This window comes from Hemibagrus wyckioides, linkage group LG14 (assembly GCF_019097595.1).
Source record: "Hemibagrus wyckioides isolate EC202008001 linkage group LG14, SWU_Hwy_1.0, whole genome shotgun sequence".
NCBI classification, from domain to species: Eukaryota; Metazoa; Chordata; class Actinopteri; order Siluriformes; family Bagridae; genus Hemibagrus; species Hemibagrus wyckioides.
Genome location: NC_080723.1, coordinates 4,893,631 through 5,037,809, shown reverse-complemented (window position 1 = coordinate 5,037,809; position 144,179 = coordinate 4,893,631). Strand labels below are relative to the sequence as shown.

The 144,179-nt window shown below is 38.9% G+C and overlaps 1 protein-coding gene across 3 annotated transcripts; it reads right to left on the bottom strand.

Annotated features, from left to right (window-relative positions):
• Window positions 1–54,406: 54,406 nt before the first annotated feature.
• Window positions 54,407–136,769, bottom strand: LOC131364957 (A disintegrin and metalloproteinase with thrombospondin motifs 20). Of its 3 annotated transcripts, XR_009206544.1 has the most exons (39): window positions 136,379–136,769; window positions 135,726–136,075; window positions 127,883–128,045; window positions 114,611–114,864; window positions 113,392–113,475; window positions 112,238–112,362; window positions 110,797–110,837; window positions 110,004–110,109; window positions 105,897–106,043; window positions 102,616–102,757; window positions 101,721–101,825; window positions 92,249–92,394; window positions 91,879–92,060; window positions 90,408–90,544; window positions 90,048–90,165; window positions 87,210–87,305; window positions 85,885–86,051; window positions 85,655–85,784; window positions 85,412–85,538; window positions 84,323–84,533; window positions 83,994–84,158; window positions 83,285–83,449; window positions 82,020–82,139; window positions 81,819–81,926; window positions 80,979–81,143; window positions 80,610–80,873; window positions 80,306–80,467; window positions 78,737–78,913; window positions 65,658–65,825; window positions 61,331–61,504; window positions 59,970–60,140; window positions 59,533–59,742; window positions 59,279–59,408; window positions 58,239–58,428; window positions 57,960–58,093; window positions 57,730–57,821; window positions 57,499–57,603; window positions 56,909–57,053; window positions 54,407–55,461 (listed from the first exon to the last, which is right to left on the bottom strand). XR_009206544.1 is itself a non-coding variant. In XM_058408460.1 (38 exons), exons 1-38 carry the CDS (start codon window positions 136,467–136,469, stop codon window positions 56,964–56,966), a joined length of 5,712 nt encoding a protein of 1,903 aa, XP_058264443.1. In that variant the 5' UTR covers window positions 136,470–136,769; the 3' UTR covers window positions 54,407–56,963. The 3 variants fall into 3 exon arrangements, 2 of the variants coding, with proteins under 2 accessions (XP_058264443.1, XP_058264444.1); XM_058408460.1 differs by having other exon boundaries at window positions 54,407–57,053; XM_058408461.1 differs by lacking the exon at window positions 105,897–106,043 and having other exon boundaries at window positions 54,407–57,053.
• Window positions 136,770–144,179: the final 7,410 nt, after the last annotated feature.

The following is a 144,179-nucleotide window of genomic DNA, read 5'->3' as shown; positions in this document are numbered from 1 at the left end:
ACAGCTTAGACGATCTAGTTAAAACGTGTGTTTGCTTCCCATTTATAATTCAGCTTGGACATCCATCTACACATTAATTTATATGATCCATATCTAATATATTATCTAATGATGATCAATGGAACCGTAGTCATTATTCGCCTATCCAAATATTTTTGTGATTCAGAAGAATATCCAAATAATACAAGAAGAATACACACAAAACAATAAAACGACTACAACAAACCAACCGAATGAATGGCAACCTCTTCAGGCTGTATTTTTAAAACCTAAAAGAGTAATAAAAACGCCAACACCAACCTCTACAGTTTACTTTACTACAACACACAAGTGTTTTCTCAACAAAATGTCTTGTGTTGTCACAACAAATCTCCTGTGTTGTGGCCTATGCAGTGTGAAAATATTGACTGGTATGTCTTCAGCAGTTACTTTCCTGCTCGGTGGCTTCTGTTGTCTTTCATGTCTATCCCAGACTCGGCCGTATTTCCGCTGTTAATCCTGATTGCCGTGCTGAGACTCTCCCTGTTGCCTAGTCTTCAGGGCAGCACTGAAACTTCGCACTGAAAGATTCCTCATCTTGCCTAGATTTAGCATTTAAGCCGCGAAGCAAGCCTTCAGTCAGGTCTGCTCGAATGTCCTTCAGTCTCTCAGTTACGTAAAAGTAAAACCATGTGTCAGACATGTCAATAGTTCCTCGTTAAAACATACCTTGTGGTGTGTCTGTTACTTTATGTCTAAAAGAAAACGACAAGTTGTACACCAGTGAAGTGGTGGTTTAATTATGGCTACAAATCTTCGGAAGACCAAACGTGTGTATTTAATCTAATAAACATGTCACGTTCTGGTGGGAAGGTTATGAATATCTTCTACGAAAAGGGAAATGTATATGCTATTCACCACAGACTTATTCTATTTTATAGTCCCAAATGTGGAACAGTTGAAATAATTCATTCAAATATGGTTCTGGCCCTGACATTAAAAAATAAACCACCTTTCTTTTTACCGTGTAGCTTTTTCTTTGCCAGTCTCATAAAATTGTCTGAATACCTTTACATGAAACTATGTACAGTTCTGTAATATAATATGTGCCTCTGGAATGCTGGGCCGGATCAAACTTCTACAGAAAATACCATCAACATCTTTGTTCCAACGTAAGTAATGCTTCCTGTATCAAATGGGGACACAGGAAGCAGCAGAAGCATTACATTAACTGCTCTTTGGTGGCAAAGCTGAATAACTGGATTTATTCCAGGGCATATTTGCTTTTAAATTGGGGCACAAAATACGGTATGTTTCTAAATTCTAATCTCACGCCGGCTTTTGCTTATGGGATTGCGGATAGTAAAATATATCCATGTTTCAAAGCCATCAACTTGGCTTCATGCCATAAAGGCTCTGTCTGCACCTCACATATTGGGCAAGCGAGGATGAAAGAAATGCCCCAGATGTATCTACATGGTCCTGATGTTCCAGCTAATGCACTCCAAGGCCAACTGCATGAGCCAAACAGCTCCTTGAATTCACCGCTGGCGTCCCACTGATATAAACCTTGCGCTACAATGAACATATACTCCCTTTTTTAAAAGATGCATTCAGGTTTGGCCAATTTCAATATGTGATTAGCCATTGACTTATCAAACTCTTTGCTGTTTAAGAGTCAGAGGCATTAATATTTGTTCTTTTTTATCCAAAGCAACCTATAACTGACAGTGGTTAAGGGTTTTGCTCTAAGACCCAACAATGGTAGCGTGGCAGTGTCAGATTTGAACTCACCCACGTCCGATACATTACTATCCCCAAGCCTTAACCACGGAGACAGCACTCTCTGATTTTTGTAATTCCCCTAGTTAATGTAGCATTCTACACGAAAGAATCAAACCCTTCACACTAACCAACACACCCTGTGACCTGTCCTGACGGATGCTATCAACCATAAAGTGGAAAGTATTTCAGGGACACATAAAACATGTTCACTGGAGATCCTTTGGGCCTAGCTGTACATTACACATGTTCAAAAAATATGGCAAGGAAGCCAGATATCAGTTTAGAAATTGTGTTTTTTTTTAAATATGATCTGGCAATCTTTCTGATCATGATTTAGGTTAAATAGAATTGATCCCAAAACTAGCTTACAAGGTTTTCAAGGTTACGAAACAAGCAAACATGTACTTCAAAGGCATATTAGCCGTCTGTGTTGACTTCATGTCTCTAATGTTTGGGCTAGCTCATAAGACAGCTATGTGCGCAGTTCACTTAGGGAATTGTGCATGCTAGTCTCCAGCTCACCAGCTGAAGACTAATGAGCAGATGTGACTCGATACAGCACACCACAAGACCTGGGTTGGGGGGCAGGTTTGCACATCTCTCACTACCTCCCAAATCAGGAACCATCTGCCCAGTGCTGGGTGTGACACTAGGATGCCTCCTAATCCCTTAACATCCAGAGGTGGCAACTGTATCAGATCCAGTCTGGTGAACAGGAATACCAAGATTATATCACTGGAACCCCCTTAATCATGTATTATTCAATTATTCACATGGAAGCTTGTTATTGAGGAATTATAGTGAAGCTTAAACAGGAATTATATGTTGTTACGACAGTTCGGGTCCTTAGAACATAAGGGGTTAAATTTGACATTATAATGCATATCTGTTAATGTGTTTGGGTTTTTTCTTTCTTTTTCTTTTTTTTTTAGCATGATGAGCTTTATAGCAGTTTTTATTCATCTGACTCAAGCGACTGCTTAGATGTCTTATAATCCACTAGGTAAGGTTTCTTTGTATATCTTGCCAGGTATAAATCAAGTTTCTTTCAAGACAACAGGATTATTGACATGCTAATTGCATGCTGGCCTTTAGAAAGAAGAAGAAGAAGCCTTTATTATAAGACAGAAACCTCTGTAGCACTAGAATTGCATTCATTTGCTTTCAGAGCTTCACCTTTTGATTTTGTTTTGTTCGTGTTTTCTTTAAAGCACAATCACACAGACAAACCAAACATGACCCTCAGGCTGGTAGCATGCCACTATGTGATCATTTGACTTTATTAGGCTCCTTACAACAACTATGCCAGTTGACAACCAGCCTCTATAATCTAGTTTTATATAATGGCCATCATTAATAAACTTGAACATCCATTCTAGATGTGACTCAGTCTCCAGAGGCCGTGTAAGTATTTAGATGCTAATGTGGGGATGTTTTTTGCCACAGCTGACTCCATTTAATGGTCAGATCATGAGTAGAAGGAGCAGCCCTTTAATTTTGCCTGTTTAGTCAGTGCTGAAGCACCAAAAATTGTGTTTTATGCATCTTCTGGGAGAGTGGACTTAATTAAAGCAACTCATAAATGAATACTTTGAATAATTTCAACTCTATGACAGAAGTCCACAACACAGATCATTTGGCTGTTTTGACTCTGAAACAGTCATCATTTGGCATTCATTTAGGCTTAAGGCTTATATTTCTAAAATGCTGAGACCTTGCAGAAAAGTCCCAAAGTAACTGTATGACATTTTCAGACTGTTGAGTATTTGTTTCCTTGGAACCTTCTTGTCGAGTTCCAGCTGGAATGATGTTGGTCCCAAATAACAAGGGATGGTGGAGTTATCTTGTGTTTAAGGAACCACAGATTCATACACAACTAACCTTCTGTGAACACCAGAGCCATGCTTCTGAACAACAGGGAACCTGGTGTTCAAATAACCACCGTTCCATTTTACCCCCATTATCCACCAGAGGTTGGTGGATATTACCAGGATAATGTATGGTACACTATCATTAGAAACTGACACACCCTGGGACTGATAATAAAGGTGACCACCACACGCATGCCACTGGGAAAGGCAGTGTTAACCCTGAAGATCCTGAAGATCCTTCACAAAATGCTGCAAGGTCACTTGTTTAGCTACTAAATTGGGTCATATGTCCTTTGGCAGAAACTCTGGGTTTAGTCACATGTTCAACTGGCCACCAAGGCATGCAATGTGAGCTTATCAGCAGATCATGCAGATCTCCCACTCTTTTTTGCTGAGGTGGGTGCTATCACATCTAGAGAGTTTATTATTTAGTTCAATAGTCCTGCATTGGCTTAGAAGGAGTGGCCACTCCAGGGCAAAGGAAAAAAAAACTAACACAAGCTCTTGGGGAAGTGTTATGTACAGAGAAAGTTATGTACTGTTTTTTTAAGAACAGTTATAGGTAATAATTTATGAACCCCCAGTGAGATGGCATCCAAGTTGCACCTTTAGCACAGATAGGTATTTGCCCTTACAGTAGGCAGAAAGGCCAGTCATTAGGCGGTGCATTTTATCCCAGTCTGGCTCAGCCAAGGAGATCATAAAATGTTGACTAGTTCTATTTGGGCTGTTACCCTTTAGAAGCTGCCTCTGTTGCCTACATTATAACCTGCCAATGGGTACTACTGAAGCTGAAGAGTTTAGTAATTCACTATCAGCTTGGAAAAATCTCCGAAATGTAGCCATAGACATAGTGCTGCCAGGGTGAGGAACAGGAAGGAAGACTGGGCCATGAGGTACAAAAAGAGCTCTACTACAGTCTAAACTTGCATGGTTTCATGCTCAAAAAGGTATCCAGGTCATTATTACTATCGCTAGTGGTTAGATGGGTTGAAATAGAGTACCAGAACTCAAACTCTTTATCAAACACCTCTTTATATTTAATTATATAATATAATTAATGTTTTTAGCTTATATGATGTATGATGAGATGAACAAAAATGCTCATTCATTGGGGCAATTAAGAGATTTTACGTTCAGTCATTATAGTATAGAGATATCCCAACAAGTCCTGTGAGTTCTTTTTGAAGTCATCTCCAAAGGAGTGATGTCTACTACTAATGGTGTGAATATAGATGTATAGCTGTATTGTATAATTTCCCAAGGGGCTCATAAATTAGAAATGTAACCCTATTTTTGTTCAGTTTCTAAACTATTTTGTTTATTGTCTACAGAAAGCTATTTAAAACGTGTTACAGGAACCCTGGGACCTGCCATGGAGCACAAAAGGTGTTATAGCTTTGATGGTGTAGCATAACGTTCATGTATATGATCCTGTCAACTGACGTCTTTCTTTTCTTAAACTGTACATCTGTCATCTGAGACATGCCATTTCAGCCTCTAGTAGACCTAATAAGGGGGATGTCCCTGAGTCTCCTATAATAGATGGTGGCATTAAGGTGAATGACTGGCTGAGGAATGGTTGAGTATGATAGGAAATGGACAGACAGTCAGACACTGCATACCTTTGGGGTACAAATGCTTGAGACACTTAGCTGGGTCTGACCCAGCTTACCCTCCTCCTGTCTATTTGGGATCACTCCATCAGTCACTAAAACTCTTTTGAAAGGGGGTTCCATCATGTGGGATAGAGTCTGTCAGCTGAATAATGGGCTGGTGATTAGAACTGTGACCGTAGTGGAATTACCACGTAGAAAGGGCTGGTGTGACTAAATGGTGTCTGTGTTTCACGCTGCATTGCATTAATGTAGTCTTCACTGTGTCCTGCATTCAAGGCCAGAATGGAAATGAACAATTGGGATAATAAATTATACACTGTATGGTGGTGAGCTGTAAATATTATTCAGTGTCAGGATACAGGATGTGTGAGACACTTTCTTTGCTTCAACCAGTTAATCACAACAACAAACCAATGCTTTAGCAAAACATTGTCAGGTTGTCCAGCAAAACAAAGATGGATGACAGCCATTTTGGATCTGTCTGAGCGAAGCAGACTATACTAAACTATACATAGTTCCTACACTGTACAAAACCTGTATTAAATGTAAATTTATTTGAATCATTTCTGTAAAGCAGTGCAAGGTCATCATATGAAACAACACAAAATGGGTTTATTTGTTTTTATACTTTTGGATTATGTGAAAAATCCCATGTGCTGGGTTACTTTAACTAACCCAAAAATTGCCTTTTACATTAAGGCATGGGTTGTTTATTCTATTCATAATCATTTATGGTCCAGATTTGACATTTTTGATTAATAATTATTATAATAATAATAATTTTAAAAATAATGAAAAAGAATTGGAAGCTTACTTTTACTTTTATGGAATATACTTAGTTGTTTGCCACATATTTATTTCAGTTCTTAGTTTGCTATATGTAATTTCATTTTTAAACACGATAACCCGTGACAACATATCCTATTTAATGAATACAATTCATTGATTTTCACTTGTTTTTCTTGTATCATTTATGTATTTCATTAAGCTTGGTGAACTTAACTACTAACTAAGTTTACTTATTTATCAGATAAAAATCTATTTTACACATTTCAAAATAAAAATGGAATAATTGAATACTTAAACATATTACAGCACTTAAAAAATACAAAGATGAATCAAATTATAACATTATTAAACACTGAATGAAATGGAGATTATGTAGAAAATTATACACTTTTGTAACATCTACTGTCAATCAACAGTGAAAAGTAAAAAATCTCATTGTAATATACATTTATCACCTAAATATGAGAAAATTATCGAAACCAAAGAACACAAAGATAGTAAGCAAAAACAATGCATTTCTCTCATTGATTGAACTAACACATGATGGGAAAATCCCACATCATTTAATTGTGGCTCAGACCCTTAACATCAGGAGACTGACCTGACACTGTGGTGCAGATGTGAAACAGAGAGAAAATCACCAGGGTAAACATCAGGGTGATGTATGTAGGTGATAGGTGCTGTTGCAGAACTTCCTCTCTGTTATGCTCCAGATAGAGTCCTTTCCACAATTTATCCATAAAAGAATGTCCTTTAGTGGTAGGTACATAGCTATGTTTGTCTTCTTAAATCATTTAGCAGGGTTGGCAGTGAGTTCATGGGTATCAGATTAACAAGAGAGGATCGAATTAGCCTCGCCTTATATATTTAGCTGGTTATAGCTATCTTTGGTGGTGATAGACAAGCTATTCTAAAGTCTGAGGCTAATAAGATAACATGTGTTACCAAACTTGCGTAGGAATGCTCGCTTTTGTAGCTAGTCAGACTATCTAAGAGGTCATGCTAATTACAATAGGTCCTATTTAAAAATATTGCCTATATGTATAACATGTACACAGCTGAAGCAAAATAGACCCAAATGCTAGGTTTTCATGTTTCAGAGGGAGAATTAAACCAAATACTGGGTTCTAACTGAGTTACACTGTGCTAACTATTTAAAAAGAAAACTGGTTTAAGATGCTGCATAAAATCCTGACATTTGTATAACCCAGTCACTGGGTTCAGTGGGTTGGGACATTTTGGACAAGGGGTGTTTTGTAAGGGAGTTATGTTATTCTGGAAAATATACAGAGCGAAAATTCACACTGGATTGAACTTGAGTTGACCCAACGCAAAGTCTTCAACACTTTATCACATTTTTTAAAAATATAAAACAAACAATTTATCCTGGAAAAGACATCACATCTTTCCTTTCCTCTTTAAGAATAATTTTTGTGTTAAGAATATACTTGGTGTCGAAAGCTCAATATTTGAAAATAATAATACCGGTGTTGGCACTTATGCTGTCAAAGAGAGAAAAATAACAAAGAAACAAATGTCCTGGCATTGTAAGACTCAAGCCAAACATATTAAACCAAATGGCTTATCACAGCTCCTTGCAGAGATGTGGAGGATCTCATACACTAAAAACAACAAACCCCCCCCCCTGAAGACAGATCTGCTGAATGTGAATAGGGGCAGCTGTGGGTATTACTACATGGATGAGACTGTGACGATGACAAATTGAATGTCACCTCTGAGTAATGACAAGGAGCTTTTTCATGCTTTTAGTCTATAATGCAGGCTAACAGACAGTCGTGTCCCTGAAGCACTCAGGAATGTACATGGCATTTTGAGTGGTTCTCTGCACATGAACATATGTATACTTAAAATAACACAAACCCACCAAGGCCACCAATATGTTGCTATAAAAACTATGCACATATGCCAGAGACTTAGCATTTTTGTCAGTATCTGTTCTGATAAATCCAGCATTCTAAATCCAAAGTGGCCCGGTTAAAGAAATGACAGAACTTTGATACCGCTACTATAAAATCCTCTTAACTAATGCTTTCATAATGATGAATTAATACATGTACTAATCTTTAGCACATCAGAATATAACACAGTATACAGTATACCATACATTCATACTATACAAATAGCCATTAATAAAGGTAGCAGTTTTCAAGTATTAACATTTTCACGACTCATACTATTACAGTAATAATTGCTGTTGTGGAAAATTGTGTCCACAATTTCCTCTCAGAAATTTCACCCAGAAACCCATAATTTATTCAAAAGATATTCAGCTATTTTCATTTCTGGCCTTATCCAGAGCGACTTATCTCATTTTTATACAACTGAGCAATTGAGGGTTAAGGGCCTTGCTCAAGGGCCCAGCAGTGGCAGCTTGGTGGACCTGGGATTCGAACTCACAACCTTTTGATCAGTAGTCCAACAGCTTAAATATTAATAAAACATTTATAGTAGAAAGTCTTAAGCAACCTTAAAAGAATTATCACTGACTGCTAGTTAACTAGGTTCACTTTCTATACCTATGTAGCCATGGGCATCACTGGATATTATACTGTTCAATGAGTTATAGGACTAGACAGTAAGCATATGATAAGCTACAGTAATGTTTATTCCAATCTTTGTTGTTGTTGGTTTACTCCAGCTGTTTTTTCTTTATTTTTTCAATAGGCTCATGATGATAATATATACCGTAGTGACATGTTATGCACATCATGGTTTTTTTTTTTTTTAAATGGTCACTAAATGACTGCAAAATAATGTGCAAAAAGACAAAAGTGAGATCTATTTCAGCCCTGCAGCTATACCTTTGAAACTATGCTCCTCCAGCAGTGCTGTATAAGAACCTCTAGGGGATCTGCAGGCATCTCAAGGTTTCATGGAAGCAAGTAGGGCTCAATTCCTCAGGGCAAGCTGTAACCGTGCCAACAAAACTGCTTTACTCCCAGATCTTCTGACGGGAATCTGTCAGTGACTTCACAAGTATGTAAACAGAGCAGAAGTCTGTGGTCTCTCTCCCCACTGAAGTGGATACCTCATATTAAAATACCACCAAGTATAGGTGCTGCACGGCCTCTTTCAAACATGCTGAATGTCAAAGCAAAGAACTGGTATGATGGTGTAAAATATCTCATTGACTTCATATATGTTTTTGTATATGAATGCTATTAAAAAAAAAAATTTGTTCAACTTCTCCATAAGACAAAGCTTATATACTTTGCTCTTAATATCTGTTTTTATCATTTGGTTTCATGCAGATGTTTGTCTGCAGACAGCACAAGGTACAAGTGAGATTCAAACCTGAGCACCCTTGCTGCAGATCGCCTTCGTTTTATGAGTTGTGTTTCACATTGTGTGTCTGAACAAGGGCTGGAACACAGTTAGGTTTGATCTTACTGCCTGAAAGACGCAGGCTCATATGGTTCCACTCAGCGCATATGTTGTGCAGAAATGCGCTTCGAGGAGCTCTTGTTTCTAGCATGCGTAGGTGCGGCCATGTATTTAGGTCATGGCAGAGAGGAGCAGCAGCTCTGTTTTGCTCGGAATCCAAGAGCAGCTTTATGAACTGTGCTCTTGATGGCTGCAATGAGCCATGTCAGCTTGCATTTGCATTAAAGTTCCTCACTGAACAGACTCTCATGAGAACTGGCTAAAGCCTCTGGGACATAATCAAGTGTGAAAATCACATGAGGTCATTGTATTCGAGTGTATCTGTGAATTCATTCCAGAATTAGATCCAAAAAGTGTGTTAGCATGACTCTGAGATGCTTTTCTTTTGTTGTCAGCTTTACAGAGAGAGAGAGAGAGAGAGAGAGAGAGAGAGAGAGAGAGAGAATGAGTGGGTAAGACAAAAGCAGTCATTGCTGTATTTAAATGTCTAGTAAATGAAGCTCAGTCATATATTCCTGATTACACAGCCGTGCTTTCAAAACCTGCATAGACATCCTGTGTGTGTGTGTGTGTGTGTGTTCTTGAGGCTCTGCGGATTAGACCTAGCCTCTGGCTCGGCTCTCTTCGCTCTGGTCTCTAAAGCACACCATTCATTCCATGTTGTTTTCATTCCCCCCTCTTCCACTATAAGCACGGAAAAAGTGTTTTCCCAAGCAGTGGCGTTCCACAGGAGAAAAAAAAAGATTCTTTCCTTCAGTCTCTCTAGCTTTCTGTCTTCCTCACATACACACCTGGATGAAATATGTTCACATGATACCCTGAGTTTTTTTGTTTTTTTTTTGCTCAAAATTATACTGTTAGATGTCCAAGAATATATCCTCTCTTTGTGGTGTTGTAAAAGCAGAACAAATTACATATTTGGATCAGCAAGCGCAAGCAAATACTGTTAGCTGAACATGTCTTTTGTGCCCTGTGCTTATTTGAGCAATGCATGTTTGACAAGGTCAGATATATTTGAGTTCTGTCCAGGTAGAGGACCAAGATCTTAATTCTGCTGTAAAAAAAAAAAAATAGGGTGTGTGATACAGGAAGCATCATTTATTACTGTAATGAAAGAAAAAGAAATATTCTAATAGACGAAAGCTGTATTTTCTATGCACATCGCAGAGTCGGACCAATAGGATACACTGGATTGAAACTCTACATTACAAAATCTCAAATGTCTGCTTGTTTTAAATCTATGAGAGAGATTGGATTACAAAAGCATCATCTTTGTAAATCACAGCATTTCATGGTGGCTCTGCAGTGTTTTACTACATCTAGGTGTCCTACCAAGAGTAACAGTGCAGTATGGGAACTGTGCTAGCGGCGTCCTGTTAGCCACGCTTTTTGTGCTATGGACATCTGATAGCTGTGCTCTGAGTGTGAGGAAGCTCGAGGCCATGACCTGTGCTGTGCTGATCGTGATCTCCAGACCTGCATGAGAGAATGTGCCGGCCCAGTCTCTGCCCGTATGGAGAGAACGTTCCAGCAGCACGCACCATTCCACAGAGATGAGTTGCAGCTAGTCGAATGAGGTCACCCAGTTTGGCTCGCTCTCGCCGCCAACACTCCTGGTGCTTCAGACCTGTTCACTCCCATTCGGTAAAGATGCTGTGAAACTGTATAGATACTGTCTCTCGAATCTTTCACAACATGAGCGTGATTACGGGTAAAACCGACTGTTTCTTGATTACTGTGCATGTGTAAGTTTATACTAGCTATCTGCCAAGACTGGAAAGTCTGAAATCAATTACATTCTGTGGTCAGATGTAGATAGCATTCACAACTTTGTATCCAGCGGATGTGTCCACCCTCAGCCCCAAAAAACCAGCTGGAAATGGAGGCCCACGGGCACTTTGTTGTCAGTGCAGGCAATGCTATCCCACCATCAATCTCTCTCTCTCTCTCTCTTGCACTTATCTCTATCTAAACAAGAACAGCCTTCAGGTAGTAAACCCCTACAGGAACCGAATTCGATTCAATATCACCCAAAGCTTCCATGTCTTTCACAAACAAGATAAGATTCAGTCTCAGCGGTGGGATCATGACTTCTCTTGTGCACCCATATTTTTCTAATTTACTTAGATGGTTCTTCACAGAGCGAGTCTCATGTTAAGCCATGACATCACCATGGATGAATCATGAGGTTCAACTTAGTTTGGAGCACATATGAAAGTTTGACGTAGTGTCTTAGAACATAAGTGACATTTAGATGAAAAGGATCTGGTCTAAGTAATTCCTGTTTTTTTTTGTTTGCCATGTTTTCACCCTGTAAACACCTGGGTGTCCTTATAGTGAAAGTGTATTCTCTTCAAATTACATCAGAAGCAAATGCTTCGAGCGTTTACATTTAACGCTATTCAGAGCAACTTATAGAAGTGCTTTACAGTCTGTATGACAAAACATACCCCTTTTCCTCATACACATATGTCAGGGTCTTAGTTAATTTTTTTTTTTTAAAGTAAAATGAATACTCACTGTACTCACTCAATTGAGCATGATTTCAAACAATTACACTACCAGTCAAAAGTTTGGACACACCTTCTAATTCCATGGTCTTTCCTGATGTTTATTTCTTTCTACATTGTAAAACAATGCTGAAGGCGGCCGAAATACACAATAATTTCCTTGGAACAGTTGATATTGAGATATGTCTGCTGCTGATGCTCTGTAAAGCCTTCATAACGGCTCTAATCTGAGGTGCTGTTAATCGGTGATTTCTGAGGCTGGTAACTCTAAATGAACTTCTCCTCTGCAGCAGAGGTAAGTTTTGCAGAAGAGGTCTGTTTTTTGTTGTCGTTACATATGGATTACTTAAGTCCATGTGTGTTATTTCATAGTTTTGAAATCTCCAGTATTGTTCTAGAATGTAGAAAATAAATCCCTAAACAAAAAACATTGAATTAAAAGGTGTGTCCAAACTTTTGACTGGTAGTGTATGTCATAATTTATATATATATATATATATATATATATATATATATATATATATATATAAATTTATAAATACTGACTCTAGGACGAGTAAAAGTGAAAACTTGCACTATGTTGAGTAACGCTCGCTCACACTACTACTGAATTCATACAAGTAGAGCTTTCGTACTGTGAGAAAGTTGTTTTGAGAGACAATGACTGAGAAAAGATTACAATGCTACAGACTTTATTTTGGAGGTTGCATATTTTTGATTGCCAAATAAAGCAGCACTGCTGTAGGAGCAGCATTATTTATCCTTCGACTGTACGCTCAGCCTGTTATTGCAGGGAGGATGATTTCATGTAGAAGCGCTCTAGTGCAGTTCTAACATGTTTTATACGACGTGGCCAATAGCTCTGAACATTTCAATATAAATAACTACTTACTGCCATAATGTTTGAGGTGATCGTGTAAAAATGTTGTCAGATTGTGAGTCAGTTCTAATAGTGAAGCCATGATGAGAAATAATACGACAGAATACAAATTATTTCACAGTTTGCTTACACAAAACATTTGGAAGATGTTTATTTTATGTCTTATTTTCTGTTTTCAGCATTTTAAAATCAGTTCTAATGTCTATAATTGAATCTGTAGTTGATAAGATAAATATAATCGATGCGTTTTTTGGCTTGACTTCTCCACCAAAACATTTAAAGGACAGGATTTTAAACATGTTCTTCTTCGATATCTTTAATAGTAGAATTTAATGCATACTACTGAATGTTGAGAAGTTACACTTTACACATAAAAGTGTGCTCACTCTTGGATCACTATCATAAATTGTTTAATTCTTTAAGCCCCTCCAGTTAAGCAGTTTGCTGTTACATAAACATTTGGATTGATATGAAATGGTTTTGCTCTTCTGTTTTATCTCATCCAGTGTAACCAATACATTGCGAGTCCATAGCAAATGTTGTGTGTAAACTTGCCTCTGTGAGAAGGTAATTGGCTTTTAAAAGGCGACAACCAAAACAAAGTGGACCCAATGCAAATCCTGTTGGGCCTGGGAGAGCATGCCCATCACCGGGGTGACCTCAGGGTAGAGTAAACATTCCATTTGCCCTTCATGACTCTCGAGTAATTACCCAGTCACCCCTGGGGCACTATTGCGTGCCTTTTACCAACCACACACATTTGCCAAGAAGTGACCTTTCATTTTCAGGAATTGGCCAATCCACTTCTGATCAGCTGAATGTTATCAAGGGAGATATTACATTTTTGGCTAAAGTAACAGGAAGGTCAGTCAAGTTGTATAAAAACTGAAAATGTCAAGTGTTTTTTAGGAACTGAAAATGTCAAATTTACTTTTACATGGGTACTACAGCTTTGCAGTACAGCAGTGTTAATTCACGGCATATAATCTCCTTTTTCCAAGTGAAATTAATATGCATCTGCAGAAAAAGAAAGACTAATGAGTTCCATAGTTTTGGCCTGAAGAATATAATTATAGTGTGTATGTTTGCTTATGCATGTTTGTGTTTGCCTGATGCATATGTCAGGTTTAAATCAAATAACTTTATTATCATTGATTTAATCTGACTTTCTCATTATGTGTTTCTCCATAGCCTTCTCTGACCTTTGCACGGTTTGGTTTACAATTAGATTTGTTACAGCCTGTTTCTCTCCCCACTTCACTGAATGACTGAGAAACAACCGCATTAGTATCTGATTAACTGGACAGGCGACTAGCCGCATTTTAGCTATAATATTGAACAGCGCTTAAAGTTAACAAGTTTCTTTTGTAGTTAATGAGAGACCGGTTGTGCTGATCAGCTGTAGCCTATATGGGTTGATTTATTCCAAAGGCTGATTTTATTCGAGTTATATTAGCTCAGTTATTTAAAACAGGCCAAACATTCAGAGCTGTAATACCTGCCAAGGATAGAGAAGAGGCAGGCTTTACTACTACTATTGCTACTATAGAAATACTGCAACTAATACTATGAATAATAATTCATTTATTTATCTTTAGTAACCTCTTGGTACTGGTCAGGGTCATGGTGGTTGTTTGGTATTTTTTTCTAGAGCCAGTCCTGGGAAAACTGGATGGGACACAAATTAATCACAGGCAGAATTAACACACATACATAATATTCATTAACACATACAGACCTGAGTTTAGGATCAAAATAAAGATAATAATAATAATAATAATAATAATAATAATAATAATAATATATTACTACTACCACTACTACTATTATGACTACTAATACTCTTTCTTTCTCATCTTGAGGAACATTGTCACCATCCAGCTTAGTGTTTGGAGTTGAATAAAAAACTCTCACAGTAAAGATTTTATGTGTGCACCCCTAAATACACTACTTGACCTTTTCCCAAAATATACCATTTACTGTCTTTAAAACAGATCTCCTTTTAAAACTTCTGCTTTAGTGTGTACCAGTGAGACGTCTTGCTTAGTGGACATTCTGTCAAAAGCTAATGGTCAGGCTGTTAGGCTGATGGATGTGTGTTTCCTAATTCAGACATGAAACGATACATCATCCAAATTGACTGGGGTGAGACTGTGACTTGTGACAACTGAAGCCTGGCAAATGCAGCTACTGCAGAGACGAACAGTTTAGCTCGCTAATGCAATCATCAGCCCCAATTATTCACCCTTGGTAAGTGATTTACAAAAAAAACAGGAGCTATAAAAGTATATTTGCTTGATCAAAGTAGCTCCTTCCATGTGCAAAGACTAAAACTGTAGCACCATTTGGAGAGACTGAGCTGACTACATAGTCTAGGTCTGAATAAGGCTACTGTTCACTGAGACTAGCCTCTGAGTACAGGAGTGTTTACTGAACCAGTCACATGGCTACATGAAAAAGGACCATTACCTCTTCCAGTCTGATTAACCTTAAAACTCAAGGTTAACAATTTTACGAGTGCTTAAATACATATTTGTACTGTGAAAAGAGAAACAGATATGAAAGAGCACACAAGGTCTCTTTGATGAACAGCAAGCAATAAAAATCTAATTAGAAATTCGGAGCAATATTGGTGTGAGGTCTTTGAAAAGCCTATATGAATGTAAATGTAATAAGTTTCACAGTTTGTATTAGATAACTGCGCTTAGTTATTTGCAATTTTTACTGTACGTTCTTCTTCTTTTCAGTATGAAGTATATGCAGTAAATGGTGCTATGGCAGTGAAGAAGAAGCAGTTAGAACAGGAAATATTTCTTTGCTTTAGATGACCAGACACACTATATGTAAGCTTTCAGGTCACTGGATAACTCTGAATGAAGAGCACCAGGTCTCCAGTCTTTTTCCTTATAAGGACAACGTGTGATCTGTGAGCAGACCCAGGAACTCTGATCCATAGAAACAAACGAAAAACACTGTCACTGTTTTTACCAAGAGATCAAGTGCAGCAATGGGGTGGTCCTGAGACATCTATTTTACAGATGCAAGCACTTGTATGTTTTGACAGTTCTGGCTTTAAATACTAAAAAGCAGTTGAGAGCAAAAGGGACAGCAGGAAGCTTCTTAAACAAGTCAGATTAAAATATTCAGGAACACTTTATTAAAATGGTGCTATTTTTTATATCCTTAATCTTTATTAATTTGCGGTTACATACACATTCATTTCACTTATATTTGTACCTTATACTTGAAGACATGGGAGAATTCACAAGATGTGTTCCATTATTTACAGAAAACATGAGTGAGAAGACAAAACAAATGTATTTTATTTCTTATAGGACTCAAGTTCATATGTAAGGCATAAAAGAATGGCACAATCATCAACCAAAACGTGACAATTAAGAAAATGAGGAAATAATCTCTGTTCACAAGTTTGCATACCTTTAGTTTGTAATATCGTGTAGTGCCCCCTTTAGCATCATGCAGTCTTTTGTAATAATTGTGCATGAGGTCCTTAATTCTCTCAGGTGGTTATAGCTGCCCATTCTTCTTGTCAAAATCCCTCCAGTTCCTGTAAATTTTTTGGTCGTCTTGCACAATCTGCACATTTGAGATCTCCCCAAGGTGGCAGAATGATGGTCAGGAGTCTGTTATGGCCAGAACCTTCAACTTTTTTGCTGTAGCCGTTGGAGGGTCAACTTGGCCTTGTGCTTTGGATCACTGTCATGTTGGTATGTCCAAGAGCGTCCCATGTGCAGCTTTTGTGCTGCAGAATGCAAATTGTCTGCCAGTATTTTCTGACAACATGCTGAATTCATCTTGCCATCAGTTTTGATTACCTTCCCTGTGCCACTGGAGCTCACACAGCCCCAAAACAAAAGAGATCTACCATCATGCTTTACAGTGGGGATGGTGTACCTTTCACCATAGGCCTTGTTGATTCTCTCCAAACGTAGTGTTTATGGTTGGGACTATAGAGTTAAATTTTGGTCTCATCACTTCAAATAACTCTGCTCCAGAAGCTGTGAGGATTGTCTAGGTGTTGTCTGGCATACTGAAAGCGGGCCTTTTAGTGGCATGGGCACAGTAACAGCTTTCTCCTGGCAACTTGACCATGCAGTTCAAGTACCTCCTTATTGTGCTCCTTGAAACAACACCACCACCTTTTTTCCAGAGCAGCCTGTATTTCTCTCGAAGTCGTTTGTGGGTTTTTCTTTACATCCCGAACAATTCTTCTGGCAGTAGTGGGTGAAATCTTTCTTGATCTACCTGACTGTTGCTTAGGATCAACAGAAACTCTTATTTTCCACCTCTTTATCAGAGTTTGAACAGTATTGACCGGTATTTTCAAGTGTTCAGATATCCTTTTCCTGCTTACGCAGGTCCATTGGCAGTTCTTTTGTCTTCCACATAGTGCAATATCCAGCCAGGTCAGTGTGTCCTCTCATGAGCAGAGAAACTCACTGACTATTTATACACAGACACTAATTACAATTACAAGTGTGGAAACTTCCCTTTAATAGCCATTTAAACCTTTGTGTGTCAACCTGTGTGTTTATAATGTGAATGGAGATTGAAAAAATACGGACACTACAGTCTCCGACAGTCAAGAGGTTCTTTTCCTTCTTTCATGTAAAAGCAAAGCAATATACAGTATCTTATAAAATGCTTGTCATCTAGTGGAGAAAATCCTACATAAATTCTCTATTTTGGCTTTGTATTTGGGCATGGCCTAAACAGGAAGTAGAAACAGAGGTAGAAATGCCTTGTCAGCAAGGTCAGTGAATCTACATTCCTCAAGAGGACCATGGGACTGCATTTCATTTTAGCCTATTTCCAATTTAAATCAATGCAACCCTATCCAGGTAGACACTAAGGATACCTGAATGAATGAATGTTGAAGGTGAGCTTCATGCTTGGTCCTGCCTTTGTGAAAGGAATCCCAGTCCTGATGCATAGCAACTAGGTGACCTGTGGGAAAAAAAACCCATAGAATCCCTAATAAAGCATTTTTCCTAATAACTGTTATTAGATTAGAAAAGTTCTGGTATGATTATCATTATTGTTTCATTAGACAGCTCCATAAAAACCGATGGTGACACTCAAAAAAGTAAGTAGAATGACACTATAATCATTTGAGTATAATAAAAATTCAGGTTTATAGCTCATCATAAAAGAGTTCCCTAGCTTGGAACCATGTGTGCATAATTAAAAAAGAAAGGCACCATGCCAGCACGTAGACACAAAACACAAGCTAACATCACTCACTGATGTCTGCAGGCCTTTTGGAGCATATCATCAGGAAAAAAAATAAGGGAGGACTGACAGAAATCCCAAATTATTTTTTCTTGCTGGATGAAAGGATGGAATTCATCCATCGCAGACACTGTTGAAAAGTGCATCTCACTTCCAGGTCAGGGAGGGGTGTGGACTACGGTGGAGCTTAAACCCCTTTGGGGCACTCGTAGGTCCTGAAGATGACTTTTTTTCCCCCCACCTCTCCTCACCTAACAGTGGTTTTAAGGAGATTATAGCAGTTTATCATCCATGTTAGTGTGCTATCTGTGAAAGAAATTATGGATGTTGAAAGGGAAGAAGGTTGGATGTGATTAATATTGGATGTGAATACACTTGGACAGAGCGCACTCACTTGAGCCAGTGCTTTTTCTTTTCTTTTTTTTATCTACACATGGCAACTATAAAAGAACCTTGTATCCAAAATGACTGTAAAAATAAGCTGCATTTTTAGTTATATTAGTATCAGCTTGATTGCATGTTGTGGGATTGTGGTAACCTTGGATGCCATTGTGGACACGAATTGGAACTTACAAGAGATAAGCCTTAAAAATTCCTTTCAGCCTAAAGTACAAAAAATTTTTTTTGTTGTATCTTTACCTTCACTCCACACTGGACAAATGCAACAAATTCCTGTTTATGTCCTTGTTTAGGCATGTTCTGCAAACTTCAGCAAACCCTTCAATCCTGCAAAAGCATCAGTCCAGCACTAAATGTACAACATCTGTGCCAAATCATCACAATCTCTCGGCACATCTGTGGTATAAAAGCATTCCGATGCATTTGGGACACAAACGTGATAAAACACCAGACTGTTCATTGGTTCATTAATAAGGCCAGCAGTAAAACACTGCATATTTGCTTGTTGATACAGTCCCGGGGGCCATATCTTTTCATCTCTCTTCATTCAAGCATCAGCCTCAGGAGACCGTGCTGGAGGAAGACACGGCTAAATATCTAAATACACAAACCTTCTGCTGTCCTTTTGGCTGGTGTGAAAGTATGTAATTATCTTGCAAATATGGATCTATGGGTTTTTTGGGTTTTTTTTTTTTTTTTGGAAGCAGCTGTTGTGGCTCTTCCCAGCTCGCAGAGTCAAGTGCGACGACCACCCAGCAACTATGAAGGTCCAGGGCAGAAAAGCGTTTGTCATTCCTGCCATAACCATGCAGGTGTAGTGCTTCACTCTTGAGAGAGCTGGACCTCATCCAGCCCTTTTCACTGCCTGTTGTATGGCTGTTTTGAAGCTGTAACTCCTACAAGGCTAATGCTGTTTGATCAAGACCTATTGTGTCAGATTAACTTCATCAAGCTGTTTAAAGATTCCACTGAGAGTCAGTTACAGGCTTTTCAGCTCGGCCTCGCCTCTTCTGCCACGATAAAAGATCTAGATTGATGAACAGAAGCATTGGAACGGGTTACACCACCGTACTGTTGAATTGTCAATTCTGTTCGGTCACCGAGCAAGGCCCTTAACCTTCAGTTGTATAAAATGAGATAAAAGTCGCTCTGGATAACGGCGTCTGCCAAATGCCATAACTGTGAAAACTGTTGAATAATTTTATACAACAGCAGCTCTGTTGCAAGTCACAAGTTTATATGAATTCTAATACTGTAATAATAACGCATTCATAGGGACTTGTACAGTAGATTCACCACACGATTTAAGGCTAACATTAAACAGATTTTTGAAAACAATCTGTTGTTATTTAACAAAGACATACAGTTGTTGATATGGTAACGCTTTCCGTACGGAGACATTTATTTAACATTTATGGAAGGAGTCTCCGATGTCTGCATTTTGTTACAGTAAGTTTTGCAATGCATCAAAGTCTTTCTGGTTTCTCAGTAACATGACAAGTTTTGTGTCCTGTCTTATTGGTTTTAAGATAGAGACAAAACAGAGGCCAGTGAGGGAATGTTTGTTTATAGCTGCTCTAATGTAAGTGATGTTCCATAACCATAAAGACTTAAAAATATGATCTTTAATAAATTAAAAACTGTTGGCAAACTGATGTGCTATAAGAGGATTAAACCACTTCAGGATGTGCTGGAAACAGCATCACACTACCCTGATGGAGATCATTGTCCCATAACAACATGCCCTGTCATGTTTCATTCCTTACATACACTCACCGTCCACTTTATTAGGAAAATCTGTACATGTGCAGTTATCTAATCAGCCAATCTTGTGGCAGCGAATCTCTATAGTTTCCACAGAATAGTGTAAAAAGTAAGAAAAGCAAGTTTGTGTGTAAATGCCTTGTTGATAAGAAAGATCAGAGGGAAATGGTTAGAGCTGCCAGGAAGGATATAGTAACTGCTATAATCATTCTTTACAATTGTGGTGAACAGAAAAGCATCTCAGCATGCACAAAACATCAAAACTTGAGGTTTCTTCTACAGCAAAAAACCACATCAGGTTCCAATCCTGTTCTTTTTTATTATTATTATTATTATTATTATTATTATTATTTTTATCATCATCATTAACAGACTTCTGAAATGGACTAAAGGAAAATGCTTGGTCGAGGGTTCCTTAAAATGGAGACTTCAGCACAATGAGGTTCTAAAATAATGATCTACTGAAACACATGAGTGTCCCTCCTCTGAGTATCTCTCTCTAGCTCTGATCTCCCGTTGCGTTCACCATGACGCCACTCTATGTAAACAAACGAAGCAGACGTGTCCCAAATGACACTCAGAGACAGTAGAGTGTGACAGCTGGCCCTCAATTTAACACACAAAGCATTAGGACAGGACCCAACAGAGAGGGAATAGCTTGCGTGCTCAATTCCCTCTCCCTCAGGGTTTTCCGTCTGCTAATGGTGCCCTTCCTCTTGGAGTGGGCTGAGTTAAACTCTTAATCCTCCAGAACTCTCAGTGGCAATGGGATTAACCTCACTGCCAGTTCTGGGATAGAACAGGGTAGGAATCCCATTTTTCTGCTGCACTATTGTGTCTTGTCTCCTCTTAGAGGCTATATAAGGGCCCTGTTGTAGTCTGATCTTTAACAGAGGTGCTATTTTGGTCTAAGGGCAAACATTTTTTTTTAATTTTCAATCATCTTTACAGTAGGCCTTGTTTACCCCAAAACCAGCTTTGTTTGCCACCAGAAAAGACTGAATAAATGGCACCCTATGGTTTCCCCCACCCAGTCCTCTGGGATACTGGGATAGGCTCCAGGCTCCTGATGACCCTGTGTAGGATAAGTGGTATCAATATATATATATATATATATATATATATATATATATATATATATATATATATATATATATATATATATATATATATATATATATATATATATATATATATGTGTGTGTGTGTGTGTGTGTGTGTGTATATAGATATAGATATATATATATATATATATATATATATATATATATATATATATATATATATATAGAGAGAGAGAGAGAGAGAGAGAGAGAGAGAGACAGAGAGAGAGAGAGAGAGATGGAGAGAGAGCAGAAAAATGCCATGTTGGCAGTATGTGAAGAGTGCATTCATTTCTGACCTTTAAAATAGCAGTAACTGAGAGCAAACAGGCGAAAACTGGCATCTTGACAACAAAATGGCAACATTATCTTGCAAAGTATGCTTGCACATAGTTTGAAATAGTCTCTCTCTCTCTCTCTCTCTCTCTCCCTCTCCCCCACTTTATTTATACATTAATATACTTGTACATAATATATAATATTATATATATATATATATATATATATATATATATATATATATATATATATATATATATATATATATATATATATAAAATAGTTACATTAAGCAATTATGGTAGAATTAAGCAATTATGTTCAGAATTTATTTTCCATTTTGTTGTCAGGATGCCAGTTTCCGCCTGTTTGCTCTCAGTTGCTGCTATTTTAAAGGTCAGAAATGAATGCACTCTTCACACACTGCCAACATGGCATTTTTCTGACCTAAAGTCCTGACCTAAAGTCCCATTTCTGCTGTCCCAGTTTATTGAATATACGGTACAATCTACAAGTAAACTCTAAATATTGGTCATTATATAAATACACATCTCCACTCAAATAATTCAAATAATTTTCAAATAATTTTATACATCAAAATACAGATGCTGTATATTGCTGCAGTATGTCTAAACACACCTCTTGATTATGTATGCATTCTATATTTTTTTTAATCCTGAAAAATAGGGGTTCTGCATACGTGGATAAGAGGACGTTTTACGTTATATGTTTCGTAACTATCAGCAATTAAGTGTGTAAAATAGAGTGGATGGAATAGATGTGCGTAACATTTACTACGAAGCACACTGCAGTTAATCCCTGGACATTACTCCCTGGAAGAGACGGAGCCCCTCTTTGTCTCTCATCACCTAAGCCCTAAGTGTTTTCTGTTGAATGGCAGATACGGAAAACAACTAAACTGATACTTTTGTTCAAAGAATGAGTGACAAGTATGCAACTCCACATAAGAACAAATCAAACGCAGAGCCTTATTGTGGAGAAACAGCTGTATAGCCTTGAGACTGTCTCATATGACCCTGTTGTTTTGCTCCGTCCTGAGATCTCTCCCTGTGGCAAACCACGACACTGAATATACTGTAGATCTCTATCGCTGGGAGTGGTGGTGATGGATTGCCTTGTGGGTTACTGTATACTCATGCAGCTAGACACCTGCAGTATATTATTACTGCACTGCTTCATTCGAGGACATGGATTTCCAAAAGACTTATACTTTGTATTTTCAGGAGCTAATCTCATTGTTCCAAGGATTTTGTTATGAAAATGAGGTAAAAAAAAAAAAAAAAAAAAATCATTTGTAAAGATAGGACTATTGAGGGCTGTTCCCTAAAAGTATTACAATGTATCTGGGAAGCATTTGAAATAGTAAGAAATGTTTCACTAGTATTATATTTATTGCTTGTAAATAGTTTTAGGCCATGCAGGTTAACGTTCCAAAATAGTGTAGCGTTTCTTAGCATAATAGAAGAACTATTGACACGAGCCCTCTTTGTGATTGTGCTGTTGCTGTATTTCTCGAGGATTAGTGAGTTTATTGGCTTAGGTAAGTGGATTCTGGTATGTCCTGTAAAGTGAAAACAGGTGTGTCTGTTCTGAGAGCTTTTCACAGAGAGAAAGAGAGGACACTGTTGTACTGTAAAGCTGAGATTGAACAGGATATTTCCCTCCTGGGAATTTTATCACATGGATTATATTTTACGTTTAAAATAGAAATGTGTTTCGTATCTTTTTCCATCTAGCCTCCGATGCTTTCGGTACAGTATTCCGTAGAGTAGGAGTAAGGCTTCATTTGAACCTTATCGTGAATCGTACTTTAACATTTTGTCCTAATTTTAAGTGTAGCCATATAAACGTTCACAGAAGACAAGCTGTGTAATCATTCCAACATATTAAAATCCATATTAAAAAGTAAATCAACCAAATATGTTTTCTCTCTCTTCTTGATCCCAAAAAATAAACACACACTGACAAGTTAATAACCATCTTGGCAAAGATAACTGTTATACATCTGAACAGAAGTCCTCATCTGGCTTCATTTCCAGAGGTATTGAGGTATTGTCGAAAAACTTTAAGATGTCGGTGAACTAAATTTCTAGCATGCTGGTTTACTGCTGAGAGAATTATGGCACTGCTGCCTGCCTGGGTCTGCTCTGAAGTTCCTCTTGTCTGAGGGCTATCAGCCTGCTTCCAGGTCCACAGAGAGTATGTGGCTTACAGGATGCAGAGAGGGTGTGCCTAAGTGATAGGGTTTAGAGCTCTGGGTGGCACTCTATAAAGCAAAGAATCAGATTTTATCTCGTTACGCTATTTTCTGACCTCTCCCAGGCACATTCCTCTCCATCAAGAGTGCTCCAGGGTCAGACTGCAGTTTGTTCTCTGGTCATTCAGTGCCCATGGTACAGGAATAGCATCTCATTAAGGCCTTCAATTGAGCACTGACACATTATCTTCTACTAACATAAATAAAATGTTACTGACTGAACTAGGGCAGTTATTTTAATCTAGTACTTGTTGCTTTTTTGTGTGAGATAAAATGCTTTATATGTAACTGTAGAATTAAAAAAAAACCCTCGTAGCTATTTTATTAGTATACATCCCTGTCTAACAACACATCAAGTTAGTGTGTGAAAGCAGGAGTTTTACCTTTGCCCTTTGATATTCTTTAGGAGCCCGGTTCATTCAGTCTGAGCTGGTTTGAGTTACATGCGCAGCCTCTGAGGTTAAGGGAGGGTCATGGTAACTGAAAATTGGGATGCATGGATAGTCATAGATAAGAACTTTGTAGATAGTGAGGTAATGTTTACATCTGATTGGGGTGAGGGTCAGGTGAGGTCAGCATTATGCAGCCTCATGACCAGTCCCTCATAATGTGTGCCGTTTAGCTGCGCATTAAGTCCATATCAGTATGTCTTTAGTATTGTATGTATTGTCTATGATTGGATGTGTAGGTGTGCAGGTTAAAAAATTCCATCTAAGTTGTGTATGTGTTTAGAAACTGCTACACGAAAAGAAAGAAAATTTTAGTCTGAAATTACTATAAATCAAATAAAATATGAATCACCCTGAATTAAGAGAATGACATTTTTTTATTCTGTTGGTGGATTTTTTATTTTTATTTTTTGCTTATTTCTAGAAGTAAATTCGTCAAGTTAAGAGAAATAGCTGCCAGTAGAGCAAGCTTACATCATGGTTGAAATTAGTAAAATATGTCTAATTTATAAGTTTAATAATCATGAATTTGGTTCATTATAATTTTGTAATAGAATAACTATTAATTGAATTTATTTAAATTTAATTTAATAACTAATAATTTAAATATTAAAAGGAATTTCCCCCGGGGATTAATAAAGTTCTTTGAATCTGGAATATATTTTCTAATTATTTTTAACTTGCTAAGATGTGGCAGTGTGGTCAATGAAAATTTATTAAACATCATTTTAGAATTTTTAAATTATTGTCCATTATTGTCCATCATAACATAAGGGTTTTATATCTAATTTAATTTACTGGATTACAGGATTACTGTATAATACTCCCCAAAGGCTTGTTTACGTGTACTAAGAAAAAAGAAGTTATAAGGCCCATTTGTGACCATCTTAAGACACTTTTGTGTCACTGTATTCAGTTAATAATTCATAGTAGTTACTGGGTTTTCTGCTTTTTATCATGAAACACAAGCTCTTATTGCTTTGTAGTTAGAAAGGATAAAGAACTATTCAAAGGAAAACAGACTTCAAATCATCTCCTTCATGGAGTGAATTTGAGATTAATAAGATCATTGTACGGATTGTAATGGCAGAGTCCAAGCAAGGAAGTATGTGTAATTGTATTCTTCTGTTCCAGCCTTTTTATTCTCCGTTATATACACGTCTATGTTTCCAGTTCTTAGCCATTTATTAAATATTTAAACACTGAACAAAATAAAACTATTATGATAAATTAAATCAAGTCAGGTCTGATATAAAATCAGCTGCACTGTGTATATGTTTCCAGGCTGCTGGCCTATGACTTAATTTTTATGTAACTAATTTCCTTTCCTCCCATACTGCATTCTTTATGTCGTTGATTGCTTTAAGATGCTGAACCGCTCTCAACAAGTGAGAAGTCTTTTCTCTGTGGTTTCAGTGAAATGTGTATAATTTGTTTATACTTTAGAGTGTGTGTGTCTGTTTTTGTTCAGGGTGCTGGCGTCTTAGAACGGCGATGGAAAGCTCGTATTTGGCCAAGTTAAGATCTTCCCGCTGCTTGGTTCTTTACATCATGCTTTCATATTAATCCTGTTCCTGACCCCCACTGAAAGTGTGCATAGAGCAGATGCCGGACTATTCTCATGAATTCATTGGCATTGTGCATTAATTCTCTGGTTAACTGCATTTTTTTAAAAGAAACATCCTTTTCATGTTTGCCATTTCTCTGTAAAAGTCATCTCTCACACTTATAATGAACTCATATAACACACCTATTAACTTTTCAATCCAGCCAGAAGAATGATTACTTCTGTTGTCAATGGCATTCTTAAAGGTTAACCAAACATATATACACCGATCAGGCAAAACATTATAAGCAGTGACAGGTGAAGTGAATAACACTGATGATCTCCTCATCATGGCACCTGCTAGTGGGTGGGATATATTAGGCAGAAAGTGAACATTTTGTCCTCAAAGTTGATGTGTTAGAAGCAGGAAAAATGGGCAAGCGTAAGGATTTGAGCGAGTTTGACACCAAGGGCCAAATTGTGATGGCTAGACCACTGGATCAGAGCATCTCCAAAACTGCAGCTCTTGTGGGGTGTTCCCGGTCTTCAGTGGTCAACATCTATCAGTCCAAGGAAGGAACAGTGGTGAACCGGCGACAGGGTCATGGGCGGCCAAGGCTCATTGATGCACGTGGGGAGCGAAGGCTGACCCGTGTGATACGAGCCAACAGACGAGCCACTGTTGCTCAAATTGCTGAAGAAGTTAATGCTGGTTCTGATAGAAAGATGTCAGAATACACAGTGTATGATGGGTCAGGGCTGTTTTGGCAGCAAAAGAGGGATCAACCCAATATTAGGCAGCCTGATCGGTGTATATATGATATAAACTAAGTATGTAATATTTTGTTAAAAAGTTAGAATTTACCCTCTGGATAGAAACCCTGTATATTTAAACACAGCAGAACTGAACCAAATCAGTGAACCACTAGACAGAGGGTGTCTAATCTTATCCACAAAGGTTGGAAATCAGTTAATTAAACAGGTGGAATCAGATGTGGCTCCTGCAGGATTGGAGTGAAAATCTGCACCCAAACTGCCCTTTGTGGATAAGATCGGACACCTCTGACAGCAACTAGCAAACAATTTTGGTGTTTTATTTTAGAATAAAAGTGAAGACAGCAAATATAACACAAGTAAGGACTAAAGTACAATTATAGTAGAATACACACACATTTACCAGTACATACCAAAGGTTGAGTTTCTCTTGTACCAGAACGACTTTAATGCTAACAATGTTTTATTTATTAAAGAATGACACATCATTTATCTGTGAATTAATAGGAATAGGAAAGGATTGACAAGTTTGTATCTGGTATCATTTATGTTACAACAGCCATAAATTGTATTCCCTCACCTGCCTCTTTATTTCTCTCAGTTGAAAACAAATAATTTGCAGCATGTCATGTTTCTGTAAAACTGCAAAGCTTTCCACCCTGAAGAGTTTTCCATGAAAGTTACAGCCATTTTCACCATGATGTTCCTCCAACAGTCTTGAAGAATGTTCCATAAATACTGAGCAATTGTTGGCTGCTTTTCTAAGAACTGCTTGGTGGGTGACATTTTGAAAAAATATACATACAATTTATACATACAATGTTGTTTATACTGCCTTTCAAAACTTTAGGAACACCAACGTTTTCAAAATCGCTTTCAGATTTCACGCCTCTTTAACTGATGCATGCTTTCTCCATATGAATGGTCAGTGTTCCCACGTGTTCCTGAGAAAGTTTCATGTCTCTTGCAGGACTTTCCCTGAATTTAGAGCTGGCTAGACACTACTTTCAAACCTTTTGATCCAAGCAGAGCAGCTTGTTTAGGGTTGGATGACTTGCCAAGCTGTTTCATTACACAGAGCCCTACCTCATTCCTCTCCAAATATGTCCTGAGTAACTCTGAGGTGTTTGTTATCCTTGAAAATCAAATGGTTCTTCAAATTCCACAGCCATCAGGGAATACCATTTCCAAGAAAGGGTGTACATGGTCAGCAACAATACTTAGGTAGGTGGTACGTGTCAAAGTAACATCCACGTGGATGGCAGGACCCAAGGTTTCCCAACAGAACATTGCCCAATGCATGAGTCTGCCTCCAGTGGCTTGCCTTCTTCCCATAGTGCATCCTGGTGCCATGTATTCCCCAGGGAAGCGACGCACACCTGCTTCCATTGCTCTGTGGTCCAGTTCTGATGCTCATGTGCCCATTGTTGGCCTGCGGCTATGCAGCCCCATACGCATCAAACTGTGATGCACTGTGTATTCTGACACCTTTCTATCAGAACCAGCATTAACTTCTTCAGCAATTTGAGCAACAGTAGCTCGTCTGTTGGATCGGATCACACGGGCCAGCCTTTACTCCCCATGTGCATCAGTGAGCCTTGGCCTCCCCTGACCCTGTCACCGGTTCACCACTGTTCCTTCCTTGGACCACTTTTGATAGATACTGACCACTGCAGACCGGGAACACCCCACAAGAGCTGTAGTTTTGGAAATGCTCTGATCCAGTCGCCAGCCATTTGGCCCTTGTCAAATTATGCAAATCCTTACCCCATTTTTCCTGCTTCTAACACATTAACTGTGAGGACAAAATGTTCACTTGATGCCTAATATATCACACCCACTAACAGGTGCCATGATGATATATATACACATATTTATAGTAAAACTACAAAATCTTAAAGCCCTGATGTAATTTACTTTTACTAGGCTAGGGAAAAAATAGTATTATTTAAAACCACAAATTCTGACATTCCTGAGTGTCTACTTTCATATGAGCGGCATGAAACACCACTGTTGAGTGTGACCTGACAAGGATATTCCGTGATGAACGTGGGCAGAAATGTAATTTTTTTGTGAAAGGTTTAATGCTTTAGTTCATGTCTTTTAGATTATGAATAACACCATATTAGTTCATGGTGCTGTGTGGAATGAAGGATTAGAAGAAAAATCATCCATCAGTGACTATGCTTTTATAAAATATGGTACTCTAAACTGTCCCTCTACAACTACATAAACCTGTTAGAACGCTAATGTATTTGTGAGTTATCTCTGGTTAGTTGAAATTGTGTAAAAGGTGAGTGAGTGAAGTCCATCATTTCCATTTTGTTGGAAAATTGCTTGTTGCTTGTTGGATGCCAGGCTATAATCCCTTATAGCTACAGACGTAGCAGTATTTGTAAGCAGCTCTGGCTAGCTGCAACCCATCCACTTGGATCAGTTTCACGTATTGGCATCTGGCTATTTTTTCCTGATTGCACACTTAAATGTTTCAGTCCAGGTAGTTGTAAAAGTATTTTATGGGTTTTCCCCATGCACTCCACAGTCATTAGCTTAGAAATGATGGAAAATGTGTTCTCCAGTAAATTCTAGGGATTTGAGTAGAAATTAAACATTTTCACATGGCTTGCAACAGGCTGATAATAGTATGGTGGAAAATATTGACTGCACTGGAGCTTTAACATGGAAAGTTTCATTGTTCATGACATAAATCTCATATATAAGGGAAAGTGTTTAAATAAACAATTCATTATTTTTACCTCTTTTGCAGATTTTTTTATTTCCACAGTAATTTGACAGAAATGGTAAAATTCCAGGTTCCCACTGAGAGATGAAGAACATTTTTTACCTCATTGAAATACTACATAGTCCCTTGGTGACTGTAGATAAACTGAACAAATTAAAGAGTCTTTTTTATACTGCTTTGTTTTCAGCTCTTCATCAAACACTGTAACAAGGTCAAGGTTCATTTCCTCTGTGTACTTACTACAATATCCCTAAAAAATGCATCAGGAATGAAATAATGTGGTTGGAACAGTGCATCACTGACCTGTTCTCAAATCTGAGTATTTCTGGATTATACCCATGTTGCAAATAAAGGCAGATATATTGTAAAGCATCTTATAACGATCCCATTGTGCGATATAGGTTCCAGCCTATAAGACGGCATCTCTCGTGACAATGAACCTTTACAATGAAAAGTGCTACGAAGGCCACAACAATTTAAAGAATGAGACTGTTTTCCACATGTTTGCACGCTCTAGGTAACACTCAGGCTCTGTCTTAGTGATTGATGCATGCAGTTTGGGATGGAAATCTTGGCATGTGATCTCTCCGTTCTTTGTTTTTGAGGGTGGTTGATTGTATCTCAATCGGACCATGCCAAATAGTAGTATTCTGAAGCTTTAGCATGCCATTTAGAAGGAGGATTTGGGATCTGAAACTACTTTCCAAAGTATTTCAGCTCCATTGGTTAAGTATCTTATGTTGTAGGAGGTAAGGTACCGGGCATCTTTGCATGCGAAAACTCAAAGGGTTGTTCTGTTACAAGGAATTTTAATGATTGAGTTTAAGCAGATTCCCTGGATTTCAGGTTAGTAAAGATAAGGACCATTACCTCGTTGTACCAGCATGATCACTTAATCCACATGCCTGTAATAGGGCAAGAAGGTTGTACTTCATTTTTCCTGACAGAGCCCTTGATGCAAGAACCAGACCCAAATGAATATAATTTGAACTGAATCATTGCTGCAAACCAAGGGAACCAAAAGCCTGATATAAGAGACGTCATTATAGGACTGAATAAAGTCTGCCAGTTTTTTGGAACAACGGTATAAAGTTAATTCATCCTAAATGCCTTAACAAGCCTCAACGAACTCATGTAAATCTGAAGCAGTTCTACCAAAATAGGTAGAATGGGTGTAATGAAATGATGTATTTTAAACACAGCTGAGCCATTTTGAGAAACAGAAAGTGGTTAGGACTGAGTAAGCATACACACAACAGCTGACAGCTTACTAAAACGTACAGGATTTATTAAGTTTCATTGCAAATACAAGCGCCAGAAGACACAGGGATTAGTTTTAAATGTTTCATGCTTTTGAGTCTTGTATGTTCTATTATATTCTAGTCATGTTACATACAATTATATACACTCCAAGCTGACTGAAATCCATAAGTAAATATTATGTACTGTATTTAAATCCAGTCTATATTTTAGTTTCTTGGAAATGACAGCTGAAAAAAAAATACTGTAGAGGCTTGCAGTGTAAAAAAAAGTCTATATAAACACTGCTCAAATGTTAAATAAATAAATAAGTAAGCATTTGTTCTTCTTGTTGGCTTATAGATTAATAGAGGATTTCTCTTAATAGATAGTCTGTTAATAGAGGATTTCCGTTAACAGATAGTCAAGCCATCTCCCTTTTGTTACTTGTCACTGAAGAGAACAAAGGAAAAAATATCTGGTGGCTTCCTGAGATCCAGACAAAATGGTTGCCCTCTTGTTCAAGCTTTATTTCATAAGTGCCTGATTGAATGTAAGATTTGCTGAGGGATCCCTCTAAAGACTCACTTCAAAGCACAGAGACAGTAGATAACTGGCCTTAAAAGCGAAACTGCAGGGACTACATGTCCTCATAAACAGAAACATGATACCAGATAGCCAGAGAGGCAGACAAGATCAAACTGCTAAGTTCACAGTTAAATACAAAACAGATCTACAAGAACAAAATGTTTAGTAAAAGATTAAATCTGATTAACACCATAAATTCCCACATTCCTTAAACTTGTACCTGCATGCTGTTATATATTATTTTCACTGCAGTTATATATATATATATATATATATATATATATATACAGTATCTCACAAAAGTGAGTACACCCCTCACATTTTTGTAAATATTTTATTATATCTTTTCATGTGACACTCTGCTACAGTGTACAGTAGTGAGTGTACAGCCTGTATAACAGTGTAAATTTGCTGTCCCCTCAAAATAACTCAACACACAGCCATTAATGTCTAAACCGTTGGCAACAAAAGTGAGTCCACCCCTAAGTGGAAATGTCCAAATTGGGCCCAATTAGCCATTTACCCTCCCCGGTGTCATGTGAGTTGTTAGTGTTACAAGGTCTCAGGTGTGAATGGGGAGCAGGTGTGTTAAATTTGGTGTTATCGCTCTCACACTCTCTCATACTGGTCACTGGAAGTTCAACATGGCACCTCATGGCAAAGAACTCTCTGAGGATCTGAAAAAAAGAATTGTTGCTCTACATAAAGATGGCCTAGGCTTTAAGAAGATTGCCATGACCCTGAAACTGAGCTGCAGCTAGGTGGGCAAGACCATACAGCGGTTTTACAGGACAGGTTCCACTCAGAACAGGCCTCGCCATGGTCCACCAAAGAAGTTGAGTGCACGTGCTCAGCGTCATATCCGGAGGTTGTCTTTGGGAAATAGACGTATGAGTGCTGCCAGCAGTGCTGCAGAGGTTGAAGGGGTGGGGGTTCAGCCTGTCAGTGCTCAGACCATACGCCGCACACTGCATCAAATTGGTCTGCATGGCTGTCGTCCCAGAAGGAAGCCTCTACATGATGCATAAGAAAGCCCACATACAGTTTGCTGAAGACAAACAGTCTAAGGACATGGATTACTGGTCCATGTCTTGTGGTCCAATAAGACCAAGATTATTTGGTTCCAATGGTGTCAAGCGTGTGTGGCGGCAACCAGGTGAGGAGTACAAAGACAAGTGTGTCTTGCCTACAGTCAAGCATGGTGGTGGGACTGTCATGGTCTGGGCCTGCATGAGTGCTGCCGGCACTGGGGAGCTACAGTTTATTGAGGGAACCATGAATGCCAACATGTACTGTGACATACTGAAGCAGAGCATGATCCCCTCCCTTCGGAGACTGGGCCGCAGAGCAGTATTCCAACATGATAAAGACCCGAAACACACCTCCAAGACAACCACTGCCTTGGTGATGGACTGGCCAAGCATGTCCCCAGACCTAAACCCTATTGAGCATCTGTGGGGCATCCTCAAAAGGTGGGGGAGCTCAAGGTCTCTAACATCCACCAGCTCTGTGATGTCATCAAGGAGGAGTGGAAGAGGACTCCAGTGGCAACCTGTGAAGCTCTGGTGAACTCCATCCCCAAGAGGGTGTACTCATATATAGGGTGTACTGTATATATATATATATAATATTTTATGTAAATATCTACTACAACATCAATAACAGAATAATAATGAGGGCTGTGTAGGAGTTTGTTTATCATGACTGAGAGATTTACTCGAGGTGACCTTTGACAGGGATGTGAAAATGAAAACAAACCCTGGTTAGAAACTTATTAAAGTAAAACATGACATGCTGTTGCAGAAAAACAATCTATAAGAGATCATTTTCCAATAAAAGCAGGCCCCAAATAGTTTTCTTCCCCTTATACCACACCAACTTGCCATTGATTCATTTTTTTTTAATGAACAACATATGTATTCACTTTTATCCACTTATAGTTACATTTAATGTGGTGGAATATCTGCAAAATAAGTTAGTTCCCTTTATCTCTCTTGTTAAAGTAGCTAAAAACAGTCGTTCAATTACCATCCTCACTTTTTTCTCTCATGTGAGGTTAATAAAGCTTGTTGTTTGGAAACCGCAAAGCACATCCTGTGTCTTGAAGACTCTCCCATGTCAGAAAAACTATTCACTGACCATGGAGACACCTTTCTTGAAATGTTCAATAAATGTATACTTTTCACAATATCAATCATTTTATATACCGATTAGGCATAACATTATGAGCACTGACAGGTGAAGTGAATAACACTGATGATCTCCTCATCATGGCCCCTGTTAGTGGGTGGGATACATTAGGGAGCAAGTGAACATTTTGTCCTCAAAGTTGATGTGTTAGAAGCAGGAAAAATGGACAAGCATAAGGATTTGAGCGAGTTTGATGATGAAGGGCCAAATTGTGATGGCTAGACCACTGGATCAGAGCATCTCCAAAACTGCAGCTCTTGTGGGGTGTTCCCGGTCTGCAGTGGTCAGTATCTATCAAAAGTGGTCCAAGGAAGGAACAGTGGTGAACCAGTGACAGGGTCATGGCTCACTGATGCACGTGGGGAGCGAAGGCTGACCCGTGTGATCCGATCCAACAAACGAGCTACTGTTGCTCAAATTGCTGAAGAAGTTAATGCTGGTTCTGATAGAAAGGTGTCACAGTGCATGATGGGTCAGGGCTGTTTTGGCAGAAAAAGGAGGACCAACACAATATTAGGCAGGTGGTCATAATGTTATGCCTGATATGTGTATATTTCTTTGTTAAATAATGTTTTTTATCTGTTATTGTTAGGTTTAGCGTATTGTGCAGTGAATCTGCCGTGCAAGTTATTAGCATAGAAATGAAAATGTATTAGACTAGGGGCAGTAAAATAAACCTGTGATTTGAATGACAGCCTGCACTAATGTCAGAGTTGTGTCATAGAATATTAATCAACACCTTCTGACCAATCAGAATCCAGAATTCAGCAACGCTGCCATATAAAATGTTAAAATGCACTAAAATGTGCTACACACTCAACACATTATAGTGCAAGTTCAGTAGCTGTTGTCGTCTAGGCTGTGTATAGATGAGGTGTGTATAGGTGTCTATTCAGGAAACTGGGGTGAAAAGAGCAGTGTGGAAAACAAGTGGAAAATTGGACTGTTATTTCCTGTACTTGGTGTGCGTTTTGGAGTCAGGCTGTGAACTGCTGGAAGGTTGTGTGACGAAACGCCTACAGAGATCCATAAAATGTGTTAAAGCTAAAGCCCACCTACCAATAAGACCACACACACACACACACACACACACACACACACACACACATGCACGCACAGTTCCAATATGAGAATTTCATGCTTTCTATTTCTCTCACTAGTCTACCAAAGTCAGACTGTTAAATTTGACAAATAATTTTTTTTAAAGATGACAAATATGGAAGGACAACATTTAATATCTGACTAAAAAATATACTATCTAAAATATATGTAATGGAATTACACAGAAAATCAGGAAATCCATTGTCATGGGAGATAACTCTTTCTAAATTTTTTTTGCAATTATGGTCACTTGGCCGTGTATAATCATGTTACAGGAAATTTTGTTATTGGTAAAGCTATTAGTGTTACACATTGTGAATATTCCAGGGTTTTGATGCATCGTGGATGATGTGAGGGTAAGCAGGGACTTCTGCTCTCTTGTATAATTCCAGGATTTCAGGTTGTGGGATCAGAAAGAAAGAAATAAGAAAGCATAAAGGCCATTACGATGTATAAATATTTAAAAATTCTGACAATTAAGTGCAAATAGTATTTTTAATGCTATTAGCTTTTGCACTGTGTGTGTGTGTGTGTGGTCATCATAGATCCTGTCTCATGTGGATATCAGGAATACACCCTGGAAAGGACAGGCACCAGGCAACATGCACATCAACATACTGGCCTGTTTTTGTGAGGTGGGAGGAAACACACTTAGTTATAGGGAGAACATACGAAACTTCACACAGACTTTAACCCAAGCTCAGGATTGAACCGGCGACCCTGGATCTTTGAGGTGACAGTTGTTCCCACAATACACCAATTTTATATTTTTTGCATGCATTTCATGATCACAAAAAAGGACATTCAACTCCAGCATTCCAAAGATACCAGATGATCAGATATTCTGCTTTAATTAAGAACAACTATTTTATCTCATCTGGTCTATTCTTCTACCAGTGTGGGAACTGTATCAAATAAGGACGCATGCAAATCATAGCATGCAACTTGCATTTCTAATTTTTCTCAGCAGCTCTGATGTAAGTGCTGACATCCTTATCAAAACTGCAAAACTGGTCTAATTGCTAGTTCAGCTCTTGTAGTTTTGTTTGAAATGCAAATGCTAAAGCATTATTTGCAAAAACCCAGTTGTCATTGCAGATATGCGCTTCTACGTTAACTATGACATGCTGCTCAAAACAATGAGCACTTTCAGGAGTGTTGAGTAATTGTGGATTTCCTACTTGCACAGACATATCTGTTCACCGAACGCAAAACACTATTTACAGCGAGCATTTCGTAGAAAAGAAGAGGCCAGAGTGATATTCTCTTGTCAGCAAGCTACTGAAGTGCACACCTGCTGCCTGTTCCACTTCACAGGTGTAGGCCACACTCTAATAGTACCAACATAAGCACATGTCAATACTACAGTGCACTGTTATTCTTTAGCAAGAGCTAAATGTCAGACTAAGACAGACTAAGAACACAGCCTTGCGAGAGGAAAACGTGTGAGGATGTGAGAACATTTTACCTGAGAACCACACCACTACCATGTAATCAACCGTGCCGTAAACACAGCTGTAGCAGGAGGAAAAGTGCCGCCTCAGCTAAACTGGGCTTCTGTAACCTCAAAAATAAATATTCAACAATAAGAACAGGTGTTAAACAGTACTAAACACCCCATCACTTACATAATAATGTATATTACTGTAAAGTGGTCATAGCATATAACAACACTGATAGTTTTGAAGCATTGGTGTCTCATACAGTATATGTTGTTTTTGATATAAAGACAGAAAAACTCAACATCCTGAGGCCTAATAAAGCCTTTAGTGCTGTTGTATTTCAGAACAAGGCCTTTGTGATGCCTCATAGTTAAGGTGCTATCTAAGATGTACCTCTAAAACCACTACACCAGGTGGTGTTCAAAAGGAACAAGGGTAAGGGATTTGAGGTATATAACGGGAATTGTTAAGAGCACATGTCATATTGTCTGATCGACACCTGACAGTAATCACTCTTTCTAGTAAATATTTAGAGCACGCTGTGGGGATTTGTGATCATTCAGCCACAAGAGCATTAGTGAGATCAGACTGCTGATGTTGGGTGAGGAAGTGTGGGTTGGTCAGTGTTCCAGTTCATCCCAAAGGTGTTCAGTGGGGTTGAGGTCAGAACTCTCTGTTTTTTCCATTTCAACCTTGGCAAAATATGCTTTAATGGAGCTCACATTGTGCACAGGGGTAGTGTCATGCTGGAATTTGTTTCGGGCTCTTAGTTCCAGTGAAGGGAAATTGTAATGCTACGGCATACAGAGGTGTCCTACACATTCATTTGCCTCCAACTTTGTAGCAACAGATTAGAAAAGACTCGCACATTGGGTGTACCTTTGGCCATATTATGTATCTGTGTTTGAATTGTCAGCTGCAACATATACTGCAACTGTCCAGGTTTGATTGACTTTTTTATGTGTCACTGTTTAAGCACTGTTGCTGGGTTCTCTCATTTTTAGGCCTGACTCTGTATGTTTTGACACATGATTGCTGTTTCGACTCTTTATACAATTGTACAATGTTATGAAATTTGCTTACAGTGGATCCTCGGGATACGAATGCCCTCCCTTCCTTTCCGAATTTCTGCCTTAAGAGTTGAAATTTTGCAAGAAATTTGCGTCGACACGCCAAGGATTTTCGGCATATGAACGAAACCGAACTGAACGCCGGCTAAGTTGCCTGTACGTCCGGGAACCGTTCAAAAATTGTTTGCATCAGTGGGAAGCCAATCAAAGCCAACCGAAGCAAGTTTATGAGTTTTACGAATTTCTTACAGTCAGCGAAAGCTGTGTCAAAAGAGTAAACCCATGGTGGCATGGGTGATCTGTTCTATTTTTAGCCCAAGCTTAGTGGCACGATTTCCTGCGAGGAGCCTTGACATGGAATGATTCAAGATTCAAGATTCAAAGAACTTTATTAATCCCAGGGGGATTAATAATTCCTCTGCCATGTTACAGTTGCTCTAATGAAAATAAAAATATAAGAGAAAAAGAAAGAAATATAAAAATATGAAAATAAAATATAAGAGAAAAAGAAAGAAATATATACATTGTTTTATAAACTGTAAAAAAGAATAAATAAATACAAATTCTGTACAAATACTACACAGATGCTTGACTTGGGTCAGTTCTTTGTAAGCAGCCAAACAGTTTACATACGCTTTGTATTGGTAATATTGTCAATATTTTTGGGTAGCTGGAACGGACTATCTGCATTCACCTTATTTCTTATTGGAAAACTTGTTTTGCAATACAGATTTTAGCCTTACGAACTCGCCTCTAGAACGGATTAAATTCGTATGCCGAGGTTCCACTTGTATTTTGGAAATTGCATTTTCAGAATTTCAGAAAATGGAATGAACCAACTGAGAAAACTGTAAAAAGCTGTTGCTTGTTGTGTTAATCAAAATGTCCTTTCATAGGCATAAAAGCTTGACCTTTTATAACTATTAAAACTATATAAGACTTTATCAGTGGGTTGAGACTTACATTCCTCCCTCTCAAAATAACACACCTTTCTGAGTTTCACTCTAGTTACTGAATAATTTGTAGTAGTTACTGAACAATATGCTCTAAGAGGAATAACTGAATAATAGGCAAAGAATGTAAAGGGTTAATATAAATAATATTAATTGAATGCGTTTAATTACTGGAAACGTTACTCCAAGGCATGAACTATGTCTGCACATAATGCTTAACAGACTTCCACTGGACACAGACAAACTGTAGAGATGACATCATTATAGGGAAAAGCCAGAAATGTCAGTGTCACATCAAGGGTCAGTTTCTACTAGTTTATACCTAGTAATGGACAGGACAGGCTGCATATTTTGTACAATCCCTAATCTGAAGAAGATGCCTTTTTTATTTGTCACATATACATTACAGCACAGTGAAATTCTTTCTCTGTATATCCCAACTTTGGAAGTTGGGGTCAGAGCACAGGGTCAGGGAGCAGAGAGGGTTAAGCGCCTTGCTCAGGGGCCCAGCAGTGGCAGCTTGCTGGTTCTGGGGCTTGAACCCTGATCTTCTGATCAACAACCCAGAGCCTTAATCACTTGAGCTACCACTGCCCCTAGGATGTCAAGTGTTCACTGAAAATAAGAATAAATATACATCATTTTTGAAATCTTAAATATGTCTGTATACAATCTAACAAAATTGCTTTCATTCAGATCTTCTAAATTTTGGGTTGTTGATGTGGCTCGTCCACAGGGAGGGTTCCTGAGATACAATGCCATTGACTCTTGGCATTATATGAAATTCAATATAAATATTTTTGTCTAGAAGGCATAAATATTTCGTCTAGTTCCACTAGACAGTAATGGTAGGTAGAGCTAAATGCAAAAATAAGCACATACGCACATACAGCACTGTTTTACTCAGTGATGGTCCTGCCTGTACTGAACACACAGAGCCAGTCACACAGAATTATTCTTACGTGCCTTACACTTATCCTTACACATAAACGCAGTCCTGTCTCTCTACGGTAAGTCTTTAACATATAATCTTGACAGTGCTTTCTGTGCACAGCTGTCACATACTGCTATTTAAATAGTTAACATTCTAAATTCCCAAAACCCTCAGGGCTAGTGCAAGTAAAAGTGAGTGAATGTGCAGAAACAGGTGTTCTCTCTCTCTCGCTCTCTCTCTCTCTCTCTCTCTCTCTCTCTTCCATTCTGGCATTGTAAAACCGACCATATTAAAATACAAACTATGATTCCTTCTGCATTCAACGTGAAGGAATGTGTTTTTATGTTTATGATTTGTGGGACAAGAGACAATGTCAGTGCTGATGTCAGTATTTTAATCTAAAAAGTATTAAATGAAATAATAATCCTGAGGTGCAGTGGATGTTTTTTGTGTCGAAGTCACTTGAGTGGTTATTGCTTGCTTGAAAAGTGTCTCGATCTGATCTGAGCGGAAAAGCAGCAGAATAAGCAATGACTGTGAGTTAGACATCAAACAGTATTACATGAAAGAGCTTGTTTTTCCCTTTGGCCTTATATGGAGAGATGAATTGTTCACTCTTTTTTTCCCAGGAGGACTGAACACAATTGTGTTATAGACCCTTCACTATCCTGACAACCACTATAATATGTTTGCTCTATGATAAGAACATGAACCCTGTGTGAATTTCTCTGTGTATTATTTTTGAATGCTGTATGACTTTCTCTTATGTTCTGCTCCAAAAAAACAAAACAATAGCTGTTCAGTGATACGTTCCCACCGACGGTGTGGTCCACCTTGAGTAAACGGTCCATAATATTTCAACAAATTATTCAATGATTTGTGTCACTCTCTCTTATATCAGTCGCTTTCAGTAAGCATTTACTCTAGTCAGGGTCACAGTGGCTCCAACATTCACAGCTAGGGGCAATTTATAGTAGATGATCCGCCTACTGGCATGAGTTTGTGCAGTGGGAGTAAATTAGGGAGAAGATGTACAGAAATTCCACGCAGACAGGTCTCAGGACTAAACCAGCAGGCCTGGAGATGTCAGGTATTAATGCTACCTACGTCTGCTCTTCACTGCTACAAAACACAAAATGAAATTCAATCAAAGCTCTTTTTAAACCGATTTAAAGATTGTTTAGTATTGGAATGGGCAAAAACAAAAATATATTTCCCATAGATCATCGTTGTTGGTGGAATGGTACACCCGTTTTCTTTTCAAACTTTCATATGCATCTTTCACCTGAATCTAGTATATCTGGAAAAACTACACCAGGTTACGTATGTAACCCGGTTCCCTGAGAAAGGATCGAGAGGCTGTGTTATGGCTGATGTTATGGGAAGCATCACCCTTGAAAGGGAACTACATGTTTTTAATTGATATAAGGTAAATGAATGGACCTTGATAAACTTTCTCACTAAAAGATACTTACTTAAGAAGCAAAACATGTCCCCTTGAGAATACCACCCCAGCAACAAGGACAAGTACAGTCTAGTACCCTTTTTTCTAAGAGTTTAGCAGTAGAGCAATTCACCAATAAAGCACAGAATTATAGAACTGCTGGACTACCTTTTGTCTTTCGATGTCTTGTGCTTGCCAATATCTTGCAAAATCTCAAACTGTTGCAGTGAGTCTGGTCTTCTTTAACAGAAGATCCAGATTCAGTCAATGAATGGAAGACTTTATGTCTTTATGATCATTTAGTAATTTCAAATATATCTGCGATATACAAATATGAAGCGTTCATCATCCACACCGGTCTGGCACTGGTTAATTCACAGGGGCACCGATTGTTCATAAAAAAAACTGGTGGTTTTGCAGGGTTTGGTCTAAACGATAGAAACAGAAGGTTCGTATCATGGCAAAATCATTAAATCATTGCAATACTGATTACTGTTTCCTAACTTCCATGGAATATTTTATTCTGAGCAATCAAAACCATCACCACTTATTACTTCACACATTACAAGCACACATTCTGAATGCTAGCACTTCATGTATTGAAATTGTGTCATGCACTGGACAAGGTATGATTAAAACTATTTAAAAACTATGAAAATTATTTATATTTCTTATTTTATTCATTATCTTGGACCATACACTACACTGGATCATAAAAAAATGCATTTTAAACCTCAAACAAATCAATTCATTTCCAACGTAATTTGTTGAAGCAGACAGTCAAAGCATTAAAAGGTCATCAGGCACACCTTGGGGAAGTAAGTTGAAGGAAAGGCCTTCAATTTGCCTTCAACATGTACAGTCAGAGCTCCTGTCAAACCCGGTGCAATAGCCATCTATTTCCCCACAACCATTGTGTGATGTGTTAATACAGCAAAGTCAGTTACTAGCTTCAACGATGAAGCTTCCATGGTCATGATGGCAACTACTTCATTTCATACAGCCCCAGACAGATCACAGTCTACACCAAGAAAATTTCAACAATCTCTATCAAAATAGTATGCTAACATTCAGGCTAATACAACAGGAATAGTTTGTGTAATCGAAAAAATGACATTTATTTCATTCGTGTCAATGTTAAATTATCAGCCAGTTCATTAATAATAATTCTTCACCAGATTGAATTTTGCTTATTTGAAGATCTACACAGCTAAAAGTAAATTGCAACTTTGCCCTTGGCTAGTAATTCATGTATCATGAAGGATTGATGTCACTCTTTTACAAGGCTTCGAACAGATGCCTTATAAACGAGTGCACAGATTTTCTTTCCTGCATGATACTGTACATATGTGTATAAATTTAAACCTAATTATAATTCATGATTACAAAGTACCACAGACAAAGGACTTTCAGCCTTCGGCTTTCAGCAGACAAAGGAATGTCAGCATTCTTGCTGTTATGAAATTTTGCTTGCTTGCTAAAGAAATCAATAGGGAGAAGAGATTAGTGTAGGCAACAATCTGTTTTCAGCATCAGCTAAATGTTAAGCCAGACATGAAAGTGCCCAGTCTCTCGCCTAACTCTCTTTGACAGGCGCATAATGGTGCATCCCTGAGTCATGGCACTAAAATGTACAAAGCCAATGTCACCCTTTTTTGTTGTCCCTGCTATGATCTGCTTCTACACTGAGCTGAATCTTCAGGCTGGGATAGAGGGATTTACGACTAAAGCTCCTCTCACTGCTTTTGGAATAAAGCCATCGGTTTGTCTTGTAAGGCCAAAAGATTTCTTGGAAACAAGCCACATTACTTAGGTATCCTCCATCCATTAACCACTAGGCTGACTTTAGATGAAGAGAATTTGACCCCTACTCAGTCTATATGTACTCTTACGCTAATGTGTTCATTTTTTGCTCGTGATCGCTAATGATCTCTTCATGAAGGTTGTTTTGCCAACAGCGCAATCTATCAGGCTGATGTGAAGGAAATAAATCACCTAATTCAGGAAATTGTGTTTTGGAAACACTAGGACCATTTTAAAGAGAGTAGCTGGCCAATAGCTAATTGTTCAGCTGAAGGTCAGCGCTGCCTCTTTAGGCTTTCTTGTACAGTATTAAGGTATCATTCTGAATAATTATTCACTATTAGTTCTGCATGTTTAAACTGTGTCAGATGCTTCTAAGGATTAGACATAACCTCTCTGATCTCTATGCATTTTTATATAGTTATATAAGCATTACATATCTAATTCCACAAGCTTTATTTGACCTGGGCAGTAAATGTTTCCTTTGTCTACGACTAGCCAGATTAGTCACTGGAATGTTCTTTTAGATCAGTGTCTTAAATTGTCTATGTAAGAAATGAAGAGCAATACAGTTAGAGGAATCTTCATCAGGGTGTTGTGATGCTGTTACCATTATTTCCCTCCTGGAGTGTTTTATTCTACATATATAAAATAACGGTTTATTTATTCCTACATTAAGTATTGTGGAACGTTATCACTCATGTCATAACAGCTATACTATATGGCCAAACGTTTGTGGACACCTCACATCACAGCCATATATGGGCTTTCCCTAAACTGTTGCACAGGATGTCTTTGTATTCTGTAGCATTACGATTTAATTTCACTGAAACTAAGAGACCCAAACATGTTCCAGCATGACACCGCCCCTATACGCAAAGAGAGCTCCAGGAAGACATGAAGTGTCAAGTTTGAAGTGGAAGAACTCGAGTGTCCTGCACAGAGCCCTGACCTCAACCCCACTGAACACCTTTGGGATGAGCTAGAGATTATTATAACAGTAAATGTGGACAAAGTGTTTAATGGAATGTCTACATATGTGGGATGGTCAGGTGTCCACAAACTTTAGGCATCTTAAACATCTTCTATGTTCTTCTGTGATAAAGGATAAATATTATAACTATGTTTCTGTTGATGATATGAAATGATACAGAGCCAATAAGTTTCTGTGTATTAGTCGTTGCTTTAGATACAATAACATATTAGAGTGAGTGCTTTATCCTGAACCTGTGATTTGCCACAAAGCAAATACGATACTAAATACGGAAAATCAATCAACACTTTCTAATCAATCCGCATCGAATATTATCACGTGTTTATTTATTTGCATATACCCGTACACAACATTATAAGAAAAATAGTACCATGCAAACTCGTTCCTCATGGCAACCAATCAGAGTTCGTCTGGTTGATGGTGTGTTTTTGGTTTTGCCTGACTGAGCTTGGAGAGCAACATCATTTTTAAAACAATTGCCTTTTCTTCTTCTCCTCTATGCAGAACCTCCTCCAGCTCTCACAGCCGTGTCTCATTCACTCTGAAGGAACAAGCTTGGAGAGCCGCCAACAAAGACACGACAGAACAGACCGTGGCTGCGTCCAAGACCCTTTCAAATCCATGACAACCACGGCTCGAGCTCTTCTCTGATATGTCTACAGATAATTCATGTTTTGGGGAGGCCCAGAGCAGCGTCTGTAGAAGAGACTGGGAGAGCCCTGAAAATAATTGATTCATGGAAACTCACATTCCAGACTTGGCTGAATGTGATCGCTTCACCCTGCTTCCTGTTTTTAAGTGCTGTTTGAATATTAGAGTTGGAATGTTTGGGCATCGCCACAGCTGGAGAATGGGAGGATCAAAGAAACAGTGAGATAAAACAAAATGTTGTCTTAGGATTATCTATATGATGCTCTGACAATGCTTTGCATCATCAAAAAAATGCTTTGTTTTCTGGGTAGCTTAAAACATGTAGGTTTTATACACAAAATATTGGCCATATCAGCTGCCAAGAATTTCTTGCATTACACTCCAGTGTATTTTTATAGCAACTGTCAGAAAATGAGCAAAGTTCAAAGTAAGGAACCGCTGGCCAGTGGCCTAAAGGATCCCTGTGACTGTGCTATTTCAGATCAACCAGAGAGCACCATCTTTCCAGCAGTGATACTTCTTGAAATCTGGCAAGTACTTGTTGCAAGGAATGCATGCATAAAGCACTTTCATGCTGTATCATGTATCCAGGAAATTAAAATCAGAAGTTGGAGAGGAAGAAAGGATGGACAGAATCAATGTGCTGACCCTATTGACAGTGTACAGAACAAATATTCCCATAATTTAATTTTAATCCCTTCACAGCTGCTTGGAGATGGAGCCTGATCCCATGAAAAAGACAGAGGTTGAGAAAACAAAGGAACACTTTGTCAAAGCCAGATCAAGGAGAAAGTGTTGTGATACGCAAGGAATCCAATTCATGCATAATGCATTTGCCGCATGTGGGAACATGAAGGATACAAAACTGTTTGCCTGTGAGAGAGACTCATCATGTAGCATTAATAGTTATTTAGTAAAAAAAAAAAAAACATTTATGAAGAAATGACATTTGGCAATTTCTTGGTGATGACCAATAATCCTCATTTATTCATTTATTTATCTACAATAACTGCCTTTTCCTGGTCAGGGACATGGTCAGAGCTGGAGTGTATCCTGGAATACTGGGTGTGAGGAGGGAATACATTCTAAATGGGATGCTATCACACACACATTTACACCTTTACACCCAGTTCACCTACTGGCCTGTCTTAGGGACGACAACCACATTTATATTTTATTTGTCACAGAATGATATATAGATGTCAAGATATTTATTTGTCACATAGACAGTTATATACAGTATACATTTTTAATCGAAATGAAAATCCTGCCAGTTCTCCTTACCTGGGGATAGAAATAAGTTAAATTTAAGTTTTGAAAAAAATGAATAGAAATAAGAAAAAAAAAAAGAAAAAGATGCTTTTGTAATGTGCAGGAAGGATGTATATTGAAATATTTAAAAATGTATATATTTTCATTTCTGGCATTTGGCAGACACCCTTATCCAAGGTTTATTTTATTTTATACTGAGCTATTGAGGGTTAAGGGCCTTGCTCAAGGGCCCAGCAGTGGCAGCTCAGTGGACCTGGGACTCAAACTCACTTTCTGATCAGTAGTCCAACTCCTTAACCACTAAGCTACCACTATGAATGAAGATTGGTGGTAGAACAGAATGACTGTTGTGAGTGTAATGATAGATTAACCTGAGGGAAAACCTATGAGGATATGCACATTAATCCAAGCTCAGGATCAAAATGGGGACCCTGCAGCATTGAGGTGGCAACACCACCCACTACACCATTGAGCTGCCCACCAATAATCATGTTTTCCATAACCTTTATAATCTGGAGACTCTCCAGTAGGGTGATTTTTTTCTTTCTTTAATGAGTTCTGTATGATGACATATATCTTGGCCCAAAAGAATGGCTTCATTTGTGTTTCCCCAACAACATTTCTCTTGTAGTCAAGAAGGATGTTAAGTTACCCTTAAGGCTGTTTTTTCTCAATGAGTGAAGCAGTTACAAATGAGCTGTTGTTGTTTCTCTACTCTTTCTCTCCAATATCATGTAGGCCAGTTTTGTTTCTCAGAGAGATGATTTGTAAGAGTCAGAAAACAAACAACACAGGCTTATAGTATTCATTCTTGGCAGTTGCTTATTGATAATCAACTGTTTGTAATGAAGAAATAAAGTCATATATAGGAGAAATAAAATCCTTCCACTCATGACAAACCCATGATCTACGGTAAGAAAGGATGCTGTCCATTGTACATAATGAGATATGATCCCATGATTGCATGAATCCCAGGTGCAGACCTGTATGCGCTATAATTTAGCCCGGCAACCCAAAAATTCCAGTCAAAATTCCCATTATGGGGGGAAAAATAAGACCCGAATAAACACACCTCCGGTAGAGATTATGACAAAGGCTCAGTAAACAAATGTGCAGAGCTATCATTTTCTACAGGCTCTGTGGTCTTTAATAAAAGCAGTTCCATTCAAATTGTCTATTTGTAGCTATGCATCTGATATAAATCAGTCACGATAAGTTCCACCTCATGCAGTAATAAGCATTCTCCCACATTCTCCAGACAGAGATCAAACATTTGCCCAACATTCCCTGCTGATAGGAAAATGCTTGCCAACTGAAAATTAGCATCTATACAGCAAAGCATAGTGCCCTGTGTTTTACCCCTGCAGCTCTCCTTTTTGTGTGTGTGTGTGTGTGTGTGTGAGAGAGAGGTGTCCAGTGCTTTGACTTTATAGTGAAAAGCTGTTTAAGATTCTGCTGATAGCTTTTAAAGAAGGTGTGGAATAGATAATTTCGATAGTTTTGGGAGCTTTTGTTGAAGACTAAAAGCTCATGAAAAGATCTGTTCAGAAGTGCATTGTGCAGGAGCATTCAGAAAGGCATGACAGCGTAGCAGTAGTAGTTTAGGGACAATAAGGAAAAGATGAGAGAGGTGTAAAGGGCTTGTTTCTGAGGGATGAGACATGGCATTGCTATGACTATGAGACAGTTATCTGACAGAAACATCAACATGGTGATCAGATCGCTCCCTGTGTGGCCGTAGACTCTCTGCCTTCTCTCTTGTACTTCCAGCAACAGTGTTGAGGAAATCACCATGGAGCCAAAATAATGAAGAAGGGAAACAAACACTTAAAAAAAAAACGACTGAAGCTAGTCAGGAAAGACAAGTACTTGCTCTCAAGAGCTGTAATCTGTTTCATTTTGGCAGTAGAGCTACCATTTGCTCCACGGCCTTAAAGCAACTGCAAAACAATCAGTGAATTATTTCTCATGAGTGACTTACTCATGTACTTTTATGTACAAGAAACAAATGTTAAGACTAAATGCTAAATGGTGCTTGAATGATAGAATACATATGAGAAAAGACTATTCAACAATAAGCAGATGTAATATCACATCTTTATTAAAAATCAAAGAACAATATGTAGGGCCTTGGCTAAACACAGGAGTAGATCTTTTTGGTTTTGCACACACTTTTGTGTACATTTACATTTTCCCCTATTAATATATCTCTAGCCTTTCAGTGGACTGGTGTCCAGTTGAGACCAGTGTTCTGGATCCACTGCCACTCTGACCAGGATAAAGTGCTTATTGAAAGTGAGTGAACATGTCTCTTTGTATGCCTAGCTTAGCAGCAGGTATCTTAAGTTCAGCCTCACTTTACCACATGCCCCTGCCTGCTGTAAGTGACCATGTGTTAGTCAGTATGTGACATATCAAATGTACTCTACTAGGCAATGATGTATGATTACCTGTTCATAGAAGGATTTTCTTAGATTTTACTATATTTTTACTATTTTAGAAAAAATACTAAAAAAGAAAACAAATGGAATTACTGTATATACTGAGCCAAAATGGGTGTAAAATTATATTTTTATAATCCGTTGTACGTTTGACGGTTTTTCTACAAGTAACTCTGTGTTAAATTTGTCGTAGATACGCATTTCAATCAGAAGCCTTTATCATAATGGCGGCAGAGTGGTGCTGTCAGGTTGGTCAATCCTTTCTGCTCATGTTCTGTCTGTGTTTGTGTCAGTTACTCCTAACAATGTGCCAGATCTCTAAATTGGACCTAATTGTTCATGGTGTTCGACAGGAAGTCAAGGATCTATCCTGACCTTTACCCCCCAGGGTCTACAACAACCACAGCCAGCGTAAACAGTTACTGAAAATGAACAAATGGATGGAAACATAATGAATTAATTCATTCACTCGTTCATTAAGGCTATTAAATATTAAATAATATAATATGGCCTAACTAATGTATTTGTCATTTCCATATAAGGCTTCTTCTTTCTCCATAAGGAAAATGCCATTATTTTCTCCAAAAGCCCGTAATTTCCCTTTCTTATTCTTCTGAATGGATGGTTCATGTTGTTTTATGACATTCTAAAAGAGTCAGGTACTCACTGGATAAAGGATAAACAGATAAAAAGATCTTCATCCTTCCCCTATTTATAATTGCTTTGGGTTTGTGTAGACACTGGTGCAGCTAATGAAATATGTTTATGGATTTAAATTACAATCTGAGCATTATATAGACAGCATCTCACATGCCGAACTTTGTGAATTTGTTCATTTTTTTTTAGGTGAATGTTCTTCTTCAGGTCAGTTTTCAGTTGACATATTAATTTAAATGAAAGTGTAAATGAAAATATGAGAAACATGGCACATTTTGGACAAGCATTTGGTTTCGCCTCCATGAACCTGTTTTAGATGAAACAGCCTTTTTTTCCCAGGATCTGTGGCTGGCACTTCACTCAACATGGCCCTGGCAAAAGCAAAGCAGCGTGCCAATCATGTTGTCAAAATACAGCTGCACTCAACTAGTGCTTCGCATTCCTGTGCAGTATGACATGGCAGAGGTACAGAGGATAAGCATTAGTATGAAAGCATCAGTGCCGGATTGCTGGAAAGGCACAGGAAATGACTGTTGTACTTTTTTGCCATGGTTTGAGCTTTAAAAGTTGGACTTTGAAAGTCTGAGGCCGGGCTGAGGAAAACATTTGATGAAAAAAATAAACTCAAGGTAAGTGAGAGTGTCAGCCAGATGGTTATGAGGCCATTTTTATTCTTAGTACAAATATCATTGGCATCCCTGTGACAAAAAGATGAATACAAGACAAAAAAAAGCAAATACAGTCCAATAACAGCCTCATAACGTTAACAAAACAAGCAAAAGCTTTATTTCTAGGTTCTTTATGGGCCAATTGTGGCATAACATATTGGAAGCTGTTTAAGGTCCCTTAAAAGTATAAAAAATCTTTAAAAAGAAATATAAAAGAGAGATAATAGGGTGTTGAATTCTCTTAAAATCTGCTGCCATTCGTACATGAGCTGTATGAAAGTTAAGGCCCAGCAGGAAGTAGGATGTTTTATGTACATATACAACTATACAACAAAAAATCCCTTGAACTCTGAGTAAATATGTATAATTTTTTATCATTGTGCATGGTTGCCATGTCTCGTCTGGTTGTTATAAAAAGCACGAGGTTACTGTTGCTTATCTTGGTGCTAATGTAGTTAGGGTCAGCGGATGTTGGATCATCAGGAGTGGGTAGAAACAGTTTTCAGTGTTCTTGCTTAGACCATTTAACTCATCAGTAGTGTCTGAATAAGCTGAATATAGTGCACTACACTGTATGTGCCATTGAGCAATGTGGAAGAATGAACAGGTAAGCAACTTTCATATAAGTAACTGATGAATGCTCGGTCTTTGCCCAGAAACCTTTCTAAGCGATCCTTTCACTGTGAGAAGGTACTGTATATGTTATGTGGTCATTGTAGCACTAGAGCCCCCTACTGGGTGTTATATTCCGTTGTGCTGAATCCAAAATTTCAAGTGTTTCCAGATGCAAACACAGTTATTTTAACAATTATAAAGTTGCAACCAAATAAAGATGGCTTTTGCAAGCATTTTTTGTTTGGCAACCAGATTTACCAGGTTGTTGGTCCATTAAATTTTTGTTGGTTTCGTTTTTCATTACAGACACCAAAGCTTTGTGGTGTATATCCAGTGCTAGAGAACGCTTTGTGTTTTGTAGTAGTTTGAGATGTGACAGTCTGTGAAAGCGCCTCACCGTCTCTCACGTATAATCTTTGAAGTTTTTTGGGAGATTTACCCTGGCATAGTAACAGGGTTGTCAGAAGTAGCTCTGTTACTTGTCTCATTTGAAAGCCTATGAACACTTTCATCACTGCTGACAACAGAGAGCAGAGAACAACTTCAGTGTCTCACAGTACTGTACTTCCACCAGGGGACCAGACTGACATGTCTCAGAGTCGATACTATCATTCTTTATTTACATATGAGGAGTCATCTAAGTTCATAAACTTCAGAACAAATCAATTTAAAGAGACAGCATATCTTTTATATATCAGCTGGAAGGAAAATAAACCAAGATGGCCAAGAAACAAGATGGCTAAGACATAAAGGAATCCACACCTGAGCTGTAACACCTGAGAGAGCTGCAAAGACTTGGACACATATCAACACACAGATGCAGAGTTTGTGGTTAACTGCACATGATAGACTTGGTGTGTGTGTGTGTGTGTGTGTGTTCATGCTGCTCTTATTAATTCTGCTAACACAAAGGCATCATTCTGCTTATACAGGCGTTAGTATGCGCCAGTGACGTGGTCCAAAACAGCGAGCTGAGGGGTTCAGACAGGCTCACTCCACTGGAGTGTTAAGCCATTAAAAATAATGAGTCTTTTTTGGTGGGGAAACACCCTTATGACTCTATCAACTCCCTCTGAGCCCTTCCAGACATTCTGCGTCACTTCTGGCAGCGTCCACAATAGATGCTTATTTTTCCTTTTTTGCTTTGTTTAGTGTTACAGTATCATTTGATATACATGTATGCAGTTCTGTTGCAAAAGGCAACTATTGTGAAATAAACTAAATGAACTAAAGTACAATAAATATTCACTTTCTTCTATATTTCCAGCTACAGTAAGCTTCCTCCAAAACCATGTATTTCAAAACCATCATCATATTTCAGTTGATTATCGAGTTAGAAAAGTAACCGAACTTTACAGCATGTTTATTGCGATGCTGTATATGCGTTGCTGAAAAAGTGGAAATATTTACAAACCTTAAATCATGCTGTGTCTCCACATGACTAATAAATCATATGAAGTATGTTTGAGTCAGGCTTGTCATGTGATCCAGCCCTCACCCCCACCTTGGTCATATATCCTGAAAAAGCCTGTGACTACACACTCCGACTTCATCTTTGAGAACATCCTCAACCAGCAAAGCATATCATGGAGTAATTCAGAACATTGCACATGTGCAGAACATCTGCAGGGTTTTTTTTCTGACTACTCAGTAACTCTCTGAAGAGAAAAACTGCTCTCAGCTCTTCTTGTCAGTTCGGACACCCCTGCACTGTGGCACGTGGAGTTCAGGCGCCTCTCGGCCTCGCTGCTGGAATCTTCATGTGCCATCTGCAGCTGTTTCTGATGCAGCTTAAAACGTGTAATGCAACACCTTATGCAGTTCTCCATGCAACTCGTGGCGACTGTTAGCACTCATCTTTTTATATCACTGACTGTCGTCATGTTGCTCCTGCAGTAACTCAAATGTCCCACTACGTCATGTGATGCAACATAGACATCCGGTCAGTCTTGCATGCTTGTTGCTGACTAATACATGGTTGCTTGACTTGAATATTAATATACTGTGCTAATACATAAAGACTGTAGGGGGTTTTAGGGACTGGGATTAAGAAAAATAAATTATACATTGTTCCATGTCTCCATCTGCTGGTGAGAAGCAAAAAACTCACCCATTGTGTACATACTGGTCAGCTGAGGGCCCTATCATCCAAAAAATACTCCTGACTTCAGTCATTAATGATAATTATGACAAATTCCAGCATCAAAATGCCATTGATAAAAGCCAGCAGCTGTTTTATCTAGGTTTTGTTCAAGGTTCTCCTGCTTAAGGTCACTCCACACACCATGATGCAAATTCGACACTGGTTTACATTTTCAGATGTGACTTTAGCAATACTTCTTCTATTTAAAGTGATGACAAATGAAGTCTTGGTTTGTGTTCAGACATGTGCTGTGAATTGAGGGACCTTTGAATTGTGTGCCTTTCTAAATCAGCTCCATCAGTGGTACGTACTAGCGATGAACTGCATGTTCGAGAGACAGTGCAATCAAAGCGAATAATCAGAGCAAACAGGATGCATCTGAACTTCATTTGGAGAGCCATAGCCAAAGGGTACGAATATTTTGCTAAGGATAGCTAAGTATTGAGATATGTACGAGATATTTCAGAGTTTTTTTTAGCACTATGGCAGATAGTCAGCAACCTGAAACGATACACTGGTTGAACTCAGTTTCCATGTTAACATCCTTTCTTCTTGTTCTTAGTGAATCATTTCAGGTTCATTGTGGAAATATTACTGCAGCTTGGCTCCAATTCTGATAAAACACACACACACACAACCGCAACACACACACAACCGCAACACACACAAGTTTGGGCAGGAGACACAGAGCATAACGTTGACTAATGATGTGCATGAGGTTTTTGTGTAGGAGGAAAAGATCTCACCTTTTTTTATTCATTCCTGTGGTATCATTAGTAAAATAATCTTTGTAGTACAACCTGTACAAATTAATATTTCATCATAAATATTAACTTAATTATAATAAATAAAGATTTTTTTTAAATAGAAACCTTCACTGTCAACTACCTTACATTTACTTTTTTCTAAGGTAGTATTTTTAATCCATTTAAATGTTTATTTCATTAAAATTATTATTATTATTATTATTATTATTATTATTATTATTATTATATCATGTGCCGTGTCACCTGGTTTGGACATGTTCAGAGGAGGGAGAGTGAGTATATTGGTAGGAGAATGTTAGACATGGAGCTGCCAGGCAGGAGGCAAAGAGGAAGGCCAAAGAGGAGGTATATGGATGTAATAAATGAGGATATGAAGCTAGTGGGTGCAAGTGTTGAGGATTCGCTGTGGCCACCCCTGAAGGGAAAAGCTGAAAGAAGAAGAAGAAGATGTGCCGTGTCACCATATACATACCTGTGAATAAAACTTTGGTTTGAATTACAGCCTTGGGTCTACTGGGATTGGCTCCAGGTTTTTCTGTGACCCAGAAGGATAAACATTGTAGAGAAAGAATGGATGGATGGATGGATGGGTGGATGGACGGATGGACGGACGGACGGACAATTGGACAGACAGACGGATAGACGGATGGGTGGATGTTAAGTGTGGTGGGATTTTATGTTAAGTGTGTAAAGTGTAATTTGTGTATACTGTGTAATATGTGTAAAGCACCTAATTTTGTTGGACATGCCACATGTTCCAATGACAATAAAGATATTCTATTCTATTGGATGGATGGATGGATGGATGGATGGATGGATGGATGGATGGATGGATGGATGGATGGATGGATGGATGGATGGATGGATGGATGGATGGATGGATGGATGGGTAGGTGGATGGCTGGATGGATAGATGGATAGATGGATGGATGGATGGCCTAGAGTTAAAAAGAAGTACTTCTGGATATGAATTAGGCACTAATGATTAGAAAATACGTGAAATAATTCAATATTGACCTGCAATTTCTCAGGAAAACACATGGATGGATGGATGGATGGATGGATGGGTGGGTGGATAGCCTAGAGTTAAAAAAAAAAGTACATCTGGATATGAATTAGGCATTAATGATTAGAAAATATGTGAAATAATTTGATAGTGACCTGCGATTTCTCAGGAAAATGCATGGATGGATGGACAGACGGATGGACGGACGGCTGGATGGATGGATGGAAGCCTAGAGTTAAAACAGTACTTGGATCTGGATCTGAATTAGGCACTAACGTTAAGAATACATGTGAAGTAATTCGATAGTGACCTGTGATTTCTCATCAAAACCACTATAATTAACTATAAAACTTTTGTTGCATACATGGCTAGTAAGTAGCATAGTATCAGGATAACTACAGTCTGACAATGATCCATGTTTGGACTTCTCTCGAATTTCAGTATAATTCGAAAACTGTCCCCAAAGATAACAGTACAATGCTGGAACAATGTTTTGCCAGACTAATGTAAAACATGCCTCCACTAAAGCAATATAATCAGTCATAAGGCAGAGGGTCAGTGTTCCCATGAGGCAGTGCCTCACAGCCTAATCAGTCTGGGCTTGAGTCTAATCAGAGAATCCCGGATTGTCATGTTGAAGGTTGGAGACGCTCAGACAATAGCCAGACCGCTTTTATAAACAAATGTATAATGATGTATTTTTATTCTGTGATCATATTGTTAAAAGGTTTTTTTTTGCCTGTTGACTGAACAGAAGGCTCAGTGTGAGACGTTTGGGGATCGTAAGGATTTTTTATTTTATTTTATTATTATTTTTTTTTGCTTTGATCAGAGTTACACAATGAAAGCAATATGTTCTGACACAAAATGACATTTTTTCCCCACCACGTTGGATGAGAGAGCATGTTTTTATTCAGCGGATCTATGTGTGCATTATTTATTCCTAACCATTGTGTTGACTGCATTCTAAGCATGCTGGCTTAACAGTGATGACAAATCAAGGAATTAAACTCTTTTATTGCTCTTTTAAATTAGAGTTAGTACAGTGGCATGTCAGACAGGATTGATCATAAAGCCTTTCTCACTACTAAACATAGCACCAAAATTCACGATTTCATTATAAAACCTCTACACACCAAACATACACAGGTCAAATAGGCCTCTGTAAAACATCTTTGGATAATACATGGCCAATGGGCCCATTGCTGACACAATCTAGACATAATCAGTATGCATTATTTGCATTTCAAGTATACACGTTAAAAAAAATATTACAACTTGATATGACATGTTCAGATCTACACATTTCTTGGCACATTGTGCATCTAGTAATTGTTTTTTATTTTAATTTCATTTTATTTCTGATACAGACCTCAAGAGTTCAGTTGCCTATCAAAAACAACAATAAGCAATGTTTTGTTAGCTGCTCAAAGAATTATATAAGACTGGCTCTACTTAAAAACCAAAGTGAACTGAACTTACATGTGAAGGTCCCATGATTGGAGTGCATGCACCTACAAGACAAGACTTTGGTCTAAGTATAGTGCCAGATCAGTTTGTTTCCAAATCCCTCCTGGTTACTGCCACTGACTAACATCAAAAGGCAAAGTGGCAGCTGTTACATGTGGTGCAAACACACTCCGTTAACATGCCAACACCACACCTGAGCATGAAATGACATGTACCGCAAGTCTCTGTTACGTCAATAATAATAAGAACTTCTCGACCGCTTATTTTAAGCCCGATTGTAGAGGTAATTTCAGTAGTAAAAAAGCACCAGCAATTTAATACTCGTTTAGAAAGTTAATCAATTTCGAACACTTTAAAAAACGTAATGCCGTTTCTGTAACATACAGTGAAACCTAAGGGTTTGCCATCGGTAGTAGTCATATGCAGCAAAAATAATGTACATACATCATTACAATATAAATATTGTCATATATAAATAGCAACAACAAAAAAAATACATAGAAAAAAATACAGATTTTGAATAACCAACTTTGCAGGAGGTAGGGTCAGATTGTTATTCTGTCACTGGTTATCACAGCCGTCTGCATCTGGAACACACATAACTAGCTAAATTAATTACTTTATTGTTTGAAAATGATGATGAAAATAACCTATAACTTTTTTTTCCCCGATTTTTCATGTTGTAAAGCACATCGAATTGCAACAACAACAACACCACGGTGGCAGGGGGAAAAAAAAAAAATCGGAACAATATAACCACACCCATCTTTACTATAAATTATTTTTTTCCCCCTCAAGATCTTCACTTTCTTGGCTATGTACAATAATAGCAATAAATCTGATTTACACTTCCTTCAACCCTACAGCAGATTTATTTCACAGTTCTGTACAGTGCTTCGTGGTAGTGTGGTGGATTTATAACTCTGAATCCTAACCTGATCATTAGGATCATGTGAACACTAATGTTGCTCAAACAGAGCAAACATGATTGTTTATTGCTATGTTCATTTTCAATTCCAGGTTTTTATTTCTCGCTGTTGTCAGGTTATACTTTTCTTTTAAAATCTGTTTAATAAAACCAAAAATATTACAGTACCTTATATATACCTATATATATATATATATCTACTACCCCTCAGTCAGTGATGTTACACATGAATAGAGGGGACAATTTTTCAGTATTTATTTATTTTTTACTCCTGGCTAAGCCTTGGAGCCAAATATTTCCACAATTATCAAATAATCCCTTTTGGAGGATACGCTGTCCAAATTATTTGCCAAGTTTATCAAATGTATGTGTAAAAAGTCAACATTATTTCACATACTTTTGTGATGAAAGCAAACATCGCTCCGTTACAGTGAAATTACAGAAACAGGGTTCTTTTCTGAAAGCCGTACGTAGCTCTCGCTTAATCTGAACTGAACCTTTAATCGGTGTATTTGCATATTGACTGACCATATTTCTGCAGTTTTCCCTGGTTAGGAATAAATACTTGTGTGGCATGAGTCTGTCCTGCAACAAGACAACAGAGGTTCCAACAGAAGCTCTTTTATGGTTAATGTGACTATGACAAAAACTAGGATCCTTACAGTGTCTTCCAGACAGAACGTGGTTTATACAGGGAGAATATTGGCTACTAATTTGTCCTAGTCTCAAATGAAAAACAGCCAGGCACAATATGACTGATATGTGATATTGTGCATGTTACTAATTATTGACACATATCTGTAGTTTTGACACGACACAGACACTGGGTTTGTGAGCGCTTGAAGGAGGACGTGACATTTCTCATGGTGATTATGGAGAAAAGCTTGAACTGTGGCTCACTACAGTCATGATCATTAACCAGAGCTGCCACAGAGCAACACAGAATGTGCAAGACATTTCCCATTAAAGAGAGGCAAAAGGTCCCAGTACACCTGCAGGGCAAACCACAGTGCATGTAACATAAGAGCTTTAGTTCTTTACATGCATTCATGCAGTCTAGAGTATGTATTATTTTTTCACAAAATAAACATTGCAGTAATGCTGACCGACGACCCTGATGCAAATTTTCTTCTGCGCAATTGCAGACATGATTTGAGTCTTTCACTGGACTTGGACAAGGAGGCCAGTATGAGGATGAGGCAGACACTTTCCACAGAATCCTCCACAGCGCCCATAGATACGTGTTCCATCCTGAGAGGAGGAAGATATTCAAGTCACATAAAACAAGTTACTGACATAAAGTTAAAAAATTTCATTTCAAATATTTTGATAAAATCAAATCAAAATGTATTTGACAAATTAAATTTCTCACATCCATACAAAGTATGGCTTTAAGTGAAGACTGTCCACATCATACAATTAGAAACAATAAGGATAAAAAATAATAATAATAATCATAAAAATATCCTATTTTTAATCAAATTACAAAAGGTGGGAAATGGAACAAAGTGTAAGAAAAAAAGTAATATAAAAATCTATTAGATATAAAAATGTATATATGAATGTAGATCTGTAGAACAGTATGACTATTATGAATAAATTGCAATATATTCTGTGCAAAAAATCCAGTAGAGGGCACCTAAAAGTGCCCCTTAGTTTTGCTATAGCATCAAACGTAAGGAATTCCTCTCCTTACCTCTGATCGATGGACTTTGATCGAGACGTAGTTGCCTTGAGGAACCCACTTAGTCAATTCAGCCACTTTCAGTCCGGTCCCAGTGAGATTGATGCTGAACTGACCCTGACAAATGATAAAACTGTTACATGATGTTTTACCACAGCTGTTGCACCTATCTGGGCAGCAGTGGCTGTTCCTCTATAAACACCAGAGTCTAATAAGGCTAACCGAAGCAGTTCAGATCTCTACCTGAGGGCATCTAGCAGCACTGTAACAGTCCCCAGCACTGCCAAAGGGAACAGGATGGCCAAGAAGGGTTTTAGAGAACTGCACGTCTGTGGCTGTGTTAAACAATACAGGAGAAGGGAAACGCAAATGCCATTACTATAAAAATGTGTCTCATACATAAAGAAAGCTAGAGGCCTGATATATTTTGGTCTGAATGCATATCATCAGAAAATTATTTTAAGCGTACTTACTGATTATTCGCATGGTGCTGAGGTCTAGTCTCACTCTGTGGAAAAGAGTGTAGCCCACTGCAGGATAGTCATTTCTGCAAGCACAGTCCTGACGTCTGCTGCCATTATGTGGACACTCAAAGGGGTTATTCAGCCTAGAAGAAAAAAAATATACAGAGTGATGTAAGAAAAACGCATTCATTCAGTCAGTCAATTAATCATTCAGCCTCTCTGTTATTCGGTCACTCATACAATCATTCATTTACGCCATCATTAAGTTTCTCAAACAAGAAACGTTACCTGTATCCATACACCTCTGAGTAATTGTCAGTGTGTCCACTGCGTAGGGTCACATACTCCTTTGGAAAGTTGGTCTGCATTTCTGCACAGTAAATCTGGAGGACTCTCGATTTAACTCGTAGGTGATATTCACCATCTTTTCTTATCTCTTCTCTCATCTGTAGCTCCTTGCAGTTGGACGCCAGTTCACCTAAAACATGAAAATCTTAAACTCAACAAATGCAGCAATGAAAATGATCTAGTGGCAATGACAAGAGAGAGGAAATCTACAGTACTGTGTGAGTGTACTAAAACCAGCATTTTTCTCAATTATGTTGTTGGTATATTGCCATTTCCATGTGGATTGAGAAACACCTTCTTGGAATCACTGATTGGCAGAAATATCTGAATGCTGTAAACCCTGACTTGGTAGGAAAATTTACAGCAGAAATCTCTAGCAATGTGCCAAAGCATCTGAAAGCCAGAGAATGATCCTTAAAAGTCTTGGCAGCCAATGTTCTCTATGTTAGGGTCAAATAGGAGGTAATATTCATGTTGCCTGAGTCATACTGATCAAACAGCTTACATCAGCCAGTTTTAGAAGTCGTCCTTGATGATAGAGGCCTGGATATTTATTGCTTCAAGGATAAATAACTTCAAACTAGCCTGAATATATCAAAATCCCCCCGCCAATCCAGACTTTAAAGAAAAAACATTTTTCCACTAAATGGTATCACGTCTTGCTCAGGGAAGACAATTTAATATTATTATAAAGCATATGTGTATAAGCAACAGCCACAGGCAATACAGAGCAGAGCCATGTGTGGAAAATTTGGAGCTTAGACTGTGTTTAGGTGGTGGAAGTCCAAGAAACTGACAATGCTTTCAAAGTACACACACATATACACAAACACACCCACACACATCAATATAGCAGAAAAATACTTCTGGAGAATGAATATTATTGTTAATGCTTTACTAATATGATATTATGCTAAACAGTAAGACATTTAGTCGTAAACTCACAAGTGACTTTAGATGAGATTTAAAATAATACTAACAGTGTCTCAGTCTGCAGGCTGCCTGAGAATGAGGTCGACTGGACAACGAGCAGTTTTCAGAGGGGAGATGTTTATCGGTGAGACACTCGACTGTCCTTTGCATCACTCCGGCACCGCACGTCTGAGAACACTAAGAAAAAACAGAACAGAAAAAAAAAACATATTGAGTGATCAGAATGGACGTGTCAGCATTGGAGAGTAAGAATGAATGCGTAAAGAAAGGCTTGATTAAACACACAGATACACTCACAGACCTTGCCCCATGGACCAGCTTTCCAGGACGTAGGCAGTAGGCATACTGGAAACTGGCATGGTTGGATGTTTGGTGGAGGAGGCTGTGGGCACTTTGAAGCCAAAACCTGGGTATACGACTGAGCACCGAACACCTGTAGGTTGGGAGCAGAAGGTACTGCAGTGCATGACACCATCCTCTGCTGGTAACCTGCTCCACAACTCACAGAGCACTGAAACACACAAATATGATCCATAAGTGCATGCCTGTCTATACTGCACATCGTCAACGCAATACTGGCAGTCACGAATACGTCTATTCTGATTTTTCATCAACAATCCAGCAACTGTAAGGTCAATTAAAAACAAAGAAGATAATCATTCTCAAACTTGTGACTGCATCAAAACAGTCTGAATATATTACTGTACAACAACAACAACAATGACATAGCTTTATCACCTGTGCCCATGTTGCAGTTACCCAGACATACTGACAGGGGGCGACGATGCAAGGCTGATAAAGTTCAGGTTTGCTTGAGGGGTCACACAGTCTCTCGGAGACAGGATTCTTCGATCCATCCACACACAGGACTGTCCTGTGTCTCATACCCTCTCCACATGTAGCGTTACACTTAACATGCAAATGAAAGAGGGACAAAACTTTACTCACAATTTGTAAACAAAATGTATGATGATCAATGATATTTGCAGAATATAGTCTAGCATCGTCGGCTGCAGGATTTCTGCTGCAAAAGCTGGCCTAAAATCAACACGAGTGAGCTCAGAATTAACTATAATATTAACACAAAATTAATTTAAGGAGCAGTGTTATGCTGCACCAAAACTAAAAAGCCTTAAAATGTCTGGCTAGCCTTTGTAAACAGCTCTGCACTTATAAGTTTCTATGGAGATCCCTGCAACAGATGGTACTCATAAACCATCCAAAATATCAGTGTGGAATCCTGTCTTCAAACACTGCGATCTCAAACAATATGACTTTGACAGCTGATAAAGTAAACAACATAATGATTATCACATCACAGGCTATTAGATGTACGAAGCAATATATCAGAATGGGAAAACATTGGGAAACTCATAAACCAATGCAGGATTAATGTTGGATATATAAGAAGATGTAAACTATTTAGAGTTTTTGTACCTGCCAGGGTTTTTTTTTTTTTGCTCCAGGTGCTAGAGATCTCAGTTCAGGAAAGATGATAACGAAAAAATGAAAAAATGAGTATTATATTATTTCATCATGTGAGTGAGACTGAGATCAGTTTATATTCTCAGTGCTGTGCTTGCTTTGCTTTACAATCTCCTTTCCTTCATATTTCCCACATACTCACTCTATCACTGTCAGCAGGAGCGTCTGAGAAAATCTCCAGCTATGCCTTTGAGGGTCCTGTAAAAGCTTCTCTCATTCAGACGTGGTTTGTACTTTATTAATTAAATGAGTTGTATAGCCACTCTAGACTGCCTAATGAATGATCAACAGCTTACTGACAACAGTAAAACTAAATTGCTCTCCTAGATGGTAACACTGTGTGTGAAAGCCCTGGGTTATGTGAGTTTGCTTGAGTTTATGAGGCAGCCTCAGCATATGGTACCATGTATCCTTTTCCAGAACTACTGAGCCACCTGAGGTGTCTGACAGACTGTATACAAATGCCACATCCATAACACCATGGGCTAAAATAGCTGCCGAATCATATAGCTTGGAAATCATTTCATCTAGTTTATTGTGTGATAACTGGCTGATTTATTGATCGCAGCTGGATTAGTTCAATGAAGTGAACAATGGGAAAGGGGAAAACTCACCTCCTGCCACTCACTGGCTGACCAGCTATAGCCATGGCACTCATGGGATAAACACTGCTGCAAACCGCTGGGGCGGAGATGAGCATCACACATGTCTTCTTCAACACGGCCTTTGCCTTTCAACCTACAGTACACGTCTCGTTTCTGCTCTCCAACCCCACAAGTGACAGTGCACTGTGAATACACACACGAACACACACACTGAATTATGATATACACTGATCAGCCATAACATTATGATCACTGCCAGGTGACGTGAATAACACTGATGATCTCCTCATCATGGCACCTGTTAGTGGGTGGGATATATTAGGCAGCAAGGCAGTGTAACATCACTAGAAGGAGTTTGATGAGCTGAAATGTGTTTAGGGTTTTGGAGGAGTTACTTTAATGAATGAAGACATGATTATTTTTTATGGTTGACATTGTAAATGTATTAACACATAGGCATAACATTATGAGCAGTGACAGGTGAAGTGAATAACACTGATGATCTCATCAGGGCACCTGTTAGTGGGTGGGATATATTAGGCAGCAAGTGAACATTTTGTCCGCAAAGTTGATGTGTTAGAAGCAGGAAAAATGGACAAGCGTAAGGATTTGAACGAGTTTGACAAGGGCCAAGTTGTGATGGCTAGACCACTGGATCAGAGCATCTCCAAAACTGCAGCTCTTGTGGGGTGTTCCCGGTCTGCAGTGGTCAGTATCTATCAAAAGAGGTCCAAGGAAGGAACAGTGGTGAACCGGCGACAGGGTCATGGGCGGCCAAGGCTCATTGATGCATGTGGGGAGCGAAGGCTGGCCCGTGTGATCCGATCCAACAGACGAGCTACTGTTGCTCAAACTGCTGAAGAAGTTAATGCTGGTTCTGATAGAGAGGTGTCAGGATACACAGTGCATGACAGATCAGGGGCAGCAAAAGGGGAACAATACAATACCAGGCAGGTGGTCATAATGTTATGCATGTTCAGTGTATTACTTTTGCGTTAGTCTCAGATATATTTTGTTGTTTTGAGAGGTACAAATACATCCAGCATCATACTGCTGACCCAAAATATGTACTATTATTATTATTATTATTGTTATAATATGGTTATTATAATTATTGTTATTATAGTTATAACTTCAATTATTCCATGAAATTTTAGTAATATTATTACTTCAAGAAATTTCCCGATAGTGTATTATGATAGAAAACGGTGTAACTGATTTAGGTTCAAATGATATCATGGGTAAAGGGTAAAACTGAAATGTTCAAAGCCATGTCCAGTATCATCTCTGCTTTTATGTCATGTGAGCACTAATTGCTTTAATCTATGTTGTTTTGTCTTCAGCACCTGCTTCACACACGGTTATTATGTCTCAGCACTGTCTAAAGCCAAACACAAAGCTGATGCGAACATTACCTTTTAAATCCATTTCTATCGTCTGAACAGAAACCCCAAGGTGATGTCAAACCAGATCTTATCAAGAGGAACTGTCTGAAGTTCCACTGTTATGAGCAGATCTTCCGCTGCTGCTGAAAACATGTGGCAAAGATCAAAGCTAACTCTGCTTGGTGCTTTCTTCTTTCCTTTTGCTTATCTTGGTCCGTGTGTATTGATATGTGTTCATTGTCACAATGTACTTTGTAGTTACAGCAAAATTTGGGCTGGGTTCAAAACAAATGATGTGGGCTGGATTTTGACATAAGCCTGATAACTGGTCAGAAGATGAGGACTGGGAAACAATGTACACAGTAATATGGAGATGGCTATAACACAGGGCACAGCAACAAAATAATAAAAGACAAAAAAATAATTCATTTTTCACGGGCTTAATATAATAAAATCGGAGTTTTATCATCTGTAGCTTACAATGATGTGTTCCAGGAGACTTTTTATTATAAATTGCTGCTCTTTTGTGTTTTTCTACTCGTGCAAAATTGGGTAATTGGGTCATTTTTTTTTTACTACTTTCCCCCTATTTTTTATTATTATTTCTCCTACTACTTCATTCTAATGAGTGCAGTGCAAGAACAAACAAGCATGGTCTTCTTTCTAACGGCAACTTAAACATAATGGAAAGAACCCATCTAAGAACCGAAGCCATGTAACGCTATAGCCTGTGCTGTAAGTAAAATGACACACTGAAAGAAATTACACAAGATGTGACGTTCATCCAAAAACATGTGGGAGTTTGGAGCTAAGACATAAAGATGGAACAAAAAATAATTCTATTAACTAGTAACAGAGAGTTCAGAAATCTATATTTCTGCTTCAGAACAGTTGGAGATGATTAAGTTTCAGTTTACGTTATTATTCCTAGCAAAATACCATTTGTTTCTCGTTTTGGTTTTCATTTCTCAAACCAGTTCGAAGCCCTGATAATCATATTAATGCTCTTTGAATCACAGTCCTTGGTTTTTATCTTTCTCTTTGATTGTTCATCTGTCTTTACTCACGAGACTAAACATAATGAGCTTATCTTCTAGATGTCTGTATAATATATGGATGAAGAAGTTTATAAGCTTTAGATATGTTTGCCTTTAATCAGAAGATGATGAACAGACAATTATTTCCATCTTCAAATGTCATGGTATATTACTGGCAGCAAGCAGACATTTTCCAAAAGTCCCCCAACATTCCACCATACCACCATATGGATATGCAACCATACGAAATGAAAGTCCCTGTAAAGCAGGGAAAAGGCTTACCTCCTCTGTTTAGTCCAAAGAAGCCTAAATGGTGGGCACACAGGTTTCTAAAGTTGTCAGTCACAGGCATGAATGTTAAAACCATGTCTTTATGCTCTAGTTGTAGATTTCATGGCTTATGGTGGTATGTGAAAGACGACTGATTGCTTCCAGACCACAGTGGAATTGACGGAGGAACGGTCTCTTCTCTCAGGGAAAGTAAAGGCTAGCACCACTGGACCTGGGAGACCGGCTCTGAACCTGTCTCAGCACCACCAATGCGATTTCATGCTTATTCTTCAAGGGTGTGTGTGGTACTGTGAGCTTGAGTAGGATGGCAGTAACAGCTCCACACTCATACCTGTTTCTGTAACTAGTTCCAGACAAGACTTTCTCTGTTTATATCTGGCCTCAGGTTGAACTCAAAGAACAGGGGGAAATGAGCCCCCGGGATGCCACTTGTTTTACTCACGTACATACACCGTTTCTTTCCAGAGCATCCCATGATGGATTGCGTGAGAGAAGTTCAAGTAGTTTAGGATGGTGATAAATTTTGGATTGTCTTTGTTTGTGGCTCGCCAGCTGTGTATATGCGTGTGTGTGTCCTGCCTCTAATGTGACAGTATGTCACCCCTCAAGGACTGCAAGATGCAAGCAGACGATTCCAGTGTGTGGTCGGCTCCAACAGGACTGTAACCTTTTCCTTTCCTCACTTCCACACACACACACACACACACACAGAGCCCTCTTTGTCCAAGTATAAACATGCGTATAGATCCCCTGCTTAGATTTTGAGACTGCTATCACAGAGCTGGGGGTTGCTAATATTGATATTTCCAATTTGATTACTCTCCATCCTGTGCCACAAGACTTATACTATCAAAGTGACTATCAGAATAACAATCAAGTCCATGCTATATCCAAGCCTGATATAATACATAGCACATGGATTTCTAACTGATCAGAGCCCAGCAGCATGGACTCAGGTCACTTAGACATCGGTTGCATTTCCAGCCTTTACAGGACAGGACTGCAAGCTCTGAGCTCTACTGCAGTACTAGTTCCTAAAACATTCACTAATGTTTTCATTCAACTGGCTGTGAGCTGTGAACTCACCCTTGACAAGACACTAGTTCATGTCAGGGCACTGTGCACACACACAATCACACATGGTCCTTCACAGATAATGATATAATATAGCAATGCCAGTCCATCTATCAACATGGTTTTGAGAAGTAAGAGGTAACTGAAGAACCCTGAGGAACTTGCAAAACACACAGACAGTAACCTGAGCTCATGATCAAACTCTGGACCCTGGAACTTTGAGGCAGCAATGCAACCCGCTGCTTCCTGAGACATGTATTCACTAAAATATATACATCCCAAGAGCCCTGAATAAATTTCAAAGCAGACTTGTTTTCTCATTCGTGGCAAATGTAGGCACTGACCCATGGACTTTATTGTATGGCCTGTATATGTGTTTTCTGTTATTCTGTATATCTTACTTATTATTCATATATCCCCTGTAGGCCATTTCCATTGTTTTTTAAGAGTTGTTACTTGATTTTCTGTAGTAAGAAAGCACATAAATTTACTAGCTTTTTCTTACAGCACTACCGTCAGATGGTTAATTGGAATTGTTGAAATGCATACCGCTTGCCACTTGTTGGTTTTCCAGCTGGGACATGGTCCTGCGCTGCACAGTTTGCGTGTCTTGGGTCGGGGAAGATGTGCACACTGTTCTTCTTCTGTGTCCGTCTGGTTGTGGTAAACACAGACCAGGTCCCTCTGTATGGTCCCCTTGCCACAAGTTGCAGAACACTGCACATAATATGAACATCAGATTTAACATTACATATAAAGACCAGCACACATCGGAAAACAAATTTTAAAGGAAAGAATGCACTTCAAGAAAATAAAAAATAAAAAAATAAAATATTCTAGGATGTCTAACTATCTCTACGATTAGCCTCAACCTACAACTTGCACTATGTGTTATATATACATTGTACATTATACATCGTCACATAAATGTGTGAGACGAGGTGAGAGTGAGGCCTTAAAAACGTCACGGCCTCATATGGTTTCAATAAGCAGGGGCAAAGCATACAAAACACATTTGTTAGGGAAAAAAAAAACATAATGAAGCATTGAAGAGCTGCAAGGAGTAGCTGCAAGTCATTTTTCTATGAACGTAAATGAAAATCCTCTTTCCATTCCATGTTTATTAGTATGGACGCTAATTACAGAGCAGTCAAATCTATTTATCCGTGCTAAACGTTTATCTATACACAAAACGAATATCAGCCTATACTTATCCACTTAGTGTATTTAGAAACTTCGAAAATGACATTAAATCAATCTCCGATGCATAATACTAGGTTTAAAAAATAAGTCAAATGATTTCATCTCCCACAGCATGCCAGTGGTCATACTACCATGGTGAGAACAATACGGATACGGATACATATGATACAAGTGACTTGTATGAAAACAATATCATGTCACAAAAAGGTAACGAAGCAAAAGAATTTTGCGAACAAGCTGGTGCAACACTAAAAGCCACAACAGTACCCATTAAAACGAGCACAGAGAGAAGCCTGTGTTACTATCTGACTCACACACACATACACACACATACACCTCCATCACAAACACGGCAATTACAGAGGCATGTTAAACACAGGGCTTAAGTTTGCTGAGAGGACATCAAAGTGTAGTGTGTAAAGCGACTGATCCTGAACATGCAGGCAGAAGCCTTCTGCTCACTCCTAACATGATGTGCTCCTTTATTCCTCTCACCACAGAAACAACAACCAAGACTGAGAGGAATATGAGAATATGTGGGGTGGGGTCAGTACGTGTAGCTCCTCCTCATGGATGCAACAGGGTGAAAGAGGAGAAGAGAAAATGAGCGAGAGGGAGGAGATGCGGAATTCACTGCCATACGGAGCTGGGAAACAGACTTGTGACAGTTATGACAGAGAGTAGACGGGGTGTAAGGCCGCGAGCTCTCCTTCTGCATTCATCAAGCTCATCTGTCACACACCAGTTAAACAGAGCCACAGGAAAGAAAAGTACAGAAGAAAGGGAATCTCCAGGGTCTTCCTTTAAAGTAAGTGAGACATAAAATGTTTATTAGTGTTTATATCGGTATGCGATAGAACAACACATTGGTAAAATTTTGAGAAATGACTTGATTGCCAGAATAATAGAGCAAGTGGAAATTTTATGTGATTGTAAGTAAAGCTATTGACTATATGTTCTGTATTTTGTATAATAAACAGCTTTATTTATTATTAGAAAACCCACTGTTTAATAGACACCACTGTCAGAATCAAACTAGTGTGTTCTTAAAGGTCTATTATCAGCTAGCCAAAAACAGCCAAATCTTCATGAATTTAATCTAAGAATATTCAAGTCATGGAATTAGCAGGTATTATATTATCAGAATATTGAATTGGAAAGCAGTGGCAATAAAGTCCAGGCTATGATTTCTACACCTGAGACAAAAAAATAACAACCTTGCAAACCATATTCATAGCGGGGAATTGTGAAGAAGCGTTCAAATTACTTTTATAAACCAGTTCCTTTCAAAATATTATTCAAAATATAGCTCTAAATATTAGTAGCTCGCTGAAAATCTAGTGAGGGAAAGAATATAAGTGCAAGCAGACCGTGGCCACTTTGTCTTGGATCGCTATCAAGAGTATATGCCGCTTTGAAGAAGTGAACTCAAAAGCCTCTGAGACTGAAAACAGTGTCTGCCGTCAGCTGCAACGCTGTGAAGCAAAGTCACCGGCGCTTTAATGATAATTGAAATCTGCTGTCGATCGGAAATTTTCTGCCACAGTTACATTTGGGCAGGAAACCAAGAACACAGATCTTGATCTTGAATGAATACCATTCACATTGAAAGAATATAGCAAATGGTTGCCAAAACCAAGCATGTGCAAAGCAGTAAAGGGTACAGCAATTTGTTTACACATTCCATCATAGCAATACTACACAGATATCAATGTCTCCATAAAACACACCCCTAATATGGGCATTTCATGCTGCTCTGAATTTATAGAGCTCGTACAGCATGTTCATACGCATGTAGTGAACCAAATATAAATATATGCTACCTATAGAAGCCACATACATGAATCGTTAAGGGATAATTAATTAGATTTATGTATTTAGGTATGAGATGTTTGAGAGGGCTGTTTAAGATACCTACAGCTTTGGGATAGTTTTAATCTTAGCTCAAAACACTGAATGTTCTTTTATCTGTTCAGAAAATTAAAAATGAATATATATTGCTATGAGTGAGCTGGGAAGTGTGTGTGTGTGTGTGTGTGCATGATGCCTTGCCATGGAACGGGGTCTCATCCACAGGGGATAGGCTACAGATTCAACGCAACTCAGACCAGAATAAAGCGGTTACTGAAAGTGGATGAAGATACGGGTGAAATGTAAAAACAAGCTGCTAGCAGTGTTACAGCTAGTCAGTGCCTTAGTCAAAGTCTGCTGTTCTTAGCAGTAGCATCTTTATCTACTGATAACATAATTATATAGAGAATAATCTTTCTGATCTTTGCTTCAATTAAGTATTAAAGCTAGGAAATTCACTTGGGATATGTAGATAACTGTGGTCTTTTGGAATTTTTTTCTGGAATATTTACTACTTAGCCATGTTGATGTTCCACAAAGGATCATGTCAAGAGGTTTTCATTTCGACCATATATATAGCTGTGCAGTGAAATGAAACAGTGTTCCTCCAGGACCCTGGTGCTACATAAAGACACAGAGCTACATTAGATAACACAGAACCATGGCCTAAAGAGTAAATAAATTGACATAAAGTGCATGTGTGCACCAGTCTGTAAACAGTGCACAACAAAAGTGCAGTATAAGAGACAGTCCAAACAGACAATACAATAAATTACAGAACAGATATAAATGTAAATGTTATGTTCATTTCTAAATGTATTCTAGACACATTGTTTAATTAATGGTAAAACAACTACTACAGCATGCAAAACACTTTTCCTTCAAAAACTATTCCACTGCAAAGAAACACATGTAATGTGTTTAATGGGTCCAATAATTTACATCCAGACACAAAACACAATCTCATATCTCTCATTATGCAATGTCACATCTGCACGCTTGCTTATATGGATGCATCGTCCCTGAATACACTGTGCTTCTGTGTCAAGGTTTGTTTTTGTTTTGTTTTCTTCTTTTTTTTGCAGGAGAAACAGAATCGCAAAATAGGAGCAGTTACCATGAAACCCGCTGGTAAGAATCGAGCACCTGTGGAGAGTAATGTCTCAGTTACAGCCTTACAAATCACACTCAAATGCTCACTAATCACTTGTGAGGTTAGAATTATTTTTTAAAGTGCCTCAAATGTGATACCTGAAAATATCAGAGTTTCAAATGCATGTTTGCAATTACACCGATCAGGAATAACATTCTGAGCACTGACCGGTGAAGTGAATAAGACTGATTGTCTCCTCATCATGGCACCTATTGGTGGGTGGGATACATTAGGCAGCAAGTGAACATTTTGTCCTTAAAGTTAGAAGACACTTTAGAAGCAGGAAAAATGGGAAAGCGTGAGGATTGAGCGAGTTTGACGAATGTGATGGCTAGACGACTGGATCAGAGCATCTCCAAAACTGCAGCTCTTGTGCAATGTTCCCGGTCTGCAGTGGTCAGTATCTATCAAAAGTGGTCTAAGGAAGGAACAGTGGTGAACCGCCGACAGGGCGAGGCTCATTGATGCACGTGGGTAGCGAAGGCTGGCCCGTGTGATCCGATCCAACAGACGAGCTACTGTTGCTCAAACTGCTGAAGAAGTTAATGCTGGTTCTGATAGAAAGGTGTCAGAATACACAGTGCAGGACGGATCAGGGCTGTTTTGGCAGCAAAACACAATATTAGGCAGGTGGTCATAATGTTATGCCTGATCAGTGTATTTTGCACTATTCAGTTTAGAGCCAAACAGTTGAGGCAAATCTGGAAAATAGGTATTTTATTTTATATGGAATTCCTAATATAACTGACTCTGAATGTAAGATCTTGCATGCAAACGTGAAAAGAAAATCTGGAACTGGTTTACAAACTATGCCAAACCATATGTCCACGCACAGCTTCTCTTCCAAAAGAACTAAGACTGCCTAATAATAAACTAAATAGAGAGCTCTACTTTTGTTATATATATATATATATATATATATATATATATATATATATATATATATATATATATATATATATATATATACACACACACACAACTGAAGTGATGAGAGGTAACATTTTTAATGTGCAAATGTTCAGTTCCAACTTTTCCACATTCCCAGCTTAACTTACCGAGTCCTTAAGAATGCATTGGGACACATTGCTACTAGAAAGATGTTTCGGTTGGATTTTAATGATTTATATAGGTTTAAAAGGTAAGTATGTGTAATCTGGTTTTATGATCCCTCTTTCACATTCATCAAGGATGTAATACATAGAACTGGTGAGAATCTACATGACAAATAAAGTGACACACTGCTATCCCACCTGAATAAAGCATGAATCATTGCTACTCTACTTTACAGTACAAAATGAAATTGCTATTGAATTGTCCTAGTGGCTATGATGTTGGAGTCTAGAACATGATTCCTGGATGTGTTAATATACTGCTTTCAGTACAGACCCTTGCCAGGATCGCTTCACTGTTATTCTTGGGGTAATCCATATTGGTGACTTAATGGTCGTTTTAACGCTTGAGCACAAAGATCCTTCAGAGTCATTGGGGGTCAACTGGAAACTGGAAAAATATGTAGACTGAAGCTGATTATAAATTAAAACAGGAGCAGACACTTAATACTAAGGGGGTATTAATACATGATATACAGCTGCCCCACCCCTGATTTGGTCTTGGCACATATTATACATCATATAAGACATCATTTCAAACTACTGCTCATGCTGCATCACATGGCAGTGTAACAGACATGATGGACAAGCCTCATTGTGACTGACAGAGGACAAAGGGTATGCTTCCCTCCCCACCACCACCACCACCCAGACAACACGGCCAATTTTGCTCTCTGTGGTAACAGACAATAGAGCAAATGGTCATCTGTTGTTTTTGTGGTTTGCTATGTTCAGATTTAGCGTATTTAGCCACCTCTTTGTTCTATAAATGAAAGCTAATGAAAGCTTTGTTGTCCTACCTAGTTACCCTTCTAGCTAGCTAGTTAGTTAACCGAAACCCGTCTGACATCAACATTACTTGGATGAATGCACAAATCTCCGTGCCTGGTCCCAAGGACAAGTGTATTCACAGTGCAAACTCCACTCCCCACTACACCCACCCTGCCTTGTGCTGCTACTGTCCATTGAAGATATACTGAAGAGAAAAAACAGACAGGAGTGGGGTGATTAATATATACTACTATTATTCTATTATACTACTATTAATACTATTATTAACTTGCTTGCTGATAAAAGAAAACTTCCTCAGAGCTCTGATCATAACGCACAGGGTACGCAGATGTTTCTGTTCTGACCTGAGCCTTGCTAAAGTCTGACACCTGCTCCACATGCGTCTCATTAACACATTCCTCCGAGCTGAGAATTCTCCGTTCATCCTGTCCAGTTTATGAACACGTGACATGGTGATGCTATCAATTTCCTTTGGATTAAGATGCTGCATTTTAAACAGAGTCACTGGTTTTTGGCTGTATGTTACGGTTTAGATGCAGTGACGTGAGTTGTGCTGGAGTCTAAAAGAGGTAAGTAATCCATGGGTTTGCGTAATGAAATGATTTAAATAGCACAATTTAGCACAATTAAATAGCACAATTTATTTAAATGAAGAAAACAGCTGAAATGTGCAGCCCACATTAAACCTCACTATAAATGTGGGTTGGTGACAATGATTTTCTGATGCACTATTGACTTGACATTGTCACTGTCTCATTTGTTGTGATTTAAGTGTTAATGGACTACTGTGAAGGCTATATGATATAATCTTTAAATTATGCACTGAAGCAGGTTTGGATATATGTGAAGAGCTGTCTCAGACATAGACATGCTGGTATTTCCTCTCACATCTGTGCGCCAGCAGTTGTCACTTCACACACAGTATAAGTAGAAACAGACCAGGCAGGTAAATCTTGTGCTTACATCAGATAATAATTCCTTCATCACAACTAAGGATGCTACTGTTAGAATTTCAATTCTCAATCCTGATTGGTCAGAAGGATTTTCTGATTATTTTTTTTTTCCATTTTCTAATACTGACATCTATAAGGCAAATGACAATTTTATATCAATGTGTCTGCTCTAATCCATTGCACAGGGACTTATGTGGGGTTGATACGGTGAAGCTTTCTCTAAGGTCATGTTTATTTAGCGTTTCTAGAAGGAGTCTCCAGTGTCAAAGCGTCTCCTAAAGGTTTTCCACCTTCAAATTGGAGACTTTTTCCTGTTTTGCTTAACTTCGAGTGAAAGAAAAGTGTTAACTGTTAACAGCTGCTATAGTTTGAGTGACTTTAAAAAAAATTAAACATGAGTATAATAAATAAAAGAATTATTAGCTTTGTGGTATAAGAGGAATAAAACACTACCTGACATTCTTTTATAGGAAAGGAATCAATTTTGGGGTAGAAAAACTCCAGGCAAAGTTCATTCTAAATATTTCCAGATCTACTTCTGGAAAGTCTGACATAATGCCCAGGAAAATTTGTATTTTTGTGTATTTTACTGGTCTATTTAAACACTCTTCGGAAATAAACACTCGGAGTTATAGGTTATGGGGTGAATTTAAAATTGTTATATGTACTCTATTCTTTTGTACTTTAATAAACATCTAATGTTCTTCCAGATCATTAAGTAAGAGTAGAGACTGGCTTGTGATTTGCTAGAACTCTGATAGATAGTTTTTGAAGTATCACTGTAGAGACATTTAATACAAATGAATATTTCCATGACTTTTAAAGAAATAAATATTGGCCTGTGTTGTCTGATTTTTCACAAGATATTTTATTGCATGTTGTCAAGCATCATTCAGTCCTAATGATTATGTACTGTGTGCCAAAGTGGTGTCAGTAAATATAAAGGTCTGAAGCTGAAAGACTGTAATAAAGTGCTTATTGCTGACTGTTTGCCATACAAGGAAAAACAGAAAACAAAAGCTACAGTCTACCCTGTGCTGACATGCCACATCTGTATCCTTGGGATGAAGTTCAACACAACGTTCTTCAGATTTTCAACCAGAACGCAGAACGCATGTATTGGTGTTTACAGCTTTATACCTTTCTCTTCTTATACAAAATACTATGCTTTGTAATTATTATTATTTATAATTATATACAACAGAACCTCTGAATGTGTTTTTGGGATAAGACTAAAGTGTTTGGCCCAAGCCACTTTTTTCTATAGTGGTGCCCCCCCAACACACACACACACATACACTTTTTTATCTGACTTACGGAGAAACACCAATCAAACGTTGAATGATCTGTTTCCAAGGTAAGTCCTAAGTACATTAAAAGCACAATCACTGTCAAAACCAAGTCCCAACAAGGCCATTAATAATTACATAATAAAAAAAAAAAAATACAAATAGCTAAATAAATAGCCATATAATGGGTCTATGAACTGCACCTGTATAAACATGCTGCTGATTTAGGCAAACAGTTCAACTAATAAATCCCCTGACTGGAAAGTAAAGACTGTTGTAACTCTGAATAAGATTGCAGCAATGCTATACATTAACACTGTCTTCTTTACATGATGAACCTCTAATAAACATTACCCATTTCACCGAAGCCTATTTATTTTTATAATGATGTGGTCTGGGAAAACTCAACAGAGGTTGCTTTGACTGAAACGTGGCGAATAGCCAAATAGTTCCGGCTTTTTCTGCCTATAATACATCTTAACTATAGAAACTATAACACCAAAACTACTAGTCTGGATGACCGTCCTATAAAATCATGCTGATTAATGAAGCCAGTTTGCTTAAACATGTCTAAAACCTTCCACAGATTGGTGGACAGACACATGCCACAGTGAAGTCTAATCAGTATCTAATTGAGTTTGTAATCAGATGCCAACTCTATCGTTTTCCTTGTGGCAGAGATACATATTAGAACTCATATGTAGAAGTAAATGAGAAAAACCGGCCATGTGGAGTGTTTTCCTGACCGGCACACAACACAAAGAGCTGATTGAACTATATATTCGCATTCATGGATTTACACCCTTATCCAGAGCGAATTACAGAAGTCTCTGTCAACGAATTCATCCTGACACTGGTTCACTAGGTCATGGTCTATGAATATGGATGACTTTTAAGTCACTGCTTTTAACTTGTGTTGAGATTTTATTTTTATTAAAGACTTCGATATAATTGCATTGGTGATTTATAAAAATCCAACAAATTTTATTTCCAGTTAAACATACACTATATTGCCAAAAGTATTCGCTCACCCATCCAAATAATCAGAATCAGGTGTTCCAATCACTTCCATGGCCACAGGTGTATAAAATCAAGCACCTATGCATGCAGACTGTTTTTACAAACATTTGTGAAAGAATGGGTCGCTCTCAGGAGCTCAGTGAATTCCAGCGTGGAACTGTGATAGGATGCCACCTGTGCAACAAATCCAGTCGTGAAATTTCCTCGCTCCTAAATATTCCACAGTCAACTATCAGCTGTATTATAAGAACGTGGAAGTGTTTGGGAACGACAGCAACTCAGCCACGAAGTGGTAGGCCACATAAACTGACGGAGCGGGGTCAGCGGATGCTGAGGCGCATAGTGCGAAGAGGTCGCCAACTTTCTGCAGAGTCAATCTCTACAGACCTCCAAACTTCATGTGGCCTTCAGATTAGCTCAAGAACAGTGCGCAGAGAGCTTCATGGAATGGGTTTCCATGGCCGAGCAGCTGCATCCAAGCCATACATCACCAAGTGCAATGCAAAGCGTCGGATGCAGTGGTGTAAAGCACGCCGCCACTGGACTCTAGAGCAGTGGAGACGCGTTCTCTGGAGTGACGAATCGCGTTTCTCCATCTGGCAATCTGATGGATGAGTCTGGGTTTGGCGGTTGCCAGGAGAACGGTACTTGTCTGACTGCATTGTGCCAAGTGTAAAGTTTGGTGGAGGGGGGATTATGGTGTGGGGTTGTTTTTCAGGAGCTGGGCTTGGCCCCTTAGTTCCAGTGAAAGGAACTCTGAATGCTTCAGCATACCAAGACATTTTGGACAATTCCATGCTCCCAACTTTGTGGGAACAGTTTGGAGCTGGCCCCTTCCTCTTCCAACATGACTGTGCACCAGTGCACAAAGCAAGGTCCATAAAGACATGGATGACAGAGTCTGGTGTGGATGAACTTGACTGGCCTGCACAGAGTCCTGACCTCAACCCGATAGAACACCTTTGGGATGAATTAGAGCGGAGACTGAGAGCCAGGCCTTCTCGTCCAACATCAGTGTGTGACCTCACAAATGCGCTTCTGGAAGAATGGTCAAAAATTCCCATAAACACACTCCTAAACCTTGTGGACAGCCTTCCCAGAAGAGTTGAAGCTGTTATAGCTGCAAAGGGTGGACCGACATCATATTGAACCCTATGGATTAGGAATGGGATGTCACTTAAGTTCATATGCGAGTCAAGGCAGGTGAGCGAATACTTTTGGCAATATAGTGTATCTAGTATGTCACGCAACAGAGCTACTGAACTAACACACAGGCACGATATATGAGGGCCGTTTTTCAATAACGCACATAGACGAAGTGTATGCTATAACTTATATACGCTCATAATATTTACTGACTCGGCTGCACTTCCAGCTTTGAACTAGTACACAGTTATGTGCTGAAAAACAACACCTAATAGATACAGCCAAGTTTTGCTTTTCGAGAGCTTTACTTTGAAACCGTTTCAATATCAGTCTTGCCAACAATGATTAATAGCAATTATAATTCTTACTGTAATGAATTCTAGTGAAAGCAATATGTGCTAAGTCTCTGGCCAAATGCATTACTGAAAACCCAACTGCTTTAATCACAACCAGATCCCCCAACCAACGCCAAACACATTATTTGTAGATTATTATTGTTTTCTCTTGGTAGTCCATAAAGTAAATGGATAAAAAAACATTATATGTTCATTTCATGTACAATATACTTAGAAATCTGTTTCATTTCATTATTTATTTCTAGATTTATTTAATAAAGAGCTTCACACTCACGCTCCGAGATGGTCAGTTTTGGTGTATTATACTATAGGAACAAATTCAAGACTTGAATGTTCATTTCAAGATACTAAGACAACACAAATTACATAACCGTAATAATATTTTAATATATATATATATTTTTTTTTATGAAACAACATGTAAACATAATTGTAAAGGTTGCTGTATGGAAAATAGACCAATGCAGATCAACTGTGAACAAATACACCTGAGAGCAGGACTTGTTGCCCATCATGGCAAAGCAGATTTGCTTAATACAATAAATAAAGGAAGCCACCAACATTGAAGGGTCAAAGTCAGATTCCTGAATGATGATTATTTGATATTATTTGATATAAGTTAATAGATTGGAGAAAATGGAAGAGGAACCAGACATGGGTGATGTTTACACCTGGGCTTTTCATGTCTTGTAGCTGAGGATTCATCCTAAGAATTGAAAATTGATTGCTGTCAGCTCATAACTTGCAATATTATTTTTCTTTCTATTCAGTTATTTTAGTTATATCAAGAGAGAAACGCACAAACTGCAACTGTAGCATAACATTTAGCCACAAAATGTCTGACAGGTTTGAGTAAATCTATTTTATAGAGTCTTTGGTGTACTTCTTGTTAATGCAGATTATTGCCCATCCAGATATAACCCTGATGCATGAAAAGATCAAGTGTAAACAGGCCCAAGTAGTAAAGGTTTACAACGAGAAAAACTGCCAAGATAAGAACAGATGTTTAAGATTAAAGAAAACATTAGAACAAGGCACAATATCGCATTAAATCTGAAGTTCTCCGTGTTCCGCTGTAAACAAATAAATTAGTCTCCTGAAACAAGTCCTTCAGAAATGGAACTCGCCGGGCTAACATCAACATCGGCAAATGTTCAGAACGTAACTGAGAGAGGTATTTGTGCTTAAAGAGACAGGAAAAAAGTCCAAATCGATCACCAAGAAAAAATAATAAACGTTCACGCTGACAATTTACGACGAGACCATGCATCACCTAGACTAGAGTCATTTAACGGCTGACAAAATGTACGTTACATACTGACTAGTCGAGGTTGCGCTGATGATCATTGTCTAAAAAAATAATTACAGTGAAGAGCTAAAATGTTTCAGCAAAATAAACATTATTAAATAAACATAATCATTGCTTAAAATCAAATACCATTTGCCAGAAAGATATAAGATGGTATGCTGTACATATTTTCAATCATACTGATACTAGAATATAAAAATAAGTAGCACCATATTGACTAAGCAGTGGAATGACTGTCATGGTCACTGAGCAAAGTGCTTAGATTTGATATTTCAGACTCAAAAGATAACTACACTATTATGAAATTTTATTTTCACTCCTACAGCTGCTTGATAGACGTTTAAGTGCATTATAGGTTTTTGGTATGATCGATTTCCCAGTTCGCGTTAATTAATAAAGAAAATAGTTCATTAGCAATGTTTAGCAGAAAATATGTAGTCCCTGATGGTGAGGTACTTTATTTTACTACATTTTAGCACTGAGGGTTTTTTTTAAACATTGCTATTGCAGGGAAAAAATTATTTTTCTTTTATCTAAACTACTTTCTGTTCCCAACAAAACACGCTAACAAATACAGCACTGTCCTGTACATGTTGTCATTTGTGCTTTTTGGTCAGCACCAGTGGAAAAAAAAAAATTAAATATTATGCTTTAAAATGGTTAAATGAATACATAAGACATTCACTGTACAAAGATACACATACAATAATAATAATAATAATAATAATAATAATAATAATAATAATAATAATAATAATAATAATAATAATAATAATTTGTTGCTGGTTGATGAACATATTAAAACTCTTATGCACAAATATACACTTCTTTGAATACAAGTTGCACCACCACAAATTCTACTTCACAATATAGCATTGTAAATAAATATCACATACTCCCAATAAAATAATCAGTGTTGTCAGACAACACAGGCCTGATCATTTAAAGCTTGCATTTCGAACCTTTTGGAACAGATTCTGGCTCCATGTGTTTGTAATGATGTGATGCCCAGTGGGGAGCCAAGCGTTTGTTTCTAATTAATCAGCACTACAGCTGCTTGGGTGGGCAGCAAACCCAGCTAGTGCTACATGCTAATGCTCAGCTTAAATGTTTAAATGTCACCCTGAAAAACTTGTATAATTTTGTCACGCATTCTAAAACACTTGACTGCGTTTCAGGAAGGAAAAAAAACAAGTCAGGAGTAAATTGCCCTTACATCTAAATCACAACAACAAATCACAGTTGTACTGAATCGTGGCTCAACAGTAAAAAAACAAAAAACAAAAAACAGCTGAACATATGGCACTTGAGTGACTTCACTCCTGATTGCCGAACTCAAAATAGAAAGACATCAGTCAATTCAGCTAGACGTGGTACAGTGAATAAGAGCACATGGCGACAAAAAAGAGAGAAATAGAAAAAGAAAAAAGGAATACTATCGTACCGGCTTCCATGGTCTCCTGTGCCAGGAAGCGCTGCCGGGGCATGGCTGCATATTGCACCGCTCCACGTCGGGAGGTTTGTCGAGCATATCACAGTTGTGCTCGTTCAGCCTCTGCCCGTTCGGACGCTGGCACACTACTAGCCGAGTCCGTTGCCCGCCACCACACGACAGGCTACACTGAGGAGCGGAAGCGAGAAAGACTTTTAGTGATGAGATCAACAATAGAACAAAAAAATGTGACTACAATCCAGTGGTGGGCTGTGCATTTCACACCTAGGCCTTCACTGGCCTTCACCCAATCGATTTCTTCTCCTCTGTCAGCCACTGTGAGTTAAAATATATATATATTTTATTTAGTTTGTGCGGTTCGCTGCCTCTGACTACTCCAATTATCCAATCAAAGGACGTGAAATTGCAGACGTAATCGTATGACTGCTAGATGGCCCCAGTGACGCCAACTCGAAATCTGATTGGTTAATGGAACAATTTCATTGCCACTTATTTTAAGCTACAGACGCCTGCACTATTGATTCTGAAGGCCTTAACCTCCTAAGACCTGAGCTTACATTTTAGATTTCTTCTACCTATTTGGGGTTAGGAGGAACCAATAAATATAATAACCAGATATTATCGTTGAACATGAAGCCATTTATTTTTGTGTACAACAGGTTCCAGTTACAAAGAATTAAGTATTATGGTGCACACAACAAAAAATGTGATGTCCTCATATGAGTACGCCAGGTCTTAGGAGGTTAAGGCAGATTTCTTTCACTCTGGCAACACATGATGTCAGCCACTGGCTGAAATATGATTGGATAAATACTCTTATCATAAATATACACTACTGGAAGCAGCGCAGCCATGAAAAAAGCTATGAAATGTGGAGAATAGACTATTGGGAATAATTTAATACACATTCATGGAAAAATATATTAAATATATTAAAATGCAAGTCAGTTATTCAGATCACTGCTGTTTAGGCCAGAAGAGAAGGCCTTGCTGGCCCTGACAGCCCACCACTGGTATAATCCAAAAAGGGAGGTCTGGTCCAAAGTTAAGTTACAAAATTGTGTGAAATTTTTTCCTAAACATGTTTCTGCAAAATAAAGCGAACTGCCAAATTGTACATCCATTTTCAATTAGCCTTCTGTTAAATCTTGCTTTTATGGAAGTGTCATGTTTTTGGCATGTTTGTTTTGAATTGATTTCTTAGTGATGAGGCAGTAAGGGGGGGGGGGATCGTTCCACATGCACTCAAGTTCCAGCAGAGCACTTAATAACAACACAGATTATAATGAGATTAATGTTTATGGTGTTTACTTAGAGACAGAAATTTATATTGAGTTGCTGTTACCATATTAGAACTCACATCAGTTACATTGAAACCCAGTGAGGAAGAGAGTCGTGCAATTTAGCATCTTATACCTTAGTACATTATACAATGTACAATGAATAAATATAGATTAAATGTTTGTTCTTGTCTTGTTAAGGACTGTAGATGATAAAGTTTTTTTCTTGTGTAGATATGCAACAATTTTTTAGAGCTCCACTGTCATCATGACTGCTTACCTCTCCCCAGCTGCCATAGTTCCACAGAGGACACGGTCCTGAGTCACAGCTCTTAGACTCGCTAGGTTTGACTCTCTCATCACAGTAATTAGTGCTGCGACCTTCTGAGTCCTGACACACCACCACTCTCCTCTGGAAACCCCCCTCACATGTACTGGAGCACTGTGACAGGGGCAAATCATGCCAAACAGATTGTTCATCAAAAAGAGAAGCACAGCCTGTCCTTTGGAAAGCGGAATAATGAGCAAAAATAATGCTGCCAAGTATGTGCGATAATACAGGAGAAATAAAAAAGGAACGTTACCGATCCCCATGGCCCAGTCCTCCACTGGTGGTCTGCTGAGGGAACATTCCAGTTACTGTGCCCTGGATGACTGCGAGGGTCAGGGGGAAAGTAGGGCTGGTTATTAGGCCAGAGCTGGTAGGCTGAGTGGCATGGAGCTGCGGCACATTCCTGCTCCGCGCTGGGCTTCTCATCCAGGAGGCAAAAAGATTCATCCACCTGCTGGTTGTAGTTCATACACACCACCTGCCTTTTAGCACGACCAACACCACATGACACAGAGCACTGCAGAGGGGAAAGAAGAGGTGGAGGAAACAAACATTACAGTATAACTGAAGAGGAAAGTGGAAATTAGATGCAAATGTGAGTGAGTGAGTGAGTGATACACACTGGTGACCACTCTCCCTCTCTCCACTGGCCACAGGGGCTGAAGCACACTGAGGTTTCTGGAGGTCGAGGAAGATGGGTGCAGTAGGCCTCATCGGCTATTCGTCCTTGAGAATCTCTGCAGCTGACATACCGTGCTCTCTCACCCTTCCCACAGGAAACAGAGCACTGGACACACACACACATACACAGGTTAAGAGATATCTAATGCTTTTGGCAATGAAAGAGCTAGTTCAGTATAGAGTTTGAGCAGTTCAAGTTATGATCATTTTTAGATGGCCATCTTAAGTGAAGTGTTAAAAAAACGCTATCAAACTGGGCGAGTTCTGGCGTTGGAAAAATAAAATTGTACTGTTGTGTAATCTCTGTTAAATCTAATTAGTTTAGTCCAAGCTACAGCAATCATGGTTATTTCAATACTCCATATTTTTAAGGAAAACTGGTTTGTTTCAACATTGTCATGTTAATGGCATCAGCATTAAAAAAGAGCGAAGAACTTTACGGAGTGAAGGAGTGTAGAAAGTACGTGGTTGGAGATGAGTTTTAGATTAGAAGAGAGGTCTGCACTGAAGTGAGGCGTGCAGAATAACTATTTAAGGCACTGCCTGGATTTGACACGTGTGTAAACTCACAGTCAAATCAGTAACAACTGTCAATACAACAAAGCATTCTGATGGACTGCACAGTCTTTTTCTGATCAAACAGAGCTTAAATTCACACACACACACACACAGAAATCCAATACTTGTGTCTGGAAAGTCATTTTCATTTACACTCTGTTCATTAAACAGATACGAAGTGTGTATGTGTGTGTTACTTTTAGTATTTCGGAGTCTTACTCACTGTAGTCCAGGACCCAAATCTCCACTGGGTGTGTAAGTGTCCAGATGCTGCAGGTCGTGGTGTGCTGAGTGCTGATGATGTACGAGGACAAGCTGGCAAATCACATTCCTACACACACACACACACACACGCATGACATGTCATGTGACATCACAAGGATACGATTTACTTCTGCCACTGTGTCACGTTAGTTTTGTGTACCTGGCTATCTCGTGGTCTTGATGCTGCATTACACTCTCTGTCATCCATGGTCTTGCCATAAGCACCAGACACACACCTCACTGCTCGCATTTGGTATCCATGGCCACAGGTCACAGCACACTGTATATGTAAAGATTGCTATTTAATGCAATTAATACAACATTTCACAAAACTCACCGAGAACTCACTGAGATTAAATGTGTTAAATATGTAACAAAGAAAAACAGGGTTTCAAAACAACTCTAGAAATCAATCACTTACGTCTAACTAATATGAGTGTACTTCATGCAATCCAGATGTTCCTCATCTCTCTCTCTTTCTCTCTATTATTGTAGCCAACTAATTAATGTGCTACTTACACCCTGATTAAACCCTACCCTTACCCTTCATAAAAACTGCTGTTTTATTTAATATAATGGTAGTTTGTCCCCACAAAGTCAAAACTGTCAGATACTCCTATTAAAGACATATGAAACATGGCCACACACATACACACCTTCCCTTAACACACACACACACACACTCTTTCTCTCTGACACATGACCAATGTCTTAAGACAAGTTAAGTGTGTAAAAGTCGCAGAGGAACGGCTCAGGATGTGTTTATTTGGTTAGGAAATGTTTGATTACACAGGTCTCATGCACATACCTAACATCGGGCAAGCTTGGATTTTTTTGAATATATGAATTTTTGAGAAAATTTAATGCTAGCTTCTACATGACTTTTCCGATTGCACCATTTATATAGCTAGTTAACCAAGGCCCATCTGTTAACAATAAATTTAATAGCATCGAAAAATGATTTTCTCAAAATTTAAGACATCCACGAGCCTGGAAGAAGGACGACTAAAGGTGATTTTTATATGAGCTCACAGATGTCTGTAAATGGCTAAGGCCTTTCTAATAGCCATGGCAGGGATGGCTGTGGAATTTGAAGTTGTGAATCTGATCTCTTGATAACAGAGCCACTCGAAAGCTCATATAACAAAGCTTGTAAGGAGAATTCTGAAATACACTACAATGAAAGCATTTCTGTAGGCATGCTAAGGGATACGGCTCGACTAGTATATGGGTGTGTGTGGTCTGAAAGTGTCAGAGCTGAATATATTCTTGTGGATAGTTTGACAGATGGAGTGTGTGAGGTGGCATGTGTGTGCTATCTGAAAGAATACATCTGATGGTGCAGTGAGTTATGGGCTGCTCTGTCTAGACCTTCATTTCCTCTGAACCAGTCCCACTTCACATCTCACACACACACACACTCACCGTACTCCAGGCGCCAACCTGCCAGGAAGCACATTCTGAATGCACACAGCTGCTAATGGTACGGGGTTTGCTATTGGTATCACAGAGCTCGTCGCTGAGCCTCTCCTCTGCTAAAACACAGAACACCTGTCTGCGCCTCACTCCCTTCCCACACGTCACAGTGCACTACACAGACAGGAGAGTAGAGACAGTTCGTATAGCATATGTTTTCATTAAGCATGTAACAACTCTGATATTGTGAAAATGTAGACAAAATGCCCCAAAATATTCATTATCCAGCTGCGAGGAGAACCAGAGGTCTAAATCAATACAGTCAATGCTATGCAAATATAATTATGCAGAAGAAAAACTAGCACAGTCAGACACTTAAATCAAAATGCTTTTGATTATTGATATGGTTGATAAGTTGACTGAGTGGAGATGTCACTTTCTAACATTCAGAGGTAAAGGTGTATAAAACTTTAAAGGCTGTTCTAGCTTTGTGGGTTTTCTCGCTAGCTTTTTTTGGCTAATAAACTTCAAGATGGAACTATTTATAGATAACAGCAAGTGCTAACAAGCACTGTCAAATGACAAATTCAATTAATTAATACAAAATTGCTGTGTTGTAAGAGAAATAATACATGCTGTTGTAATCCACTCAGCATTCTCCACCATGTTTTATTCTTTGCATGACACTACACCATGACATTGTATGTGTAAAGTCTACCTCTGTCCACTCGCTGATGGACCAGTCAGGACATGGCGTGTCATTACAGGGTTCAGAGACGGCTCTCTGGTACTCGCTGCACTCATGCTCTGCCAGTCTGCGGCCGAGATTGTTCATGCAGTAGGAGTCGCGAGTGCGGGTGCCTCGGCCACAGCTCTTAGAACACTGCAAGCACAATTTCACACTGGGTTATTTTGAAATTTGCAACAACTACAGCCTTAGCTATTATAACACCAGAAAAAAACATCTTATTGTCACAAAATGTAGCCTACATTTACAGAAGGGCCACTGCCCAAAACCCTGCACTGTCCATTACAAAAGCAGCCCACCTGAGACCAGGCGCTGTACTGCCAGCTCTTCAGCAGACAGTCTCCATGGCAGAGCTCACGGCTCTGAGGTTTGGTTAGATCTGCACACGCTCGAGATTCCAGTCTCTCACTCTCTCTCTTCACCTGGCTGTAGCGCATGCACATCACTTCCAGCGTACGATACCCAGGCCCACACTTAGCGGAGCACTCGCTCTTACCTGCCACATGCCACCTAAGCATAAAGGTGAGTAGTTTTAGACTGAGAAAAGGAGCTGGAGGATAAATAACAGTCATTTTGGATTTTCATTATGTCTATAATCATTTACACATTTACACATGTTTATTAAATGAATAAACAGGTTTTTCACCCTAATATCTATCTGGTGCATCTGCACAGTGTATGCAAAATGACCACAGATAGGAATACTGTGCATTTATTGGAATGTAACACAAAATATGTATTTTGTTAGACTACTTTATAAATTATATAGTAGCTTTGAATCTATAAAATCTGTTCTGATGGATCTGCTTTTTTACATGAATGTATATGAGGTTGAAAGAAAAAATATAAGCAATCAGACAGCCATATTCAGAGTTATGCACACATAGGGAAAAGTTAATATGGAAATTGCGTGACCTCAGATGTCATTACCTTCTTATGTGCTACCTGGACACAAAAAAAAGTACAGGGGTCAAGATGTGATTGAAAAGCCAAGAAATAAAAAAACCTGCCAATCCTGAAGGCATGGGTGTTTTTTATACTCTGAATAAGAAGCCCAGTGCATAACTCTAGTCTGATTATATCCTGAACTTTCAGACTTGAGATGCCAACTCGGAATTATCATTACTGCATAGCAGAATTATTACTGTATTACTAAATACAGGAACTAGATAAGAACAGCTTTAATAAGACGTCTCTCTAATTTATTTCATTCATATATTGTTATAAAATCTGTGGTATATAGTTACAGTTACACACTGCAACAGAGAGGGATTAGGTTGAAAAAGGATTTATTTGCAGTTTTCCTCAAGAGTTTGCAGTCTTGGGATATAACTCAAAACCCAGCTTTGAGTGTATGCATCTTTGTGTGCTTGTGTGTGAAGGTATACCTAAGTTCACAGTCTATATTGCAGGACTCCAGAACCCCTCTTGGTCGAGGAAGATGCTCACACCTCTGATCTGACACCACCAGGCGATCACTCTTACGTACACACACTGGTTTTCTCCGTCGCTCTCCTATCACAGGACACACACACACACACGTGAGGATGTGAAGTGTGTCAAGTGGGGGCTAGAAGGCTTGCAGTCTGAAGTTGAGATCCAAATGGTTACAAGTAAATGGTTAACCTCACCTTGGCACATGCGGCTGCACTCCTGCCAGGGGCCTGAGGGGTCCCATACAAACTGCTCTTGGTGTTCCTCTATAGGAATGTTAAAGGAATAACGTACATCAGGACTATAAAGGTTCCCCACGCACAAAACCTGAAAAAGAGATTAGAAACAATTAGCACGTATATAAAGCTCGGAAAGTCTGGCTAGAACACGGACGAACGATCGCTGAAGTGAATGCATTAATACTAACCTGTAGAATGAGCTCCTCTTCCACGCGTTCGGTGCAGTTGACTCGCTCCTCCGTGGTGTTGGAGCCACTGTACTCGAACTGTGTTCCTTTGAAGGAGATTTCCCTTTTAAACATGGACACGACAAAGTTCCCATTCAGCAGGAAATTTGACTGGCTGTCAGAAAGAGCTGGGAAGAACACATAGGCAATACAGAGAGAAAATTAGGAAATGTTTAGGATAACAAAAATAATCCTGGCTTGACTTGCACTCGATATAATTATCTATAGTAGATACTAATAGCGACTCTGCAATCTTTTCCTACATGAAATGTTCGCTTTTGTAAATATACTGCTTACTGCTCGTGTGTACTTTCAACCCGGACATGTGTATAGCATGTGTAGCTCCACGGCAGTGTTTGTTTGATCACGCTTTAGTCGGCTCCTTCTACAATGTGAGCAGTTTAAGCAAATGTTGCTCTCTTCTTAACACATTCATTCACTTTCACTCCTTATAATGGTCTTCCATCAACCACTTCCCTTCCATCTGTCTCTAATTACACCTCTCTGCCCCTCATTTATCTTTCTCTCTCTGTCTCTGACACTCCGTTTGCTTTCCCTTCACCCCTGTGTTCCCTGAAATTTCTAAGACGTTCGCGAAGGCCGTTTCTCAGGAGAAATACTTTGCACATATGATAAACACAGACACTCTGATTAAATATTTTAAACAATAAATTAAATAAAAGAGAGACCAAAGTTGAGTAAGTTATCAGTACATGGGGACATGCTGAAATTGAACTTTTTCCAGTATATGGGCATGAATAGCCAATACAGAGGGGGATAAACATAATAGTGCATGCTGTTATAGAAAAATAATCACTTTTTGATCATTGAATAAAAATGTAATGTTCACAAAACAAGTTCCCTCACCACCTCTTATAAGACTTGAGGTTAATAAGAATAATGCAGCTTGTCATGTTAGTGAGAAAATCCTTAATCCTGAATATTTTCGCCATCTATCGATGAACTTACAATCTAGACTTCTTCCAAAAAAGCTTAATATATCAGAATATAAATGATTACACAGTAAGCTGTTACTACAGATATGATAACATTAATATTAAAATGCTGTCAGAGCCATGCATTGTCAAAACCGTTTTTAATGGAGAATTCAGCGGGACTGTAGCATAACTTATTTTGTTAACATTATTTCTGACTTATTAAGGTTCAAGGTTTGTTAATGTTTAGTAACACACAAAATGAAGTAAGTTACCAAAACCTTAAAATACAATAAAATAAAGCTTTACAAACATTTGGAGTGACACAGTTTCATAAAAAGATAAACATACCGAGGTAGTTATCATCTTCGGGTGTTCCTGAGTAGCTGACTTGCCTTATATCAATATTGGTTGCACCAGATGGGATTCGGACCACAACATTATAACCTTGAGATTGGAATGAAAAACAAGTGAAATTTCTATGTATTTCTATATACTCAGAAGAGCAGTGACAGTTATTTTTCAATTTTCATCACACTTTAGAGTTAATAGCTTCAATATGCATTATGGGCTAGTCCTGGAAAATCGAAGGCACCCCTAAGGCTTCAAATGTCACACATGGAAATGTAAACACAGGAAGGAAAGAGAAGAATAAAAACAAAGAATAAAAAGATTTGCCCTCCCACACAACTTCATCACCCTCCTGAAGGCCCACCCACAAACACAAAAACAGGAGGGAAAAAGAAAAGCAGAAGTAATTATGGCCTAGAACTTAGGGTTATCCTGTAATTTCCCACAAGTGTTCCAGAGTTGTCTTGCAAAGGAGGAGAGGAGAGGAGAGAAGAGAAGAGAAGAGGAGAGAAGAGAAGAGAAGAGAAGAGAAGAGAAGAGAAGAGAAGAGAAGAGAAGAGAAGAGAAGAGAAGAGAAGAGAAGAGAAGAGAAGAGACAAGACGCAACAAGAAGAAATAAGGAGAGGAGAGAAAAAATAGAGAGGGCAGGAGAGATTAGATTTCTGGATAGTTAGGTCCATAGATGGCAGCACTGATATAGGATTTGTCTCTTCTGCTTTATAACCCTTTAACACTGCTACCTTATTTTTCAGGCTTTGCTCTCAAAGCATATTACTACTATGAATTACATTAGGTTAAGAAAATGCTTGTGTGTTACGAAAGTTATGAGAATAAGGAACATGATGTGTCCTCTGAGTATAAAGGGTTAAAATGAATGAGTGTCAGTGAGTAACATTATTCATTCCTTTATATGCACAAGCTAAACTGTGTAAATAATACAATCCATGTAGTGACCAGTGAGACATTAAAGAAAAAAACAATGGCTCTGTTTGGGTGTATGAGGCATATTGCTGTCACGGTTTGAGTCCATTTGTCCTCTTAGAGGGTGACCGCAAACTTATCCTTTATTCTATGATTAAACATGTCAAAAGCAAACTAATGGAAATTCCATAATGACAATATTCCCAGCGACAAGACACGATGTCCCGGTGAATGGTCTGATTAAGATGAATAAGATTTAAATAATATGCGACGGCCTTAAACAGCCACAAGATATCAACTTATTTAAAGACTGGGTCTGAAAAGGAATGGTGTTTATCTCATCATTAATGTAGAGACATGTAGAGTCCATGCCAACATGCACTGACGCTGTTTCATGTGGCTTATAGTGGCTTAACACCTGACTAAGACTTTACATTAGTAAGTCATTCAGTAGAGATCAGTGTCTGTCACTCTTTCACTTAGAAACGCACAATAATCTTAAAATAAAGCATTTTCATAAAGCAACAGTCATGGCCATCTTTACCTGGTATGGACCGAGTCTCTCTCTAAATCTCCCACAGAGTAAAAACCCACCCACACACTCACCAAACTAAGAGATCAGAGACAGCTGACTGAACCCCAAACTACCTACACAACACCACAACCAAACACACTCAATCAAATATTGCCACAAATCTGTTCGAGGCATTAGTGTAAACCACAACTGAGCACACACGCTGACCTGAGATCAGAGCCAGTGGACCGTTCACACAAGGAAAACAGACCCCAGAGCCCTGACCCCAGAATACAAACATGGTACTGCAGCAAAAAGGGAACACACTCCTAGTTAAAGCTCTGGGATTCCTGTGGCCTACCTCAGATTGAAACCAAAGAGCCTCAACTCCAAGTCCAAACAATAGGAGTGTATGGGAGGCCTTGACCACAGCAATTAACATGTGTAAATAAAATTAAGCACCAAAGTCCACAGTGGGAACCAGTGAATTCCCTGGAATCTTTCATCTGCCAGGTTACTAGAGGACTTCTCGAGCCCTAGATATACAAAGTACTGACTATATATACAGTATAGATTAATAGACAGTTAATGAATCATAACATGGGACAAGTGTAAATAGAAATATTCCAGTCTAATAACAGATGTAATGAAGTAATACACACTAACTATGCAGAATGCTAAGACAATTCACAACAAAAAAATTGAATTTCCTTGCATCTAAACTTTCTCTAATATGACTTGAAAGCCTGTTTATCTAGATACAAGGCGTATTTCGGACCGTGAAAACTGTACACTGGATATCCTGCATTAGACATCAAGATATTTACTGTTTTTAGGAAAAGCCTCTCTAACTGCTTTTTTCTGTATTACTTATACATATTACATTTGAACAACAGTATCCACTTACAAAAAGCTAATACACTATGTACAAGTGTTTGTGCTGATGCTTTAGGATTTATATATTGTATAAGAGGAGCACACTGCTAGCACATACTTGTAACTGTTTTTCAGACACAACACACAGGTTGCAGATAAAGCTTCAAAGGACTGAGATCTATCATAATATAAAATCGGAGAAGGGTAACGTACATGAAGGCAGCAATAATGATAATAATAATAATAATAATAATAATAATAATAATAATAATAATAATAATAATATAGTAACAGAAATGCTTTAATTGAGAGAGAACCAATATACAAATGATCCCAAATAGCAAAGCCAAATCTGAAAATCTCACCCTTGCTTTAGAGAACTACTTAGAGAACTACCTAAGTACTTACTTAAATACTATTTTTGTAATAAAATACAATCCTGTGCTCATACTTCTTCATTTTAAAGGCAAGAGACAGCAATCTAACCTCTATTAGTAGGTTATCTACCTTCTCCAGTGAAATCTTACCATATTGTGCATTGTTGAAGGTGCCAGCGACAGTCCTACAGGAGGAGTTGTCCCCTCCACACACTCCACACTTATCATTCCTGGCTTTGGAGTTCAAAACATGGTCACAGCCTGCTTGCTGGAAAAATATAAAACATACATATGACTACTAGAGCATCAAAGACAGAAACATGCAACTCCAGGCAGTATTTATGAGTATATTTGGGATGTGGTAGCTTACTGGTTAAGGCATTGGACTACTGAACAGAATCCCAGGTCCTCCAAGCTGCCACTGCTGGGCCCCTGAGCAAGGCCCTTAACCCTCAATTGCTCAGCTGTATAAAATGAGATAAAAATGTATATGCCAGAAATGTATGTTACCCTGCAAAGGCCTTGAACACAGATGTCATAAGTGTCAGGACCACAAGGAGTTCCATCAACCACTCGATCTTGCAGCTGGTAGTAGGACATGGTCCCAGCAACACGACAGAACAGCTTACATCGATCCTTCATGAGGACTACAAGGAGGAACCATGGATATATGCGATTGTTAGCAACAATCAAAAGCATGGACAGTTAGTGAAATATTTATGACACTAAATTACATTTGACATTTGATCTATCAACAGAAATCCCCATTCAATGTAAACATTATAAGAATTCATTAAGCAGATTTCCATCCAGACCATTAGAAATATTTGCTCTGTATTTCAAAGGAATCCAGCTGAATACTATATAGAGAGGTGAATATTATCAAGTGTTTATTATTATTATTATTATTATTATTATTATTATTATTATTATTATTATTATTATTATTGAGTCTAGCATGCTCAGCAATCGTTCTGCATCACCTTTCTGACAGTTTTCTGGCTGTTGAAGCCTGATAAACAGCCTATAAACGGCTTGAAATTATGCAACTTGATCTCATCCAGCAAAGAGATGGCTGTGTGAAAGCCAGCACAATTAATGAACGCATTCACAGACAAAGATTCAAACAACACAAGGCATTCAGTAGTATATAAAGAATGTGTGTAAGCATATACAATATGTTAATATGAACGCTGGAAACATATGCTACAGTTTACGGCTATCAAAAAAGTGGAGTGAGGGTGGAAAACCACCTGAACCATTTAGCCCTAAGGCCAAGAACAAATAACAGAGTCACTGTGAAAGGAGCATGGGCGTGTGACTTTGTTTTACTCTACTCTTGCAGGAAAACAAACGTGCGTGTCTGTGTGTGTGTGTGTGTGTGTGTGTCTGTGAGGTGAGCACTAAGGAAGTACTAAGTTTAAGTAGAGCCTTGCTAAATAAACAGTCATTACAGTACAAGGTGTGAGGAGAGAAAAGAGAGCAGTGGCTTGTTAGGGCAAGGGTTCTGGAAAAAAAAACTCTATGGGGACTAAAGGGAACTAAACAGGACCCACCATTCATCCATGTACTTTCTTATCAGATTGAATTTAATGAAACACATAAAATGCTGTTCAGCTTCGTAAACAAGTTCATGCTGGAGTTAATATAAACCAGGGACCAGCTCAATTCAGTTTAAAGTCAACCACAAAATAAGATTCAAACAATTAAATAAACACAAATCATATTTCATGCTTCCTCTCCATAGATTACTGCTAAAGTTCACGAAATCATGAAATAGTCAATTTGGTTCAGTATTGTGAAGTAAACTGGATTGGATTGTTACTCCTGTCACTTCTGGCTTGCTCATTAGGGCTCTACATCTGGACTGATGTCAAGTTGCCTTACTGCCTATTATTAAAATGCTATACATTAGAAATAAAACTGAATTCCAGCTGAATTCCTTTAAGTTATGTGAGGGCTGTGCAGCTGAAATACTCACTGCCACTGTATTTAGGCACCCAGCGGACGGTGGATGGTAGACCACTGATGTTGAAATGTTTGCCATCGAACTGTGAGCACTGCTCCTCTCTGAAGTCTCTCCGTCCCCTTGGACACGGCTCTGTGTTACAGGAGCGGAACTTCATGCGGCGTCCCACACAAAAGCGCCCGCCGTTCCTCGGCCTATCACACACACGGCCACATGCACATAGCGTACAAATAAGGTTGATTCAGTAAAAAAGAAATGGAGGAAAATGTTCAAGGACCTGTGTACACTTAGAGCTCCAGAACATCCATCACAGTTTAAAAGCTCGCATTAAAGATTCAGGATTCATGTCATTTATGTGTGTTTTGTATCTGTGTGGCCTTACTCAGGTCTGTTGCAGTCTCTAGATGTGCTGCGTGTACCACCACCACAGGTCCTGGAACACACACTGTAGGGTCCCCACGGTCCCCACTCACCATGCACCGGCCTTGCCTCTATCTCTCTGGTCACACACATACCGTGCCTACAGTGCTACACACACACACACACACACACAGGTTAAAGCAAGACATATGATGCTTGAAAATAATCCTCATCACAGTTTTCTGACATCCATGCCATGCTCAGAGTGTGTCAAAAAAAAAACATCAACATCCCTGACAGATTTAAGGCACACAAAGTATAGTCTGGGTTTCTAATCCACTGTTTATACTTCAAACTTTATCTGAAAAGAAAACCCAGCAATGCTAATCCTTCTATTATTTATGCAGGTGGAATTGCACCCAGCTTAGACCAAGCTGTGGGAATAATACAAGGCCAGTGGATAAACTCCACTTCATGAACAGGTGGCTGAAATCACAGTGAACAATACAGGTGAGAGGAACCGGATCTGCAGCATTTAAAACACATATACACACACACACACACACAGAGAGAGAGAGAGAGAGAGAGAGAGAGTCAAACAAATGTCAATAAATGTCAATGTCAACAGGCTACAGGCATCAGAAAATAAAATAATAAGTGTAAGTCTAAGCTCATACAGGATTCCTGATGAATTCCTACTCTATCAGTGTTATATGACCTGGAGATAAAATCCCTCTAACTGTCTCTTTCTCTTTCGGTCCCTTTGTAGTCTCACCGTCACTAGCGACTTGCCCGCAGTAAAAGAAACTCACCACTACTCACCACGCAACACTTGAGCACCGTTTCCTTTGATGCTAGGCTAATTCTGCACATGTACTTTATTTGCATTTTAGAAGAACAGGCTTAGCTCCAAGGTAAAGCACATGCTGAACTCTGGGCTCAGGCCTGCTCTGTGTTGAATGCCCAGTGAAAGAAAGCAGAGAGGGTGAGTTACAATGCCAGCAAGCACTATCTGAGTGAACATGGCTGCCTTTTCATGGGCCGTAACTAAATCCAGGGTGGTGAGGTAGCGCTGGCGATGGGCTTCTTTCAGAGCAGGACAGCACGGCGTCTGTCTCACCAGGTTGCCCCAGCACAGACCCACCACTTGCACAAAAGCAGGCATGGCAGTAGCACACACATCCCCTGATAGAGAAAACCCAAGAGGGTAGATAACACGGTGACAGAGCTCATTACAGTCTCCAGTTTCCTGCTCTCCTCTCTTTCTTTCTCTGCATCAGTCTGCTCTCTATACCTCACTCTTTCTGCCTGTCTCATTGCGTCCACCTGAGTCACATAATTACACTGGAAAATAAAGACAAGGGATGTTCATGACTCTCCCATTCAGAGGATGATATAATAGCATTTAGCAAAATGTTGTGCTGTACATTTATACACAGCACTTAAGGTATACCTTGAAGCAATACTACAAATCTATCCATGGCATCTGAAGTACGTCTGTTCACCAATGAGAAAGTTTTCTTCCCAGTAGTGAAGAAAAACAATGAATGGCCTATTTTATAAAGAATACTTTAAACTAACTTAATAACCAACTAACTAACTGAGGTTTACTGTATTGTTCCTTTTTTACAGTATATGAAAACTATAATGTGATCCTGAAATGTTTCTTTAAACATTTTACAAATATATAGCTCCTTTATCATAATGCTAAGACAAAGCAACTTTCCTTCTGTTTTCTCCTTACGTTTTTTCAGTCGAAGAGAAAATTTGCAGACTGCAATGCTAAAGAAAAAAAGGTGCTGTAAACGTAGACCTCCACATACTATCTGCTCAATCAGGGTCAAAATGCAATACACAACATGCTGTAAGCCAAGGGCTGAACTCCACACTCCCTGTGTGTGCAAACAGAATGTTTTACAGTGTATGTTCTTCCTGTGGTTGTGTGTAATGACTCCAGGAGGTCAGGAGAGCTCTATAAAAGCTGCTTTTCCCAGAGGAGATGAGGGTCAGGCTGGTACATGACTCTGAATAAAGGAATAACACAGCCATGACCTCAGAGTTTGTTGCAAAGTGGATCCTACAGAAAACGTAACATTCTTTAAAGCGCAAACACACACACACACACACACACATTCTACATTTAACACTGACCCGAATAAACACTGGTCCAAATGAACTTGTAACTGAGAAGTATTAAGAGAAGGGAGTGACTTTGTCCAAAAACGCAGCTGTGTTGTGCTACTCATGTTTATTCATTCTCCTAGTCAACGGCACGGTCAATCCAGAGCCTCTAGAACGATCTCAAGAACACAAAGTGAACATGGTGGGAATACACAACATCTATCACAGGACACGCAAAGCCACAGCCTTTGTTACCATTAGCTCACTGCAGCCTCAGGCTTAAGCACAGGTTTAGCGTGTGTGTGAAATAGTTGGGATGAGACAGCTTCGATGAATTAATGAAGGAGTAAAAGCCTTATAGGAAGCGTCACACAGGTGTTAATCGCTCCATGCTTGAACTAAATGAATGCAAATGTGTCTCTGTAACGCAGTGGGCAGAGCGAGCGGAAGTGCAGTTTTCATTCCTTTAAGGTCTCCATTGACGTTTAATAGATCCTGATCCACAGGTGGTTAGAAATCCTAATGTTATATAAGCTCGTATAATGCAGACTATCATCCTGATTTTCCTCTTTCACATCAGTACAAGAAAGACCTTTAACAACATATATGAAAACACACACACACACACACATGAATGAAAGTGTCTAAAAACAAATGTACCCAAGTTTGTTTTATGAATGAAACAAGAAGTTGGCCATTTTCTTTCTGTCATGTCTACTGGCACAGCTCAAATTGTTAAGGTTTTGAGATGGGAATTCCTTTAAAAATAATTCATTCATTAAATAACTAACTTAAAGTAAAGACTGATACCCAGCCCTTGAGGAAATGATGGTTGGCTATGATATATAAAATCACAATATATAATCTCAAGGAGTTTTTCCTTGCCTCAGGCTTGCTCATTAGGGATAAAATAAGGATAAAATAGTAACTTAACTTTAAACTTTGCCCATAGTTAAAAGTGCTACACAAATACATTGAAATGAATTCATTCAGTATTTTACATTTTCCAAGTGAATAAATAACATTAAAATGCACAAAAGAAAAAGTATATTTGAGTCAATCTGTAATGAGTGCTTCAAATGTCGAAATGAAAGCAGATCCTTTTTTTCAGAGTAATGTAATAGAGCGAGAGTAGAAGTATTCATTTTCAGTGATATGCAGGACAAAGTGCAAAGCCCTTAACACTTTCCTTAGGAACAGTCACGTAGACCAGCTAACTGCAGTACTTTCCATTTCTGTCCAATCATATTACACAAACAGACACCTCGAAACACATACACACACACACACCGTTTTTCCTTCCAGGAGAAGTTGTCATTTATTTACAGGCACCAAGTGAATACATGCCTGTTACCTCTTACACTGAAAAACAGCGTATAGTTCTAATGCATATATCCGTTCCATTTGATTTATATGAACACGATTAGTTTCTGTATATCCAACATAATTTGAGAGTATATTTTCAAAACCCAGAATAAAAACAGACCACATGCCAGAACTGAGAATCAAACCCACAACGCTATCTTACCCTGCATACTTTAATCTCCTCAGTTTAACACTACAGTTATACTACCATACCCATCAGCGCCAACAGCCTCATGAGATTTAAATTAGTTTAGGTTAACACTATGTGATTGGCTCACGCCCGCTCTACATCATTCAACCTTGTAATTAAGAAAGGTAATTAAGGTTCAATTAAGTTTAGTATAAATAACAAAATCCCATTTTGTTGAGAAACTAAATCTTGAATATGACCTGATAAATTCCTTGTTTTTCAGCATACAACTACAGTTTTAAAACAGAAAATGTTTAAAGATACTTTAGCATTCGATTAGGCAGATCTGAAACATTGAAACACTAATTATAATGATAATGATCTGAAGTGAGACATAACGTTTATATGAAATAAAACTTATTTAAATATTCATCTGTTATTCATTTCCTGACATTTTCCCATGTACACCAGATCCCTGAACTACAAGCAATCCAAGCCCTCTGTGTGCATGTGTGCGTGTGTGTGTGTGCTGGCCTATTGTATATGAGTGTGTATAGCTCAGGACCACCAGTGAGCCCCTTGTGAGCCGTGAGAGCTGTCAGACTGAAGGACCAGCCGCCTGTCACAGCCACACAGTCTGCAAGCAGCCTAAGCCTTTAAGGCATTCCCTTCCCTGCTGCTATTTCATGTTTACAACACCTTTATTTCGCCTGAAAAGGTTGTTTGGAGGAACATTGAGCTTGAAAAGAACTCACAGGAGAAAGAGAAGAGATGAAAAAAGAGGTATATGGGCTGCTATTTTCTTCACTAGAAAAGCATCTTGGACCATCTCTACATTTCCAATTAGTGTAAAAATTGTTCACACCAAAAAAAAATCTTTCGAAAGAAAGAAAGAAAGAAAGAAAGAAAGAAAGAAAGAAAGAACAATGAGCCCCCGCTAGGTTGCTATGTACTGACAAAATTGTCGAGATGTGGCCTTAATTGACAAAGTCTCACAAAATAAACCAGCCCAGCTGCTGACAGTACTTGTTCCAAGTCTCTCTCTCTCTCTCTCTCTCTCACACACACACACACACACACACACACGCACCGAACATGTGTACACTTCTTTGAGATGCAGCAGACACACTATTAGGCATGGTAGGTTGTGTTCTCATGACATTATTGAAGATAGATAATGACGCAGAGCGTGTGTGTGTGTGTCTGTGTGTGTCTGTGTGTGTGTGTGTGTGTGTGTGTGCGTGTGTGTGTGTGTACATGCATGTCTGTCTACAACAACTTGCCAGCAAGGGTTAGGGTTAGCAAGTTACCAAGCAGTTCTGACTTTGCTCTTAGCATCTGCTTTGTGGTTAGAGATGCCCTGTAATTGCGAGGAAGCCGCTTTCCCAGCACATCATTTTGCTGTCCAATAAATAAATAAATAAATGAATAAATAAATATCTATAGGAATGACCTGAATGACTGAATGATTTAAAAACGCTGTATTCTTTCATTTTAACACAGGCATTTCCATAAGACATCGTGTTGGCTTTCATGTTGGCTTTCTCACAGGTCAGGGTTAGAGTTCACCAAGACTGCAGCAGGCTTCAATTTGCACAGTCTGCTAACATGCACACACACACACACACACAAAGTGAAAAAAAAGAAACTAGAAATCAAGGATTATCAGGAGTACACATCTATGTCAAATAAATGTACCATAAAATACCACTGAATTAATGAATTATTTTACTTTTGGTTCATTTCACTGATGCTAAAAAAAAAATAAATGTGTGTATTTGTCACTTTAAATTATTTATTGAAATAGATAGAAAGGAAATTTCAGTGCCCAAGGAAACTCAAGATCCTGGATTCATCCTGCAAAAGACCGTAACCAAACGTGTGTGTGTGTGTGTGTGTGTGTAGTTGAATGGAACAGCTGATATGTCCAAAGTAGTCATTTTGGACTACTAATGACAGTTTCTAGCCTTCAACACAAGGCAGCAGAACAGGAGATACCTGCCCAGAGATATTACATCATTCAGATGGAAAGAAGGACAACATTTATACAAACACAGATGTGAACTAGGCCAATGCTTATTTAAAAAAAAAAAAAAAAAACACTCACAAAAAGGCCATTTATCTCAGAATTATCAGCAGCACAGATCAGCTGCAGTCCCACAACCCCCCAGCAAAATACTGGAATTCAAACCAACTTGGAACTAAAACCTGAATTCGATTTTCTGCGTTGTTTGTCTTCTCAACACTAAGAGCAAATGCCTTAAAGAACACTTAAGTCCTTCACATAGATTGCTTGGCACGCTCAGCAAACCAAAACAACAATTCATTTGTTAAATAAAATCCTTTTGGGCCTCTTCATGGAAGCGCAGGCAGGTCAGGGAGCAAGGTGATATCGCTGCAGTGTATCGCGCCAGAGAGTCGAATGGGGCTCAATAAGAGCTGCCAGAGACGACGGCCAAGTCGCCAAGCCGGTGCCAGCAAATTCTCCTCCACCTGACTTTTGCAAGACTCCTCTATCTCGCACTAATTGTGTGAGACGAGGGCAGGCTACAGGGAGCGTGAGCGTTCCCCTGAGTTTAATCGCGAATCAGGCACAATGCCGTCTTTTGTGCTGTTTTGATGTAAAATGTCTAGTAAAATGTCTTAGGTAGATTAGAGTCAGGCACATCACAAATGCAATTGAAATACAGTAACAAGTTAATAGGATATTTATTAGTTTCTTTTACTACCATTTCAACCACAGCCTTTTACAGTCTTTTACAGGATTTTAATAATTTCCTGAAAAATGTATTTTGAGAGTCTATCTATCTATCTATCTATCTATCTATCTATCTATCTATCTATCTATCTATCTGTCTGTCTGTCTGTCTGTCTGTCTGTCTATCTGTCTGTCTGTCTGTCTGTCTGTCTGTCTGTCTGTTAGATTGAGATCAGAGGAATTTGGAGGTCAAGTCCACACCTCAAACTGGTTGTTGTGCTCATCAAACCATTCCTGAACCATTTTTGCTTTGTGGCACGGTGCATTATCCTGCTGAAAGAGGCCACAGCCATCAGGGAATAGAGTTTCCACGAAAAGGTGTACATGGTCTGCAACAATGCTTAGGTAGGTGGTACGTGTCAAAGTAACATCCACATGGATGGCAGGACCCAAGGATTCCCAGCAGAACATTGCCCAAAGCATGACACTGCCTCCGCCGACTTGCATTCTTCCCATAGTGCATCCTGGTGACATGTGTTCCCCAGGTAAGAGACACACACGCACCAGGCCATCCACGTGATGTAAAAGAAAATGTGATTCATCAGACCAGGCCACCTTCTTCCATTGCTCCGTGGTCCAGTTCTGATGCTCATGTGCCCATTGTTGGCACTTTTGGTGATGCACAGGGGTCAGCATATGCAGCCAATATTCTGACACATTTCTGTCAAAACCAGCATTAACTTCTTCAGCAATTTGAGCAACAGTAGCTCGTCTGTTGGATCGGATCACACATATATATTTATATTGGTGAAATATATTAATAAAAAAGAGGCCTCTACAAATATGATGCACACAAAATGACAATTAGTATTGTAGGCAGTGTAAATGAGAATATTTTTACAGTGATAGTAAATGTCTGAAATGAAACTTTTTAGGATGTCTCTCAAGGACAGTCCTTGGCCTTGCATCCTCTTGTAAGAGGTTGTGGTTGTGCCACATTCTTGACATTTTTTTTAAAACCAGACTTCATGTGCTCCACAGGATGTTTAATGTTTGGGAATTTTTTAGCCAAACCCTGACAAAAACTTTGTCCAGGATTTTACAGCTTTGAAATAATGATGCCCTTTCTTTTCTAATAAACCTCCAGGAAAGAGATGTTGGGCACAAGGTTCAAACTATTTACCCAAGCACATTCTTCCTGCTATTGAGACCCAGGGCTCTTTATGTTTGGAGTCATGTGTGGTGTCTTCAGACGGCAGGACTCATACGGGCTGTGCTGAGGAGCTCCTCCACTCCGGCTCTGTGCTCATTAGAAGAGAGCAGTGGGGCTTTTTAGAGATAACAAAAGTGATGGGATGCCCACTTTAGTGCAAGGCTCACTGAACCAGATGACAGATGGATCTCCAGGGTCATGTAACCGCATTACTCACTCTAGCACCCAGGCAGTAAGATGTAGGGAAGCAAGAGAAAAAAGAGTTTGTAGTGAAAATAAAAAAAGGTGCCACGGGTATTTATAACCACTAGTTTAGTTATTACTAAACTAAATGCACACCAATATATAATATATAACTGCAGAGAATAGCGTGGGCATGGCTTATAATATATACGTCCTTTTTGAAAACTTTGTCACAGCATTTAGATGTCTAGAGTGAGACGAAATTCAAGGGAGAATTTTAAGTGGCCTCCCTTACTTCTTCCCCACATAAAAGAGCTCTAAAGAGACAGGTGAGCTGAGACCGAGAGCCCCTACTCTTTCAACTCCTTCACTTCAAAGTGCTCAGTTTGGAGATGACACCAAACCCTCAGCACCACAAACAAAGGTGCAGGTGCCATGAGGCGTAAAAACAGAAGAAAAGAAGACGCTTTATGCTGCTGTGATGTTGCATTGTTGTAGAGTTCCAACTAGCAACCCACTGGGCTAATCACTTTTCTAAAACACAAACAATCAAGATACTATGTTCAAAGAACAGCGCTTGGATTTCTGTAGACAGGTTAGACTGTGGTGTGCCATTACAGCCTGTCCAATGTTAAAGATTTAATAGCTACTATACTATCAGCACAACATCACACCAGAAACTCGTTTCACTAATGTATAATGATATCAAGTTTAACACCAAGACAAACCCCTTCATGCCCCCTTTGGTTTCAATCAAGTTAACTTGGTTTCTCATGGCAACAAAGAAAAGACAACCAACAAATGGTTCACATCAGCACATACTCCTGTGCTGCATGACAGTCCAGCAGTTAATGAGAACAAGTGAAGGGTTTCCAAGTGCATGAAAATCCCATGACTCTGACACAGTGGTTGTTTTGCTTGGATTAATGTACCAGCCATTCTGGTTAACTTTTCTGCCCTCAAGTGTAGTAATGCCTCCACCTCTCCATGACATGATACTGGGATTGCCCTTGTTGACTGGAAGCACATTCCCACCCGGTGTTTTTGAAGTTCTCTTATGCAGCGGAAAAGGATATGTTGAAGGAATAGGGACCCCCACTTTTTTCCACAGCTCTCTCTTTACTGAACCTGAATCAGCAATGTGGGTCTTTTGTGTGAAATCTGGTCTAAACCCATAGCTCCCTGACCAGTGACCCACTTACCCATATCTTAAAGAGATTTAAGGGTCATGGGTTCAGAAGAAGGTAACTTGACTGAGAGCGGTATGGAATCGTGTTTCAAAGCCTCACATGCCCTCCTCTTTACAAAAAAAAAAAAAAAAACAGTCCCAGTCCCCCAATTACTCCTTTAGTGCCGTTGTATGGCACAAAATGTGGCTAATTAGCATAAGATCACAGAGGTGAAGGACAACAAGAGAAGCCTTACTGTTAGTGTAGACTGCTAATGTAACACAACACACAAGACCGCCGACCGTATTTAACTAGACACACAGTCAGGGATTGTTATTTTTACATCAGATGGCTAGTACAAATTTGTCAAATAAAAAAAGTAACTTGCTCAGGATTGAACCTTTTTGCTGATACATAACACAATGGCTAGACATTGCCTACGTTGCATGATCTTCTAAAAATGGGTCTCTAATCACTAAGCATGAAATGTGTTTCAAGGCCAAATACCATGGAAAGCTCATGTTACGTTTGTCTACAGTGTTGACATTTCCATGCAATGCACCAGTGACCAACAGACAAAAATAGCAGGACTAAATATTAGGCAAAGCGTCTCACCATCCCATATCCACATTCAGTTCCATCAGCCAAGGGCATGTGCTGTGTTCGGCAGCCTTTATGGTCCCCTTCAGCGCTGGTGCACCAGAGCCTCTTACATTGTCTCTGTGATAAGGACAGAAACCCACAGAACTCATTTGACTTCAAAGTAGTCCCAATTCAATCATTCACCATAATTTATCTGCAAGAACACTGTTTTAAGTTTTTCACTACCTCAAATATGCAATTAGAATTTTATTACATGATGTCATTTTTCATATAAACCCACAGGACCATTCTCTCTGATTTGTGCTATGACCCCAGTGCAATCGCCCAAGGTTGTATAATAGATTTTAATATCCGGGCTTTTAGATCAGTTAAATAAACTTTGATTGGATGATGGAAATTGATGACCTGCCCAAATAGTTGGAGTACAAAACTCCACAAAACATATGTTTAAGGAGCTACGCTTATCATTACCAAATTAAGGAATCTCATTTACACAGAAGGAATCAATGACAATGCAATGGTTACACAATCTATCGGTCTCAAAGATTAACACCATGACCTCATGGTGACCGCATCAAAAAGTACCTTGGGGATTGTATCTATCAAATAGTACTGGAAACCCCTGAAGGAAAGGAAGTAATGCATGAATCTATGAACATGATATGACCCATATGGATAGTTTAGAAAGTCCTACTCCAAGAAACACTTACTTCTTTGAAAATAGTGCAATACCCTCTGTGTCAATCAAGACATCAGTAAATATTCACGCCTGTACATACAATTGAGCTAAAAGAACAAAGAATACTGAGTAATATTCTTTCTGTCACCTATACATCGTTATTGTTTCGATTTCTCCATTAATAATTATTGATAGTCTCTCTTAACATGTTCAAATATGGAGGCATACCATGAACGGGCAGACTTGGGATCCTGGTCCAAACATGAGTTCGCACTGGCGATTAGCATTGTAGATTTGACCCGGGAGCTTGACAGGGAGATCATAGGACCTCCCAACTGGTTCATCCAACAAACACTCCCCATAACCAGTACTGAAAGAAAACACACAATACATATTTATCAAACTGCACTAGTTAGCTTTATCTTTATTGGCAAAACTGTCAGCTCTATCCATTCCTATTTAGAACTTTCTTTCTGAATCCAATCATTACAAAACCTGCGATCAGTGGGTGGTCTGTTTTGCTACCTGCTCAGGCCACTTAACGCCTTGATTCCATTAGAGCTGTGTCGATGTAAGAAAAATCTCACTTAAACAGTAGCTTAGAGTTCCTCTTCACAATGTGCAAAAAGGAGGGATTTAGAGATGCATATACACCTGACAAAAAACTAATTTCATAACATTGATGCACCACAATGTGCACTACAGCCTGCTCTCGGGTTATATACAGCCTGTGCACCACACCCAAGCGTTACACACAGGAAGGTCACAAAAGAACAGCTGTTTAAAACATGTTCACCAGTGCACTGTACTCAGCTGCGGGATTTACACCCTGAATAGGTCTTTCAATAAAATACAGTGAACGTCCCTAGAAAGAGCCTGCTCTGTGATCCTGCTCTCTCTGTCTAACTTTGCCAACAGAGGAAAAAGGAAACAGAGCACCACAATAATAGTCTGATGTGCAATTATGAGACATGTTGACGCTGCTCACGCAATTTGTCCGCTAAGAGGGGACTAAACACCTGTTTCATCCAGCCCCAGCTGATCCCTCGAGCCTTCTCATTACCTCAGCTTATCCTCTGTCACTGTGCTGGAGCTCTTTCAGGCCCAGAGGCCCACAAACGGTCAGAGGCACCTTTGTTATCAGCGAGAAAAAAAAAGAAAGAAAAAAAAAAGGTGGTTAAAAGCAGTATGTGTGCTTTAGGGAATTCATCTGTTGAGACGAAAAACACACCAAGGTTTAAAAGAGGGTGAGAAAAGGTATCTCTCATCTGCACTACAGACTCGCACAGGCAATCCTGAGATGTTGTTCAGCACTGGGACTTCAGTACATCAAGTATTAAGATTTTATGGGGCGCATTAAAAACAGCATGACTACTGTACTAAAAGGATTTATAGAACTCATAGAACTTATATTTAGGCTTTGATGCAAGAAATCTATCAAGACTGGGAGCAGGCCAAGCCCTGGCACAGATACAAAGTGTGCACCTGGTAATGATCGGGAGGAATTCGCTAAAATCGGTTTATTTAATAAAATGCCCTAAAATTACTTATTCGGTTTCTAGTAAAGAGCATGTATGCTGAAGAAAAAAAACAGACTGGGGGTGGTGTGTCCTGTGTTACGTGACATATGGTTGATTAATAGTCCTACATGATGTGTAGCATAAAATACAGCATTTATACAACAGAAACTATGTTTGGTGCAATTTAACAGTGTCAAAATGCAGGCATATAAATCTGATTCGAGATAAATCATTCAGTTCATAGCTTACTTTTTTCGATGGTTGCTTTGTAATGTACGGCATTTAATATTTTTAGCCTGGCTCTGTTATTCCTTGAGAACTCAAAAATCAGACAACTGTACTGGCCGTTTCTCTTGCTGGCACTCGAAAAGGGAAGATTAATGCCTCGCAAATGGAGCTAATTGGGCTGACACAAAAGATGGTGTCCAAATAAAAGAGGTTTCACACCAGCCAACTGATTAATTACTGCACATGAGTCCAAGTGCCTGCTTAATCCTCCAAGTTTGCTTCCAGCTGCAGGGGACAGCCAATTGGTAGTAATTATGTGGATTCAATATCAGTGTGTACATCAACTGTATAGCAATAAATCAAGAAAAGGCCAAGATCGCTATTTTTTCTGTAGATAATTGAATAAAAACACCGAGGCCACTTCTCTGACTTTCAGAAACGACTGTGATGATTAATTAATTCCATACATAAACCCGAGCTGAGGAAGATCTATTCTTCTCAAGTGTTTGGATGTGTTCCTTGAATGTGTGGGTATGGACAGAGTGTGTGTTTGTCTTTCTTTGCCAGACTGTGGTTGTACATGTGCCTTTGTGTGTGCATTCCTTCATGTGTGCATTCTTTTGTCCCCTGACAGGAGAGTGTTAAGGGCTAGAGAGCTCTTGAAGGAGAATGGGCAGTCAAAACACTGATGTACTTAAGCACATTGCCTCTTGCAAAGTACAGCGCTGATCAATGCTGTGTATTGTTGCCTCGGCTGAGTGCTGAAGCAGTGGGCTTTTTTCCATCATTCCCACCAACATAGAAGGACGATGACAAGGGCTCTAAATCCAGCTCTCGACTCTGTGTTTATAAAATACCACCATTGTTAAGCAAATCAAATTTTTTCTGACACCCAGCATGGAAAAACATCATCAGCCTTCCCACTACTGACATTTCGATTTCAGTGTCTGGTGAGAAGACAAATATCAATCAATAGGACAACTCGTTCTTCCCATGCTGTGACGCATTCTGTCCAAAGTTTTTTTTTTTGCGTGTGTGTGTGAAGGATAAGAACAGAAAGCAGCAGATTGTGTTGAACGGAAAGTTCAACCCTGCATCCTCAACCTTCACCGCAGCGAGCGAGCCCTCATCAACAAGACCGTCTTTTGTGAAGAGCCGCAGACGGGTTTTGCGCTGGAGAGCAGATCAAAGAGTCGCATGCAGCGGGAATCTAATTTTAACTGACATTTCCCATCTTAAAGGGAAACCCTTCAACTGGGGCCACTGCTTGCTGCTCCACTTTAGAAGCCCTGAATGGACCGTTGCCCTGGGACACCGTTGCTGAGGGACAAAGCATGCCGACGACTAAATGACTGTTTGTCCAGCATTTCAGAGAGAGGAGAGAGAAATAGAAAAGAAGACAATGACAGCAAAAAGGAAGATAGGGAAAGGACAGAGAGGTGTGGGGTAGAGTGGCTCAAACAAGAGGATTGTGATTGATCTAGCAAACATTTTTAAAAAAAAAAAAAAAAAAAAGCTAAAACAAGATGGAATAAGCGTGGCACAAATAATACCGACTTAATATTATGCAATATGGAGTTGAGAGAAAGAGAGCAAGAGTGAGCGAGAGGGAGAGAGTGTTAATCCCCATCATATTAAAAGGCATATAAAACCTGGCATTGTGAATGCAGCATAAGGGTAAATATGGTGTAAAGGTGTAAAGACACACCACTTTGAGAGGATTGTTAGGTGGAGTACGAAATGAAAGATACTGGCACCTACTCTAGAAATTCTGTGATGTACTTTTGACTGCACTTGGACCAGGACCATGGACTGGTATCATAGTTTAGAGTCGGGGCCATGACATGATACTGATGCTTCATTCCTGCTTCCCGGCACTTTGGGTGATTGTCATGAGGCATGTTGAAGCTGAAACACAGACACATAGCCATTGGGAGAAAAATGAATGATAATAAAATAATTTGCAGGTATTTCGGATTAGATTTAATGCGGTCATCAATACATTTTGAACAGAGGTGTTTTTGTTTTTTTTTGTTTATGTACCCCATCCACGACCTGTTCTCTAAATCAGAGACATCAATGTTGGCCACTGTTTTGTAGAAATTCAAATGACACAATTATAAGATCTCTTGTTATAGCACAAAGATTCTGTGTCACAAGTCCATAGCAAAATCAGAAGGTTCGGTTCTACTCATCTGGAATTCAGTACACAATGTAGGTGTTACTTAAATACTCTGTGGATCCAAGTGGAAGACCACCAGAAGAGAAAGTGAGTAATGGTCTCAGTGTGTCATGTTGAGTAATTGTTAACTGTCGCGGTCGTTTCAAATAAGGGGTCGAGTGTTAAGAAAAATTCACAGTACGACAAGCCCGACGACTTACGACGATGTCCATGTAAATTGTATGTTTTTATGTAAATAAGTTTAGTAAATTTTTGGGTATGTTATTTTTAATGAGCCTTCAGTAACACAACCTAGGACTATTTTTTTCTGATTGATATCTGATGTCTCTGATTGTTCTGTTAAAATAGCCAGTGTTAAAAATCTTACACCCGTACTAGTATTACAATGCATGCCCATATTATTATTATTATTATTATTACTACACAGGATTATGGGATTGCTCAGTACAATTTCAATGAGCCACTGAACCAAAAATGACATTATGTTGTTTTATGCAGCAGATGTTCTGTGCTTGGTAACTGTTTTAGAGCAAGAGCACTTTCCAGCTGTAAAATATCACACACACCCACACACACACACACCCAGTATACTCTCCTGATCAAGGTCCCTTTAGATGGATTATACACAGTTGTGTTGTGTTTATTAAGATAGGTTAGAATCCAGCTGTGAAATGACACATACACCCTCAAACATTCACTCAAAAAGAGACATATGCGAGCTTAATGGCAAGGTCACGAACATCACATATTGTGTGATTTTTACGTAAGGCAAACAATCAGGTTTTAAGACATTCGTACTGTTGACATTCACTGTCTCTCTCAATCCTCGCAGTGAAAATAGTTCCCAGTAACAAGTCTCACCGAGAAAATCGACAGAAATCGATTTCAGCTACAAAACAGAAAAGAGGTCACATTTACTGAAGGCAGATCAACTCCATCTAAGTTATTCAACACAGTATGATTTCAATAGCATTGCGTGTATGGCAGAGTTTCATGTGCAGGCAAGAAACAATCTGGCTTTAGTAATGAAAGGCATATTAATTTCAAAGCATATTAATTTCACATTTCTTTCATTGCCTCTAGAGGCTTCTTAAAATGTCAGGATGTGATTCAGAAGGGGTATTTTTCTGCGAACAGTAGAGAAACATCATGGCTTAGTGTCATTTAGACTTCGATTCACCTTTTACTTGATATAAAGCATTCAGCATTACACACGTCTACACTGCAGAACATGTGTGGAGAGAAATCTCTCTTTTAAATAATGAACAAAGTACCAATCTGATAGAACACAGCTGTACATAGGCGAGGGTCCCGATGAAAAGGATCGTTTGTTGCAATAACTTTTTAGGGGTAGACGTAATATCCCTAAATTTGATCCATCTACATTTTTAAACACATTTTCTTTATTTTTACTTTTTATATTTAACCCATGAAGGCAAATAATAGAGAAAAGTTTGGTCAAATTTTGTGGACCACACCAATATATGGGCCTTCCCCAAACTCTTGAGGTGGATGAAGCACAAATTAAAGTGGTGGAGAAATCCGGTAACACAAGAATCTAAAATGTCAGGACTGACATTCAGTAGGTTCAACAAGAAAGATAATGTTTGTCCTATAAAGCTCACGCTCTGTCTTCCCTTAAGTGCACAGATTTTTGGTCTTTGTAAGCTCATGTAGATGTGCATCACTTTGATATACAACTTAAAGTATATCTTAAAGTATATAAAGTAGCCTAATTAGACCTGGAAAAGCTTTTAGAAACATCTGGCTTTCAGCTTCTAATCGCACTTAGAGTATTATTATAGACATGCTAGTTTTTGTAGGTCTGCATATGTATAGCTGATAGTATAAGACAAATATATGTTGTCTACAAGCCTCTAATTAGGATGATCCTGAGAAGCCATTTCCAGTTAGATCTAGAATTTCTCAGTTTACTTATAACCCATGTCTTATTTGGAATTTCAAATTCTAAGACACTTCACTTGAATTTCTTGAAGGTTTGGCAGTGTACGTCCGATCCTAAACATGTCCATTTGTCACAAAACCGGACATAAGAACAGAGGACCAGGGTCAGTGACAGGGCCCACTGGAGCTGCTGGAAATTTGCTCCATCTTTCAATTCCTGCAATTTCTATTCACTACATGAGAGTGGGTGCACTGCAGAGAATTAGGCATAACAGCTTTTGAGTGATTGAGTCATATGTTAAAAGCCAGTCATCTGTCCACAATGGCTTTATTCATAAGCCCCACACCATACATTCGCACATGTGGTGACAGAGGCATGTTGTGAAAACAGACCCCACAGGAGGCCAATGTCATCACAACACACTCTACACATGGTAATTACATGGTATGCAATGACTTGTAGTGCTTTTTCCAGCTAAGTACCAATATCTGAGGTACTCAGAGACTTAGTATTAATACTAGACATTTTGGTATATTTTATAATGGCATCTCTCAAGTAATTCTAACTTTGAAAACCATGCCCACATACTATTACTAAAATGTAATAACCTAGCTGTACCTTTCTTTTTGCTCTCCATCTCATAGCTTGTGTTTAATGAGCAGAACCTGGATACTCAGTAATTAAGTTAGAAAACACGGCTGATATCCATCAAGTATATGTGTATGATGCATAATGTGAGGAAGAAATGGACCATTCAGGTAAATTCTATTTTTACTTTTAAGGAGGCAATACTACATTTTATCAATAGAAGCCTTATGAACGGTTGGACTTGGGATTAACGTTAAGGACTACAAAACTAGGATGATTACATAAAACTAGTGAGTAGTGGTGACTCAGTGGTTAGTGCTGAAAAGATTACTGGTGCAAATCTCTGCACTACCAAGCTGCGACAATTGGGTCCATGATTAAGGTCCATAAAGGAGATTTCATACCTGTTAGCTGGCCAAATTAGAGAGAAGTAGACACTTTGGGTTTGTTCGCTGTTTGGATTTTGGATTTGTTTCACACTACACACAAACTAAAAAGCAAAAAACATTGGCTGAGGAGCATAAAGGGCTGGAAATGTACCCCAGATGTCACTTTAAGAGTCAGTTTAGTAGGTTGTACCTCCAAAAATGGCAGAGTGTTTGGTTCACTTTCTGCAGCTGGGTTGATTCAAGGTCGAATTACTTTCTCACTGCAATCGAGCCTTGGATCACTCAGAACTGGGCTGAGCCTCTGACCAGTTGTACTGATTCGATCCTGGGTGCAGGGTTCTCAGCAGGCGAAACAACACACCATGGTATGATTCATTTTTGAATAAATACAGTGTGTGGAAGCACCCTAACCTTCTCTGCTCCAGGGATGCTGTTTCATATTCTTAAACTTCATGAAAATCCCCACTACATTCCAATATAAAGGAAAGGCTGAATTTTACCATATTTAATTAGGACAGAAACAAAGCACAGAACTTTTCACGACAACAGAACCGTATCCCACATCTATATTAACTGTACCCTGGGGATGGAAAGTCTTATGGGCTGAACCATGCTGGGTGCAGTATGGAAGAAGAGAGGTCAGAGTACAGAGGGGGTATTAAGACTGGCCTGTTATTAAACATGCACTGGTTTTATTATGCTTTGCACCTGTGTGTGCCCCTGTGAGGGGGGATAAGAGGGCTTTTGTGTGATATAAGGGAGCACTTTCAGCTAGGCGGTTCCCTCCGGGGGCCGAAACTTACACATGGCCCAGTTCATGGGCAATGGTGAAGGAGGAGCTCAGGCCGTTCTCTTCACTGATGGAGCAGCTTCGGTATGGGTCACACATTGTACCCAGCTCTGCCAGACCTAAATAGAGAACACACACACACATACGCATACACACATAATCAGAGAAGGACAACTATAGTCATTATGTTACACTGTATCCCATTATTTTCAGCTTTAGTACAATTACAGCAAATTTGAAAACTTGAAGATATTTACATCCATCAGTGGGCAGAAGAGTGACCTACACACCTGCTCTCCTGGAGAAAGGCTCATTATATGTTATACTGCACTTTGATGTATTAGCCATTGTATCATCGTTTGTATATCTCCTGTCTGGCACTGATTCAATAAGACCAACACAGCTGCACACAGCTAACCACGGAGTAATGTGAACTCGTATGAAAAAAGCCAAACAAACATCTGAAGCTACATGTTAATCTCTTTCAACACAATTAATGTTTTCTGTCATAAAGTGTAGCTGTCGACTCAGGGCATTGCTGGACAAGGTCACCAATATATAGACGTCTTACTAGGTTATGATTGACATGGCCTTTAAATCTCAGTGATTCTATAGCATAATTAATTCTCTTATCATGCTGCAAGAAACTCATGTCAACACTTAGATGTGACCCTTGGGAAAATGTGCAAGGTTACCGGGTTATCTCAAATGCCATTTAATGTTTAAATATTAAATAAAGAAACTTGTCTTTAGATTTTAGGTAAATAATAAATATTTAGTCTCATGATTATGATAAAAAGAGTTACCTAATGTGTCACATTTGTCTTTTTCCCGACAGATATCCTCCCTATATGAAAAAAAAAACAAAAAACAAAAAAAGGTTTGTAGTAGTCAGAAATGTGGCACAACAAACCGGCTAAAGTTAAAGTTAACAAAGACTATGAAAATTGATCAATATGATCTCAGATCAAATAACACACAAAAATCCTCTCAGAAATTCTGGCAAATTAGCTCATATTTGCTAGTTGGCTAGCATTAGCGCTGAAGATAAACTTTAAAAATTGCACAAAATATTCTTTTAGAAATCCTGGCAGATTAGTTTACATTAGCTAGTTGGCCAACATTAGCACTGAATATTATAGACATTAAAATTAACACACAAAAATACTCTCAGAAATCCTGACAGATTAGTCTACATTCACTAGTTGACTAGCATTAGAACTGAAGATAAACATTAAAAATAACACTAAAATATTCTCTCAGAAATTTTGGCAGATTAGTTTGCATTAACTATTTGGCTAACATTAGCACTGAAGATTACATACATTAAAAATAACACAAAAATCCTCTCAGAAATCCTGACAGATTAGTCTACATTCACTAGTTGGTTAGCATTAGCACTGAAAATAATAAACAGTAAATTAAACTGTCAAAAATCCTCTCAGAAGTCCTTGCAGATTACCGCATGTTAGCTAGTTGGCTACCATTAGCACTGAAGATTACATACATTAAAAATAACACAAAAATTCTTTCAGAAATCCTGACAGATTAGTTTACATTAGCTAGTTGGCTGGCATTAGCACTGAAGATTAACATTAAAAATAACAAAAAAATCCTCTCAGAAGCCCTAGCAGATTAGCTCATGTTAGCTAGGTGGCTAGGATTAGCACTGAAGACAAGCATTAAAAATAACACTAAAATATTCTCTCAGAAATCCTGGCAGATTGGTTTACCATAACCATTTGGCCAACATTAGCACTAAATATTATAGACATTAAACATGACACAAAAAATCCTCTCAGAAATTCTTGTAAATTAGCTCATATTTGCTAGTTTAGCACTGAAGATAATAAACAGTAAAATAAAATAACTGTCAAAAATCCTCTCAGAAATCCTAGAAGATTAGCTTGTGTTAGCTAGTTGGCTAGCTTTAGCACTGAAGATAATAAACAGTAAAATAAAATAACTGACAAAAATCCTCTCTAAAAATCCTGGAAGACTAGCTCGTGTTAGCTAGTTGGCTAGTTTTAGCAATGAGTATCAATATGTGGAAATTTGACTTTAAAATCCTCCCCGAAATCCTGTCCAGTTAGTCTATGTCTAACAACATCTGTAATAAAAAATATATGCATATATGGACATGCCAAGATTATCCTCTGTGGTCTTTAAGGCCCATCCACACAGGGCACAACTTCATTTTCATACACGGAGCTGCACTGGAAAAACTAAAAAATAAATGTAACTCACCTGGTGATGAGCAGAGCAGTGTCATGATGAGAGGGATGACTGTCATCTAGAACATTCTGACCTTGTTGCCACACACAGAAGTTGTGTAGCGTTGCAGCAGCATAGCGGTTCACATTTGGCCCTTCCTAAAACAATACAGCAAGAGCTGCTTTATTTCCTCATGGTGAAATGTGTACAATTACACTGACCAGGCAAAACAGCCCTGACCCGTCATGCACTGTGTATTCTGACACCTTTCTATCAGAACCAGCATTAACTTTTACAGCAAAAAAGTAGCTCGTCTGTTGGATCGGATCACACGGGCCAGCCTTCGCTCCCCACGTGCATCAGTGAGCCTTGGCCTCCCATGACCGTGTCGCTGGTTCACCACTGTTCCTTCTTTGGACAACTTTTAATAGATACTGACCACTGCAGACCGGGAACACCCCACAAGAGCTGTAGTTTTGGAGATGCTCTGATCCAGTGGTCTAGCCATCACAATTTGGTCAAACTCGCTCAGATCCTTACTCTTGTCCATTTTTCCTGCTTCTAACACATCAACTTTGAGGACAAAAGGTTCACTTGCTGCCTAATATATCCCACCCACTAACAGGTGCCCTGATGAGATCATCAGTGTTATTCACTTCACCTGTCACTGCTCATAATGTTATGCCTATGTGTTAATACATTTACAATGTCAACCATAAAAAATAATCATGTCTTCATTCATTAAAGTAACTCCTCCAAAACCCTAAACACATTTCAGCTCATCAAACTCCTTCTAGTGATGTTACACTGTATGATAAATATTATGAAAACCGAATACAGGACTGACCGCATCAGTGCTCCAATAAAAAGTGCTTCTTTAAGACAATTTATTTTCATTTGTTCATTTTCAGTGCAGCAGATCCTCCCTGTCATGCTGCCTTGTGTCTAGGTATATATTGCTAGCATGATCAAAAGTCAGCCGGTATCCTTACTTATTCTTTAATCACACACTTTTTCTCCGCATAGGCTGTTTTTTTCTTTTGCAAAGTTACTATATTTCACCAGAAAATGAGTCCCAACCATAACATAAATCATGCCAACGAAGCTCTAGGATACTTTGCAATCAGGCGCCTTAATGAATAGGCAGGTCTTTCGTAGAAAGCTGAAAAGTGCCAGATGTCATGTACCTGCTCATTGTGAATAATGATCAGTTTGACGATCATTATATTGATGAGGTTTCCAACGCTGGGATCTTTGTAAACTGCAGCTACCTGAAATGAGATGCACACACAGATAGATGCTCAAGCATATTTGTCAAAAAGTACAAAGTTTAGCTGGATTTTTAATCAGAACAAACGGACTCATAACTCTTATAACCTAGGTTGCACTGTCATTACAGTCAAGATAAGCAACTTCTAATCCAACTCTGACCTAAAACTGAGACCCTATAAAAGTAAAGCACATTGTAGAATGCAATTCCCCAAGTAAGTGTGCTTACTTCTCCTGATAGTGTCCTAAAAGCCTGACAGGAATTCAAGAGAGTCCTCTCTCTGTCACACAGCTTGAGGCCAAACCACAACCAGAACACCTTAAAAGATCTTAGATAAATTACTACAAATAGTAGGGGGATGGGGAAAGGAAGAAAACAGTGGAGTGTTGATGTAAAGAAAGAAGAGACAAAAGGGGACCCCCAGGATATAAATCAGTCACTGTAGGGCACTAATGAAGGCTTTTGATGGGTTGGGGTGGTTCCAGACTGTTTTCAGACAGCAAACACGCCATAATGACATCATCAGCATGCTAAAAACCCCATTTAAGATCCCCATCCATCAGACAGACACTCCAACAGACAATCACCACAGTCTCCCTCTACCCCCTCCGGCTCTGGTTTTCACCTAATCTGGGATTTTACGTAATTAATTACCTACAGTTATAAGCACTTATAATGTTAATGCAGAGTTTCTGATGCTTTAAAATGTACGATTTATCCATACAAACCCATTTACAGCATAGCATATCAACTATAAACTGAGATGATAAAATACGGGACAGGTCATATAGATAAAACTACCTATTGTTGTCTCAAATGCATTTACTCAGATTCACATGATCAAAACTTAACTCTGAGCTTGCACGTATAAAACCAACTCATTAAGCACAAAGAACTTAAAGCGCCAGTACACATTAAAAGTATTACACAACTAAAATTACACATTAAAAATACCAGAATAATAACAATAATAATAAATAACAGACTACCAAGAGTGTTTTGTTTTATTTATTTATTTATTTATTTATTTATTTATTTATATTTTTATTTTTTTATTTTTTTACAAAACGTGCTTGACCATCCCAACAATCCATAAATCAAATGTAAAATATAGTTTGAAAAGACATCTTACTTACTACTGACATGATTGTTAGAATGTAGTGCTCCAGGTTGCGTCCGTGATGTCGCACCATCTTGGCGTCGGCCGTGACCATCAGCTCTACGAAGCGCGGATAAGACAGGAAGCGTTTTCTCCTGCTGCCACTGGAATGATTTTTGGAAGTTGACTGCTGTATCCCAGGAAGATGTTTATCCATATTTTCCCATACTAACTTGACATCTTCTTCAATACTTCCATTGCTATGGAAATGATTACGCTCTTTCATGTGATCTGTGGAGAAAAAAAAAGAAAATGTCTGACGGTTTGATGATACAATAGTGACACTATTACAAATTTTGTCTATGTCTTTTATTCTAATAACATAGCATTTATTGGTTAAAAAATAAACCTATAAAAATTGCAGCATAAAATGAGCAGCATAGCATATGCATATGCAAAGAAATTCTTTCCACCATAATTTCCTTATAATAGGTTTGTATGGGAAAAGGCTTAAAGTGAAACTCTGTGCTTTTTGATGATTATTATACTCGACAGCAGACGATGTTTATGATCAATAAAACTTTGCTTTAATTGCTCCAAAATCCAATACTGTACTACATTAAGCCATGTTACACTGTTTTTTTTGCCTTAATGGGTTTATATGGGAAATGGTTAACAGGAAATTGAGACTGTTATGATATGCCATTTATACAGATAAGAAAACATTCATTTATATTGAATACATTTGGCTACAGCCCTTACCCAGAGTGACTTACAATTTATTTCATTTTATACAACTGAGCAAATGAGGGTTAAGGGCCTTGCTCAGAGGCCCAGCAGTGGCAGCTTGGTGGACATGGGAGTCAAACCCACAACCTTCCAAGCAACACCTTAACCAGTAAGCTACCACATCCCCGTAAACAAGCTGGACACAGTGGATCCTACCCTAGGAACACACCCTGAGCCTGTTCTGATATTTAATCAGTCTGGTTTGGTTATTTTAATAAGCACACATTTCAAATTAAATGTTTTTTGGTAGTTGCTTCTATCAAAATAACAAATGTTTTTTTTTTTTTTTTGCCACTCAATAAAACTGGAAGAAATCATTTAACTGCTTAGGATCTTCAGATGTCTGTGCTCTAGCTGGTATTATTTTAGACTCTTACAATTCCTTGAATTCTTTGGGCTCTCATTTGCAGATTTAAATAATCATCCCAACCTTCTAAAAGCCTCCAGACTGATTTATACTACGAACAAATGACATATTGGCAAGTTAAAATATCTGGAGTAATGTCCAGATCTAATATTAAAAGATTACAAGAAACCAAATCTAAGATTATTAATCCTACTTTCAGACATATTTTACTATTTTTAAGATTTTCTTAAAGCATTAATTTCTAGTAAGAAGCTAAACAATCTGCTAAAGGTATAAGAAAATGTAGTAACACATACCATACATAACAGTTTTAATTATATTAAATTCAAGATATTATCACTTGCTAAGATCCCAGTGTTTTGTTTTGTTTTCCAGTGAACTGATCCCTGATGACACGGCATGATTGTCATAATCCCCGTCTGGGCAAATCAGGTCTTGGTCTTAAATTCCACCAAAACTGAATGATGTCATCAGAAAAAATGACATCTTCTATATAGCATTATGATCCTGTAAAAATGAATGAATGGCAGTTCAGAAGTTCAGAGCCATGACACTGGAAACATTAACACACTGAAACGCTGGCGAGCTCAAGTGCCGCCCTGCAAACTCGCATTCCCTCGCTTTCTCTTCTCCACTCTCTCTGCTTGAGGAATGAGAAGCACATGGACAACAGAACACACCAGATTCTCAGATTCTTTAGCAATGACAGCTACAGAGAGAGAGAGAGAGAGGGAGAGAGAGAGAGAGAGAGAGAGAGAGATACCCTCAAGCCAAGCTAAAAGGATGAAAAGTACATTAGCCATGTTTATCTAGTGTCAGTTTGGTCACATCCACTTCTTTTGTTTACATGGGTTTCCACTTCAGTGTTACATGAGCCACTTCAGATTTGTTCAGTTAAACAATCAAAGTCTATCCAGCCTTCCCTGGCTATCCACACTGCCATCATTTCTGACAGATGAACAGTTCAAGTGCTATTAGGAATAAGATAGAATGCTGACTCAGACCAACATCTCGCATTCCATGCACAAACAAAAAAATATGATATATTTCCCAGTCTTCCCAGAATGCAAAGCCTCTTCTCAGAGCTGATGTGTGCAGCTGCTGTGGGCAGGTGATCAGTTAGTGTTGCTCTATGGCATAAAAAGGCAAGCAGCAGTTATAATATTAATAATCTTTCTATTCTAACACATTTCTATTCTTACACACAAGCCCAGAGCTGCTTCTGGCATGGATGTATGTAATCTCTGAGTGTATTTGTTTACTTTAGCTAAGGAATGGCCATTTATTTTCCATAGATTGTATGCCTGTGTGCTCTGGATTTTGTCTTTAAGCTTTTTTCCGCTCCATTGCATTGTGATATATGGGTGCATGGGCTGTTATGTCAGAAAGAGAACGTGTAATGTTCTGGCATGGTGCCACACGTCAGCACAGATCCGATGTCAGTTCTATAGATCGCTCTGGCTCAAAACTTCCACAACAGAAAATTCAGTTTTTGTTGTCTGATAGTTTTTTAAAATGGCGATGATGATAAATCAAGTAAGTAATAAAACCTGAAGGGGTGTGTTGGGAAAATACTCAATAGCGTGGTGGTGTGATAAGGTACCAACACAAAGTTACAGCATGCCACAGTGTTTATTTCTTCTTATTTTACAGCATCTGTCCGCGACTCGAGTTTGACTTCCTGGCAGGGAACCAAACCAGCCACTGGGGGTTGCACAAGCTAGTGCAATCGCCGTGCCAGGCCAAAGCCCAGATAAAATTGGAGCGCTGCATCAGAAAAGGCATCTGATTTAAAACCTGTGCAAAATATGTGCACCAATGATCTGCAGTGGTGACTCCTAACAAACGCAGCAGAAAAGACACCACCACCATTCAACAGCCAGTTGCCAAAGATAATAATCCATCCATCCATCCGCTCATGCATTTCTGTACTGATTATCCTACACGAGGTTGGAGGGAACCTGGAGTCTATCCCAGATGACTCAAGGCACAAGGTGGGGGATACCCCTGGATGGGGTGACAACTAATCGCAGGGCACATTCACGCAACAGACAATTTAGAGATGCCAATCGGTGCATGTCTTAGGACTGGGTACGAAATCTTCAAAGCACAAAGGGATCATGCAAACTCCACACAAATGGGCAGAGGCAAGAAGCAAACCTCCGATCCTGAATGTGTGAGACAAACATCCTAACCACTAAGCCATCATGCCGACCAAAACTAATACATGTCTCTTTAATGAATGATGCATGTAATCAGTTTATAGTTACACTTAATGTCTAAAAACAGCCATTCCTTCATCATCCTCTGTTTCATTCTCTCACTTTGGTGTAATAAGACTAAAAGCACAGCTTATCATGTTACCAAGAGACCAGAAAGTACAAACCTGTCAGCCTTTTTTCCCATAGCTGAAAACTTATTGACTGTTGAATAGGTATGACACTGGAGAATTTGGCTTAAGTTTTGCCATACAAGCATCTGCTATACAAGTCACTGTGAATGAGCTGTTACTAAAGAACAGTGGCGGGCCATTCATTTCACACCTAGGCCTTCACTGGCCTTCACCAAATCAATTTCTTCTCCTCTGTCAGCCATTGTGAGAAAATATATGTATTTTATTTAGTTTGTGTGGTTCGCTGCCTCTGAGTACTCCAATTATCCAATCAAAGGACAGGAAATTGCTGACGCAATCGTATGCCTGCTAGATGGCCCCAGTGACGCCAACTCGAAATCTGACTGGTTAATGGAACAGTTTCATTGCCACTTATTTTAAGCTACGGACGCCTGCCCTATTGATTCTGAAGGCTTTAGGGCAGATTTCTTTCACCCTGGCAACACATGATGTCTGCCACTGGCTGAAATATGATTGGATAAATACTCTTATCATAAATATACACTACTGGAAGCAGCGCAACCAAGAAAAAAGCTATGAAATGCGGAGAATAGACTATTGGGAATAATTTAATGTACATTCATGGAAAAATATATTAAATATATTAAAATGCAAGTCAGTTATTCAGATCACTGCTGTTTAGGCCAGCAGAGAAGGCCTTGCTGGCACTGACGGCCCACCACTGCAAAAAGAATAACCTATTAGAGCTAAATCACATACTGACATAACCCTGCTGTTATAGAACATTAACCATCAACCTCTAACCAGTCAGATTTGAGGACTGACACTAAAGCGCTTACCAAAGTGGTAAGTTGTACAACATAATAAACAGCTGACTAACTAAATTAGTCTGGATATTTTAAGTTAGGCGAGCGGTCACTGAGTGATGCCAAACTGAACATCAGGGTTTAACAGTCCTGACCACAGGCGGTGTAAATGCCATAACAACTTCCTGCTCTTAGATGGAACGGCATCGTTTCCCTAAGTATGCTCACACCATTTCTACACAATACGTCAACCAGAAATACACAACAGGGAGGGCTGCTCATTCAGCCGAGAGAATGTCAGGTCCACTCACTGTTACTGAACAAGATATGTTTATTTAGAAGTGTAAAAGGAGGGAATAGGAAACTATTTCTATAGCTATAGCTCAATAGGAGGGAATGAAAACGGTGGTATTTTGTCATGGAAGAAAGCACTTGGCATTAAAACAAACAAACAAAGTCGCCACAGTGAAGGGGTTATTTTCAACCACTAAAATTCTGTGTAAGATTATCTGAACAAAAATCTCTTACACTGAAAGCCTGACTAATTTTATATCAGACTTGCGCTGCTAAAATAATTAATTTGTGTATACTGATTGAAAATGCAGGATAAGGCGATTGCCAGTATGCCAGCAGAACTGAACAATCTAAAATCATAAGAGCCCTTTTCCAAAAATCCTAAACAGCACATGGTAATAAATCATCACACGAACAATTTGTGCGCTTAAAAGCTTGTGCCACTGATTCAGTAATCATTCCCGTCTATGGGAACGAGAAGAACGTGGAAGGAGGCGGAGATGCAGGCAGTGCATCCAGCCATCTGCGCATCTGTTTATTCACACTGATGTGAGAGTACACAGCTCTCCCATAAACTGTACACAGTGTCTGTAAACAACAGCCAGCAAACTCAGTCGTAGAGTAAAATCAAAGCAACGGACAAGTCCCCCAGTGGTGCACAAACTTTGTTGATATGACTTGTGACCAAGAAACCTGGAAAGCGGTATACAGTTTAAACAAAACGAGGGAATCTCCTCTTCAGTCAAACCATGTGCGGAGAACACAGCCACCGAGGCCAGGAAAGTGTGGGATCTGTCCAAGGAATATGTACACATGGGAACTGCTGGACCCTTTGCATTAATTTGTCACATATACTTTACTGCACACTGAAATTCTTTCTTCACATATCCCAACCATGGGGGTTGGGGTCAGAGCACAGGGTCAGACATGATTCAGTGCCCCTGGAGCAGGGTGGGTTGGGGGCCTTGCTCAAGGGCCCAATGGTGGCAGCTTGGCTGTGCCCCGACCTTCTGGTCAATGACCGAGCGCCTTAACCACTTGAGCTACCACTGTCCACATTACCATGAAAAGCTACACAACCATGCACAATCATGGTACTGAAAATAATCATTTGTTAGTAAATGTATGTATTTTAATGTAAAATTATTTTCAGGCAGAATTGGACCCACCATTTCCAAAGGTATTGAATTTACGATTGAGTTTATGATTGATTTATGTTCAATCAGAACCTCAAAAATAAGTAGCATGTAAATACTGCAAATCAGAATCTAATGACAATTTTAATAAAACATGCTCTGGGAATGAAAGCTTTACAATATAAATAAAAGCACTAAAAGCTCTATGATTTCAAGTAAGTTTATTGAACATTGTTTAAATAATGTTCATTTAAATAATGAGCATAATATTTGAATACTTGGACAGTTGTGATGTCACAGAGGGGGCAAGGTTTGATTGGCCAGATGTGCGTTCGAGACAGATGATGTAAAAGACGTGGATAAATGTGTCTGAGAGCTCCTCAGGTGGTTGAAACGATCATTTGACATTTTTTTTGGATGCTTAAAGTAAATCAGTAATGAGGGACGTTACATCCATCCATTTTCTGTGATGCTTATCTTACACACCCATTCACACACTACGGACAATTTAAGGACGCCGATCAGCCTACAAGGCATTTCTTAGAACTGGGGGAGAAAACCGGAATACTCCTGAAGCACAGAACATGCACACACACACGCACACACACACACACACACACACACAAACAGGACGGAGGCAGGAATCAAACCCCCAGACTATGAAATGCGAGGTAAACATGCTAACCACTAAGCCCCGCCCCCCCAACCAAAAGAATAAACAGGGATATTTTGTTGGTTTTGCTTAGGATCTGAGTAAATGAATCAGGTTTTCATGTCAGCTTGCATCTATTTCATGGCAAGTATAATTTGATACACAGACTTCAGCACTAAGCTCAGGAGGTACTGTATTATTTTCAAGCGGTTTAACTGACTGAGCAAAAACCCAAAGCAACACAAAACCAAAAAAAAAAAAAAAAATCAGACGCAATTATGTGCAATCAGTGACTAGACAGATAAAAAATACTGACAAGAAAAGCAGTTGTAAACATATGCCACTTGAACTGAAGCCTTGAGGGAGGAATACAAAATAAACACTGCAGACAACCATCTGCACACCTGCACATACCTGCTTATAGCTGCTTTCTCTCAGATTGTGAATCGTTCATTTAAGATATGCTTCATCATATCAATATAAGCATAAAGAGGTATCTGATTCTAACAGTCATGGAAGCTTCTCCACAGAACAAGCAACACTGATTCGGGAAGCTTAAGTAGGTTTAAGGGATGCAGACCCATTTAAATCCATATGAATAGCCGGAATGGTTTCAGAATATGACATTTTCCCCAAGTTATCATTAATAACCACGATACAGGAAACACAACTTGCAATTTTGAAACAGTAGAACCGCTATTTTACATTTTCCTGTTCTGAATCTCTGGTGGTAATTTCTTTAATAAGGCATGGCCATGAAATTATATTTTGCGGCCATGATTTAATTTGCCACCTAGGTAGTGACTACAACATAACATAATATTGTGTTGTGTCAAACTTAATAACTTAGCGTTAAGCATATTTACCTCACAGGTGGGTTGGGGGTTTGATTTCTGTCTCTACCACGTGTGTTGAGTCATGCATGTTTTCACCCTTGCTTCAGGGGTTTCCTCTGCGTACTCCAGTTTCCTCCCCAGTCCAGACACATGCTTGGTAGGCTGACTGGTAGGCTGTCTTTATGTGTGTGTGTGTGTAATTGTGCCCTGCAAATGGTTGGCATCCCATCCTTCCTCGTGCCCCGTGTATCCCGTGGGATAGACTCCAGGTTCCCTGTGACCCCGTGTAGGATAAGTGATGCAGAAAAATGGACGATTGACCTCCAGTTTATTACTTGGCGAGAAAGAATGTCCGAAATAGTGTATTCGCTTTTAGAATTAATTTAAGGTGTCACAACACCAGTGTGTTTTTATGAGTCAATGCAAGATATTATCAATCACCTCCATGTTCATGTGGCCACAAAGATCGTATTTTTCCTATTCATTTCTCACTCTCACCGTGTCACTTATTTTAAAAATACAAAACTCAATACAATAGTTTTTTATGACCATGAACCATGAACCTTGAGAAAGTTAACTGTTGTAGTGGTTGTAGCTTAATAAAAAATAACCATTAGGTCACCTCAGTGGCTGTGTAGTAATGCAGTTTTAATAGCCGGTGTCAGAAACAGCGAGGCTGATGTCAGGAAACTATTTTATCAGCATTCATTTAAGTAACATGACAGTCAGCAGTTTATGGCATCAGCTTTGACCACACCTTTGTACAGTCAAATGGTTTAGAGTCATACTGAAATAACTTTAAGTACACACATATTCAAAGCCACACAAACTACAGGGCCTTGGAAAACTATGATACAGGTACAGACGTGTCACTTGTCAGCACCAGGTTTTAGCACGCAGATGGTCCCTGACAAAATGTTGCCATAGACGTCGGGCCAAAATGCCCAGACAGTGATTCCAGCCATGCAAAATATAGGCACGGAATTTGTCACGGGATTTTTTTAATCCCATCTTCTACCATGACCACATGTTGAGATCAATAGGTCTAGCACTTCGTCTATGTAAATATTTCAAACATTAAGTACATATTAGTTTGATTTAACTGAGGAAGAAAAAGGAGAGTCAATCATTTCGAAGTGTAAATGCAGTGTGACTATGGTGTTGTTGGTGCTGCTTCCTCCACAGTGTTCTTTTCTTCTTAATCTTTCAACAGACTAATGAAACTGGAACTTCCTTTCTTTTCAGCAAACATACTAGAGCAGTCCTAGGGGCCCCATGCTCTGTACACTAGCCCCAGCACTAACACTCCTCAATTCAACTAATTCTCCAGCATATTCCTGAACACGACCGAGTGCTGAGACTGATCCAGTAAACCATTAACTTAGATAATTACAGGCCTAAATAAACGTTAGGTTTTAGATCCAGTCAGTTTACGTTAGTAAAACATTGGGGTTTGGGTTAAAGTAAGCTGGATCACATCAAAGAACATCTTCCACCCACAGAGTGAACTAACAGCTATGCCCCTATGTGAGACAGCTTTGGCCTACATCCTTTCAGGCCAGGCAGTGAGTGACCTCGAGACAAAAGAGGAGGCTGAGGTCATAGTCAAACAAGCAGCACATTTCTCTCACATGAAAGGTTTCAGGAACATTCAGTGAAGGGCTGATTCAGTCAAGTGGCTAGAAAACTGAAAAGGGCAGCTTTCCATAGAGACCCACTGAAGGTAACTAACTCCCAAGCACATCTAACAGGAAACTTGGCTAAAACTGAATAAGGATGAAGTCACAGTCGCTGCTGCAGCTGACTCAGAAATCAACTATAAGCGGAAAGCTGGCGTCTAAATAAAACACACAATATTATACTTACATAAAAGCATAATCATTTTACCCCCAGTACCTTAAACCTGATGTGTGTGGCAGTGCATACTGTGCTCCCTACATTAACTTCATGCATTACACACCGCATGTTTTGAAGAACTCACCCCTATCCCCCGCTTATGTTTAGAGTAGGATGCTCACACAGATAAGCACCTGCATGTTTCATTAGCCCTCCATGCAGCTAAAAAGATTCACCACCGAGTTCATAGGCAAAAACATGTTTTACTCTACGTCAATCTCAACATCTCCCAAGCATCTCTCTCAACAGCCCAAAACGGTCCAACAATCATATAACACGATCTGGGCCACCCAGCTGTAGGTCATTTTATCGAGACTCCACCAGAGTAGGGTTACTGACCCTCACCCTAATCATCACAAAGAGTCTCAAGTTAACACAGAAAAACCTCCTATTAACACCAGCCAGCCAAGAACTCTGTCGACTTGGGTGTGGTCCCAGTTAGAACACACAATTTAAGTAATTATGTGAGAGTTTCAGGCATGTCTGGAGCAATAAGTCGAATATACTTAAACAGGCGTAAGCAGTTTAGTTTGTACAATAACACAACATGTACTTTTATTACGGCTTTGATCACGTTACAAACTGTGAGGATGCCAAATGTCCTGTAAGGACAGACAGTATAAAAGCCTGAGTCATAAGCAATGTCAGAACTTCTGTTGGCAGACTGTATATAAGAATAAGGCTATTAGAGGACACAAGAGGCAGGTTAGTAAAAACAGTGCAAAAATGAAATGCTCTCATCTTCCAATAAAGATTAGGGCTCTAAACAGGATTGAAGATAAAAACTGTTAACATAAAAATGATTCTTACCTGCTCCAAAACAAAACTTTTACCATTTAATCAAGCTTGTGATATTATACCAAGTCATTTTTTGGTTCTTTTGTAGCACGCTAGCTTATTATTTATATTTTACCTCCATACTTACACGTCTTTGGATCAACATCACATATCACTTTATTAGATTAAGCCTGCATAAAGTTAGGCATCGAAGACAAAATGATATTATAATAATGATGTACTGTGATGTCTTTTTAGAACTATTTAGAACGATTGGAAGCCACTATTTTTGGTGTTTTGTCTATAATCTTTAAAATTACAGACTGTGCATTGTATTATTTTTAACATTTGATCCATTTCAATATTGTTTGTTTGACACTGAATAAAATGTATGTGTTGTTTGCTAAGAAATCGACACATCATGGGAGTTTCTCCATTTTGACCGAACTGCTTTAGGGAAGTTATGTTGGAACACAAGAACGAGTACACACCCTTTTACACACCAAGGAAGAAAGCTAAAAATACTGAAATGCTCAAATCTACAAAATACAAAGCAGAACCCTAATTCTCTCAGTGCAGACTCTCGCAGCGCAGGTCACATTACTGGTGTTCGACTTGTGTGAATGGCATGAAGAAGGTCGTATAAAAGTTATGAGAGGTTAAGTTTAGGGTTGAAGGTTAAGCTGGACTTTGATACTTTGATAAGTGTCAGTGTAGACACAAACTGGCATGTTTTTTAGCTTCACTGCTAAATGTGTAATCATAACACGAACGAAGAACCAACGAAATCCATATCGAGTTGCTCGGCATTGGTGGGTCATAAATTTGTCTTCTCCCTTGCTGGAAATTTCCCTCGCTTCTCCCTGTCTCCCCATCTCTTCTTCCATTCTGTCTCGTGTCCTGTCAGAAATCAGACGACGGTGAGCAACTCCGATTTAAGACAAGACTCCTCTTTCAAGGCCAACATAAAGAATGGAGGCATAGGCCATGAGATTACTGACCCTCACAATGGAAGCTTTTATCCACCTCTGCAACCTGCTAAGGACTGCTGAAGGCAGAGGAATCTGTGCGCTATACACTCAGGTGCCTAAATCATTCACAGGAGAGATATTAGGACAAGAAATGTTCCAGTGGCTACTTAGCACTGGAAGTTGCTTAAACGCTCTGATCTGTAAGTCAGTTACATAGATAAATGTGACTGTTTTTTTTCAAAAGAGAGTAAAAAATTTAGTCAATCTGCTTAATTACAAAATTTGTTTACATCAGTTTCTTTTTCTTGCTTGCATTATTGCAGAATGCAGATATATTGTACTGCATATTCAACCATGAGCTGAGTGTGCTTGCTAGCCGGGGAGCTATAGGACAGCTATGAATTTTATTTTGCTTGGTTTCATCAGTGTTTCCACATACCTGCATGTTCCTGACTCTGTCATCTGCGCACGCTAAATAACGCACATAGTAAACATCAGTCTGTCAGCAGGTTGCGGCCTGGCTGATGTGTGTAGCGCAGCAGGCGGTGGGATAAAGCACCCAGTTTTTATCCTTCTCTGAGGAGGTTATTAAAAAAAAAAACAGCCATAAAATGTGTTGCGATCTAGTGATTTGTCCATCTGTGATGGAATTTTCTGAAAATTAGGTTTTACATTTTGTTTTCTCAACTAGAATAAATTATAATCAGTCAGAACATCAGCACTTTTAATACTGGAAACATAAGTAGTCTCTTTCCAAACATGTTTTGCAGCTGCTCAAAAACCTCCACACGCCATTCTGTACATCATGTGAGAGTGTTTAATCCGAACCTAAGCAAATACATTTCCAATATCATCACCGAGAGCGGCGTGACAAAACATCATCACATAAACATTTCAACAGCTCATGATCTCAGACAGTCAGAGTTTTGGCACTAATTAAAGACAACAAATTTTCTTGTCCCTTATTCATGACACGAGATGAGGCAGATTCATATTTAGCCTTTGCTGGTTGAGACTGGGCGGTGCACGCAGCGAGTATACCGTCTGACTCACAAGTTTAAAGCGCCTGGCTCGACCCGTCTCTGGCACGGACTCGTGCAGGCTCAGGGTTACAGTGTGCTAACAAACATAGGTGCCGAATTCTTACAAGCGATCCCAACATTCCATACAATGCAGCAATGATTCTCCATCACGCTTGCGTTATCGTTTCCAAACGTTCGTGCAGACACTGACAGCTGAGATCTTTGCTTTTCTGTGAGTTGAACAGCAAGAACATGAAATATTCTTCAAAGCCCATCTATCTCCAAATCTGCCAAGTGACTCCAAGTTATCTGATAGTGGTGAGATCTACCACTTAAAACACTTTCAACTGTAAGCACTCATCTCTTTTAATCCTGCTGCATTGTGTATCAGCCGCTTTTCTTTTCGATAGCAGCTGATCCTCTTTCTCTCATTTCTATGCACTCTGGAGTATACCGCACACTTAGACTTTACACTTGTGCGAAAATCTTTATAAACAGATGGAAAAAAAAAAAAAAAAAAAAAGGTGAGGTGTGTTGACACCAAAGCAGCCACAGCCCTGGCCCAATAAAGCAGAGCATATGTGAAGGAATTGGATCCGTATGGTTCTATTCAGGCCGCACATTTTAAAACCTTGGCAGAGACAATCCAAACTGCCTGTACCACACACAGACCACTCGAAAGAAAAGGAAGAATATTAAGGAGGTATCAGCCTCACCCTCCGAGTCATTCAAACCACTCTCCGTTCCAGCTCGCACAATGACCCCGAGCTGGGCACAATGGCCGAGTTCACACAACAAGCAAATCAAGCAGGCGACACACACAAGATTTATACGAGCTGGCATAAAGGCCGCCCACGAGGAGGACCGCCAGTGATCCTTCAGGCTTTCGTTGCATTGAACTTTGCAGGGTCACTCTTCTGAAGGAGACACTGACAACACCAAAAGACCTAAGCCATAAAAATTCTAATTAAATGGGAGGCTTCGGGTGGGATAGTAATTATAGCAAGCTCTCTGCTGCTTAAGGGCTGTTGTACATTGTTGATTTTCAGCCTGGGGGGCTAATACTTAAGAAACAAGATTGCAAACTACACGCCTTTAAGGATCTGATTTGTTCTCGTTAAGAGAAGAATTTCAGCGACTTAACCCACAATGAAGGATTTAATCCACTTACTAAGACCTGTGCCAAATATGTAATGTACTTTAATATGCAGTTTTATTCAATTATTACGGATACTGAACTATCCGGGCGAGAGTCCAAGCTTTTTCCATCAAAACTTCTCACTAAGAGAATGCAAAGCTGAACTCCGTCACCATAACAATACGATAAACAAAGATACCAAGGGTGAAATTTGAATAACAATAGAGCTAATCAAATCCTTTCACTTGCCCAACATTGCATTTGGTCATTACCTGAAGATGCACAAGGCTCGGACGTGTCGCTGTCCTGTGTCTTCTTCCTCTCGTGTTTGTATACCAGATGAGGTTTGTTGTGTTCTTCCTCATACTCCTCCTCATCAGCTGTCATTAGAGGTTCTAGGAAGTATTCTCCGCTGTGGGTTGTAAACGTACCAATCTGCAGGATCAAATGAAGGCAGGGAACATCATCAAATTCCAGATTAATATTAGACAAAAAAGTTCAAGATTAATATTAAACTTGTGTTTATATTTATTTGTATTTATCCCTAATGAGCAAGCCTGAGGCAACTGTGGCATGGAGGAGGAGAGTGGGATTATGAATAATGTTCTTTTTACAGTCATATACAGTCAGTTGCTACTGAGCAACTCATAAATTAGCCCAACATCTGGGTTCTTTAGAGATTTACTCCTTCATGCCGAAGCCCTCAAATGCTCAATGATGAAGGTACAGCATATGTACTTTAGAGCAAAAAAATGGCAAATCCAATCAACTGATCCTTCCGATATTTTAGAGTTGAGTAGTGTTAAAAAATGTAAATTCTTATTGTCATAGACAATCCATGAGTTTAATGGACGGTCAATAGAGATGTCAAAACAACTGAAGCATATTGGATCAGACTTTATTAAAGATATTCCAGGAATTCAAATGAAATGATGGAATATCTGAGATTATTTTCCCATGCCTTTAATATATAACTGATAAGAGGAAATATAGAATTTTACCTTGATTTGCTCAACCATTTAGTAATAACTGTGACAAAACGGATTAGAGCAAGTATAAGTGTGATGATAGTTGTAAACTGTTCTCTGTGTGTGTGTGTGTGTGTGTGTGTGTGTGTGTGAGTGTGAGTGTAAGAAGATCAAGATAATTGAACGATAATTCATTTCAATGAGGTCTGATAATATGTAGGTCTGCCCTGTGATGTTCTGGTGATGCATCCAAAATGTATTCCTGCACCACAGCCAATGTTCCTGGGATAGACTCTGACATTATAAAGTAGTTACTAAAGATATATCAGTGATGAATGGGTCTAAAATGTGCACTAAGAATTGTGTCATTAAAACATTGTTTGCAGGTGCAGTAAGCAGTCAAATAGTTGATAACATAATAGATGTTCGTGTTAAACCTAGAATGAATCTCCTGGTTACACAAATGCACTTTTTGACCATAAATTATAGAAGGAAATTATTTATAATCACACTATCCAGTGTCACCGGATCAGGACGAGTTCGGTTCATCTCAAGGTCTCTTCCTCATATCGTCTCAGAGAGATTTTCCTTGCCACCATTTAAGGATATGGCTTGGATTCTGGACTGCATAAATCAGGCATCAACAACTCCAGTGCAGTTCACTTTACTGCTCTGAGACACCTGATAATACTCAGCACATAATTAGCATGTTTAGTAGGTGCGTTTAGCAGGGAAATAAATCAGACTGTGTGGATTCCAGAACTGAAGCTGATAACGTCTCAGTTCCGGTTAAAAATAAGATCCTGGAAACCTAAAATGCCACATGTAGAAGTTTATTCATTAACATTCATCTGGTTCTAAAGTTTAGTTAGCTGGAAGTAATCAGATTCCACACTGTAAGACATTTCAAGATGGTTCAACTTTGAAAGAAAAGTTCGCCTGCTGCCTTAAAAACTTAAAGCAACTTAAGCTTAGTTTCGACTCTCAAGAGAATGAATCACATTAAGCTTTCATTTTTGAAAATTTCCAAACATGAGTTGAGTATCCAAAACTTCATGACAGCTTGAGTTAAAGAGTAGAAATAATTACACATACACTGATCAGGCATAACATTATGACCACCTGCCTAGTATTGTGTTGGACCAGCTGTCCACTAGATCCCTGAAGGTGTGCTGTGGTATCTGGCACCAAGATGTTAGCAGCAGTTCCTTTAGGTCTGGTAAGTTGCTTACTTGCAGGACTTAAAGGACACTTTTGATAGATAGTGACCACTGCAGACCGGGAACACCCCACAAGAGCTGCAGTTTTGGAGATGCTCTTCTCCAGTCGTCTAGACATCACAATTTGGCCCCTCGTCAAAGTCGCTCAAATCCTTAAGCTTGTCCATTTTTCCTGCTTCTAACACATCGACTTTGAGGACATTGCTGCCTAATATATCCCACCCGCTAAAAGGTGCCATGATGAGGTGTTATTCTAGTGTTGTGTTATTCACGGCACCTCTCGCTGGTCATAATGTTATGCCTGAAGTTACAGTTGGTGTTAAAGAGAGATCTAATCTAGTGAGCTGCCTTAGTAAAATCATGCCTGAATGGCATCAGAGACAGTTTGAGCTCACTCAGTATGTGGTGGTGGTGGTGTTTATGTGGTAATTTCATTTGCTCGCTATAACAGGATATTATTCATTTGAACTCCATCTCTGTGAGGATTATTTCCACTCAGAGCAAAGAGGGGAAATTCTGACAGGAGAACACATCCGGACACAGCCTTAGGGATGGAAAGATGACATAACTCAGCCGGGCACGTGCTGTAACAACACGTCCAGTCTGACACAGCACTCCAGAGACGGAGGAAATCCTACAGAAACGGAAAACTCTTTTTTTTCTGTCTTGGTAATCTCACAACAGTGCATCTTGTAGCATTCTTGTACTATCTGCCTTCTGTTATGAAAGACACTGTGTTCATGAAGGATCATTCACTAGGTTTTAAAGATGACATTGCTACAACAGGAGTGAATGGAGAAGATGAGAAGAACTGGCACTGCATTACTGCCAGGGTTTGTTGTTTTTTTTTCCACAGGATCTAGTTACAGGGTATCTCCTCACTGAATCGCTGTGAGCATCTGCACACAAGGCCATCAGAAAACAACTTGTAATCGGGGTTATTAAATCAACGTGCAGACAGGTACTGTCATCTGTGGTTTGAAAGAGACCAAAACGCTGCTGGGAGAACTAGGTGATTATCTCATCTGACACATACATGCTGCATTTTAAAATATATTCAGAGTTGAGTTATGAGCATTTGGTGAAGAGGTGAATTGTAATAGTGCAATTTTGCACACTGGTATTCAGACCTCAGACATAACTACAGATGTAGACATGTTACTCTAGCAGCGGGGTGGAGTGCACCGAAAACAGAGGTGTGGTGCTGGTATGAGGCAAAATCTCATTTTATTTTTTTTGCATAATATCAGGTCAAGTGAGGACCTGTATTAATTTGATCTCCATTATCTGACAGTTTGATGCAACTACAACATGTCGATACTTAAAACTGTATTTTGGGCTGTAAATACAAGGCCAATATTCCGTACTGAAGACATATAAATATGACACTGTCACTCTATTACTAAATCAAATCTATGAAATATAATGAAACTGACATGGAATTAAGCGCAAAATTGCCATTATTGTCTTATTTGAAATGCCAAATTAACAGCATGATGAAAAATGGCTTTCATCGTGTGCACAAATTATTATTACGTTAGATATGGAGTTTATCCCTCTTGCCAAAATCTCAGCAACATAACTAGATGTGCTGAATAAGGGCCATTTTATACTACTACTACTGCTACTACTACTACTACTACTACTACTACTACTGCTACTACTACTACTACTATTACTACTACTACTACTAATAATAATAATAATAATAATAATAATAATAATAATAATAGGGGCAGCATGGTGGCTTAGTGGTTAGCACTGTTGCCTCACAGCAAGAAGGTCCTGGGTTCCAATTTCCGGGTTCGAACAGGCAGGGGCCTTTCTGTGTGGAGTTTGCATGTTCTCCCTGTGCCTGTGTGGGTTTACTCCGGTTTCCTCCCACTGTCCAAAAACATGTACATTAGGTTGACTGGTAATTCTAAATTGCCCATAGGAGTGTGCGTGTGTGGTTGTCTGTCTATATGTGTGGCCCTGTGACGGACTAGCGACCAGACCAGGGTGTACCCCTGCCTTTTGCCCAGTGTGCGCTGGGATAGGCTCCAGCAGACCCCCGTGAATAAAGCGGGTATAGACAATGGATAGATGGATAATAATAATAATTACGAAATCAAATTTGCAGTGATTAATTGGACAATTAAAACCACTGAAGCAGCAATATATTGGCACGATAGTTACCTCTGACTTAAATGCTTGTTGTCTACTCATGTATAAATCAACTAATTCATCTTTGTATGTTTTTTAATTGTTTTTTGCTTCTACTTATTGTAGTTGACAAAAATGCTACCTGCTTTTTTAATCTGTGATTTTCCCCACTTTTTCATTTTTTTTTTTCAATTTAAAAGCAAGTACTCCTGTCTAAAAGCAGTGGTACAGACACTACTGAAAAGCCTAATAGTCTCTGACACCTCTACAAACTCCATGCAGGTCATTTAATTCTCCAAATGAGGAAATCATCTTTGAGAACTTTGAGCTTTTCCTCCATAAAAAATAAACATCTGGCCAAGCTGTGTTGACCCTACCTGTACAAGATGTAAGCAGTTGCCTGCTACATTAGCCCATGTTTGTGCAAATCCTTTCACTGCCCTCTTTGGTATTGTGTGAAAAACAACACTTTGTCAAGAAGTGAATTGGACTTCTCTTTTGGCAAGGTGCTTGATTTTAATAAATCGGAAACGGTCATTTCTCTGCTTCTTTTAAACAGTAGGCCAGAGATGTGTACCAGTTCCTGAGTTTGGAAAGAATACGACTTAATTTAAAGCATCTAAGTTCACTGCCATATGGCATCCATTCATAAATTATCTTCAAAACCAAGTATAACTGTATGCGGACAAACTGATGATAATTGTCAGGTTTTGCTTGTGATTTCTTTTCTTTCTCTCTCTCTTTTTTGTTTATATGTACACAATGTAAAAGCACAATGTCTGTATATACATGCTGCGTTGTAAGTTGTGTTGATATGTGAAAGTGGGTTTTTGATTGTTATTTAAATAAATATAAAAGGGGAAAAACTCTGAAAATGACCCGGAGTAATACCATATGAAATAAATACTCAGATGTAATATTCCTTCCCGTCTTTGCGAGGTTCAAATCCAAATCTGTCTCGTGATTTTCAGCGAGTTCAGTGTAGCCCATATTCCAGTTAGAAGCAGCATTTTTAACTGATAGTTTTTCTCTTGTGAAAAAGAAGGAATCTCAGTAAAGACCGTACATATTGGCCAGTGATATCAGCAGAAGGTTTCACACGTGCAAAGTCATGCTGCTGTTCAGGAACGAGTGCTGAAATTAAACGCTGAATGCAGCTTCTCTGTTGCGGCCTCCCTACCCTCTGCAAAAAAAACAAAAAAAAACGGCTGCTTTTTCCACAGTGCTTGTGTTCAGATGCATAAATATCCTTAAGCATAAGCGATATGTAATATGGATAAATTATTTAATCACTCTATATACCTAAATTTAGGGTTATATTGTCCTGCATTGTAGAAAGAGTGCTGAACTTTCTGCCTGATGTCTTCATTCTGAGATATGGTTATTGCATAATTCTCACAATAAACTGTCCAGAGTTTTCTAACCAATTCAATTGAATTCAATTTATTTGCAAAGCGCTTTTAACAGTGGACATTGTCTCAAAGCAGCTTTACAGAATGTTACCCAAACATTTATCCCTAATGAGAAAGCCTGACGGTGGGAAGAAATAAACTTCCGAGGAAGAAACCTTGAGAGGAACCAGACTCAGAAGGGAACCCATCCTCACTTGGGTGAGACTGGACAGTGAATAATGTAAATGTTGATAATGTGCTTTCTACAACTGTTTATATTTATGAAGAATTGTGCAACAAAGAGCTCTTGAGGAACTAACAGGTCAGTGTAGTTTCTGAGTTCATTATTAACCACAGTGAGATTGCATCGTATTGATGCTGCAGGAATCAGTCAGGAATAACTCTTGATGAATGAAATGCCTCATTTATAAGATGTGCACTTCTACGTTCAACACTATATCCGGCATTGATGCAGTGATAACACATTCATTATAGCAAATACACAGGTCTTTGTTTGGATCTTTCCTTTACTACACAAAATAATAACACATGTAACACAAAACAGTTGTGCTTATCTGAGAGACCAGTCAATCTAGTCTGAGAAAGCAAGAATGATGTATGGTCTATTGAAGCACACTAGAATTAAATGACTTGGGTCCTCTGAGGTACTGCCAGTAGCACAGGGAGTTCACACAGTTCCTATTTACCACTTTCTTCACCGTGAGTAATCCCCTCAGTAAGATAACTAATTAACCAATGAGCACATGCAAATCGGTCATTGAGGCACATTCTCAAAGGACAAAATCAAAGAATGGGAAAGTACAACCATCCCAGTGCCAGTTAACGAAAAGCTAGTGACCGGCATTTTAAATCTCTGGAGTGAACATTTAGATGCTCATGAAACAATTCATTATCAAAAATCCACAACATGCAAAGTTTACATGTTCTTTCTGTGCTTCAAGAGATTCCACTGAGTATTCCGGTCTCCTCCTCTGGTACAAAGACATGCATTGTAGGCGTCTCTAAATTGTCTGTTGTATGAGTGTGTGCGTAATTGTGTCCTGTACAGGGTGTCCCATGCATTGTGCTCTCTGTCCCCTAGGACAGGCCCCACAATTCCCTTGTGACACTGTGTAGGATATGTGGTACAGAAAATGGATGGATGGATGGATGGATGGATGGAGGGATGGATAAAATTGAAAACTGCTAATCATATTTAGCATAATAGACTTTATTGATTTCAGGTAACTGCTTTATCTTTGTCAGGGTCACACGTCAATCCTGCTTTATCCTGGTCAGTGTGAAACTGGGGCATATTTTAGGAACGCTCTCTTGCAGCAGGAGCACACTCTGGGATGGAATGTCATGCAGGGCTATCACAGCGTTCTCACATGTGAGAGTCAAAGTTCATCAAATCACTCAAAATAGTGATCCTGAATATCTGACAGTGGCAGTCACATATTTTGAAGTTACATATTCCTGTTCTCTAGACAGAAGAATATAAGATCTGGTAACCTAGGCCATTTTCACTGCATTGTGTAGGATAATGTTCGTCAAGGAAGTGTCAAACTACTGCCAGCTGGCAGATTCACAACGAGTAACCTGCTTCCTACTGCCAATCTCCGGTGTTTAGGTATCTATTTAATCATATCCCTATATCCTTTCAGCCCCAGACAAAAGACCAGAGCAAATATTCACTGAAACCAGCTCTGGACTTTTCAGTGTAGATTTGATATACTGGCACATGCACCAGTTGTGAGAAACGTGAGGAGGAAATCGTTCCGCTCTACACTGGAAACGGGCAGCTGAGACACCAAGTGATTGAGCATTTCCCATGGACATAGGGAAACACGTTTGCAGTGGTGTGGTCACACGGATGGCTTAAAATAAACCTTATCATCCAAAATACTACCCAACTTCTGACTTCTAATCACAGCTTAAGATGTCTATTGATGTCATCACTGACGTCTACTGAGATATAATTTTCAGGCTCTGGCCCAGAGCCTATCCTGCGAACATTGGGTGTGAGGTGTGGACACACCCAGTCAGTCCACTGAAAAGCACCATGCACACACTCACTCTGTTGGCACCTATGGCAATTTAGTACAGCCAATTCACCTGGATTCAGGAAAGCGGACAGCCTGGAGGAAACTTTAACAAGCTCAGGATCAGTCTAGGGGCATGCAGCTGTGAGGTTGCAATACTACCTGATGTGCTGCACCAGATTTAATAAATCATATCTAACGTTAAATGTAATCATGACAATATCCTGGGCATTTCAATCAGTAACAAGCAAGCAATAATGGAAAAAATAGTCTATGCATTTTTTTGTTTTATGTATATGGTGCCAGCATGTACTAAAGCTACTATGCCAGTTCACAGGCTACTCACGAGGCCGGTGCACAAGCTGAAGACGGCACGGTGCCGGCGTTGTCCATTGACGTGTCCTTGGAAGAAACAGTGTCGCATGTCCTCGGGGTCGTGTCCTCGGCTGTCCGGCTCGCCCAGGTGCGTCACTGCGTAAGTGGGCGCGATGAAGGCCGCGTCGGCGCTCAGGTTCAGGTGGAAACGCTCACCGAACGCCTCGATGCGGTAGTGCGCGCGCAGCGCCGCCGCCAGGTCCGAGTCCGCGCTCCTCCGCCTGCGCCGGTAGTGCAGCTGCTGCGGGAACAACTCGCCGAAATCGTTCACACGAACCGGCGTTACTATTTCGTACGAGGACAGCTGCCTGACGAAATTTTCTGAAAGGGGAAAAAGAAAACGTTATACACCATCATTACGGTGTATATCCATTTAAACTCTTCAACCTAAAAAAAAAAAAAAGTTCATGCGATCTTCAAGTTTACCCAGTAATCCAAGTCTGGACTAGTTGCAGTGATCTAGGTTTAATATGGCTTTTTGTATGGCCATAATTACATGAGTTAATTCTAACACTAATTAGACTTGTTGAACATCTAAGCACAGCATAAAGACTCATTCATCTCTACCTTGGCATCATGCATCACTCATTCACGAACTTTCTGAAACTTTTATCTCAGGTCTACCTTGCTTTGGGTGCAGTCGATGCATGCGCAAGCTCCAGGCGAGTCCAGCAAGGTGACACATGAGTCCCAGCAGCCAGATAGCCAGAGGCATGGTTTTTCTCCGGGAAGCAGAAGCCGCAGCCTCCTCCTCCCCACCACCGGCTTTCTGCTCTCCTTCTCCAGTCTTGTCAGCAGCGGCTCATGGGATTCTCGTGTCTCTCCTGCAGCGTCAGTGTAGCCGCGCGCGCTGTCCTCATCGCAATGTGATTCCGTACATCCGTGTCAGGCCTGGAAGCGCGATCTGCGGTTATTCGGGGCGCGTTTGAGAGCTCGGTGTAGGCTGAGGGGTCAGTGCCAACTCGGCTGATTTCCCTTGGCCATCCATAAGACACCCCTTACACTCCAAGCGCTGTTTGGAGTTCAGAGCCTAACCGCGCCCACTGTGAGCCGCTCAGCCAATCAGCAAGGCTTTCTCTGTTCAGCGGGTTGTCGGCTTCTTATTCAGAGAGAAGTGCAGCAGACCCCAATGGCAAGGAAGCTGGACTAGGACAGTGATCTAAGAAAACACCAGCATTTTTTTAATTATCACTAATATTCACAAAATAACTGATAAGAAACACTGACACAAAATACGAACTATTTGGTCAAAGGTTTTTGGACACTTGATCATTGTGCTTAATGAACATTCCAGATTCAGTCCTCCTTTGCTTTCATAATGATCTTTATTCTTCTTCCACTAGGGTGGCTTTGTGGTCATTCAGCTACAAGAGTATAACTGGTGTTGGGTGAGGAGGTCCTGGGTGCAATCGGTGTTAATGTTCATCCCAGTGCCGAGTTCAAGGTCTGTGCTGGATACTTGAGTTCTTCCACTTTCTGAAACCATGTCTTCATGGACCTCGCTTTGTGCACAGTGACACTGTAATGCTGAAACATGTTTGAGCCTCTTAGTTCCCGCGGAGAGAAATTGTAAAGCTACAACATAAATAGACATCCTGTGCAATTGTGTGCATCCAAAATCTATCTGTGGCAACAGTTTGGAAACAACCCTCATATGGTTTTGTTGGTCAGGTTTCCACAAGCATTTGGCTATATAGTGCAGCTTAACACAGAATGTGTTTGGCAAAATTTGAGACTAGTTCATGTTGTTTTCAGTTCGTTTAAGATTTCTGTTATTTTTTCTTGTGTGTATACCAGTTGCATCCAGTTTAAGCCATGTCCTAGTAACAGTCTTCACTGTCAACTTGTGAGGAAGTCATTTGTTGTAGTCTTATGTAGTTATAGACTATATAATGCACTACAAAAAACTTTTGCCTACAAAGTTATGGACTAATGTCATCTAGAGAAGATAAGAAAATAAAGCTCTGGTAATGAGCTTGGACAGTTAAAGTGTCATGGTCACATGTCACTGTAAACCTGCTCATGTTTATTAATAAAGAAGGTAGTTTCCATGTGCTGAAGATTATTTCCAGTACATGGAAAATAAGAAACAAGACCAAGAACCAAAAAAGCCATTTTGTTCTTTACAGGTTTACAGAACATATATCTGTTATATGTCAAAAAAAAAAAATCCATACCTATCTCTGCAGTGTTTACATAGTAAACACTTAGCGCCAGCTAATTTTGGTGTTTGCTGCAGCTTTGGTTCCTTCAGGCTGCTGTTATCCAGCATCATGCAGAGCCTCCAAACAAACAAGAAGGCAGTAAATACAGTTTAATTTCACACACATGGAACGTTTTATTAAGAAAATGTTCAGAGATGCTTTAGGAAATGTTAACCCCAGCAGAGGGTATTAATAAAAAGTCAGTGTCATAGCCTGCTTTCAAGTGCTGTTATTTATAGAAATGCTTATCATGGCTGTATATGACTGTCCACAAAGGACATTTACTGTAGTCTTTTATTTGGCACATATCTAATATGTATTGCTTAATATTGTTTAGTTACACTATCTATACAGGATTCCTTACTTTGAACTAGCAGGCAAAAGGTGCATGAGCCAAAATGAAATGGTATTTGCATGTAACTGTTTCGTGTTATTTAGCATTTGACATAAGGTCCACATGTTGAGCTGCTTGTTTTCAAATCAAGAAGGAATGCCAAGCTTGCTCTCTTTCAGTCTTGTATTGACATGAACCTTAGCAGATCTTGGCCCTATAAGTAAGTATCTATAATACTATATATTGTACTTAATTTATAGCCATGGGGGAGTGGTAGCTTAGTGGCTAAGACATTGGCCTACTGATTAGGCCAATCAGGTTGTGATAAGGTTGTGAAATCCCAGCTCCATCCAGCTGTCACTGTTGGGCCCTTGAGCAAGGCCCTTAACCCTCAATTGTATAAAAATGGATGAAAATGTAAGTTGCTCTGGATAAGGGTGTCTGCCAAATGCCAGAAATATAAATATATCCATGTATACCACATCAATGGTGAATTCTGATTTGTCAGTAAGAGGTAAGGTTCATCTTCTATAAATGCAGCTAGTAAAGTTTACAGTAACAACTTACACAGGTTGTTAAGATTGATTTTCTTTTTGTGAGATTTATTTATTGAGCTAAATGATCATTTAGCTTTTTTTTTATAGAGTCTCCAGTGTCAGCACTTTGTAACAATCAGACCTAAAGCTCCAATTTCAGACACGGGAAAGTCTTGAGGACCGAAGTCTTGTGGTTTCTCTGTAATATGACAAGATGCATTTTTTTTTGTCTTATTAACTTTACATGAGGGAGGGAAAGCTGTTTAAAGCTACATGCCACGTTATTAAACCTAACTGTAAAGACTAAAAAGCTTAATCTGTTCTTTACAAAATGATTGTTCACAAATTGCTGTGGTATATGAAGAATAATATACTTTGGAATGTGTTATTATTAGAAAATAAGCAACTCTGGTGCAGTAACTGTGTTCACACCACCTCACGTTATTTTCTAGTAACCACAAGCCAGCCATATTTTATTCCTTATGTGCATAATATTGGGGAATAAAATAAAGTTCTCAATTAAGTAATGCTGATCCTAATGTTAATGATGCTGATGAACTGAATTACTGTGGACAATTAGGATAATGAGACTATTAAAACTTAAACAGCCGAAGAAAAGAGGACCAGATTATTTCCATAAATCAAGGCTGTATTAAGGAAATGAATGAGTTTACAGATCTAACTCTAGAATGTAGATAGATACAAAGGGTAAAGACAATTTATTCTATATATATATATGTATATATATATACATATATATATATATATATAGAATAAATTGTGTTTACCCTTTGTATCTATCTACATTCTAGAGTATAAAGTGTTTAAGTTTTAATAGTCTCATTATCCTAATTGTCCACAGTAATTCAGTTCATCAGCATATATATATATATACATATATATATATATATATATATATATATATATATATATATATATATATATATATATATATATATATATATATATATATATATATATATGTTTTTATTTAACTAATGGCTTGCTGTACATTTGATGCAGGCCATTCTCCAGTCATTCTAAAGCACCATCTTCGCAGTTTAAAATTTGACAAACAACAAGCGCTTAACTCTGCACAAAGGTCTGCTTGGTCATTCGTACCCAATGAAAACGCCTAGTGATCGGACATAAGATATTAAACATCTGGTCCCAGTTATATATGTGATTCTGAAATTACCTTTAAAAAAGAAGGAGCTTCTTATTCTACAGGTTTTGTAAAAATACATTGTCATTCTGTGATTGTTGTCATTGTTGTTGCTGTTTTTACCAAATAAAGATAAATGAACTGCAAATAACATACAGCTCACTTTAAATAAAAAATCGATCTGTCTGATATGTGAATGAAATAAATCAGTCTCACTGTGTATAGATTCTGTATAGATATTCCCTAAAATCAGAATGTTTAAACCGTTACTACGCTATATGTCTATCCTCTGAACAAATACTATATAAATAATATATCTACAGTATATACCAATACTATAACTTTCACTCAGAAGGCTGTTGCTCAGATTTCTTCCTGACTTTCTTTCTCACATTTGCTCCTTTTACTCATGTGAAGATTATTAACCCAGCTAAACGTACTCAGTATTTACAGTCTGTGTTAAGAATCCAAGCGTAATTGCATTATTAGACGTACCTTCACCTTCTTTCCGACTCTGTGTTGTTTTTGTACCTCAGAGTTTGCACTGTATGGACCGTCAGAGCAGCAGTGGTAGCCATATGCCCATGTTCATGTAAAAGAGCCTCCATAAGGAGATGGTCCGTTATTCCTACTGAAAAGCCTGACAAGCCTTTCAACTGACAGTGCTGAGATTTACTGCCCAATGCACTAACCCCTTTTCTCATCCCACAGCTTGCACTGCTTGGCCATCAGGGTTCAAACACTTTTCCTGTCTCCCTTTCGGACCTGCAGTTATAATGATCTATAAGTGAAGACATGTAGGCCAAACCTGGATTGCGCAGCATAACAGAAACTAATGTCAAATGTTTCTGAAACCAATTTGTTGTCTAAAACAGTTGTCATTAGATTGATTCTATAATTGTTGGGATATTTTTCTGCAAATCAAGATGAAATAAAGAATACTTTTTAAACACTCATCAGATAACAGTTATTCTTCTATTGCTGTTTTACGTGGAAAATTAATTTGAGTGAGAGGAAAAAATCATATCTGGTTTCTTTATGAATCAGTCAAGAGACAGACATGCATAGTAAAGGAAAATGTGGGACTGTGATTAATAACACTTTACAATGGCATCAATAATTCTTAGCTTTCTTTCTGCAAAACAACCATTTTTCAGGCATTTTCATTTATATAAGGTAAAATAGATTGCTGAAGGTATGCTAAACACACACACACACACACACACACAAAGCTGAAATCAGCACTGAAATCAGTCAGTAATAATGTTCCTGAGTCAAGTCCCAGATTGGATTGCCTCCATCTACTCCATTACATTTCCCTAATGGAATTAGCTTTTGTCCTGGCATGGTTGTGTTTTAATCATATAGACACCATGAGGGAAGAAAAAAAAACAGTAAGATCAATATCAAGATGCTTCAGGATGGTAACAGAACAGATTAAAACCATGACACAACCAATCTCCAGTCATATTTTCTCTTTCTTCTTCCCTCCACTATTCCTTTTCTCAGATGCTAACCCTGTCACAGTGTACAATCGTGAGACTATCCATCAGGCCACCTGAGAGTTGTGTGTTCTTGCTTGCCAGATTAAGACCTAGTCAGCTTCCAGCCCAGCTCTGCTCTATTCCTCTTTAAGTCAAAAATTCCATGGCCTGTGAAACATTGAAGTGTTCTGTCTGCTGTCTTCCTCTTCGCCAGATTTATCCCTGAAGGCAGTTTTAGCAACGCTGTTAAAACTGAGCTCTCAGATTCTCACACTCTGTTTATGTAGCCCCATTTAATGTACTGTAAAGGTGAGGGGAAAGAGAGAGTATGTGTAAGAAGAACATCATGACACTGCATGCAATTTATTGGTTTGATACTGTTATAAACGGAAGACATAATGAAAAGCATAATTCTTCTATGGCTTAAACAGCTATAAATCTTGCTTTTTTCGAGTCGCGTACTAGCTGCATTGTTTCCACTTTAGAAAGATCAAAAGAAATCTTAAAAAAGCATCTATTTTTCTATTGTCTTGGTCTGAAAGTACATTGACAGGCAATGACTTGCTGAAAGATTCCCTGGCAGTTCAACGTTTAGAGAGGGTTTGTGTCTCTGCACCTCAGTACATTTCTTATCCCCATGCTTGATGTCACTAGTCTTATAGGATCCATTTGTCCATGGACATAAACTCATTGACCATAAACCAAATTGCTGAAATTTCAATTCTCCAACACACTTACTTTACTCAAATACCTTTAAAAGTTCAAGAAGCGTCTCATAATCCTGCTCTTCAATAAACGTTTCACATGTTTTGCTTTGTGCTTTCCTGTTGGTCATGTTACGTTATGAAATTGCTCATTTGTTTCGTGTTTATTTGAACTGTACCACATGTACTTATGGCAGTTTTTGGCCTGTGCCTGTGTTTCCTTTTTTACCTCCCACAACTATCGTGTACTGTCCCTCAAATAGAAACATAGTCATAGCACTCGCAATAAAAGTTATCACTGTACGCTTGGTTTGTATGCTCTCCTATATTTATTTGAACAAATATCATCTACCAAAAGAAGGTGTAAATGTGTAAACATCTGCTTTATTGAATTTATTCTTTCACTGAATGTGGAAAAAGGTTCCATTAAATGACAATGTTCCTTGGTACATATATTAAAGGTTTTTTATGCCTGTTACGCTTATAACTACTTTTAGGGACTTGCTCAGCTTAAACACCAACACCTGATCACATGAGTCCTTCCTTTCCTTCTGGGTGACAACTATATGGCTACATGATTTATGGACAGTCAATGGTCAAGTCAATTCATTGAGCCAGTTGAGTCGATTCATTGAATTAATTTCAAGTTTGTTTTGTTCTTTACTAAGCAATTTTCTTTTGGGAGTACTTAGAGCACACAAGATGGCATGCATCTAACTAGACGACTAAAGTAACATTTATTTGATTGCTTTTTATTATTATTATTAGTAGTAGTAGTAGTAGTAGTAGTAGTAGTAGTAGTGGCAGTCTCAGCAGGTAGCAGGCAGCGAGAGTGGTGGATACTCAAACGAGATGTGTCCAGCATACCAGCTATATCAGCCACATGAATGTGTCTATCTTATCAGGTTTCACTGAGAAAGAGAGGGATCTGTGCAGCAGCTGTTCTGTTTTCAGCCCATCAGCCCACCATTTCCATACTCAGGACTGTTAAAAAACTTTTACAAGCCAAGCCAGTGTAAGTCTCACTTGCAACATACTACCACACTATGATGCTAACCTTTAAGCATATGCACAAGATATGTTTACACTTCCCTTTACTGGTAGTACTTAATCAAGTACAAGTTAACAATAGAGCTTTCTTCATGTCTATGCACGATCATAAAAATGCATCACTGCTTTTAGGGGCGGTGGTGGCTCAAGTGGAAAATCAGGGATTCAAGCCCCAGCACCACCAAGTTGCCACTGTTGGGCCCTTGAGCAAGGCCCTTAACCCTCTCTGCTTCAGGGGCGCTGTATCATGGCTGACCCTGCACTCTGACCCCAACCCCCAATGCTGGGATAATCAAAGAAAGAATTTCACTGTGCAGTAATGTATATGTGACAAAAGCTATTTCTTATTTCTTTTCTTTAAAGGTAGCCAGCAATTTCATATTGAGAGCTATGCATTCCAGTAGTTGTGTAATCCTTCATCCTAAGCGCTCTCTTTGCTGCTGGGAGAGCTGTCCACTTTCTCAGATATGAGCAGCTGTCAGCTTTAAGCTGCTCTGATTGATAGGATCTGATGACAGCAAAGGACCTTCTGAATCTTCAGGCTTCTTTGGTGTATTTCAGAAGTTTTAAAAAATGACCTCATCCCTGCAAACTGCCTTGATCTGATCCACCTCACAGTTTTCAGAGACTGCATTGTCCAGCTCTTCCTATTTCCCATGCTGACAACATAATAACAGTGTCTACTTGTATAATTCTGAAAAGCCAGGACAGTAATTTCTTCATCCATATCTCCCTCTGTCACTCCTACACTAACCAGGGTACAGATATTGTTTTTATTGATTTGGCTTAGAAGTATTTATTCAGTACTTTCATTAAACATGTTTTAAATGGTTTTATTACATTTCGTGAAATGCACACATAAAAATCGATGAGAGGACACACATTATGAAACATGGAAACGCTTCAGTATAAATAATAGCTAAGGGCAGGTTTACGCTTGTTAATTTA

What these genes read in the sequence shown, in the direction of transcription:
- LOC131364957 (XM_058408460.1), bottom strand. Translation starts at nt 136,469, where the DNA reads ATGCCTCTGGCTATCTGGCTGCTGGGACTCATGTGTCACCTTGCTGGA. An exon ending in GGTGCCTAAATACAGTGGCA is followed by an intron (nt 90,545 to 91,878) that starts GTGAGTATTTCA and finishes TCCTCCTTGTAG; the next exon opens with TCCTCATGAAGGATCGATGT. An exon ending in GAGAGGGAGAGTGGTCACCA is followed by an intron (nt 80,874 to 80,978) that starts GTGTGTATCACT and finishes TCCCCTCTGCAG; the next exon opens with TGCTCTGTGTCATGTGGTGT.